A 144,179-nucleotide genomic window follows, 5' to 3' on the forward strand; every position below is an offset into this window, starting at 1 on the left:
GAGGACCTTTCTGCCTTTCCAGGTCGGAGGGCCGTTTCTCTAATGGGAAATAGCTGCTTCAGTGTGAGTGGGGTAGTTCCCATTAGCCGAGAGGACCTTTCTGCCTTTCCAGGTCGGAGGGTCCTTTCTCTAATGGGAAATAGCTGCTTCAGTGTGAGTGGGCTAGTTCCCATTAGCCGAGAGGACCTTTCTGCCTTTCCAGGTCGGAGGGCCGTTTCTCTAATGGGAAATAGCTGCTTCAGTGTGAGTGGGGTAGTTCCCATTAGCCGAGAGGACCTTTCTGCCTTTCCACGTCGGAGGGCCCTTTCTCTAATGGGAAATAGCTGCTTCAGTGTAAGTGGGCTCGTTCCCATTAGCCGAGAGGACCTTTCTGCCTTTCCAGGTGGGAGGGCCGTTTCTCTAATGAGAAATAGCTGCTTCAGTGTGAGTGGGCTAGTTCCCATTAGCCGAGAGGACCTTTCTGCCTTTCCAGGTCGGAGGGCCCTTTCTCTAATGGGAAATAGCTGCTTCAGTGTGAGTGGGCTAGTTCCCATTAGCCGAGAGGACGTTTCTGCCTTTCCAGGTCGGAGGGCCCTTTCTCTAATGGGAAATAGCTGCTTCAGTGTGAGTGGGCTAGTTCCCATTAGACGAGAGGACCTTTTTGCCTTTCCAGGTCGGAGGGCCCTTTCTCTAATGGGAAATAGCTGCTTCAGTGTGAGTGGGCTAGTTCCCATTAGACGAAAGGACCTTTCTGCCTTTCCAGGTCGGAGGGCCGTTTCTCTAATGGGAAATAGCTGCTTCAGTGTGAGTGGGGTAGTTCCCATTAGCCGAGAGGACCTTTCTGCCTTTCCAGGTCGGAGGGTCCTTTCTCTAATGGGAAATAGCTGCTTCAGTGTGAGTGGGCTAGTTCCCATTAGCCGAGAGGACCTTTCTGCCTTTCCAGGTCGGAGGGCCGTTTCTCTAATGGGAAATAGCTGCTTCAGTGTGAGTGGGGTAGTTCCCATTAGCCGAGAGGACCTTTCTGCCTTTCCAGGTCGGAGGGCCCTTTCTCTAATGGGAAATAGCTGCTTCAGTGTAAGTGGGCTAGTTCCCATTAGCCGAGAGGACCTTTCTGCCTTTCCAGGTGGGAGGGCCGTTTCTCTAATGAGAAATAGCTGCTTCAGCGTGAGTGGGCTAGTTCCCATTAGCCGAGAGGACCTTTCTGCCTTTCCAGGTCGGAGGGCCCTTTCTCTAATGGGAAATAGCTGCTTCAGCGTGAGTGGGCTAGTTCCCATTAGCCGAGAGGACCTTTCTGCCTTTCCAGGTCGGAGGGCCCTTTCTCTAATGGGAAATAGCTGCTTCAGCGTGAGTGGGCTAGTTCCCATTAGACGAGAGGACCTTTTTGCCTTTCCAGGTCGGAGGGCCCTTTCTCTAAAGGGAAATAGCTGCATCAGTGTGAGTGGGCTAGTTCCCATTAGCCGAGAGGACCTTTCTGCCTTTCCAGGTCGGAGGGTCCTTTCTCTAATGGGAAATAGCTGCTTCAGTGTGAGTGGGCTAGTTCCCATTAGCCGAGAGGACCTTTCTGCCTTTCCAGGTCGGAGGGCCGTTTCTCTAATGGGAAATAGCTGCTTCAGTGTGAGTGGGGTAGTTCCCATTAGCCGAGAGGACCTTTCTGCCTTTCCAGGTCGGAGGGTCCTTTCTCTAATGGGAAATAGCTGCTTCAGTGTGAGTGGGCTAGTTCCCATTAGCCGAGAGGACCTTTCTGCCTTTCCAGGTCGGAGGGCCGTTTCTCTAATGGGAAATAGCTGCTTCAGTGTGAGTGGGCTAGTTCCCATTAGCCGAGAGGACCTTTCTGCCTTTCCAGGTCGGAGGGCCCTTTCTCTAATGGGAAATAGCTGCTTCAGTGTAAGTGGGCTAGTTCCCATTAGCCGAGAGGACCTTTCTGCCTTTCCAGGTGGGAGGGCCGTTTCTCTAATGAAAAATAGCTGCTTCAGTGTGAGTGGGCTAGTTCCCATTAGCCGAGAGGACCTTTCTGCCTTTCCAGGTGGGAGGGCCGTTTCCCTAATGGGAAATAGCTGCTTCAGTGTGAGTGGGCTAGTTCCCATTAGCCGAGAGGACCTTTCTGCCTTTCCAGGTCGGAGGGCCGTTTCTCTAATGGGAAATAGCTGCTTCAGTGTGAGTGGGCTAGTTCCCATTAGACGAGAGGACCTTTCTGCCTTTCCAGGTCGGAGGGCCCTTTCTCTAATGGGAAATAGCTGCTTCAGTGTTAGTGGGCTAGTTCCCATTAGACGAGAGGGCCTTTCTGCCTTTCCAGGTCGGAGGGCCGTTTCTCTAATGGGAAATAGCTGCTTCAGTGTGAGTGGGCTAGTTCCCATTAGCCGAGAGGACCTTTCTGCCTTTCCAGGTAGGAGGGCCCTTTCTCTAATGGGAAATAGCTGCTTCAGTGTGAGTGGGCTAGTTCCCATTAGTCGAGAGGACCTTTCTGCTTTTCCTTTCTGCCTTTCCAGGTCGGAGGGCCCTTTCTCTAATGGGAAATAACTGCTTCAGTGTGAGTGGGCTAGTTCCCATTAGCCGAGAGGACCTTTCTGCCTTTCCAGGTCGGAGGGCCGTTTCTCTAAAGGGAAATAGCTGCTTCAGTGTGAGTGGGCTAGTTCCCATTAGCCGAGAGGACCTTTCTGCCTTTCCAGGTCGGAGGGCCGTTTCTCTAATGGGAAATAGCTGCTTCAGTGTGAGTGGGCTAGTTCCCATTAGCCGAGAGGACCTTTCTGCCTTTCCAGGTCGGAGGGCCCTTTCTCTAATGGGAAATAGCTGCTTCAGTGTGAGTGGGCTAGTTCCCATTAGCCGAGAGGACCTTTCTGCCTTTCCAGGTCGGAGGGCCGTTTCTCTAATGGGAAATAGCTGCTTCAGTGTGAGTGGGCTACTTCCCATTAGCCGAGAGGACCTTTCTGCCTCTCCAGGTCGGAGGGCCGTTTCTCTAATGGGAACTAGCCTTCTTTGTGTGAGTGGGCTAGTTCCCATTATTATGCAGGACTTGGCCACTAGGGCCAAAAAGGGCCACTTCTCTAATGGGAAATAGCAGGACTTGGCCACTAGGGGCAAAAAGGGCCATTTCTCTAATGGGAACTAGCCTTCTCTGTGTGAGTGGGCTAGTTCCCATTATTATGCAGGACTTGGCCACTAGGGCAAAAAGGGCCATTTCTCTAATGGGAACTAGCCTTCTCAGTGTGAGTAGGCTAGTTCGCATTATTATGCAGGACTTGGCCACTAAGGGGTCAAAAAGGGCCATTTCTCTAATGGGAACTAGCCTTCTCAGTTTGAGTAGGCTAGTTCCCATTATTATGCAGGACTTGGCCACTAGGGGCAAAAGGGCCATTTCTCTAATGGGAACTAGCCTTCTCTGTGTGAGTGGGCTAGTTCCCATTATTATGCAGGACTTGGCCACTAGGGGAGCAAAAAGGGCCATTTCTCTAATGGGAACTAGCCTTCTCTGTGTGAGTGGGCTAGTTCCCATTATTATGCAGGACTTAGCCACTAGGGGGCAAAAAAGGGCCATTTCTCTAATGGGAATAGCCCACTCACACTGAAGCAGCAATTTCCCATCTGAGAAATGGCCCTAACAACCAATGGTCTGTTTCTCGGATGGGAACTAATCAACCATAGGGTTAATGCTGCACTTCCCCGTACAGCACACCTAGCACACTTCAAAAAATGGTATCCGAGGAATTTTCTGACGGGTAGCAAAATCTGACGTTATATGTGCTGTCAGATTTTGCTAGAAATTGCATTTTCGGACGGAACGCATATTCTCACTTTACAATGCCCCTAAATATACCTACCCATGCATGGCATGGCGTTGTCCTTCCTCCATGATTCTCTTCCTAAGCACGTTGATGACGAAACGTTCATACGTCATATCGCTTTAAAGGCATTTTAGAAAGTGTCGGCAAACTTTCAAATAAACACAATGCTATCGGGTATCACAGGGACTTTAAATGTGTGTTTCAGTTGATAATGAAAGCAACATAAGGTCTCCGTGTGCCAAACACGTTCCTTTTCAAACGCTCATTTTCGGTTTTCAGCCAGCAGCAGGTGAGTGCATGAGATCCAAGTCTTGTAATGAATTGTGTATGCGCTTCTTTTTAGCATCTATTCAGTTCATTCTCATCCCTTTGCTGTTATATTGGTAAGAGGAGGTCTAACCTCTGGAAAGGCACTTTGAAATAAGAGGCTATTGTACTCGTCACATGTTGAAATAAAAAATTGTAAGTACGTGACTTTCTAAACATCAGGTTTTGAAATTACACAGGGCAGCCTGTTGCTGGTATTGTAGACACAGTAGCTGCTCCCAAGGTCATTTACGGTACAGTTCAGGCTCTGGAATGCTCGCAGATTCAGTAACTGCGGTGCAGCTACCACACAGACAATGATCTGGTGTAAGTGACTATACATTAGCCGGCGCAGGTATTATACAATAATACCTGCGCCGGCTAATGATTGCAGACGTTTACTGTCTCCAGTTCAAGAGCCTACTCTGAAAGTAATGATTCCCCATCGCCAGTGGCTGCAGATCCGGTACTTTCGCTGGATCTGTGACCCTTTTGTGGATAATGACTGCAGGCACGGTGTCTGTTCTAGGTCTAACGCTGCAGACACAGAAACAACACCCCGATGAATAACAGCAGAGCAAATGAGTGCAGACACAATACCTCCCCTGGGGCAAATAATTACAGACACAGTACCCGATCTGGGCTACCGATTCCAGACACAGTACCTGCCCTGGAACTAATGACGTTTGATACAGTAGCTGCTAATCCATTACATGTGACAGAATACCTGCCCTGGGGCTTATAACTACAGACACAATACCTGCTCTGCGACAATGATGGCATGCACAGTACTTACGTTTTCTGGGACTAACGATTCCAGTCACAGTATCTGCTCTGGAGCTAATGGTATTTAACACAATATCTGCTCATGAGCAAATCTGGGGTTAATGACTGCAGAAACAGTAAAAACTCCATGCACCCTTTCCTTCCCGTGTGTCATTGCCCATTCCTAATTCCCCTCTCGCACCTTGAACCACACTCGCTGAAACGATTTTGAAAACGTGTTTGGTGCAACTGATGGGATGCTCATTCACTTCACGTGCGCCAAAAAGGTGGTGCACTGTGCACAAAGGACATTTAAATGTGTATATCATAGTTGTGCACGTTGAGGGGCTCTTTTCCCACCAAATGCATAACTGCACAAGGCAGAGGATGGAAAGGGGGTTCTGAGCATTTTCAAGTAAATCCCGATTTTCAAACGAGGTGCACTTTTCAAAACATGTCCCTGTGCCTTTTTGGATATATATATATATATATATATATATATATTTTTTTTTTTTTTTTTTTTTTTTTATTTTTGATTTAGCTGATATCAATCAACTTTTCAAAAAGGATTAAAAAGAGGAAAATACAAAAATTCATAATGATGATAATACATTAAAATGATACATTAAAATTTGTAATGAACTTTGTCAGCATAACATAACATGAGGCAACATTAGGATAATACCAAGACAAAATGATAAAAGACGCAAGAGTTTCAGACTGGTGAACACACTATTTCAGATGGTAACATTTTTTCTAAATATTGTACTACAGCTTTGATGACGGCAAATCTGGGACTATTTATTAGAATACTCCAGATTTCTATTTCATTTTTTTCTGTGTACAAATTCAGTAGATTTGAAAAAAAGATATATCTAGCATCTTTCAAGTTAGGACATGCTACTACTACATGCTGCAAAGTTTCTCTGCACATAAAATTTTCACAATAACGACATTTATTTGTTTTACAAAAAGGGTTTTTTCGCCTATATAGTTGGTCTCTAGAGGGCCATAGGTTTAATCTTATACGTAAAAATTGTTGCCTAATTCTTGATGATGGACATTTTACTAGGTAATTTGCAGCTTGACCCAATTTCTTAAAACAGTGAATTCTAGTATCAAAATCATTATATTTTGTACATGCTTCATAATTTTGAATCCAGGCCCATTGATAAAATTTCCTTTTAGCGCTCATTGGGGTATCCAATAACATCTGTAGGGGAATACTAGCCTCTGCAAGAAGTATGTAAACAAAACTGCGCCAAGAGTTCGGGAAAGTCTGCTTAGCCATGATTAAATAGTGGGCTACTGTGTTCAAAATATTATTATTTGTAAGGCCTAAGATACATTTGCAGAAAAAGGCACACATTTTCCACTTCACTCTGCTTGCCAGAGAATTGAAGCCTAGCTCATAACGTAGTATTGGCATTGGTACACAGTTTGGTAAATGTAAAACTCCTTTCCAGAAAACAGCTTCTAACTTGTCCCATGCTAGATCATTCGAATAGAGCTTTGATTCAATACCATATGATAGACTCGGTATCACTTTCTGTTCATAGAACATAAAGATGTGTTTCAAAGTGAATTTACCATATCTATAGACTAAAATTTTTGCTTGTGATAAAAGAGACATTAGTTTAGTCTGTAATATTATCATATGTTTGGAGTCTCTGATGGTGTTCTGAATGAACACACCCAAGTACTTGTATTCCGAAACTATATTCAGCGATTCGTGATACAATTTCCAAGTAAGATTACGACTCGAAGCTTTTCCCTTCGGAGTACATATCATGATTTGTGATTTTTCTAAATTTATTGCTAAGATGTTTTTTGCGGCATAGTGTGCAAGGGCTGATAACATGTTTTGTAGGCCTATCGGAGATTGTGATATTAGAACTAGGTCATCAGCATACAACAACCATGGTACACGCTGATGGCCTAATTCCGGGGCATCAGATAATGTTTGAAGAAACACGCTACCCAAGTCAAAAATGAACAGATTAAACAAATAGGAGGCCAAAATGCAGCCCTGTTTCAAACCCAAGGTTGTAGCAAAAGAAGCAGACAAAGCACCTTCAATCGAAAGTCTGACTCGCATAGTGGTTCCGGAATGTAGGAGGATGATTAAAGAGAGTAAAGTTGAAGGACAACCAAGTGCATATAACTTGTTAAATAATAAGTTACGATTAATTGAGTCAAAAGCATGACGAAAATCAATAAATGCAAAATATAAACATTGGTTACGAGCTGCATATTGTGCTTTCAACATATTCAGCGAGATGATGTTTGGCAAAGTGCCCAAACCTGGAACAAAACCTGATTGCAGGGGGTCCATTTTAGCGCAGGTTGAAGACCAATTTTTTAAATCTCGTAATATTAAACGTGAGAAAATTTTTCCTGGAACATCCAAAAGTGAAATGGGCCGATAGCTAGAGGGATTTGCTCGATTTCCCTTTTTATAAATGGGAATGATGATTGCTTGCTTCCAAGAAGAGGGAATAGTCTGGGAGACATTGATATGCTCAAATAAGAGAAAAAGAATGTCTGTCCAGATTTCCGGATACTGTTTGAGATGCGTGTTTGCAAGACCATCCGGGCCGGGGGCTCTGGAATTACTTGCTTGTTTAATATAATATAATATATCTTCTCTGTCAAAGACCAGATGAAAATTAGGCAGAGATTTTAAATGATCTGATCTTAAGACAGAGGAGGTATCCGTAAAGAGCGTTGAAAAGTGTTTAATCCAGGTGGTTTCTGTTACATCATTTGCTTGCACAGCCACCTGTTGCCCCGCTGTCACATGATTAATGATGTTCCAGGATTGAGCTACATTTTTATCAGCTAGAGCTTTTAGCATTGAGTAGCCATCAAATTGATATAGTTTCGCCCTTGCACCCCTAATCCAATTTCTATACCTGGTTTTAATTTGTTTCAGGATAGTGGTGCGTTCAACCAATGGTAGTTTGTTAGCCGCTTTCCTTTCTGCTCGCATGGCGGCCTTTTTAGCTCTAATTTCAAGATTTGGTAAGTGGAGATGGGGTTTTTGTTTCTGAGTATGAGCAACTGAATTGTGTTGAAACACTTGCATTAAGTCATGGTAAGCTAATTTATCCAGCATTGGTCTTCCTTTTTGTTTTTCCAAATTTGCCTGCAAATGATCTTTAAAGGCTGAGAGGGTTTTTTGTGACCATATCATTCTGTTTCTGGCTGAATTTACATTTAGAACACCTATAGGATTTGCAGATTGTGGGTATTTCCTAAGAGTGTGTAAAATCCAAAACATGCTTAAAATGTTATGATCGCTGGCTTTAGTGTTAATTACTTCAAAAGCTGTTATCTTAGTTAGAAAGCATGCATTTACATAGATGAAATCAATTATTCCATTGCTTTGACCACGGTGCCAAGTTGCTTGAGGAGGTATATCTTGTGAAAAAGAACCATTTAGCATGAATAAATTACGAGACTGAATCAAGCTGTTCCATTTTTGCAAACGACAGCTTTCAGAGTTGCGTTGAGGTCCAAGCAATGCAAATTTAAGTCACCGGCCAATAGGACATGATTGGTCATACCTTCAAGCGAAACTATGTCTAAAGCCTTAGTAACAGAGCAGAGGAAATCATTTTCGGAGATTCCTAAGGGATTCCAATATACATTAATCAAGGCACAGGAGAAATTAGAGGTTGAAACTTTTGACATTTGTAAAAATGTGTTTGGTATAAACCATGGTTCTAGTTGCAGCGTTGAAGATTGCTTTACTGCGGTAAGAAGTCCAGATGTGGGGCGCCCTGAACAGTTCTTTTTTGCCGGATTTAATAGGACATCATAATTATTCCAGGAGGGGACTTTTATAAGCCACGTTTCCTGGAGCATTATGACATCACGGCCCAATAATTGAGCATTATTATTATTCAGCAGGTGTACATAACCTCTTGTATTCCAACTAATAAGAGATAGTGAGGCAGTTGTGACCTTACAAATCTAGCTTTGAGTTTTCTGACAAATACATGTGCATTTTTGAGAAATAGCAGGCTGGATTTTGTTTGCTAATTGCAGACCAGTGGATACTTCAGTCATGTTCGATGACTCAGGCAAAAAGTGTAATACAAAGCCCAAGTCTGACAATTGATGTTTAACAGCCATTATTAAGTTCACCACAATACGTGAATTTATCCATAGTTTTACAGATGAAACATTTTTCTGATCGATGAACTCAACAAGCTCAATATCTGTGGAGGCAATGTCATCTAATTCAGGGATTTCGCTAAAAATCGCCAAAATAGATGCTCGATTTAAAATGTACTGTTTGGCTGGAGAAGGCTTGCAGGTGAGCATTAGAGCATGTAACGCTGGACGTTTGACTCGATTTTGTGCTATCTTGGGTTCATCTTTGTGAATGTGTAAGCCAGGTTTATCGATTTGCGTTGTAGCACTAGCAGAGTTATTTCTTACAAAATCGCCATTTTGATACATTTTATTCAAGGAACTGTGAACTATTTCTTCAATATGCTTAGTAAGTTCACGCTTGTTCTCATCAATATTTACTACAAGCTGAGTGGATGATGAAGAGCTGTTTTGAATTTGTGAGGCAAGGTTATCTCTTTGGCAGGCCTCTTGTTGGGAGTGTATTGGGCCTATCTGAGGTATGATCTGCGAGACAGAGGACTTTTCAGTTGTTTGTGAGGCTAACTGGGGATATTGTAACAAAGGATTGGAAGATTCAGGATGAGAGAAAGGCTGCAAAGGAGGAAAGACTAGTTTTTTGGAAGACGATTTTGCTGACATATAATTATCAATAGCTTGTCTTAAATCCTTTAAGCGCGTGTCTTTCTCACATTGATGTTGTGAGCTGTCTATTTGAATAAGAGAGGCATCTGCCGTTTGAGATGTTGTGGGATTTTTAGATATACTTGTTGCCATATTGATTAGATTATTTAAAGGACTGTGTTCTATCGGCTCAGGCCGAGGTTTTTCTTTACGGTTTAAAGACTGCTTAGAATATTTTTTTGCAACTTGTTTCGCAGCTGCAATCGTGGTGGCAGCAGGAATAGATAGTCTTTTCACAAAAGCTTTGGCTTGATTGTCATGTTTGGTGACAGTTTTGATGTTTTTAGATTTTTTTGCCATTGGAGCTTTTTTTGGGGCTTTTTTACCTATGTCATTGGGATGTAATTTAGTATCAAATAAAGGATAAGTTGGTATAGATGTCTGTTTTGGTTGATCCATGAATGACACTTGTGCACCATTCATGGAATCTGTGATTGGATTTAAAAAGCATGGAAGCTGCTGATATTCTTTTGTGTTAATGGGCGCCAAGGTAGAAGTCTGCGAGCCCGTAGTTTTCTTATTGCTGATTGGATGACACAAAGAATCAAGCTTTTTTAAACTGGTTGTAAAGATGAGGTGTTCTGCCAAAACTTGATTTAATTGGGTAGAATGTAAGTCAGCTTTTTTACTTAGAACTTCAAACAGTTTGGCTAGGGCCAAAATGGCTGTATTCATGGATGTGAGAGTTATTCCCAATTGAGCTTCTTGAGATGTTCTTTGACCAAAGTCACCCGTGCCAAGAGCCTTTATTTTTCGCGGAGTTGGAGCACTAAAAGATGGATTTGCTACAGAATCAGCAAAGCTATTGTTGGTAAATAAAACGGGGGATTTGGACAGATTATCAGATAAAGTGTGCGGGGAAAAAGCTGTGTCATTTGGGTCCAAATCTATTATCGGTATGTCACTAGGGCCAGCAATGTTTGATTGTAAAAGGCTACTTGAAGTCGTATATTTAACTATAGGTTCTGAGTCAGAGATGGCAACACCAGTTAAAACATTGTTCAACAAAATGCTATCAGTTAGTGAGACCTGTTCTTCAGCAAAGAAGATAACATCTGAATCCACTGGTTTTGATTTTGGTAAGATGTTGCTTTTCCCATCTAACGCAGTGCTTCCATCAGATCGTCTATTTTGTATTACCTTACGCGAAGTGTCAACAATTATGTTAGGCTGGCTTGTTTGATGAGTTATATTTCCTGGTTCATTCCCTGTCGTTTGAGGCACACTTTGATTTTTGCAGAAAGAGCGAATATCCATTCCCAAAGGCAGATTAGACTTTTTCTTATTGTCCAAGTGTATGCTTGCACCACTTGCTCGAGGTGTCGAGCTCCGTCGAAGTTTTCCCTTTGCGGGGGCTTTTCCATTATTATCATAGACATCTAGAGCAGTTTCAGGCATTCCTGCTCTTAGGGATGAGAAGCCACGTTTCATATTCTGAGGCCTGCGTTCAATCACTATTAATAAAACTCAACTGTGATTAAATGACCAATAGTAAATGATTAGTAAAATTAAACAAATAAAGAAAGAATAAAAAAACAAACAAAACCGCCGCTTGCCGCGACAGTAGCGGCGAAGCGGCAAAGCGGGACTTCTACGGGGCTTTCACGGGTGCGCGCGCGCGGTGCGCGCGCGTGCTTGTTTTTATAGCCCGCCTCCAAATGAAGTAAGGTCTAAACAAATAAAACAGAAAATGATGAGTATACGAGGTATATAAAGTATATATATAAATGACAATTGTCTTAGGTTCGTCTTGTGTCTGGTTCAAATGGTTCTTCACCTGCTGGTTAATGCAGTCCACAGCCACAAATCCAAAGCAAAGTAGCGAAGAACGAAGAGTAGCGAAGAACGAAGAGCGTTTCCCGGCAAAGCAAAGCGGGACTTCTACGGGGCTTTCACGGGTGCGCGCGCGCGGTGCGCGCGCGTGCTTGTTTTTATAGCCCGCCTCCAAATGAAGTAAGGTCTGCTGGTTAATGCAGTCCACAGCCACAAATCCAAAGCAAAGTAGCGAAGAACGAAGAGTAGCGAAGAACGAAGAGCGTTTCCCGGCAAAGCAAAGCGGGACTTCTACGGGGCTTTCACCATATATATATTAGTATGGGAAGGTCATTTCTGATCTTCTCATGCAATAAGTGAGTGTTGAATCAAAGTGTGCCTGCGCGCTGGGCCAAGGCGCTGATTTTGGCTGGCGAGGGCAGCACAGTAACAATGCATTTCTTCTTTTTATTTATTTTTATCATTCATGTATTTTATTGCCATTTTCAACAGTAAAAACACATGTAAACACCCCCAGCCCTAAGTCAATGAGCTCTGTGGATGGCTCCCGGTCCCAGGTTTCTGTGAGTGGCCAGCTCTACTCACCAGCCGGTGTACAGGCCTTGCATCGTTTGAGAGACCCGCCCCCCCCCCCCATAGTCCTCGCCTCCCCTAGAAACTACCACCATATCTCATTCCAGCCATCATGTGAAGGCGTCCTCCCCAAGTGGAGCGAGTATTCACACCAGCCCCAGCAATCTCATTTTCCTCGGGCACCATGCGGCCCGTGAGTCCCGCTGCAGGTGATGGAGGACAATGTCCCATCCGGAGAGAAACCTTTTGGTGATCCCCTTGATTCGAATAGGTCACCCACTCCAATGCCACAAAGTTCCAGATTTTACTAACCCATTCGTGTTCTGTGGGGCTGCTTTTTGTTTCCATTTGCGTGCCACCACAATCGTTGCTGCCTCTATCAGGATGACGTATGTTTTGCTTTGGGCTTTCGAGGGTAGATTTTCCAGAACCATGCTCATTCCCAGGATAGCCATCCTTATGTTGTCCGGTATCTATTCTTTGCTGCATGGACCATGTCCCAATAAGGCTGTATGAATGGGCATTCCCACCAGATATGCTTCCACAATCCCAGTTTCCCGCATTACCTCCAGCAGAGAACGGAGTAGTTGGGTAGAATTTATGTAGTTTTTCCTGGGGTGAGATGCCATTGGACCATTATTTTAACCCACATCTCCTGAAACGGCATGGCCCGCGTCATCTTGGTGTTATCTGCCCATAGCTGAGTCCAAAGTTCCCCCTCCAGCGGCTGCCCTGCTGCAGTTTCCAATTTCCCACTGATCCATATAGCGCCATGCCTGGCTCCTTGCCCCTTCTCCTATAATCCCATATACTGCTACTACCAAATGCCTGTCCGTCATTACAGACCGTCAAAGGGAATGAGCTCCCTGGTGGCCGCTGACCTGACCATTGGGTTCGTAAGCCAGTGCCTCAGTTGGGAGTAGTGATACCTCTCCCCCCCTCATCTAGCCCAAAGTCCTGCTTGCACTGTGCAAAGAATTTAATGTCCTGACATGATAACATGTCACATTGATTTTAGCACCCTGACGCCTCTCACCCATTGAAGGCACCCCTTTCCATATCCAGCGTGAACTGGGTATTCCTGAACAGTAACGTCAGAGGGGAGGGGAAGGTGGTCAAGTTCACCTTCTGCTCCAGCTCATCCCATGAGTTCCCAACCAGGACGCCCTATCCTGCTACGGTACATGTTTGCAGGTCTATCCCCCTTGGGTCGCCACAACACCTCGTCCAGCAGCCAGACCACCACAGCTTTGTCCATTTGACACCAGACCTTGGCGCGATCGCCCCGAAACAATCCCGGATCACTCTGATTTGAGCTGCAAGGAAATGGAGGCGGAAGTTTGTTTGCTCCCAGCCCTCCCTTGCTTCTGGGAGACATTTGCATCTGCATAGCTACCCTGGGTCTCTTGCGGTTCCAAATAAATGACCCCACATGTTTTTAAAGGGCCCTGAAGAAACCTTGACTAACCCCCATTGACAGGGCCGTGAAATGGTGCAGGATTTTTGGCAAAATCACAATTTTAAGGGAATTTGTCCGCCCCAGCCAGGATATTGATAAGGGCACCCATTCTTTAAGCAGCCGGTGCAGCTTTTACGCTAAAAGCGGTTAGTTCGCACGGTAAAGAGCACCCAGAGAACCAGTATCTGGACCCTCAAATAGGTAATGCCGGTTTCCGCCCATCTATAGGGTACTATACCCTGCAATTCCTGAACCTTTTCGGAGGATACGGTCAAGTTTAGCTTGCAGGCATTTATTTTTAACCCCGCCACCTCCCAAAGAGAAGAAGTTCCAGCGAGCTCCTCGGGAATGAGTTTTCTGTTTCTGTGATCAAGAGGGGCATATCATCTATGCTCCTCACCCCCAAAGGGAATCCCTCTAATATCCGGGAATGTCCTAGTGCTTGCCAAGAGCGGCTCCAGGTGGATGGCGTATAAGAGCGTCGAGAGCGGGCAACCCTGCTTGGTGCCTTGTGAGACCTGTTGCCTTTTGATTGCCAGGAGCAAGGAGGGAGTTTGGTAGTTAGCTCTTACCATTGAAAGGAATTTAGAACCGAATCCCATAACCTCCATGGTATGGAAGAGGAATGGCCATTCAACCCGGTCGAATGTCTTCTCGGCATCCAATGCTAGAAGTGCAGGGGTTCTAGATTTATTTACTTTTTCAATCAGATGACAAACCTGCCGAATGTTATCAGAGGTCTGCCTATGCCTAATAAATCCCGACTGGTGGAGGAGCTTATCCAGGCGTGACTCCAGAACCTTGGTGTAGATGTTTGTGTCTAGATTAATAAGGGCAATCGGCCTGTACGAACTGCATAGAGTGACATTCTTACCCGGCTTTGGGAGCAGCACAACCTTGCAACCTTGGCTTCTTCCACTGTCGGGGTGATGCACACTGCCCCCCCCCCCAAAAAATTTGAAGAGCTGGACTAAGAGCAGTATCGGTGCCTCTGTATAGGTTTTGTAGAAACACAATGGGAAGCCGCCCGGCCTAGGGCCTTGATGGCAAGGCATCTATAGCTGCCCTTACTACTTCGGGGGTCATGTCGCCCTCAAGTTCTTCCCATTCTTGAGGACTGATCTTAGGGAGAGGGCACTGGGACAGCTATTCCGTTTGGGCTCCCTCCTCAGAGGAATCTGATGTGTACATGAAAAATATTCTGTGTACACCAGAATTGTTCCAGGTAGTGTGATGCTTTCTTTCATCCCTTCCCACCCCCCTGTCTTTATTTTAAGGATTATCCTCCATGCTTCTTTATTCCCTATTAACCTTGCGAACAGGTGATCCGCCTTATTAGCTTTGGCATAATACCTCTGTTGGAGATAAAGCAATGAACGCTCTGCAGCTCTAGTCTGCAAAACATCTAATTGCCCGCTAATCAGCTGACATTCCCTTCACAGCATACTACCCACGTTATTTGCCATTTGAGCCATTATTTGTTTGTTTAGCCTCCTTGTTTGTCCCTCTAGCACTTCATCGCAATGAGCTCCCCCCTCAATGTAGCCTTAAACGCGTCCCACACCGCCTGGTCGCGAACACCAGTGCAAAGTAATCCAAGAATGTATTCTTTATGTCCTCACATAGGACTCCATCTTTAAGGATGTGGCTAGGGAATTTCCACCACCATAGACCTTGTTCTTTCTGCCCCATATTCAAGGTAATCGTTATGGGCGCATGGTCTGACGGGGCGATCACTCCAGGCGTAATCTATCCTTGAGAAGGATCTATGAACGTGGGGATAAAATGTGTAGCTCCCTCCAGCCATCTACCAACGCCAATTAGGCCATCTGTTCCTTCAAGCAGGTATATGGCGCCCCCTGGTTGTGGAACACCCTTGCACTCCTGCCTTCTCTTGGGTCCCACGTCGGATCAAATTCGCCTACCCATATTATCTGCCCTATGGCAAAAGTCTCCAGTTTTGCATGCAAAAACCCATCTTGCCCTGTATTGGGGCGTAGATTGCTGCGACTGTATATGTCCCCCTCTCCCATTGGAAAGGGACCGCCAGATGCCTCCCCTCTGTAGCTATGGCCTTCGATGTCCCGAATAGCGATTAACACTCCCCTTTTCCCTGGGGCGTTGGCTTGGAACAGATGGCAGCACCCCTTGATTTTCAGCTTATGCCTGTCTCGCCTCTGAACATGTGTCTCTTGGAGGGCTACAATTTCTAGCTTCCCCCCCCTCCCCCCAAGAACGGTTCCACCTTCCTTCTCTTAACTGGGGATTTAAGCCCCCTGACGTATAGGGAGGTCACCCGAAGCGCTTCCCTCTTTCCCATGGTCGTCTTACCATGCAGCTCACACTAATGCTGTGTGGCTGCTGTTGGGATCTTCCACTCTCTTCCTTCACCCCCTCCCCACCCCATAGGTAGGCTCAACCAGCCTCAAGCTCCTCTGACCCTTTATCTCTGGAATTGAGCTCTTACAACAACCCAGGGTAAACCTGTGCGGATCCCCCTGCACCCATGTAGATAAACCAAGACATCCTGTACACACTCTTCCCCCCCCCCCCATTCCCTTCAGTACCTTTGCCCTAACAAACTCCCCAGGTGGGCTATAACATTCCTTCCTGTAACCCCCCCCTTTTCCCTCATAGTGGCGCTCCTGTGTCGCTGGCTGTGTAGGCCCCTTCCACTCCTGCCCCCTCGTCGGGGGGGTTTAACTGGGCCCCTTAGGCCCAGTTTCTTTTAGCCCCTTGTCAAAAACTTTGTCCACTGCCACATTTCCCTCTTGAGCGGGTTGGAACTCCCCTCTAACTGTGCACAGGTGAGCCACTGTTTGTCCTCCTCCTGTTTGTCCTCCTCCTCAGGTTTCAAATGACCCTCCTCCTGGCCCGGATGCCAGGATCCCTCTGTCCTGAGCCCGTCCAAATGGCCTCTCCCTTATTCTTCCTTGCCCACCACAGATGTAGATGGACACTCTAGCCCTCTATTTGGCCTTCACTTGCTCAGAATTGGCCCGGGGAGGCGAGAGCCCCAACGGTCACTGCCACCTATGCATGGTGTGACACTTGCTCCCTTGTCTCCCTTTCTGTGCTTCTGGATGGGGGTGTGCTGACTGAGGCACTATGTGCAGCTCGAAAATGTACCTCAAATGGGCCTCCAGCTGCCCCGGCTATAACACTGCAGGGCTTCCCCTGGTCTTCTCTGCAAGTGCTGGCTTCAAAGCTTGGGCAGGGGCCCTCCCGTTGTGCTCCCCCCTCTCACTTGGCTCACAGCTGGTGATCCCTGCCTGTTGATCACTGGCCAGCCTCTGCCTGCTAGCACCTTTTCCTTGGGGCACTGCTTGCACCCTTTCCTTGGGGCAGGGCGCACCCTTACATGTGATGGTTGTCCCCCAAGCGGGGAGGAGGGAGTGTAGCCCCTCAGAATCGCTGACTCTTGACTTTCTATGTGCGGCCCCTCCCGGGCCTCTTGGCCGCTCCGGCTGCACTTCTCTGCTGCGGAGCTTTCAACAGTGGGCTATGGGTATGGCCCCTTCGGATCCTCTTGATCTCTCCGTAGAGACGCTGCTTCTGGGGCACTGGGGTGGCCTGGTCCCGCCGGCACTCACCAGCAGGGGAGCCCCCGCTCCATGAATCCAGCCCTGATGGGCCTCCAATATCGCAGGCAGCTCCACCCGGCAGAGGTTGCTCTCCGCCACCCCGCCTCACAGCCGCACTGGGTCCTTGGCAGCCCCGGGTCTCCCTGAGTGGTTCTTGCGAGCGGGTCTCTCAGCTCGGTTGGCCGCAGGCGCAGTGCATCCGCACCTCGGACACCGCAGAGAAGGCCTCACACCTGCCTATCCCAAGTCACCCAGCGATCTGGGCTGTTGCACTCCTTGATCGATAAATCCCCGCCTGGGAAAGGCTTTTAATCTATCTTTATTGTCTTTGTCCCCGGGGGACGAGAGCTCCACAATCAAGCTACTCTCCCCTCGACGGCTGTCTTGGAATCACAATCACGATTCACTTTTTTAATGGGTATCCATCATAGATGTAGCACAAAATTCAGTTTTATTATTTATTTTATTTTTTTAGAAGGGATGCTATGTGCTTTTATGTGACTGCACTTGCATTTTGGGGCACCCAGTCTAGCCATTCTTTGATGTGGCGTGGCATGGCATTTGTTTACTGGGATTGTATGGCAAAGCAAGCTTGATAAGTGTTATGTGTCCATTTAGGGCAGGCACTCAAGTCATTTCCTACTATTGCGTGGCTTTTGTCACTGGTCATCGAAGGTAAAGCAAACCCGATGAGCGTTATTACGCTTCTAGACTCGCCTGCATTGTGCAGCCATTTTGGACATGTTTTCTTGTTGTGACAAGACATTTCTTAAGGCAAAGCCAACTGGAGTGTGGGCAGAGCCGTGGTGGGCATGTTTTCTTATAGTATCATTACTGGCATTATGCACAAAGGAAACCTGAATACTGTGTGAATGAATATATGTGAACACTGGCATATATTGGTGCAGTCGGCATGGAAATGTATAAATGTATCGATTGTGAGGGTGCTGGGTTCCTACTTTCTCACTCGGGGGGGGGGGGGGGGGGGGGTGCATGCTTTGTTTTTTAAATGTATTTGTTTTTAATTATTAAAACCTTTACAAAATATTGTAAAACTTTACAAAATGTCATACAATATCCAATAAACCCACACATTTCCATAATAGTATTCCATAATAAAACTTATACATTATTGCAATATTGACACAGTACACCATTCTCCTTTAAGACCTACAAATTACAGACACAAAATCCTAACGGGGGCGGGGGGGCAAGTTTAACTAAGCATAATACAATCTATAAATAGAGATCTACACCATCATGTTCGGAAACGTTTCCTGGAATAACTTGCACGCATATGCTTATTGAGCTCCAATAGACAGCAATATGTATTATCTATTGGCACAGAATTGCATTCCTAAAACAATTTATATACATCCGATAGGAATCTTATCTCTGGAGGGAAGCAGATGTGCCGTGCATTAAACTACACCATAAATGTTCCAGAAAAACTCCATAGGAATAAGGAACAAATCTCACGAAATGCTCAATGCGTTTCATAAGCATTGGACAATACAGCACAAAATGCAGGAGGGACTCTTTTACATCCCACAGACAAAAATGACAATTGGGAGAAACAACCCCCCCTCCCACCCCTTTATAGATCTTATTTCTCTAGTTAGCAAAACATTTAATCTGAAATGCATAAAATGAATGCATACTTTTTTATTTTTTGTTTTTTTTGGGGGGGGGAATTGCTTCAGGTACGGTTCAATCATGCCCAACCTTTTTTGTCCTGATACAATATGTGAGTATAACTGCGAACTCAGTGTTGCATAGTTTGTTTCCCAATCCAACTTCCGATTCCTCTTTTTAACATTGTCAGGATTGGACAGTAACGTTTCCAGACTTGTGCCCAACTTTTTCATCAGCATTTGGCAGTCTAAGTGATATTCGCCCATAAAATCTTCATACAATAACCCTTCCCTAGCTTCCTGACTCAGTATCGTATAAAGCGACCTCTCATTACTAACATATAATTTTCTGTACAGACTTAGTCGCCCTCCACTCCACTAAGATCTCCAAGGACTGGATTCCCAAATCATAATGCAAGGCTTCCAGCATCACCCCTTTAGGTAACCAGTACATAACTGAGCGCCAAAAGAGGGCTTCATAGCGCTTAAACTCCCTCTGAAACCACACAGGAAAGAATTCAGAACCATAGCTCAGGCGAGGAACCACCTTCTGGCGGTAGAATTTTAACACCGGCACGATAGAAAATGTGCCATATTTACCATCAAACCTTTTCGCCTGAGCTATAGATTTCAGGACCCTATCCTTAAAGTAGCTCTGTAGGAAATATTTCCATGGGTACGAGAATATTGGGAAGCCCAGATGGATCATGCTCTCTTTGACAAACAGTTTTGTGCCATTCAGGAGCAAACTATGAGCTCTGGATAATTTCCTCTTACTCAGCCCAAGAATTACCGACTTCTTAGGTTTTACCTTCAAATGGTTCAGTTCTATACTGGTTAAATGCAGTAACCAACTTCTGCAGACCAATTGGCATATGATCATCAGTATGAAATCCTCTCCATAGGCAGCCCAGGAGACACCAATCCCTCCTATATTCGGGGCTACAAAAGAGCCATTATTCAAGGTATTTTCTATGTCCAACACATAATGATTGAATAAACAAGGTGCAAGAATGCAACCTTGACGTAAACCATTGTTTATCATTTTCTTTGTAAATAGCCCATCGTTATTTAACCTGACCTGAGTACTCGATCCCTCATGCAGATATATCGATAACAGACAATACAGCATTCCCAGTTTGCTCTTCTTCACCCATAATGTATTCCTATCACCATGGCGACGGTCCATTGAAGCCACATAAATAGGCTACGCGTTAACCTTCCATGCCAGATGCTGTAACAAAGCCAACAATAGTACCCTGCCCCATCCTTACTCCTATTTCTCCTAAGCCCCATTTTCCATGGAGAGATAATGATGATCACTCATTTTATCAATATGCTTCAAAATTAATGAAGCAACATTCTTTTGAATCTGCCTCAATTGAAGCGATGGGAAGATAGTTAATCGATCTCCCTCCTTATAAATAGGGACTACATAAGGTAATTTCCAGGATGGGGGCGCTGTGCACAGGGTCTTATTTCCCTTCATGGTAAGATTTGTCAATTGATTTGGTCCCGCCACACAGGACTGGCAGGCTTTCATAATTACCCCCTCTATCTCCAATAAAGAAATAGAGTTCACAGGGATGCAACCTAACCTCCTCCTCCACCCCCCTTCTTGGAATATAGATCTTCTAAATGCACTTGCCAAGCTCCTTCGGGATGGGATTAATTTGCACTGATACCTGGTGCATCTCAAGACTGTTTACTTATACCCCAAAGTTCCTTGGGTTGCCACCTTTCAGAGAATTCAACATAACCTCCCCATCTCTTTGGTATATCATAGCTTTATGGTACTGGACACAGTTTTTCAATTTCTGTTTAATTATTTCACAATCCTTTGATTCACTTCCCAACTTAATTCCAGCTTTCCTACAAATGTTATTGCTGTGCAGGCAAATATATTCTTATCTCATACCCTAGGATCAAAGTTGTGGGTGCCAAGAGTGCCCCCACTAGTTATCCTGGGACCTCCTACCAGTTTCACCATGGCTGATTGCAAACATGGTTCGAAATTACTATGGGTATAAATCGTCATCTTAGACTCTAGAGATGTTCCCATGAAATCTTAAGAGAACCATATTCAGTTTGGCAATGTTTCCATCATGCCATATCTGCCGGGAATCCTTGGTATTGAGTCAGTGGCCCCCTCAATTGCTGTTTTACTGGTGGGATTACTTTTAACTCCAACACCATAGAGATCATTGCATGGTCACTCAGTCCAGAGGGTTCAATAACTAGCTCCATTAACATTTTGGTAACAAAAATATAGTCCATCGTCGACCTTGATTTGCCCCTGGATCAAGTCAGACGTGGTTACTAGATCGTCAAAAAGATTATTTACAAGACCCAAGCCCCAACTTGTCACCATATTTTGCCTTGGAGACTTTTCCCCCCTGAGTCTGTTAGTACAACAAAAGGTTCTATTTCCTTTGTCGCCCCCATGGAACCTATATGTTCCAAATCATGCATCTCTTCTGGAAAGCACTTGTCATTAAAGTCCCCTGCCACCAATACCTGACCTCTTGGGAGTAGAACCAATTTTCTATGAATAGATTTACCTCCTTTACAGGGGTGCACATATTCTCCTTGGGATTCTAATAAATGTTTATTAGCAGTATTCAAATGTAGGTCGATCCGCAGCGAAGTTCTATAGTTAACCCTAAGATACCCTTAGACACCTGAGTATGATCAAGAACCCACAACCACTGCCATTTAGTGTGGCTACCAATAGGCTGCACGTCCCCTGGGACCCTTTATGGCCTCCACCACCCGTTTATCATAGCCATCCAAAACTGGGGGAACTATTTCGTAGCCCCCCAGATGTTGACATAAATCCTCACTAGAACACCGATTAGAGGAGCCCCTTAAGTTCCATGAAACTACAGACAACAAAGTACTTTGTATTCAAGCCTTTTAGCTGTGAGATGCGTCCGTAAGTGACAACGCCAGCCGTCTCCAATTGACCTCACCCACATCTTGACCATTCTCTACTAGGACCCCCGAGGAGGAGAGCGTGTCTTTAGAGGCCCCGGACAGACCTGTACTCCCCACACCATGTCTGTTACTTTCCTGCTTAATTAGATCAAACGGAACAACCTCATACCCCAATTTATTAAAGCTATATATTTCTGTCACCAGTGCCTCGACCACCATGCATGACGGTATTACTAGCCTAACAGTCATATCTTACAGGGTGGATAAAGTTCACCAACTTAATATCTTTGGATGAAATAAGCCTTAATGCAGGTATTTCATTCAATAGGTCCAACACTCTACCCCTATTAAGTGAGACTGGACCTCCATGTTCAAACACAGTACAGGAGCAAACTGGAATACTCTGTATATCCAGGACCTCTCCATTGGATATCTCTAAATGTAGTATCCCAAATTGTACCTTCCCCTACTGTTTTGGGCTGGTCAGGACCAATATAGGCCGGCTGCATCGTCATTGATCTCCTCACGAGCACCACATCTCTTAAAGTCTCTGATGGAGCTATATAGGTCCCTTCTCGCAATACATTCCTAGCTTTCACAGTGGGCCCAGGCCCTTGAGACAGAGGGCTCTTCTGGGGCACACAGACAGAGCTCTGTTCTTCCGGGGCCCCTCTACCCCACCCCCCATTTGCATACGTTTTTCTTATTCCCTTATCAAGGGCCAATTCCCCACCTACCTCATTTGATGGTTAGCTGCTCTAACACATTTTTTACAGTCTCCATAATATGATCTCCCATAGAGGTAGTAATCGGAGACTCCCCTCGCGGTGGTACATTAGTTCTGCTTTTAGTGCCCCCTGCTCATCCATGCAAGGGCGCTGATCTCCACTCTCAGCTCAGCTACTTGCTTACATTTTTTTTTCCTAGTCCCTGTGGACGGTGGTTGTTTAAATCATTCAAACAGCTTGGCCTTATTCGCTGCCTTATAGGCAGAAAGCTCCTTGGTTAAGGCCTTTGTTTCATAGCATCGGTGAACCCCTCACTGATCTTACATTTCACCCCCTGTACAAATTGTTTTTCCAGGACTCACTCCCCCCCCCCCTTATCATATTCTCCAACACCGGTGGGGGGCTCTAAATTACCTCATCCGCTCTATGAGGTAATTCCTCTGCCAGCCAATCCTCCCTAACCCGACCCCCCCCACCCCCAAAGGCCTTTCCAGGAGGATTTGCTGGAAGCCATCCGAAAATCTGGTTTGAGGAGCCTTTTTAGATTTGTTTTTTTTTTTTTTTGTTGAAATTTCTTAGGCAGGGGATCTCCAGGGGCTAAACTGACAATTCCCTCCTCCCTGCCCAACACCTCCACCCCCCGTCCCTCGTCTAGCTGTGACGCAATGAGTGGAGCCTTTTCCTTTCCCTGCTCATCTAATAGGGAGATAACCTCATCAAAGACGCATGCAAAATCCCTCGCCCATGACCCAGTAATATTTAAGTCTTTTGTTTGCAAGATACACCCCCCCCCCCCATATACCAACCAAGCAACTCAGTTGCTTAGAAATTATGCTCAGTTGTTTGCTGTGTTCATTCAGCTCCTCACTCATCGCCTGTTGGGCCGCCAAGCTTCACATGGAAGGTGTCTGAGTCTGTTCTATTACCCCCCACCCCTCAATTGGGCAAAGGGAAGACTCAAATCCACCACGTCTTCCAACAAACAAGGATACTCTGAAAGGGCCAATAATGTAATTTCCCCAGTCATAAAAAGTGGGAGGTGTCTAGGAGAGTGGTATTACCTGACTCCATAGTCGCCAAAATCTGGTCTGGGATCGCTTGCCCCCTGTTTGGCTCCAGAATGTTAAATGGATGGTCGGTGAATGGATCCTCGGACTACAAAAGTAGGGGGAACCTACCAAACCCTGCTCCTCCACCTCTCCCATTTGACCTGGCTCCTTGACCTGGCTCCCCCTCACTCCCCTCTCTTCCTCTCCCCCTCAGCTCCAGATGCTTAAGTTGCTCTGCCGGAGACACTGGTGACAGCAGTGAGGCAGGTAGAGGCAAACCAAGGCACGAGACCTACTGGCCTGCCATCGCGTAAACATCAATGGGGCCTGTCCTTACTAGCGGCATTTGCTTTTTCTTTATTCCTCTTTCTGAGGTGAAAGTAATCCCCTGACTGCCTGTCCAGCCAAATAACCTTGCACAATCTGACAATTTCACTACGCCACCTCTTTTGAATAAGTGCAGCCGTGGCTCCCCCTCCCCTGCAACAGCACTTGTCTGGCACTCGGGAATGTGCGCGACCCGGGGCTTAAATCGTGTTTCTGGCTCCACGGGGGTATACCCTACCAAAGTTCTAAAAATGGTGAAAGAAGTACAATTTAACCGTTGTTCACCACAAGTATGCAGCAAGTATTCATAGACCAAACATGTTCTTATTTTGCAGCCCCACAGATGCCAGTGTGCATACCTCCAGGTGTGTATATATAGGAATTATATGAAAGTCCAAGCCATAGACCGCCAGAAAAGGGATGCCAACAGCACTCGTTGGTGCATGATATGTTTAGGCCTCTGGCTTCCGCTTTGGCCCAACATAGTCTCAAGCTTTACCCTTACTACATTGGAGATTGTGAGGTTGCTGGGTGCCTGCTTTTGACTGTGATGGCAAACAATTCTCACCCAGGGGGTGCGTGCCATGTTTAGGCCTTTGGCTTCCGCTTTGGACCAACAAAGTCTCAAGCTTTACCCTTGCCACATTGGGGGTAATTCAGCACATGTGCAACTAAGCAAAAGCTGAATGGCAATCGGTATGAGTCTGCAAATCATCCTACAAACTCTGTTCTGAAGTAATCACTAAGTCATCCCCAATCATCAAGAACAAACATGTTTCATGTCGATGCTCTTGAAGTAATCGGCAGGTCATCCCCAGATCATCGGGGACAAACATGCAATTTCTTGATGTGATCAGCAAGTCCTCCTAAAATCATTGGGAACAAAGTTTTCTAAAGTAGGGATGATGTTGGCATAATCATTAAGTCATCCTAAACTCATCCCCAAATCATCACCCACCATTCTGAGACATTTGCTGATGACTTTAACAGCGTGATGACGTCTGATGATGTGGGAATGACTCCTAGTGTAGTTTGCTGATCATCAGATGACTCCAGGATGGTCTCTAAAGTAATCTTTTTAAACCAGGGCTGTCTCAAACGAAATGCATTGTCATTTGCAACTGTGGGCCACTTTTCGATAGGTGCCAATTGAATGCCCCGGTCCGACCCTAAAAGGCACTCCATACATAAGCTTAAGAGGGCCACGAAAGAGTAAGAATAAGGGATCTTGGAAACCAGTCAATGGCGTGTGGGTAGAGGGTAGATGCGTGAGTGGGTGATTTCTGTGATTTAAGTAGGATTTGAAAGGGGGTGTGGCTACATTTTACTGCCCGTTGGCTAAAGGAGGCCATCTCTTAAGTGCTCAGTTAGTGTTTCAGCTCCTTCTGTCTGCCTGTCCATAATAATCTATAGGTATTCACCTCCTGCAAGGAAGGACTAATAATAGTACATACATATTCCGGAGAGAGACTCCAATCTTCTCAAACTAAAGGCTATGCCACATTAATGTGCTTTTTGTGGCCACGACAGAACACAAGGTGTTCATGTATCCTTGATGGGTTTCCGGCTTTCAGCTCTTTGTGGGGCAGGGAGTATGCCTAGGGAACAATGAAGTTTAAGGTGGGGCTCATGTTATGTGGCCTTCGCGATCGCCCATTGGAGTTTGCATTAGGCAACATTATAATCGATGCACCGCACAATTGCATTAGGGGAGGGGGGGATGGCCAGCAGGACCTCCCATGAATCCTCAGCAGGCCCTGAAATAACCCATGAGGAAGGGAAAAGGGACACATAGCACCAACGCAAGCTACTGGGTGCTTACATAAAATCAAAGAGCATTTTGGGAACATAAGAACGAACACAAATATTTATTACTTCTCTGTGACGGATGTTAAAGCCTGAAACCCTTCTGAGCACTTAATGCTCACTGGCCTTCCAGCTTATTTCATGTATGACAACAGACAACACCCTAACAGTAAAGTGATGGCAAACTAGGAGTCCTATGTACTTATTTGGGAAAAGTCTGTGAATCGGGTACTGGCTGTCCTGCAGCCGGACAACTTTCCTGCACATTGTTTTTCACAATGTGTTAATCTCTCAATCCCTACTGTTGCGCTCACCTGGCTCCCACAGAGGTGTCGATCGGAACTGGACAGCTGTGGTCTCCACCAATGTGACGCGTAGGGCCGAGATGACGGACTGGACTGGCCCACCTAGCTCCGTTTGCTTGGCCAGTAGGAATATTCTTCTGCAAATGGAGAAAGGGAATTAACCACCCGTGGAGTTGAGCGTAAATCCCCCCCACCCCCGCTGTTCTCCCCACAGATCACCTTTGATGTCCCCTCTTATAGTCTCACCTGATGGTTTGAAAAGATGAGCTCTCCATCCTGCATTGAGCACAGGGGCGCGTTGATAACCAGTTGCTTCACTGGCTCGAAGGAATTGGTGAGTTCCAGAACAATATTGACTCTGAGATGCCCGGCAAGACGCCGTAAGTATAAAGTTCGTAAGAGTTCAAATGCCTGACTTTCACTCTTGTCCGATTCCTTGCAGGTTGCAGCTTGACCCTAATGAAGAGTTCCTCGTGGCAACCAGTAGTATTCTGGTAAGGATTCGTATTTTCCAACACAGTTCGATTAAAATAATGTCAATATGTAACCTGTTGCTTTCTCCCTTCTTCAGGCGTTGAGAGAAAGTATGAAGTCTCGGGGAATCGGGTAAGTCTATTGTGGTGAGGAGGGTTCCCCTTGTTAGTCCCTTTGTTGCACCTTGCTGTCCTTTTGTTTCCCCTTGGGACCGGGGTTCGGCGAAGATGCAGTGGAAGCTGTGCTGACCCGTGAAGAGGAATAGTACTCCCGGTGGTAAAATCGGGTAAGTCTATGGGGGGGTAACTAATATTCCTCTGTGTATTCCCTTGGCTCACCTTGCTGTTCTTGTCTTCTCCTTAGGTGCCGGAGTGCGGCGGGAACATGCAGGAGGATGCGGTGGAATGTGAAGATGCTGCGAAGGCCGGTGAGTTCAGCGCGGCGCTGCAACAGGCGAGGCGACACTCATAAAATAACTTCTTTCTTCCAGCTCGAAGGCGCGATGGATCGGGAATTCAGGTAAGGATCAAAGGTATTGCTCTTGTTCTAACCTTTTCTCCTTCTTTCTCCCTTTTTCTAGGAGCTCTAAACTCGAGGCGGGTGTGGCAGAAGGCTGGATGCAGACTTGCAGGCACGGTGAGCGTTACGCTGCTGGATGCAGAATAACGCGAAGCGTGTGCTGCTCTTCGGGCGTGGTTTAAATAGCCTCCAAGTAGTCCCAGGTAAGTATTCCTTCCCAGCCCCGCCTGAGTAAAAAAATAGTCCCCAAGTAAAGTAGTACCTTCCAAGCCAAAAGAGGCTTGGAGCTCTTGCAGCATGGTCTGCATCAGCTAAGTTTTAATCTATGAGCCTGGTGCCATAGGCGCCAGGAACGGACCCAAATAGCCCCTAGCACGGGTTGTTGGGCTTGCTTAGGATAACTTGATGCCTGCTTCCGGGGTTGCTGGACTTGGTCTGGGTCCCCGGGGGTAGGCATCATGACACCTACTTGCAGTCGCCCATGTGCACTCACAAGTTCTTAGAGTTGAAATCCCTCTGGGTGCTTATTCATATGGGGGTGAAGGGGTTCTGGCAGTGCGCCGGGTCAGGGAAAGTTTTTGGAGCCCTGACCCATGTAAACCCCTGCATGTGTTTAATATGGGGAAGCATATCTACTGGGGTAATGTATACATTGTGTTGAGCAGTCTGTGCGCATGTCCTAAGGGAGGTGTCATTGCTCGTGAGGATAGATGCAAAGAGTGGAGGTGGTCAAAAAGGGGACGGAGCCAGGGACCATGGTTGGCAGTGTGTTAATGTTCTCAGTAAGATTAGAAGTATCCACACTTGCCTAACCTACCCCTGTGAAGGGATGAGCTAACTGAAAAGTGAGGAGCAGGACAGCTCTGAGCGAGTGAAGAATCTGTCTGGTGCTAGCGGATCTGTGATGGAGCAGGGTGAGCGTAGGAACTGTAGTAATAAAAAGTCTGTGGCTCATGAGGTACAAGTAGGTTCCTTTATTAAGTCTTGTTCACATAGGTAAACATAGGTATCATGCCATGTATTGTATTCATGTTCCATGTTGAGTATCCTAGGTCTCTACAGATGCATATGTAAGACTTGCTATGTTTATATTAAATACGAAATTGAATAGCATACATTCTGAATTTGTTTTTCAGTATTGAATGTATTTTTCAACTGGTCAGGCTCCCCACATGACCTTACTCAATTGTTTTCTATAAATGTTTACCTACCTGGGTAGAGCAAGGCATTAACCAGGCACCATTTGTTAAATACTTGGTCACATAGGTTACAAGTAAAGGGGAAGGAGAAGGCCCACTGGTCCCCACGACCCAGGTAGCTCTTCCAACTGTAACTCCTGGAGCCTCTTGCATTACAGCACTCACTCTGACATCACAGCTACAGGCTCACCAACACGAAGGGGAGGGAAGGGGAGGGAAGGGGAGGGAAGGGGAGGGAAGGGAAGGGGAGGGAAGGGGAGGGAAGGGGAGGGAAGGGGAGGGAAGGGGAGGGGAGGGAAGGGGAGGGGAGGGGAATACGAGACACTACACACCTCCCTTTTTCCCCACAACAAAAACCTAGAGGAATCAGGTATGGGGATGGAGCAGGATATCACACACCGCCCTCAACCAAACGCAGAACCATGAGTGATCATACCCACGTCCGAGAGAGATGGAGAACAAAAGTTCAGCAGACACACTACTATCTGGTAAGGAGTGAGGGACAGATGGGACTAAAAACAAATGTCCCAACCGAATGGGGACCACATAGACAGATGACCCACACTTATTCAACGACCGGGTGAGGAAACGCCCACACACACAGGACTACACATTTTCTGGAGACCAAAACAACACCACTCTCTATATTCACACAACCTGACTAGCCATTGAACGTGGAAGCCAAGTTAAATATATTAAACATATCAACACAGCATACACCATATCCATGCATGTATGCACAGACTCATGTCTAGAACAAAAAGGGGCACATTTACCCAAATGCATGACCTTAATGGCATTAAGGACTTTTCCTAATCAACATTTGGTAAACCCCCTTTTTATTATCACTAACTCCTGGAACCTCTTGAATATGATATTGTATTTATAACGTGCCTATAAACAAGTGTTTCAAGGCGCGACGAGGCAAGGGAGGGGAAACAAAGGGAGGACAAGACAACAATCTTACTAGGCCTAGTGACATTGAGATCATGCAAGTGCAGGGGATTGGGAAGGGGGAAAGGGCCAGGGGTAGGGGAGGAGGAGGAAGTGCAAGACACAGGATCAAAGAACAAGTAGTGCGGCTAGCAGGTGGCAGTGCAAGGTTAGGTGCAGACAACAAGTGTCTGATAAGTGCAGGTAGGAGGGACTGGTGGGATGCAGATACAGACCTAGTGCAGGGTTGGCAGGAGGCAGTGGGGGGAAGGGACATGAGCCAGTGGTTCAGAGGGTAGCCAGGTAACCAGTATCAGACAGGAGATAGGCAGGGAAGAGGAAGAGAGAAGGCTGAAGCAAAGGGGAAAGTCTTGAGATGCTTCTGCTCAAGTTTCAGAGAGGCAGGGAGGCTGTTCCAGAGGGAGGTGCCAGCCAAAGAGAAAGATCTGCCCCCAACTCGTTGTTTGGAAAACGACTGACGCTCAAGGAGTTCGAGGTGGAGGAGTGAAGAGCTTGTGTAAGAAGATACCTCTGAAGAGAAAGTTGGAGGTATTGTGGTCCCAGGCCCCAGAAGGCCTTGTGGACAATGCAGAGAGTCTTGAACTTGATCTTTTCTGGGCTGGAGAGATACGATCCTTGGTCTTGAGGCCAAGGACAAGACTCGCAGTCATGTTCTGGATGAATAGAGTTGCAGAGGACGGAGAGTAGAGGCAGGCAGATTTAAAAAAGAGGCTGTTGCGGTAGTCCAGTTTAGAGAGAACCAGAGCTCTGGGGAAAGGAAGAATACCTCTGAGGAGGTGCACTTGGTAGTTTGACTTCTTGGAGATGTGAGGAGAGAAGGAAAGTGCGGAGTCGAAGATGACCCAGAGGTTCTTGGCCTCACAGCTAGGAGCAGGAAGAAGGCCAAGTGAGGTCGGCCAGAGAATGGCAGAAAAGGAAGGTGCAAGTGTGCCGAGGAGGATCTAGGTCTTACTGGCATTCAGGCAGAGATTGTTGGCGGCACACCACTCCTAGATTGCGGACAGACAATCCGGGATGAGAGAGGGGGAAGAGGCAGCAGAGGGGAGCCTGAAAGCGAGCAGAGTGTCGTCCGCATAGCACTGGAAGTTGGAGCAGAGAGCAGCAATGCGGTGGGCAAGAGGTGCCAGGTATTGGTTGAACAACCAGGGAGAAAGGTTAGACCCCCCCCTGGGGAGAACCACAGGTGGAGAGAGATGGAAGAGAGGAAGGACCCAAGTTGGACCTCGGAGGGTCAGAGAGGCAAGAAGTCAGCCAGAAGTTTCCACTATGTTACCACTCACTCGTTCTAATAATAAAATAATCAATAGGCTTTTATTTTATCTGGTAAATCTAAAATAGCTGAAGAATCAGACGATCTAACCCTTAACGGTAGATTAATTCTGATCCCGCCAATTTCCTCAGACATTTCCCCTGGGGTACTCAAAGTTAACTTGGAGTTGACGTTGGCGGGGAACCCCAAATTTTGAATTGATTTAAATAGTAATCCATTGGAAAACCCCCAAAAACAATTTGAGCATTAAAATACCCACCCAAAACAATGCAATAATCGCATGGCATGCTCAATTTATTTCCTGTAGCTTTTTCATCTAACACCTCCAGGCACAGTGTCTGTACATCACCAGCACAACAGTTATAAATGTTAAAACAATGTCCCTGTCCCTTCTTGGAAGAGTGGAAACTAACAATTTGAATATTTCTATTTGAGCACTGCTCGAGACGAAAGACCACCTCCTAATTAAATTACACCATTTTCACTAATCTACCTTTTGCATGCCTCCTTTATGAAGGGGTTGTCTGTGTAAATAAAGTCAGATGACCTGATTGGCGTGGAAAGGTTTCCTGCTGTAAAATACCATTGAATTCTGACGCAGAGGATCAACAGTCGGGATCACCCAGCTTGGAGCTTAAACTTGCAGTATTCCACAAAAGAGTCGACCACTTTGATTTCCAGTTACAATTTAAATGTTACCCTTTATTATCCAAGTTGTAAACTAAGGTATGCCAAAGGACCGGGGTTCGTGCTACGCAATCACCGTTCAGCAGAGTACCCAGGGCCCAACAAACCCTCCCTGGCAAAGACGGAGGACTTCGACAAGGGCAAGTTAGAACTGTCCTTTATTATCCAAACAGAGGGGGATCATACAGGAAAACAATAATGCTCCAGCAATCACAGCTCCTGAGCCTGTTCAAGAGTTTTTGTTGGCACATGTCACAACTTGGGGCTCTTTTGCAAAAACCTAGGAGCTTACATTATTGGGCGGCTGGGGTGGTATTACCTATAGCGGGCACTTATAGAAGTCACCTAACTGGTCCTCTCATGTCAGATGGTTTCGCCTGAGCCTTCCCCCAAAAACGTTCCATTACATTGTTGCAGGGTCACCATTGGCCCTTGCCCCTCACCATCCACCCCTGTATTTGGCTTCCCTGATTGGCCTGAGTGGGTCCCGTCAGGCCTGGGACCCTGCTCTGTTCACAGCACTCTGTGTACCTTTCCAAGGTAGTGAGAAAGACTGTGTTCCCATTGTTGTAACAAGTATAACCATCTTGCCTTAGAGTGTCTGCAGGTTGCAACGTTTCAAAACCACACACATCACTTCTTTCCTGCTTCGCTGGGAACAGCTCCTCTTCCCACCACGGGTCAATGATCATTGTTCTGCTTGGCCGGACCACGTGGGTGACGACTGCAAAACTGGGCTTTTCGGCCTGCTTTTAGTTGGGATTTATTATGCTATTTTGCGGGTGGCTCCCTGTCCTTGGAGCTGAGAATGTTCTGCTTGGCTCTGACCTTGACTACAAGCCCTTGCCTGGTGCTTTGTGCAGCCTAATTCTGCGTCTCCTCACCTCTCATTCTGAGGCCCGTGGTTTCATGTAACTTGAATATACTTATTCCAAGGCTTTTCTTGCTTCTCTATATTTTCCTGTTACATTAGTGATACGTGGCTCTTCAGGTTCCTTACATGACCCTGTAGATCCATAAGTTAGTTGCAATAAGCGTCTGCAAGCTTGCTCTGCATCTCTTGCTTGCGTTTCTGTGTTGGCTAATGAAAAACATCTGACAGTATGTAAATGTATCTGGCCTCTATCTACAGAACTGTGTAAGCGTGTTCTTCGTGTGTGCATATGTATGTCCGTGTAACTTCATGCATCGAGTTTGCTTCATGGCTAACGTTTCTATGTTGTGGTGTCACTAATGACGTCAGTACAGTTGGATATTTATCAGCAGTCAACCAGGTCTAGTGTTGATGCACCTGTATCTGCAAAAACCTCCGCTGTAGAGGGTTTGAATGGTTGTCTAAGAGAATGTCTGCTCGCATATGTAGAATGTACTGGCCCGCCTGGGGGCTGGCCAAACAATGACTGACATCTCTGGTTTCTTGCTCTTCGGGTTGTCATGCATATGGGGGTCAAGAGGGGCATTCCAGGGACCCTCTCTTTCAAAGTTGCTTCTAATCCTTCGATGGTTGCTCCCACTAAAACCATTTTGATCCGTGTGGAGCATATTTGAGGGCAACACTTGTTTATGCTTAAATATTTGAAATTCATGTTGTAGGGCTAAAATAAGATTGCCCATCAACCTTTTTTTAACAGTTGGAGCAGAACCTTCAACCAAAGAGCAATATGACAGTCAGAAATCGAGGTGCCAAACCTTGATCACACCGGGGATCAGTAAGGGCAGCAACCTTCTCCATTTAAGGGGGATGTCCTAAATTCAATAACTGATCACTTGGAGAGAAGGTTTGAAGTTTAAGTTTAGTGGCCAACAGAGCCACCACTAAATCATTAGCCAGAGTCTGCTTAGTAAAATCACATCTTTCCTCAGTTTGATTGTGAAACGGGTCTGCCTTGATATGACTGTGTATAACTGAAAGGCACCCCTTAACATGTTGGAGGAGCCAGTGTATGCACTTGTTACATAGGCCGCCCCGCCCTTGCAAAAGTCCAGTGACTAGTCCTAGGAACACTGGTCTTATGTTATTTAGCATTTATATAGCGCTCTATATATCATTGGTATGACCTCAAAGCGGTGGTAGGTTGAACGCCCTTGGGGGCCGTAGTCCGGTCAGTGGAGAGAGTAAGGTGTTGTAGGGTGCTTGGGTGCACCAGTTATGTGTGCAGCTGATGTAATTGCCTTGTGGAAGCTGCATCCCAGCAGTAGGTGTGGTGTATTGATATTGGTTGAATGTGTGCAGTCAGGCAGGTGAACACCGAGGCTGGGTTCTGGCTGCGTTAGACCTGTCGGACGCTTATGTTTGCAGATAGGCCAGTTTGCCATGGGGTATAGCTATGTTTTATTAGAGTGATGAGGTGTTCATGGGGTAATGTTCGTATTTGAGCAGCTAGACCAAATTGATCGAGGGATATAGCTGCACTCTATGTGAGTGGTGGTGTAGAGAATAGAGTATGCATAGTGATATGGGAGGAGAGTATTTGCGTTGAGTTATGATCTAAGGAGATGGATATTCTGCATTTCAGGTATGTGGTCGCTTCTTAGTGAATTGATAAGTGTATTCAAGGATGACATTGTTCGGGGTCTCATTGAGCATTAGTTATTGGGTTGCTATGGTTGAATTGCTTTAGAAGGACGTGGTTAGTATTGCGGAAAGAGCCACGTTTTCTGTTTTAGCAGGGTTCAAAATGAGGTGGTTTATTGTCATCCATCGATCAATATCGCGGAGAAAGATTTCGAGGTCGGAGGAGGGGGTTCGTGCCTGACTTAGGAGTTCTTAGGATAATTTGGGTATCGTCAGTGTAGTTGTAACAGGAGATTTTGTGCATGCAGATGATTCCAGGTAGTGGACTATGGAGGTTGAACAGGCAAGCAGACAGGCAAGCACCTTGGGGTACTCCAGTGTTCACAGGTCGAACAGTTGGGAGATAATGGGCGAGGAGGGTTATTTGTTTCCTGTTGCTGAGGAAGGAGGAAATCCATTTGAGAGCAGTGCCATGGATTCCTAAGGAATGAAGGCGGTCAAGAGGATTGAGCGGTTAAACTTATCAAAGGCTGTGGAAAGATAGAGGAGAATCAATGCTGTGCAGCCTTCAGAGTCTGCAGTGACCTTGAGATAATCCCGGAACGATCGCATCAGACTGGTTTCAGTTCCATGTCGCGGTATGAAGCCTGATTGTGCGGGGTCGAGGAGGCAGTTGGATTCTACAAAGGAGTTGAGCTGGGGGAGTATGCAGTCCGGGCAACGAGTTTTGCAAGAAATCTGGTATTGGAGATCGGTCTGTTATTCTTGGGGTCAAGCGGGTCAATGGATGGTGTTTTTTTTAGAAGTGGCTTGACATGCGCAATTTTGAAGGCACCAGGGACGATGCCAGAGTTGAGGTATTCGTTTAGAATGGCTCTTGCATGTTCACCAGGGCAGGTAGACGAGAATATTTCTTTCAGGACAGAGGCTGGGCAGGGGTGAAAGGGTGACGCAGAGGGTTTACTGGCTGATAGTAGGTCAAGGAACTGGTCTCTGGAGATGGTTTGAAGGAGTCAAAGGTAGGGACGTAGGGGTAGTGGGTTCAGGAGGGGTTGGTGATTGGGGGTGGGCGGGAGCTGGGACAGTTTGGTGTTAAGGAATGTTGTGCTGTCACGAGCGGTGTTGTAGAAGTGTAGGGAGAGGGAGCCGCAGAGTGATTGTGTGGGAGTGGATTGTGTAGAGGAGCAAGTGAGTTTTGACAAATTCAGATATGATCATGTGGAGTTCTTTACTGCGGTTGCCACAGTTGAGAATTGGTTTATTGTTATAGGCTTTTTTTGGCTTTTCAGATTTTGGCTTTGTAGATATGGTGGTGCATGGCGAACATGGATCTCCCGATATCGGTTTTGGATGCTCGCATTTGCATTCAAGGGAGTTGTTTTGTTTTTTGGCACTCCTCAGGAGGGAAGTGAACCATTTTGGGGACGGCCCATTGTGTGAGAAAGCGGGGCATGAGGGGGTGAGAGGAATTGAGTCATTAAGTCGAAGCCGTCGATGGTTAATTTTCTGTCAGGGGGAGAGTTGCAGGGGGCAAAGAAGCAGGGTATCGGCTAGGTTGGGGAGGATCTTGACTTGTTCCAGCATTTGAGATCCCTGCGGGGTGCCGGGGGAGGAGCTGGAGGAGGGGTCGGGGAGTGGATAGAGGGATGGCATAGTGGTCGGCCCAGCCAGATGAGTGGTTTGGGACGGGATAAGTAAACCAGGTCATGGGAGGTGAAGATTGCATCGAGGGTATGCCCACTTGAGTGGGTTGGACCAGTCGTATGAAGGGAGAGGTTGAGCCTGTCGAGACTATCAACAAGCCTATGAGTCACTGGGTTAGTGGGGATATCGAACCAGATATTAAAGTGCCCTACGAGTGTAAGATGGGTTATTTACTTGAATGGTAGCTATCGAATCACAGAGGTTGTTGGCGAAATGTCTGTCGTACCCAGGGGGTCTATAGATGAGGACGACGCTGTGGGTGAAGGTCGGTGGGATAGTTTTAGTAGTAGGGATTCACAGGAGGCAGTGCATGTCTGGGATTCGACGATTGAGACGGGAAAATGACTATTGAAGAGGACTGCCACTCTGCACCCTCTGGAGGGTCTATTGTGGGCAATGAGCGAGTAGCCTGGGGTGGGGGGGCTTCATGTGCTACGGGGGTCGTTGGAGAACTAGGTTTCGGTGATAAAAATGAGGTCTGGCTAGTCAGAAGATAGGAAGTCATAAATGCTGTGTCTGTTTCTTGCTATCGAGCAGGCATTAAAGAGGATGGAAGAGACTTTGTGAGGGGATGAGGATTTTGTCGAGCTCGGCGGAGTGTGAGCTAGAGGGGCATGGCTGCCCGGTAGGGTGGAGAGTGTGGTAGAGGCATTCTGCGGTTGCGCAGAGGTACAGAGGGGGGGGGTGGTTGCCTGTGGTGCCAGAGTGTCTGCTGAAAGGGTTGCGTCGATGCAGGGGTGGGAAGAGCAGGTGGGCGGAGGTAGGAATGTGAAAGATGACGGGTGGGTCAAGGGTGGTTGGGAGGATGCTGAGGGGTTTTAGGTGGGGAGCATTGGAATGGGTCTGGGGGAAAAGTGGGTTTAGGTGTGTAGGGTGAGAACGTAAGGAAAGTGGGTGGAAATTGAGAGAGGGGAGAGCATAGGGGTAGGTGGGAGAGGCTGGGAGGATGGGTCCCCTTATTCCTGGAGTACTAGATGTGCTAATTTTGCTTGCTACAGCTTCACTAGGGCGAGTACCACCCCCAAACTGAGGAAAAAGGTGTAGTATGAAGCAGTGTTTATCACAATTGCAGATAAAAAGGCACTTTTTTTTTTTTTTTTTTGAGTGGTGTCTTTCAACTGAGAATGCAACCTACTACTTCTTACATTCAAATGTACTGGTTCAGCTGGAGAGGGGGTTAATTCTTTATCTGTTTGATTACAATTCTAGGTACACGTAGCTGCTTCGAAGACTATTCTCAACCTCCCGTAAGTCATTATACTGGCCCCTCGGGAGGTAAGCCTCTTCTTTTTGTCATGGAGTTGGCTAGGCCCTCTCTACCCCTCAGGCCAAGCCAACTCAAGCACTACCACCTACCTTGTCGGTTATCCGACCCCTGAAGCGTGTGTCAGCTGAGGCTTTCGCTGCCCCTTTTTCACTGCCCTCCCACCCCCCCTTGGCTGACTCACACCCAGGCACATCCTTTTCCATGTTCCACTCTGCTATATCTGATACTCTCGATGCTGATGCTCTTGCCCCTGTCATGAGGATCCACTTGAAGCCCAAAGCCAAATTGCAACTCTTGGTACGACCCGGCCCTCGTCACCCTTAAACGCAAGTGCATGGTGGCTGAGAGGAAATGGAAGGATTCGGGTACGTCCTCTGACAAACTGGCCTGCCGCCTACTCCAAAGACAATATCGGCTCTCTGTCCGCACCAAGAAGAGCCCACATCCAAGCCCGCATCTCTGCAGGTTCTAACAACTCGGCCGAACTCTTTAAAATCTGCAAGGAGCTGGCCAATCCTGCTGCAGCCTCTGCATCTCCTGTCCCCTTCCAGGTCCTCTGCACGGTTCTGGCTTCTTATTTCGTCTCTAAAACTCAGGACATCCTGTCCTCTCTCTTCTCCCCCCTGCACCTTCTCCCTCTACTCCCTGCTCTTCCCTTGGCCCTTCTTCGGCCACCTCTCCTCCCTCCTTTTAAGCCTTTCCCCTGTTCTCCCCATATGAGATTTCTAGACCAGTCCAATCTATGAAAGTCTCGTCAAAACAGGTTCACCCCTGTTCCTCCAAAACCAACAAAAACCACATTGACACCCTGGCTCCTGCTCTGGCTGACTTCTGCAACCACTCCTTCGGCACTGGAGTCTTCCCTTCCCCCCTGAAGCACTCCCTTGTGCACCCTCTTCTTAAACCCTCTGCCGACCCTTCCTGCCCGGCTAACTATTGCATAATCTCCATCACTCCTTTCATGGGCAGACTCCTGGAAAAGCTGGCCATCTCCCAGCTTAATCGTCACATTGAATCTATTGGCTGTCTCCACAACCATCAGTCTTGCTTCAGAAATGCCAGAAGCACGGAAACTGCTCTCCTGAACATCAGTCCAGACCTGCTCTCCAACTTGTTTCCAACACCCCTTGTGTCCTCATCTTACTTGATCTCTCTTCTGCCTTTGACACAGTCAACCATGCCATACTGCTCAACCGTCTCCGTGATAACCTGGGTATCGCCGATCAGGCACTGGCTTGGCTGACCTCTTTCCTCTCAGATTGACCCTCCCAGGTCCAACTTGGGTCCTTCCTCTCCTCTATCTCTCTTCCTGTGGTGTTCCCCAGGGGTCTAACCTCTCCCTGGTTGTTCAACCAATACCTGGCACTTCTTGCCCACCGCATTGGCGCTCTCTGCCCCAACTTTGAGTGCTATGCGGATGACACTCGACTCATTTTCAGGCTCCCTTCTGCCATCTCTTCTCCCTCATCTCTGACTGTCTGCTATACAGGATTGGTGTGCCGCCAATGATCTCTGCCTTAATGCCAGTAAAACCGAGATTCTCTTCATCGGCACACCTGCTCCCTCCTTCCCTGTCTGTCTGGCCGGCCTCTCTTGGCCCTCTTTCTGCTCCCACTTTCCTTCTCTCCTCACATCTCTGACGTCTCTAAGAAGTCACACTACCAGCTGCACCTCCTCAGAGGTATTCGTTTCCTCGCCTTTCCCCCAGAAGCTCAGGGTCTCCAGAGCACTGGTTCCCTCTAGGCTGGACTACTGCAACAGCCTCTTTCTAAATGTGTCTGCCTCTACTCTCCGCCCTCTGCGATCCTCCAAAACAGGACTACGAGACTTGTCCTTGGCCACAAGCCCAGGGATCGTATCTCTCCAGGACTGAAATCTATGCTCTGGCTCCCAGTGGCGGCGAGGATTAAGTTCAAAACCCTCTGCATTGTCCACAAGGCCTTCTGGGGCCTCCATACCTTCAACTCCCTCTTCCTAAATATCTTCCCTCTTGAGCACTTTGCTCATTCGCCTCCAACTCCCTCAGGGTCAGTCGCTTCTCCGACCAACAAGTTGGTGGTAGAATTCTTTCTTCTGCTGGGGCCTCCCTCTGGCACAGCCTCCCTGCCTCTCCGAAACTTAAGAAGAACCATCTCCGGTTCCGAAAGCACCTCAAGACCTTCCTCTTTGCTTCTGCTTTCTCTCTTCCTCTCCCCTGCTGATCTCCTGACTGAAACTGCACTGGTTACCTGGCTACCCTCTGAGCTCTGGCCCGGGTCCCCTCCCCACCAGTTGCACACCTGAACTGCCCCCCTTTGCACTCTGGGACTGTTTCTGTATCCCTACAGCATTTGACACCTGATGTCTGCACTTACCCTTGCTACCAGCTGGCTGCACTTTTCTTTATTGTCTTTATTTATTTTACTGTCCTATGTATTGCACTGCCCCACCCCATTCCCCTCCGCACTTTTCCCTTCCCGCCCTCCCCTGCACTTGCACAATCTCAATGTCACCTGGCCTAGTAAGATCGTTGTCTCTATCTTCCCTCTGTTCCCCCCTCCCGTGCCTCATCGCGCCTTGAAACACTTGTGTATAGTTGCGTTATAAATGCCATATCATATCATGATCTCCACCTTTTATATAACTCCGGACAGACTTGGCATCAGCATGAAGAGGGCCCACTATTCGGCCCTTTTAATTCATCTGTGTCTTCAGTGTTTTCTAGGGCTCATTAGACTCCCGTTCATGGGGGGAAAATCCTTTCATAGCGTCACCACACAATAACATCTGTAAAGGTAAAGTTGCTTTTTGAGAACTTATACAAAACTCAGGTGGAATTACACCCATGAAAGTGTAAGCCACGGTTGTTATCAGCTAGTGTCCTCAAAGGGGAGAACCTGCTTTAAGAAACACCTCACACCACAACAAACCTATCCTCGTCATTCAATTCAGGGGACTCATCAACTGCTATTAGGGTGGATGACTCTCGGGTTAATGGGTGGTGTACCTCAGCTGGTATCGCAAGACAACCACCTCCTGCTCAGGAGTCCTTGGTGCCTCAAAATGGACTAGGGGGTCTTGCATTACTTCATGATATAATACATACAGTTTGCCTAGTGCTTTTAACAGATTTTTAAAGTTGTTGGAGCCAGCACAGGTGTCTACTTATTAATAAATGGTTTCGGCTTGAAATCTACCAGTTTGACATTTACGTTTACCTAAATTCATTAAGAGATTATGTTCCACTGATGAGAAAATCTGCCTCAGTAATAAGCATGGTTAACATAGAAATATTTTTATGCTTTTGGGCTGGTAACTGATGTTCGTCTTCCGTGTCACTATTATACACTCGCAGCAATAAATAGAAGTATAAATATAATAAAAAAACCCATTGATGAATCAAGTATAAATCAGAAAATGTTTCCAAGAGATTTTCTTAGCAAAAAAGATTGCTATACCCGCTGCTCTCCCCAATTAAAGAACCTCAAAATCACAGGGCCCTAAATTCCACATTCATTTCTTTGTTCAGTCGAATGGTATTGGAAACCACTGCAAGCTGTATATCTTAATAGGCGCTGTATATTCAGTATATACAATCCTGGTGCCTGGGCTCGTTAACCAAATTTTACTCACTAGGGTTCCGCCTGAAACACGATGTAACGGCTACCAGAACTTCACGTTGCTATGCAGCATCTTTCCAAACATGTAGAAATCCTTCAAAGCAATAAAGGAGGTTGGCAGCCTAGTTCTTGCTGCAAACCTTTCACTTCTTGCTAGGTTGCAGAAGCCTCATCTTTTCCTAAGCAGTAAACCTGGTACACGTCTGGGTTCAAAATTAAGATTCAATGAGCAGGAGCTGTAGCTAGCATCACTCAGTAGGCAGGAGCTACCGCTGGGGAACCAGGAGCGAGAACACCGAGCACTGCAAATCTTACTTCCACGTGAGATGCACACTGTGTGATCCGTTATGTTTAGATGTGCACTAGATATGTCCTAATACTTCTTTATCACATTTTCAAGTACTTAAAGTTAACATCACGTGTGGAGTTTTATAAGACACTAGTTGGCCTGGCGTGCCAAAAGTAACTCCTGGTAGCTGTTGGTTTCCATGTGCAACCAAACAAGCATCTACAAGTTGGCAGATGAGGGAGAAGGGCCAGTCTGTAAAGTCCAGTCTATTGGTGAAGGTGGTTTGGATGAGGGGCTCCGGGGCTGCTATGAGATGGATGTGTTCTGAGAATCGTCAGCCTGCCTGTGCTCCAGTATGCTAGAGCAGTCACTGAGACCTGTTAGTAGTTAGCACAAAAAGTATCCATGTTGCCTAGAACTGGTGTACTGCAATAAAGATCTTGCTTTACACTGGTCAGTATGTCAAAAACACTCCACATTAGGCCCCACAGTATCCACACTGCAACCTCTGTGGTGAGCTTTTTGGCTTGCACAGATTAATACAAGTTTGTTTATTATCGATTTTATATGTACATTTTGAGTTAATGAGCTAACACAAGAGTTTATGTTAATGAAAATAACTTCTAAATAAGTAAACCACTATTAGGCACTCAAGTATTTTGTGAACCCACAAGCTCTAGTTTTGAGGAAGAGAAGCAATGCAAGGTGGCCTTGATGGCCTACTGAAGATGGGGCATGGATCTAGGATAGGCCACAGGGTGGGGTCTGGGAGATGAGGCCAGTTGTGTACATGGAGAGCAAAGGATTGCTAGACACAGCTGCCAGCAGTAGTTTAGGTGGCACCCGCTAGACCCCGAATGAGGGAGTGAACATCTCAGCTCCAGTGCAACTGCTTCAGCAGCGTGCACTGAAATAACGCTATAGTTTCATTGTGACGAGCGAGGACCTGGGTTGGAGGCTTGATGCTCTTCCATTGGCAGTACTGCGCTATGGAGAGAATAAAGGAAATTTGAGGAAGGTGTAAGGACATTAGAACGTCAATACAGACTTAGGACGTATGGTTTTTATGCATTCCTGAAAGGACAGCTCTTAAGCAAAGAGCTGGAGAGGAAGGGCAGCTGCATTGGAGCCTGATGCCTCTGGTATCTCTGGCTGTTGCAGCCACAACTCACCCAGCCCTTCCCTGGGCAGGGGGCAGAGGAGTTACCCAATACTGAACCTCATAACAGATCTGTAAATTGTTGCCCTTTTAAGTATGGTTAGAATGGAGACCGTCGACTCCCAGGATCATTTAAATGTATTAATGGTCCTGCTCATCCATTTTCATGAGTGTATATTGTACCAACAGTAGGAAGTGGTCTGTAGCACCTTCTGCATGCCTCTGCCTCTGCCACTGCTGTTGTGCAAGAAGACAGAACATTCATGAGTGACTGCATTGTGGAGTACAAAAGATTGACACTCTAAATAAATACATGGTATGTTAAATTTAATATAATTCTGCATCAGTCAGTTGGCACCCAAACATCTACTTTCTGGTTACACCCTGCACCATTTAGTCCTCTTTTTGCCTAAACCCAAATATATTCTCTAACCCTATCCTAGGCCTCGGCTGAGGATCCATTGTGCATGGGATCATATATCCTAACCCGAACACAAATCCTAACTTTTAGATTTACTCGAACCCTAACTCAAATCAACAAGCTATTTCAAACATAATATTACCAACATCATATTACCGTTGCCTAATAGTACTTCACGTGTAGGTGATCTTGTATTCCCTGCGGTCTGTAGCAATTGTGTTCCAATTTGTGTCCAGGAGGAGGAGAATATTGCAAAGGAACATTAAGATTGCTGGTAATGTTTCTTTGTGTCACCATGGTTTTTCAATACAAAACAATATTATGCCATCAAGTTCATGGGTCGAGTACATTTCTCTTAGTTCAATGTGATAAAATAAGTTGCTCAACCTGCAGGTCTATCTGGATTTTAATGATGTTACGAGGCCTAGGTCTTTTTATAGGAGCTAGGAAAAGCAACAGGTATTGGGTTTAAATTGTGCAGTGGAGGGGCAGAGTCCAACTTGTTGACATTGGTATGCCAAGAGAGATTTGATTCATTGTAAGGCCGTTTGTTAACATCCACCCACTATTACAGTCGGTCCAGTAGAATTTCATGATCTTACTTTTGTAAGCCGCTAATTGATAAATCGACAAGTACATGGGCAGAGGGTGTCCCGCGTCAAGTGGCCATGGTAGGTTCAGCCTGATGTTAATTAGAATGGATTCAGTGCTTCTGAAACTCAACTGTCATTTGTGAAAGATGTTTCTCCCAGTGTATTCCTGCAGTTGGCTATTGAAACAACCCTCTGTGAACTTGCTTCGGTAGGGAACGTTGACTATGCATCACGACTTTTGCTGCTTATGGTTAAGGTGTTCCTACAGCTTTGAGCTAAGGTGTCCATATTGTCCTTGAGATTTTCCTCCAAGCATGGCTTGTTTGGCAGGGTGATTGCTTTGACCTTATCCGCCGCTCTGAGAACTTGAAGTAGATACATTAAAGTGAAACGGCTCATGGATGCAGTGTGGGTTGTGGAATGGGAGCCTTGGTTGTGTTTCAGATTTTCTTGATTTTTGTTGCAGAAATGGAGCAAGGCAGGTGAGGTGCATTCTTAGTTGTATCTGCTTCCACAGGGTCTTTCAAAAGTTTGAACAGTTCCCTGGTTTTATTCGCTCTATGGTCACTGCACTAGGCATTGTGTGAATTGTTTGTCCTGCTTTGTTATAACCCTTTCTGGAATTTGGTATGTTTTTATTTAATCGCTTATAGAGATTTTTCCTGCTCCTGCAGCATTCCAAATTGTCCCTCATTATTTTCATCACATTTAGGGGTGGACTAAATAATTTGTTGGTTGCCCTATTAGCTGGTTTGTGCATTTTGGAGCTATCACTGCTGACATGTGAAGGGTCCATGGTATTTTGGAGTGCTGCGTGCCTATTTCCAATTTGCAATATGCGGCAGAGCTGCTTGGGTGAGCGGTGGTCTCTCAACTGCAGACCTTTTGTCATCCTGCGGACAAAGGTATATCCTGCAGACAAAGATTATTGTGTCTATTCTGCTGACAGTACAAGACAATATACAGATCCAGTTTGTAACAAATACTACTTGTCCTGGGCCTTTCAGTGGATTTGTGGATCATGCCATCCATCTCCAGCAATTAGAGGACCCTAGGAGTGGTATACGCAGCATCCACTGGCTTTGTGCCTTTTCTCTGTCTGCACCTCTTCAATTTCCAGTCCCAACCTTTTTCATCCACTTGAGGTGTCTCCCATGGTTCAACTGTACCCCATGTGACGAAACCTTAGTTGTCGCCAGTTCTCCCAGATGGGGAGCCCGTTCACATGAGGCCTGGGAGGTGAGGGCACTACCTAATAGTCCCCCTGGAGATGGTACTCAGCGGGAGGATCTCCTGGGGAGAGAATCCCCCTCTAACGATAAGGCGACCATCTAAGGGAAACGCAATGTGACATCCTCCTATATCCCTATCCCTAAACTCCGTTCCACACCCCTCCCCTTCATACCATAGACATCCATGTGTCTCTGCAAAACCCAGTATCTTAACGTCCACCGGGACGGGGAAGAGTTGTGACTACCCAAGAGAAACATCTTTGGCTCATACTGGGATGAAGAGCGAAGACTACCCAGAATGAATACAATGGAAAGTATTGTAATGAGGAGGCACTGCAGAGCCCTACCGACTATTCCTAGGACCTCCAATGAGCCTTCTAGTGGTTCTCTAACTCTCATTGGAGAAGAACACATAGAAATGGAGGACGCACTACGGAAGAGGGAGAGAATTTTCTTCCTGGAGGAGCCGTGAGATTCAAAGCCAGCAAGCGGGCTTGACACGTCAGCCATGGACGGACCGATGAAACTGGAGAAATAACAGGCTTCCAGCAAATTGAGGGAGCTGGAATGCACAGTCAGTTGGAGAAGTGCAATCTGAGAATGAGAGAACGCTGCAGAGCTGCTGGAGAAGAAGCTGAGGGGAGATGCAGGGAACCCTCAACCAAGCAGAAAGCATCGGTAAGTGCCCTGTAGGTATCTAGGTTGCCGGGATGGTTGGTGGGACACCAGAAAGGCTGAAGAGTGAAAAAAGACCAGTCTGGGACCCGCACCCAATAAGGAATGGCCTCCTGTGTCGACTTTGTGGCAGTAACTGACAGGATAGTGAATCCGGTCTGCCAAAGCGAGGAGAAGAGGCAAGCCAGGTTTGTGATCTGCACAGAAGAATGAAGAACACTTTAAATCATCTTCTTCATGGCAGTACCTGGCAGGGTAGTGAACCAGGTCGGATCTGCGTGATTTTACCGAACCCAAAGGTTCGACTCCCAAATGTTAGAATTTTCTTTATTTTTTTTTAACATTTTTTTAATTTTATTTTCTGCAAATCTATATGTGGGGGGACCCTCCGCTCCCCCCCCCCCCACCTTACCCCTATACATTCTTTATACAATATATATAGAAAAATTAGGGGTCGAACTTTTGGTATTCGGTCCTTTTGTACAATACCAACCAGGTCTGCCAAAGCAGGAAAGGGATGAAAGGCCAGGAGAGCGGAAATCGTTCCCCCTGGTGTTGTGAACTGTGATAAAGAGCTTGAGACAGGCCAGGGGAAGGGAGACCTTTCCCCCTAGCTGTGGGTTTAGAAACTCACTGAGAGCCAGACAAACTGAGTCCTTCTCCTGGAACCTAATAATGAAGAAGCAACTATGGGCAATAAGGAATGTTGATGTTTGAACTGGAACTTTATTTTTTGTGTTGAATTGAGAACTTTACTGTTTTTTGGCAGTACAAACCTGGAACTTTTTGTGCCTTGGAAAGGGAGTCATTCCCTTGGGTAAAGATCCCATCTAACAACTGGAACTGTTGTCCAGAAGAAGGGATAAAAGTGTGAGGGATATAAATAGGCTTCTTGACACAGGATGGTGGACTAATGATTTAGACAGACATCCGACCGAAACCTTAGTATTTTAGTTGAGGCAGGGAAACCTCTCCTAGATATAGGGAAAGATGGGTGTTGTCTTTATTTTGATCTTAAATAAAAGTCTTTAGCATTCGTGCCATTTGTGTCGGTCTCCTCCTGCACCCTTACATCTCCTTACTGTTATAAATGTATATTCCGACATGACTGGAGCTTCTTAGAAGTCTCAGAGTAATGCAAATGATATGCAGCTCATCAGTGTTGCACCCCTCATTTTACTTGATCTGTTTTAAAAGCGGTTTTGTACACATTCAATCCTGGATGGAGTGAACCTATTAAAACTGAACTCGAATAAGATAGAGATTCTAGGGTAGTTGGCCATCAACCTCACCTATTGCAAACTTTATTTTGGCCAGAGCAACTTTTCATCTGCCGTCAACCGGTAAATTGCTGTGTCATTTTCCGTTGTCCTTCATCTACGCACTCCCAGATCACAGCAGTTGTTCAAACAGGTGTCATGAGCCTTCAAATTCCCTTCATTAGAATATAAACAATCTTTGCCATTTATAAATCTGGTGCTCTCAAGGATTAACTGTACTATTGCCTCATATTTGGACCCCTGCGCCTTTTTCCAATCCCGCCTGTAGCTCCTTCAGAATTTGAAAGCCTGGGTTGTTACTGCCTGCTTGGCAGAGATCACACCACCCCACGCTCCATGCAATGCACTGACAGCCAGTCACTGATATAATCTGCTTCAAGATTCTTTGCATTATTCCCCAAGTCTTCTACGGTACGGTTGCAGTTTTATTCTGGCTAGGATTCAAGGATATTAGCCATTGAGAGCACTTGGATAATACAATTCCTCTCGGCTTCTAGTTCACACAGTTAACTTAAGACACACAATCGAAAGTCTTCTCTGTCGTGGCATTCCACCTGTGGAACTCTTTTCCACTTCCCCTCCCGCAGAAAATCTCAGTATTCCGCTCTTCAAAAGGAAACTAAAGGCATTCTGCTTCTCGTCACACTTTGGATACTTAACCTTACATAACCATTAATCCTTTCATCCCCAGCCCACCCACATCCGCGCCAGGAGGCCGACGATGATGATATGCTTTACAGGTTAATATACACAACTGCTTAAACAAATCATTCGCATCATCCTTTAGTGGGAGTCTTGTTCAAGTCTTCAACCCAGGAACCTTTTGGAGGAATTGTCATCGGGTATCTGCAACCACTAGGATTATTTAAGGCAGGTCCATTGTTGTTTTTGTTGGTCCTGCCTGCCCTTCATGCTAACGTGCTGATCGAGTTATGACCCATCCAAGGTTTATGTTGGGCTCCTGATTTTACTTTGTCAACACTGCAGGCAAAGATTAGATCTACAGTGTTTCCGGCTTAATATGTTGCACTATAGATTTGGTGAGAGAAACCTAAGGATCCCAGGTTTTTTGATATTTGGCAGGGTTGTGATGCTGTTTGTCTGAACGCAGAACTGAAACCACCTTTCAGAAGGACCTTGGCTGATATGGATGGTACTGTGAAAAACGGGATCCTTTTTCTTTTCAGGTGGAAGAAAGGGTCGGTACCTTGGTCTTCATTAGATTGCCACCATGATAAATGGTGAGTTTTGCCTAATGGTGCATTACATCAGCAGAGGTAATGGCATCTGAGAAGATCGGACACTGTGCCGCAGTCTGATTCTGTGTACAATTGTATTGCTCAGTTGGTAAATTTCATCAATGCTGGTTGGGGCATTTTTGGCAAAACGTGTCTCTAGTCGCTCCTAGGATGTAATTCCTCTTCTTTGAGAATTTCAGAGAAATGGTTGGTTGCTAGCTGTCCATTGATGGAACCAATATTGAGGTCACAATAGCTATAAATCGCATGTGAAGTCAGTAAAGGCAGACGCAATTGATATGAGAATGAAAAGGGGTTGAATGCCATGAAGTTGCTGAGGAGACATGGATGACTGGTGGTTAAATATGCAGCAATTTTAGTCTGAGCTAGACGTCAAGTGTTTGGTTAAAAACATTTGTGGTATGTACATTGCAGTGATGCTGTTGAGCTGGAAGAAGGATTGTATAGCTACTAATATTGGTTAACATGAGATTGAAAAGAATATTATGATTCCTGCCACAGGTGGACAAGTATTGTGTGACTGGATCGGAGACTGGGCAGTGTTGGGATTTTCCGAGACCCTATCTGTGTTTGTTGTTCAGGAATATAAGTCCACACCACGGTTGCAGAGCTGCTCTGGTATAAGTACATTGCCTGACTCAACGATGGGTGGAGGGTGGCTCAAGGTGACAAAAACGACATGCTGTAAACAGACGCGCAGTGCAAGGGATTTAATCCAGGGACTTTATTCCACCATCTGGATGCCCATCCAGGACACAGACTTAGCGATCAGACCCAACAGGGTTGCCTAATGATTTCCATTATATTTATGCATTTTGGGTTCTAAAATACGGAATTAGCCTTGTCGACGACATTGGCGTCGAACACGTGTCGGCTATCAACAAGATTAAAAGAACCAGCAAAACCTTCAATGGACTTTTATTTATTTTATTTTTTCAGGACCAATAGTAGTAAACAGAACCTGACCACTATTGGATTATTTGGCTGAGCGTGAATAGCATCACACCAACTTCTAAGAATCTGCAATTTAGGGTGGGTGGGGTTTTACCACACTGACAGCTATGCAGCCAGCGTACAACAACAGACTCCAGGGCCTGAGTGCACCAACCCTACGGTCCCGACCCCTTTCTTTTTTTTGTATGAATAATATCACTTTGTACTTTGCAATCAATTTTCAAAAATAGTAAATATATACTCTATGCGGTACCACGCTAGACTTGGATTCAGTGATAAATGCCCCAACTGCAGTTTTAAATAGACCTGTGAATCCTTCAGTAAGGTGTAACTGCATTGATTAGGGAAAGAAAGGCATGTTATTTGTGAACAGTGGCAGGATGCTTAAACAATTCTGTGCGAGGGTCCCCCACCTGCCCAACCTGCAAGGGAAAAGTTAGGGAGTAACTTATTCTGTCTTTTACAGCCCAGTCCAAAAATGTTCACTAATGTTCTGTTTCTTTCCACAGGTCGCACCACCCCACAGTACCTGACATGCCACAGGAAAGCAGGATCCAAGACGAATCTGGGACCTCTGGAAGACTCCTGAGGCTGGAAGGTGCTCTTGCTTGTCACCGTCCCTGTGGTGACTTGGCAGGCGAAGTGGCAGGGATTCTCAGTTTCACTTAATGGTTCACCTGAAGGATGGAACCCCCCTTTGGAGGAAGGCGTCGCTGGAATGTCGAGGACCTAAAAAGAAATGGAACCAAAGTCTTCCTGAAGTGCAGCAGTTTCGGTCTTAGCGGTGCTCTCCAACTGTCAACAATTTCTCTGACTGTAGAAGTTCCAGGAAGATTAAACTTGCTGTGGAAAGGCATGGCAAATGAGAGTAAGACCCCTGGGGGCCTTCAACGACACCTGGCAGCAAAAGGGGCAGAGGTCACTTTCAGTTTTCGGGATTGTGCAGTTTTCCGACATTGGGTTCTTCGGTGCTGCTGCATGGACCTCTGGTGACCTGGACTGGAATGGACCTTGGACCCTCGCTAAGTCTGGACCCTGGGGACGTGGTCTTCGGATTTTGGTGGTGGGAAACCCACCAGTGGGCCTTCATCTGCAGCCTGCGACCTAGGACCATCTCCGGTGAAAAACAGTGGTCGGCTGAGGTGGCAAGGATGTCCCTTGAAGTATTCTTCACCAGTTTGGAACTTTTGCAGCTCCGGGTGTCGAGCAGCACAATGCCAGGGTATTCCCTCTTCTGGGCGATAGGATGCAATCTGGCTTCCAGCGGTCACAAACGCTCCTCCGGACCCTGGGTGACACCACTGGACCTCTTCGGCACAAGATGTCCAGGCACTCCTCCTCAGGAGAAGACCCCTTCTCTGGATGGCAGGCACACAGGACTGGCTTCTGGTGAAGAGCAGCAGCTGCACGATGATCCCTCGTAGTTCGGGGAGAGGTCTCCAAGCCAGGTTCTCTCTAGCATCTGTCCTTGGAGCAGCACAGCAGCCTTTAGATTGCGATGAAGAGTAGCAGCCACAACCACCTTCCTCCAGCTTGTCTCCAGGGATCTGCGTCGTCTGGCTTCAGCTTCGACTTCTAAAAAGTTCAGGCACCCTGGATATACACACTTGTTCCCCCACCCACTCAGGATGACTCGACTTCAGCCAGATAATCGTACACAAAGGCATTCTTGCAGGCATTCAACCAGGATTCAGGCCATTCACCCAAAACCAGACACCCATAACGCACAATGTGGATTGGAGTAAGCACCCAGCCTTTCAGTGCACTGCACTTCATTCGGTTCCATGTGTTAAAATTGCAGCAAAAAGGGCTCTTCATACAAAGTATTGTGGCAAAAAGGCTGTGGTTTTGCTGCTGCAATCCATGTAAAGGATGCGGGGAACACCCCTGCAGCCCCTGGACCCATTATACCATTTAAAGGGAGCGGGGAACACCCCAGCAACCTCCGCTCCCCTTAAATGGGGTACACCTTTAACGCGGCAAACAACAGCATTTTTGCCGCAATTCTTTTGTAAAGGCGACATTTTTGCCGGGATTGTATCACTGCATACCCTACATTCATACCAATTTCAGTCAGGGCAGGCTCAGGCTTTGTCTCAGTCAACCAAAACTAGACATCCACAACACAAAATGTAAGTTGGCTCCCAACTCCATTCCCATAGGTCGCTCCCACCACAAGTGTGTACCCACAACAGTCACTGGGAAGGCTCCAGCCAGTCTGGAATGGACTTCCCCCACAAGACCATATATGGTTATTCCACCCAACAGTCACTCGGGAAGGGACAGAGTCGGGCTCCTTGGGACCTTGGGGAAAACAAGGTGCAAAGACAATGGAAACCAAGAGGCTACAGTGGCCATCCTGCCTTTGTTCAGGAATCCATCAATTCCTATGGTAGGGCCTGGGTATCTCAAAATGGAGGATACTCTGAGCCACTGCCAGTCGGCATACTGCTGCCACCAGCCCATACCCTGCTCTGTGGGCAGCACAAGGTGCCCAAAAACACACACTAGCTGTACAAAGTTGTACCCCCACCCATGGGTGCCATATGGGTATCCCATGGGTGTAGCTCACCAAAAAGGAGGAAAATGAAGAGCTGCACTGCCTAGGCCCAGGCTGGACCTCGGTGGCAGAAAACAAACAGAAAATGCACAAAAACAGATCGGAGAAGTGGTAGGACAGGACTGGAGGCCCTGTCCCTCCAAAAAGGCACTTCCAGCATCACATTCACCTCCCTCTCCACCAGACTGAGGTTAGGGTGACTGATCTCCCACAAGATGGTCACTATCATCCAGACAGTCAACCTACCTTCTGGAAAGGCCATCTGGATTGTCCTGTCTCTTACCTGGCCTATGCTAAATTGTAAAGTCTAGTCCTTGCAGACCAATGGACTACCTGAACAGTTTGTGGTTTTTACCCTTCATCTGCGTAAGCCACTTTAAGGGCTTATGGTCCGTTTGGACCTTGAAGGCAGACCCAGTAAGGTAACGTCTAAAGCACCTAAGTGCCCAAATGATGCTAAAGCACTCCTTCCTTTTCAACAGTGGCCCACCTAAGTTCTCTACCCTTCAGTTGCCTACTGCTGAAGATTATAGTGTGTTCCCTCCCTTTGTCATCCATCTGGGATAGGGCAGCTCAAATTCCTGTCACTGGCATCAGTCTGTACAATAAAGGGTTTGATGTAGTCTGGAGCACACAACACAGGTGCCCTACACAGACTTTCCTTCAAGCCATCATAGGCTCTTTGACAGTCTTCACTCCAATGAACCTTCTTAGGCGGCTTAGGGGATGTTAGAGGGGCAGCTTTGGTGCCATGAAGTTTCTATAGTACCCAGGGAGGCCCAAAAAAAGCTCTCACCTGGGTTTGAGTAGTGGGAGCCTCCCAGTCTAATACAGCTTGTATCTTGCTGGGCAGAGGTTGGATTTGAGCCTCTCTTACTTCATGACCAAGGTAAGTAACCTTCCACTGGGCTATCTGGCACTTGGTTGCCTTGATAGTGAGGTTGGCCCTTGTCAAGGCCTGCAACACCTTATCCAAGTGTGTCAAATGCTCTTCCCAGGTGGAACTGTAGACCGCATTGTCGTGCAGATAGGCCACACAAAAGGCCTCCAGTCCACTGAGGGCATGATTGACCAACCTTTGGAAGGTGCTAGGAGCATTCCCCCACCTAAAGAGCATACATCTAAACTGGTAGAGCCCCATCAGGTGTAGAGGAAGCTGTTTTCTTCTTGGCCTGGCCAGTCAGGGCTATTTGCCAATAGCATGATGTCAGGTCAAAGGTGCTGACAAACCATCTTGTCCACAAACTCACCAGCTCGGGGCAATGGGTGTGCATCAGTCTTGGTGACTGCATCGAGTCCGCTGTAGTCCACACAGAACTGCCAATCCTTGATACCTGCCTGGGAACCTGCCTTGGGGGACAAGGACCACTGGGCTGGACCATGGACTAGTTGAGGGCTCAAGAACACCCTGATCCAACGTCTTCGTGACTGCCAACTGGATGTGGTTCTTAACAGTGTCTGACCTCCTACAGCATCTGCTTTTGACAGGTACGCTGTTAACAGTGTCCATATCATGCCTACACCGTGGAGTGAGGCCTTGTGTCAGTGTAAACAGATGGGCATACTGCTGGAGCAAAGCCCTGCAGGCCCTCTGTTGCTCTGGAGTCTGATCTGGAGAGAGATTCACTCCCTCCACTGAGACATCCTGATGGTTGACATTCAGCAAATAAGGAAGGGGCTCACTCTCGTCCTCTTCTTGCTGAGGCTAATAGGAGACATAAGACTGCCTCTCTTACGAGGAAGGGTTTGAGCCTGTTAACATGGAAAGGGGGTGGGCGGGAAGCTACCTCGGAAGTACCCATGTCAACCAGATAGTTGACGTCGTCCGTTTTGGTGATTATCCTGAAGGGTCAAGTCCACTTATCTGCCTAAGCTCTAGGCTTGGTGGGCTCATCACAAGGACTCTTTGACCAGGAGTCCAGTCCACTTGTGATGCCTTAAGGTCATGCCACTGCTTTTCCTGGCTGGCCCTAAGATTAGCTGATGCCTGTCCCATCATCTGTGCCATCCTCCTTCTGAGACCTAACACATAGTCCCCCACTTGCTTGTCAGGACCTGGAGGTGTGGCTTCAAGCCTTCTCGAATCGAGACAAGGGAACCCCTCGCTGGATGTCCAAAGAGGAGCACAAAGGGGCTCAAACCAACACTCTATTGAGGCACCTCCCTGTAGACAAACAGCAAGCATGGTAACAGAAGGTCCCATTTCCTTCTTAGGGGCTCTTCCAAAGCACCCAACATGCCTTTGAGAGTTTTATTAAATCTCTCAACCAGACTATTGTTTGAGGGTGGTAGGAGGTGGAGACTTTAGTCACACCACACTCCTTCCACCTTGTCTACATATAGCTAGACCGTTGGTTCCTCTGTCAGAGACCACCTCTTTAGGTAAACCAACTCTGGTGAAAATGCCCAGGAGAGCCCTGGCAACTACCTTGGCTGTTATGGTCCGAAAGGGTATAGCCTCGGGCTACCTGGTGGCATGACCAACCAGCACCAGGATGAGCCTGTGTCCACCTGTTGTTGGAGGGTCTAGGGGACCAACAATGTTGATGCCCACCCTCTCAAATGGTGTGCCAGCCACTGGCAAAGGTTGCAATGGGGCAATGACACTGCCTCCAGTCTTGCCAGACAACTGACAAGTTGGGCAGGTCTTAGTGTGCTTCCACTTCTGCTCCCATCCTGGGCCAATAAAAGTCGGCTGAGAACCCTTGCTTGGTCTTCTTCGCGCCAAGATGACCAGCTAAGGGCACCTCAGGCCCTTCCTGATGCAGTTGGCTCATGTAGACCTGACTGCACCAGGTCCATTAAAGGAGCTCGCCCTCACAATAAATAATAAAGGACCTAGGCACCTCACCTTGTGCCTGGGCTGCTTTCTTCTCCTTTCCCCCAGCATGACATGCGTCTGGCCCCAGCTTGTCTGACCTTCTTGCTATGGATGGTAGCACACCGGTCAGCACTCTGCTGCCTCTTGCTTCTGCTGCTCTATGAAGTCAGTTTATGTCTCCCTTTTGAAACTCGCAGGCTCTGTTTATTTCCTAAAGGCTCCTCCCCTTGCTGGGTTGACATAGCTGTGGGGCTTCCCCTGCCCAAATAGCTGTTCCTTCTTCTCTTTCTATTGTGAACTCTTATCCTCCAGATGCCCTCTTCCTCGTCTCAGTATGATTGGAACTTGTAAGCAAGTTTTCAATTTCATGCTGGCAATAACACATATTGACCTTCTCTTCATATAAATTATCAGGAGGGTTAAAAGATGGTGCTCTTGCTGGACCTCTAGGGAGTTCCTTTTGAGAATGGGAGTCCTTGTCCCCAAATTAGGAAGTCTCTCCCAGGGAGGTCCCACTTGCCTCTGCCCCTAGAGGGGGCATTGCGGATCGAGCTTGCCTTCCTAGACTCGCAGGGGGTGATTTTCTGTGATGCATCACAGTAGTGAACAAAAAACTATTTAAAAAACAGAGTTCCGCTCTATTTATAACAGCTTGTCTAGTCAACAGAGTCCCTGCTCCTGCTTTTTAGCTCCAGGACACCATGTGTGGTGAAGTGTCACATCTACGCCTCCTCCCCAAGCCCCCTGAGGTTCAGTTTGCCTGAACAACTCATAATGTCTGTTTCCCACACTTGCAGACAACATTGAGAGATAACTTGTCATCACTTTATCGAATGTTCTTCTTTTTGGTGGTCCCACTAGGTTTAAGTGTTTGCCTTAGTGATCACAGCAAATCATAGATTATCGATGCCTTTTTAAGACACCTAAGAACATGAGTCATGGATTGACCAATTTATAATTATCTTTGTATAAGGCGACAAATGATACAGTTTCCAGTATGCATTTAAGGTAAGAAACAATAGGCTGAACCCATTAATTTTCAGAAGAACATAAATGGATCCGCAAGAGGATTATGCACTTTCTGTACCATGTAAATTCCCATGCCTGCAAAAAAGCCTTGAGGAAATACAAGCCTGCCAATGTCACAGTTCTTCCCAGATCCTCTGGCAAAAGTCATAAAAGAGCTCCAGGGAAAAGTACCCTACACAAGAAAAGCATTGGTATTGTGTGTTCTTCTAATGTCTGACTGGCTTTTTCATTTATGGTTCACAGAGATTGGAGTGCTGTAAAACTCCAAAACAAACATGAAGGGTCTTGAGCTCTGGGAACAATGATACTACAATCTTGTAGTGAAAAATGAACTCTAGCTAACTGTATACTGAAAATAAATACGAGAGGGCCGAAGAGAAGAAAATGGAAGAAGAGCTGTTAAAGCTAAACTCTTCACTCTTAGTGTGCTGGCAGCGGAATAGTGGAGCATGATGTTCCCTTCTATTCAACAACTAAAGAATAGACTGTTATCTTGCTCGCCAGGTCGTCTCCCTTCATCACTTCTCAATACCTTCTTTTTCCTTCTCTCCCGTTTTTGAGATTAAAGTCCTAAACTGTGACTCCTAGTGAGTCACCTGACATTTTTGCTACCCCAACCCCTCCTTGCCCACCAACCCCTTCCTCTCATGTCTCCACACAGAAACTCACTGGTGATGCAACTTGGTGAATGTATCCCGAGAGTCCCCTGACTCCCAGGTCAGGGTTGCTCAAATGTCCCCGATAGCCTGTTTTCCTCAGCAAGTGCTCCCACTCGCTTCTGGTGGTAACTCATTGTCTAGTAGCAGCTCCTTTGTGTTTTCAAAGGGAAGCACACTGTTGAAGCCATTTTGTGATCCGGGAACCAAGGCTTGTTCCTTGCAGATCCCCTTTAAAATGGCGACCTGGCATTAGAAGTGCAGTAAGACTACACAATGAGGCTGTTTTACCTGTGAAGCATAGACAAAGATATGTGTCTTATATGGATGGGAAAGGCCTTCCTGAGACTCCATGTTTGGAGCTCAGGGTAGCTATGACCAGATCAGGCCGGATGCATGAATGGATGTGGATTCTGAAAGTGAATCCCTGACAACCCGTTTGTTTGCCCAGGAGGGTTTGAATGCTGCAGCCACTCTCGATTGGATGGCTGGCAAATGTCTGAATGGTGCAGTGTGCTTGATTCGGCACCCAGCGCACAAGATAACAGTAGGGGCAAAAACTACAAACCATCTCCTTTGTCTTTCACTCTTGCTCACCACAAACTTAACACACACAACCCAGATGGCTAGAGAATCTCGCAGCTAAAAACCACCAAACCGCACATCGCTTCTCAAACCAACTCTTACCTTGAAGAGCCACTAAAGCGCCTGAAGACCTTGAAAATGGCAGCCATGCATGGTATAAATCAACATATCATAACTTTTGCATTCTACTTTTGTCAAATGCTGGAACTCCCCTTGAAGTAGCTGGAAGATGTTTTTGTTCAAGGTAGCCGAAGGCTCGTCTCCTGCTCACTACAGTCAGACAGTGAAGTACTGATGGGACCTGCACATTCCAATCCTTAGTCTAGGACCAGAGCAAACTGGTTACATGTCTTTATACCGAGGTATTATATACCGAATCACTTGTATATCGAAACATATACCTTGAAAACCTGAATATTGTTTTTTTTGGGGGTGGGGGGGGTAGAGGTGGGGACCCCCTAAACCCATTTCCGACCCCCTAAAAACCCATCCCGACAGTTTCCCAAAGAAAGTAACCCTTTCCCCCCCCCACCATAAATATATTAGATATAAGGGCTTTCACTGTATATGTTTAGATATATAAGTGATTCGGTATATCATTTTCAATATAAAGACTGTATACCGAGCGAACCACACCATGCTCTATTCCCTTGACTAAATAGGCACAGTAGAGACACTCACCTCATGACTCTAGGTTACATCGAAAACGCACTTGTCAGCCACTTAACGTGTTTAACTAGAGTCTGGGGCCCAAGACACTCCTGCAACAGACTGCCAACAGTAAGTGTCTAAAACCAATGAGTGCTACAGCATCTTTTTTAATTTACCAACACTGGACCTTCTAAGCCAGCTGGTAACAATACTATTGGAGCAGGAGAGACCTTTTTCTTTTTTTTTTTTTTTTGTTGATGCAGGTGTGGGGGGGGTGCCTGTGTATGAGGACAGGAATTTAAGAAAACAAACAGATTTCACAGGAAGCTACCCCGCTTTTACACACTATGGATGAGGGCACTGAGAGTCAGTACAATATAGGACTACTTGGCATTGCTAAGCAGAACCACAAGGTCAGAGGAAATTTTGACACATTTTATTTCAAAACAAAAAGTGAAAGTATACACAGATTCAATATGGTGTCCAAAATGCAACGATACAAACCACTTTGTAAACAAATTATGTCGCCTGTCTTATACTACTCAAAACAATTTTGTTTAATGTGGTGTTAATAGCACACGTGAGAGGACTATTAATAATAATAATTATGAAATTGCTCACTCGGTTGAGTGTCAACTGAGTTTTGTGTTTCTGGATCAAAGGAAGGCACATCTCTGGACTGTGCTCCTTTGAGTCCGTCTTCAGGACACAACATACTACGAAGATCTGGGGATGCTTCTGGCTTCTTCCAACGCATGTTGTCATGCACCCCAGACACTAAGTGGAAAATCAACATAAAACAATATTTAAAAACTGACCCTTGTTATAAATGTTATTCTAACCTGAACTCTGCCCTGTCTTACCGACCTTCAATTTCTTTGCTGTGTGTTAAGCTGAATTTATGTAAGCATCGTTTAATCAAGCCATCAGGTTTTCTGTGTTATTTTAGATCTACGACATAACGAAAGGCTGATGTTACTGTTTCTTCTTAGCATACGGTGCTAGTTATTAGCCAAAGCTACAAGACCTCAATTACCTTTGGTTACATATGGCTTCTTGTTTCGCCTCCATCGCAGGTGTGCGGTATTTTTACCCAAAAACGCTGCTGCCTCTCATTTATCAAATGGCGAATGCTGTGAGTTGGATGTTTGTCCGGCTGTAAAGGACGAAAGTGCATTGAGTTTTTTTTTTTTTTTTTTTTTTTTCTCTTAATACAAGCAACTATATCTTAGCCATGCAGAGAGATGGGTGTTTACCTTTCTGTACCGGCTACTATGAACTGTTGTATCCAGGTATTCTGTGTTCTAGCCACACTATTGAAAGCCGGCGGGTGTGCGAAATGCCGCATGATAACGTTTTCCACGTAGCTTGCAGCCAGAAAGTGCTTGAATGAGAGTGCATGGTGGCTATAAATATACTCCCATTTTGTATATTTGGAGCATTAAGTGAACCGTGTGTGTAATACACCGGCAATCACGCCGATAATCATAATTTGACACACGAAAGACGGAAAACCGCAAAATCCGACACCAAGCGTGACCCCTGCACCCGTCGCCGCCAGATATCATTGAAGGTCCCCAGGGGGTCATACTCTCGGGTGCCAAGCCTTTCAGATTCCCACACAGTTTCATCTTCCCAGGACTTCTACAGTCAGAGAAATTGTTGACAGTTGGAGAGCACTGCGAAGACTGAAACTGCAGTACTTCAGAAAAACTTTGATTGAATTTCTTTTTCTTTTCGGATCCTCAACATTCCAGTGACTCCTTCTTCCAAGTGGGGGGGAGGGGATCTATCCTTCAGGTGAATCGTCGAGGGAAACCGAGAATTCCTGTGATTTTTGCCTGCCAAGGCACCACAGCTACTGTGACGAGGAAGAGTATCTTTCAGACTCGGAAGTCAACCAGGGGGTCCCAGATTCGTTTTGGATCCTGTTCTGTGGCCTCTCAGGTACTGAGGGGTTGTTTGGACCCGTGGAAAGAAACAGAACATTGTTGAACAAATTTGGACTGGGCTGTAAAAGACCGAAGAGTTACTCCCTAACTTTTCTCTTTCAGGTTGCCCAGGTGGTGGGATCCTCAAACAGAATTGTTTACCTGGTCTTAATAAAGCGTTACTTAAGGATTCACATGTCTATTTAAAACTGTCTGCAGTTGGGGCATTTATCACTGACTCTGAGTCTAGTGTGGTACCACAGAGTGTATATATTTACTTTGATTGAATATTGATTTCAAAGTACAAAGTGATATTATTTATATGTATATATTTATTGAAGTTTCAAGGGGTTGGAGTTTTGTGTCGGGACAGCGGGTCCCCTGCGCACCGGTTCAGTCTATGGTCTTGCCTGCTGCCTGGCACATGGTTTATCTGGGAACCAAAACTCCAGGGTTCCCGAGAGGTTTGGTACTGGGGTGGGGTGACAAACTACCATGTACAATAACTGAGGTGTCAATAATTTTTAACAAGTATCAAGAGCCTCACAGAAATTGGATTACCAACAACTGCCAGCGCCTACACCAAACAAGGGTTTGTCACCCCATCCAGTACCAAATATATTTATTGAAACCTGAGTTATTGAAACACCAAGGATAGCACTTAACAATGTGTGGACATTCCTTTGTGGGTGCTTGGGGAAACACTGTACTTAAGAACCTGCCAGCATCACCTCCTGAGAGTCTGAGCCTTGAACTGCTCATCCATTGCTACTAATGAGAGCCTTGAATGGGGTGTTCTCTGACTTTACCCTACCATATAGGGGGCAGAAGTACAGAACCCCCACTCCAGTCTTTACACTGGTGGCTGAGCACTGGGGATCAATGGTTTTAAGAATGTGTTTAACCTAGCTACTACAAAATATCCTCACTTTTAGTAATGTACGGTCTTGGTGGTGTATACTGGTGTAACATCACTAAAAACAATGGAATCTATTGCTAATAGTAAATTGACGGTGTCCAGTCAAAGTATCGAAATAAAAGGATCGAAAGACCTTTTTTTCTAATCCAAAAGGATCAGGGAAAAAAAAGGGTCGAATGCTTATTTATTTATATATTATTTTTTTGTTTTGTATGTAAAAAGAGAAAACAGGAGGTTGGGGGGAACCCCCCATAAAAAATAAAAAAAATTCAACCCTTTTTTTTCGATCTTTTTGGCGTCGGCGGGGAAAAAAGGCATTCGATCCTTTTTGTTTTTGAATATTTGACCTAGAACCTAAATTGACAAGAATGAGCTTGGAAGCTCTACAGAGTGCTTGTTAGGAGAGGTAGATTTTGAGAATAAGTATAGGGCAGAGTTTATAGCTGCCTTTGTGGATTACCAAGCAGGTTGTGATACTCCTGATGAGAATGGGGTAGGCTCTGATGGGGACCCTGCCCCTGGTGAAGTCACGGATTTCATCAATGGGATTGCCACTTCCAACCCAAAACCCAGCAGGGTTTCTCAGGGGAAAGCCCTGGAGCTTGAATTATTGAGGATTAAGTTCGCCTTCGAATATAAAAAGTTGTAAACTGAAGCAGAGTTAAAGAAAGAGGAGTTGGCACAACAAGTGAGACTCCAAAAAGGAGACCTTGAGCTCAAGAACAAAGACACTAATGTCAAAGACTCCAGATGGAGTGGTTGGATGCATTTGAGTTGGCTTACCAGAATCAATGTTGACCAACCGGATTGGGCTATGTGTTTGTTAGGCAGAGTACCTCAGTCTGGTTATGACTGCATTCTGAAGTTGAGTGTGGGTGAGAGGGGGCAGTATGAGTGTATGAAAGCTGCCTTGATTGCCAAGACAACTACCCAGTACCTGAAGAGGTTCAGGGAATATAAGGAGGAGAATATGTCATGGGTTGACCTGGTGAATGCTGCACATATGAATATGATGGGGTGGACTGATGGATACACTAAGTCCTTTGTTGAAATGTCTAATCGCACTTTTCTGAGGCTTGTTTACCAGAGCTGCATCAGTACATTGCTGACCAGAATACCTTGAACCCCTTGAAGTTGGCCAAGCTGGCTGACAAGTGGGTCTCCCATACAGTGTCCCCTAAGGAACCTAGGAGGAAGGACAAGGGAAAGGGGACCTCTCAGAAAACCTGAGGATTCCAAGAAACAGCCTCATTTGAATAAGCCTAAACACTCTCCCTCTAAGATCCAAAGACCTAGGGGGGATAAGTCCCATGGGGGTGGGAGTAAAAGTAGTGGTTCTCCTGCTGCAAAGCAGGTGCCCAGTGGATCCAATACAGTTGCTTGCATTCCTGGCACTTGTTGGGACTGTGGGGCTCAGGACCACAGGAAGGTTGACCTAAAGTGTAAAGGTAAGGCACTTGGTGTCCAGGCTGTCAGCCTGGCCTACCCTTGCTCTATGCCTGAGGTGGCGGCCACTGTCTCTGCTCCTCTACAGGGAATCACCTTTGGTGGCCTGCAGAAGTTTCTTTAGTTTCTCTTGGGGTCTGGGACCAGTACTCAAAAGTGCTGGCAACCACCCCACAGAACACTGGAAGATTTTTTAGAATTGTCCTTATAAATGGCTAGCCTTCTACTGGTTTGAGAGACACTGGGGCAAGCATGACTGTGGTGGAGAGGACCCTGCTCAAGCCACAAGACTATGCAGGTGCTCCTCTGAAAACCACCAGGTTAACTAGTGCCCCGCCCCAAATATTCCCCTGTGGCCCTAGTTCCCATTCAAATTGATGACAAGACAGCAAATATTCCTGCCCTGGTACAGGACAATGTGCCTGCCAACATGTTGTTGGGGAATGACTTAGTAGAGTTGGGGATAATCTCTGATGGCTTTCCCCTAACTGCTGCTGCAGTCACTAGGTCACAGTCCAAACAGGGTCTGACTGATAGTCACCTACCCAAACCAAAGGGGGAAACCCAAGGCAAAGAGGAAGAAGACCACGTCTGTGAAGGGAGCTCCTTCTCGTGCTGTTTCAGCAACACCCACTGTGGCCCAAGCTCCTGAGGGACTAGTCCCAGTGGTGAACCTTGACCCTTCCCCTGAGGGAGAAGAGCCAGAGGACCCTCCTCAGGGAAGAGGTACTCGACCCAGAGGATCACCCTGACCTTCAATGCCTGCTGGCTGAAAGTGGGCCCTCTATGGCAGATTTGTATAAGGGTCAGAGGGTAATGGGCAAAATGTCGGCCTCACAATTATGACGGCCGACAATGCTGACCTTTTATTTTTTTTTACTTTATTTTTAGTCCCGCCCCCCCTACACCATATATATGTGGGGCGGGGTATATGATCCCCCGCATATATATGTTGTGTAAAGGGGTTTAAAAAAAAAATGCAAAATAGTCTTCATTTTCGCCCGTCGTAATTATGGCGGTCGCAGTGATCACAAATATCCGGTCAGAGAGAGTGCCACTCTCTTGAGGGTCTGAGAAAAGAGGCAAAATTGGTGGTGCGACCGCAGAGAGTCCGTGATTGACCAAAGATCTTCATAACGACGCCGAAACCATTCTGCTAGGGCCGACTGAAGCTAAGCCAATACCGGGGATACCGGAACACCATGCACGACTAACAAAGAGAGAAGTGGGCAAGAAGATCTGAGACACAAGACCACAAGGAAAGGAAGACTATCTTCGCCAAACAGTCCTTTTAACGTTCACCCCAAGCACTAAAGGTAACTGGGTTAACGGAAGACCCAAGGAAGGATATGAGAATGATCGAGAATGCTCATGTTTGTCACAGTCAAAAGGGAAAACATAACGTGTGAATGAGAATCATTACTGGAATGCTCATACTCGTCACAGTCGAGAGAGAAAACATAAAAGGGAATTAGAGTTATTGTTGGAACACTTGTACTCATCTCAGTTTAGAAGGAAGCATTGTACATCCAGTTCTGAGAAGAGGAGAAAATATATTTTGGAAGGGATCCAATGAATGATGATGTATACCAAAAAGGCAGAAGTAAAATAACAAAGCAAGACCTAAAGGAGAAACCTGAGAATAAGTTGGACTTTGTGAAAAAGATATTCAGACGAAGAAAAAAAGGAAATGAAAATTGATGAACTATTTGGGAAACTAAAAAGTAGCCCAGAAGGAGACAATTGTTGGATAAAATCCTATGGTTCGAGAGAGAAGGATCCCCTGTACTAAAAGAAAACCAGATAAGAAACAAAACTCTAAAACAGTAACATGTGAACTGTACAAACTTATAAGTGATCACGAGAGATTACCTGAAGATTATCTATTGAAAAGTGGCTGAACCATAAGCTAACAAATCTCAGGAGAAGGGAGACCTTTCCGGTGTTTTGAATTGTTAAACAGTGGTAGGGTTAGATATGTGGGAGTCAGACGGTGGATGGTTATTATTTATGGACACTTCACTGACGATTGATGGGCCCCTTGGCTAGTTTTGTTAGGTAGGGACACCCTGTAGAATAGGGAAGGACCGGCCTTATTCATTTTCTTTAGTAAATACCCAGTGAAATGTCTAACAAGAGTTAGACCTACCACATTAGGCAAAGCGCATGTGCATGAAATGAGCACGTTCAATTATGTCTTCTCTTTGCTGAACGACATCCAATCACAGATGGGAATCGGGGTCATTTTCCACAGCATTCTTTTCATGGTTGATCTCTCTCTGCCTGCTCCCTACCCCCTTTGGGCCTGCACCTCTGGCTCTGTTTTTGGTATTGGTCTCTCTCTCCAACCCGGCACTACAAACTGACAAGTGACTTTAGAGCCTGGCTCGTTGTGCCTGATGTACACTCTTATTCTTTGTTCTCTCTTATGTCACTGCTTTGGGTCTTGGGTTTCTTTACTTCCTTTAACCCTCTTGGATGGTGATTCTTCAACAGAAATACAATTTCTTTCAGGGGTTTTCCCTCCACCTAGACAATATGATATATGAAAAAGTAATAAAAACCTCTGTTCTTTTACATCTCACATCCGTATCTTCTTCTCAAACCCGGCCCATTTGTTTGCCTCAGTTTATTGTGAAAGGTAACGTTTTCCCGTGATGCCCCTAATCTTTTTCTCTTTAACGTTTCTAGAGTATAGACACTCTGGCTGATGCTCCAATTCCTCTGCCCGCTTGCCTCCACAGAAGATTGCCCTTGGCAGTATTCTTCATCATTAGGTTTCTGCTCAGGATCTCTTGTATTCTGGTTGCTTGTGAGGCTTGTTTTGATGTGGTGCATCCTGTCGTATATATTTCCTGCTGACGTCATGCTCTTGAAGATCCAGGGTATGCCCAGTACATATTTTTTCCGGATTGCCCTCCCATTGTGCTTGAGGGTCTGTGGTTAGGTTGCATTTGAGTGCCATATGTGCATTTCCTGTTAAATTACTGGCAGCTATTCAGCACCTACTTGTAGTCTAGAGGAGCTGGGTTAGCTTGACCCCAACATTTGTCATTCGCTACTTTTGATTCACCTAGATAACTGCTGCCTACCAAACATTCCTTTGTGACACCAAGTCTGCTTTGTAATTTGTATTATAAAGCACTTGGGGCACATTTAGAACGACGTTTAAAACCGAATGGATCATGTATGTAATTTAAAACTTGAATCTCATCTGCAAGTAAGATTTGCAACACATTATTTACTAGCTGCTGCTTACTGTGGGATGCCTGCTACCCACAAGCTGCTTTTAGCTCCATCCTTGTATAAATAGACATAAGGTCAGGCAAAGAGAGTGGCAAGGGTTCAGAAATCAGGATATTCAGTCGTCAATAAATCTACCAGTTCAACATAAGATAAAAAGTGCATTTTTGTAAAGGTTGAAGGGGTACCGAGTCTGCAATTTCGTAGTCTGCTTTTTGATCCAGTTACATTAGCTAGAGGTAAGAACTAGGAAAACCTTGTGTTAAGTTAAGATAACACAGGTAACCACATGTATTTAAGTATAGCATTATTTGGAAGTGTGCTTTGTTCTGTTCTCTGCTTTATTACTCTGACCTCCTTATCCCCAGACAGGTTGGGGGGGAGGGGGGGGGTGTGTGTGTGTGTGGCGGCATTTTGTTCTTGTGTATGGCTTACATAGGACGCCATTAATGCAAAACAGTTCTTTATAAATGCTGTATCCTCCTGCTATGACCCTCATGCCAATAGAATATAGCTTACATATTCTACTCACCCGACCTCGCATCAGGGGAGTGGGTCATTTGCTCTGCCTCTCCGGGGGAAAAGGGGGAAGAGAGTAGAGTGACAGTAGGAGGTGGACAAACAAGGGGGTTCTCTCAGCTCAGTTGTCTGTCCCTTGCCGAAGGGAGAAGAAAATGGATGCTGTGGGGCCATACACATCATAACACTTTCGATAGGCACCTATTAAAAACAGGGATAATTTCACTTTGACGCTCCAAGTGGCATCACAGATCACACAAGCTTCGCTCTTATGGTCTGCCAGATGCACTTGGAACCCTGGCTGAATACGCACCTGTTGTCAGTTACCCATCTACAATTCCTTATAGCCCCACTTTATGGAGTGCATTTTTTGGTATAAGTATAATGCAGTTAAGACTTTCAGTAAAATAATTTAAGAATGATTTGGTGGGAGACAAGGCATAAGTTCTGCAAAGATTCTTGACCAATTTAACAATGTATATCGCACATATAGGCATTCCAAAATATTCAATGTTCTATATCCAATATTTCAAACATATGCTGGCATTTGTTCATTAAGACCTTTTGTTCGGGGTCTGAAGCTTGTAAATCCACCAACCTTCTTTGTACCGTGATGCATTGGTGGCATTTATACTCATGTTCACCACGTCAGCCATCCACCACAGACTATAGATTTGCCTGCCGGAGCCACTGTGCCAGACAGGGCAGACCCTGCCGGACACAGTGGCCACGGTAAGCAAGCCGTAACGGAAGCACCGGCACCGTTATTGACGAAGCCGGTTCTTCCGTGTTCCAAAATTTACCAGCGCCTGACTTTCCAGAATGCCGGGGTTGTAATCCCCCGGTGTTACCAGCAAGCCAGGTGCCGGTAAATCTCAAAAGTCCGGCGGCAACCTGCCGGTTTTACTGGCACGGTTACTGCTGGACTTGTAATGAGGCACATTGAGTGTATGTTATTCAGGCACAGGCAATTCAGGACAGCACTGATTGAGTACATGTTTATATATGTCTTTGAATTGTTTGCTAGCCCTGAATAAGAGAGGCTTATAAGCAAAACTTGTAAGAAAATGAGACCAAAACTAGAAAAATAATGTATGTCATGGTCAATTCAGAATGAACAAAACCATTTTTTTTAATATTTTTTTTTTACAATTTCTATACAAAAAAAAATAATAAAACAGAATGTGTGGGTGATATATAGGCCCTCCAGTCTGCAAAGAACTTCATACGTTGTCTTTTTGGTTGCTGAGACTACTAGGAGCAGTTGGACATTAATTGCCACGTATGGATAAAAAAAGCAATGCACACAATGCTAAATATGCATTCGTTTTTTTAGGATATTCCATGTTATGTGTGGATGATTATTCTGCCTTGCCTGACCACAATTAAAGGGGCATGCCTGTCCTTCACTGCTCTTAGCAGACATCTTCCTCATATCAGTACTAGAGTGGTAAAAGAGGATAGTCTTCATTGCTGCCGTCAAGTGTCAATAGTGGAGAAATGAAGGGAGCCGACTTAAAATAGCCCATAAAGGTTGGGGAAGGTTTGGGTTGGTTGTCGCTAGGAAAAGGGGAATACCATGTCTCGCCCAAGGGCACCCCACTTCCAGACCCCAAGGACTCTTCACCCAGGTGATCCTCCATCGCTTCTCCGCCCCCTGGGTCAGGATCCAATAGCGATGGCCTTTCCCAGGGCACCTGCGCAAATGATTCAAGGGAAGTAGATGTGTGGACGCCCTCGGGTTTCTCACAGTACCCATCACAGTCTTCAAGAGACAGCCTTTCCCTCAATTTAGGTTGTGTAGTGCTTCCGAAATGGAAAATTAATTAGTGACACATGCACTATCAACATTAATAGGATTGTTTCTCTCTAAGCAGGATGTTGACCATCAGGGTAAGCCCAGTGTTTCATTTTCCTCCACCTAGCCATCACCCCTTCCCTGTGATATACAAGTAATTGCTGTAGGGGTGGAAAATGACAAATATATGATGCAACTTAAAGTTGTGTCTTAAGTGTCACCAGAATCCGAAACTGAGCACAGGAAACATTGGGGCCATTGGGGCATGAAATCGACCACCCCCTCCCAGCCCCATCTTTGCATACCACTGGGGCACTAATCCAGAGACCTGAGACAAACAAGTGTGCACCCACATCCATCCTTGGGGACATCCAGGTTGAGCCAGAGTGTTATCAGTGTGCCTAACTTTCCGATATTTTACGGCCCTGACATCCAAACACTTAGCAAGCCACACACACACACACACTCAGCAAAGCAGGCCATAAGGTTAAGACCAGCATTACATTTGCCACACCTACCTTTGCATACAACTTGCACAGACAAATGTGGAGTGGGGGTTATCGCGGGGAGGAACAGTATGCCATCCCCTCTACCTAGCTCTTCTTGCGAGTGCCCGTGGACTGCCGGAGTAGAGTTTGATGCCACAGATGAATATCACCAAGCCTGTGCCCCTGTCTTCCTCCCTCTGCAAATGTTGCAGAATCCAGCATGTCTGCGTGTCCCACTTCACTTATGTTTGCCCAATTCCAGTCTGTCTTCCTTTCTCAGCACAGCTCCTGTTTTATCACAGCTTCCTGTAGTGATGGAGAGGGAGAAGAAAAATAATCTGGAATGCATGTGGTCAGGGAGAATGTTGGAGGTTTAGTGTAGATGTATGAGTGAGAGAATACTAGTGCTCTGGTGTACCAACCCCAGGCTGTTGGAAGATGTCGCCTGGGTGGTGGGAGCCAATGGGGTCCCCCTATGTAACTCAAGAACTTGAGAGTAACCGCATTAAAGGACCCATCATGTAACAAGGCCCACAATTAAAGCCTTCACACCTAGTTTGGCCTATCTGGCTGTGGCTGGTGTGCTGGCCTCCCCTTAACGATCTGATCTCCTCTTTCCTCCACCACCGCTGATCATGCAATGCACCACACACACCAACGAGCGAAAACTATGCAGGTAAGCGTGGCTGCTGGCTATTGCATATTATCTGCTCACCTCGCTTATCGCTGTTCATTGTAATATCCGATCTGTCGCCAGGCTTCACTTCTCAGCATCCTTTAATATCCACTACGTTCTAAGCAGGCCTGTTGCAGATGTAGTACCATCGATTAAGGCGCTATATAAATAACACATCATCATCATTATCTCGTCCACCCACCATTGTATTACCATCTGCTCATACAGATCATAAACTTGCACTCCTCCCTCCACTTGATCTATCCTGCCTGCATTTTACCGACCTAGAGGATAGCTCCAATTCACCTTACCCCTTTTAATGACTTGACATCCATAAGCATATTTCGAACTTCAAGCGCAAAATGGTTTCACCAATTATTCATTTGCACATTTGAAGTAGTGTATTTACACCGTGACCCACCTACTTTGACAGCATGTTGCTGCATATGGATGTTACCTTCAACCTACCTATTTTGGCAAATGCACTTGGTCACTAATGTCATGCTCAATCCCACACTGTAGTCTGTTCTAATGCACTTGTACTGTAACTAGCGCCTAGAAGCCTCTGGGTTTTGTGCACTGATATAAATGCAAAATTGAATTAATAACTTGCCTCTAATTGTCCGTGGATTGTCAATGTTACACTGACGACGAGTTGGTCTACAAGAAGGGCTGTGGTGTACTGGAATTGGAACTGGCAAGAAATGAGGTCAAGTAAGCTGCTGCGGGAGGGTGCAGAAGGCGAGGCCCAACTGCCCCTAAGTATAAAGTATGCAAATAACAAGGGGGGTCCTGGGAGTCCCTCTGCCAGACATTAGTCCTGGTTACGAGAGCCTTATCCAGAGTCTTTAGCTCACTATCTTTCACAATGGAGAAATTTCCAGGGCAGGACAAAGACTGATGTTTTGGATATTTCTTCTCTGTGAAAGATAGTGAGCTAAAGACTCTGGGTAAGGCTCTCGTAACCAAGACTAATGTCTGGCAGAGAGACTCCCAGGACCTCCCTTGTTTGCATATTTTAAGTAACTTTAGGTCTCACTCTGAGTTACTAGGGGAATCCAGACGTGGACCCCTTGCTCACTATTCTTAGAGAGGCACAGATCCACCCTACTGATGAGGTCCAACGAGACCGAAACACGTGTCTGGGGTTTCTGTTGGTACTCTTGTTCAGAGGAGAATTGCCTCGCATTTCGGTGCTGGACTACCCCAGGGCAGGACAAAGACTGATATGTTTTGGATATTTCTTCTTTGTGAAAGATAGTGAGCTACAGACTCTGGGAAAGTCTCCCTAACCAGGATTAATGTCTGGCAGAGTCTCCCTGGACCTCCCTTGTTATTTATCTAAATATAAAGTCCCACCACTGGGGGTGAAGTAAAAGGGTGCTGGGTGTTTGGATTGCACCCAGGGAGTTTGTGAAATGAGGCCAGTAACCCATCACAACCTGCATGAGGAGGCTATGCTGCAGGAATAGGGAATTATGGACCCAGGGTCGCCTACAGGAGAGCGACTGGTTGTGTGGGGGGGAATTGGAAGTACCCAAGGGTTTGAGGACAGATACCATTAACAAAAGTCAGTCTACACCGGTATGGTGGGTTGCACTAGCAAATATGAATCGGGATCGGCCTTCAGGAGCGTGGCAGGTTGTATTTGCATGGATAATGCTGGAAGCAGGCCTGAATCGAACATTTTCTTTCGGCAGAAGAGCGGCTGGTTCATGCTGGGGTACCGACTACATTTGGGAGCGGCAGCTCTTGGCCAGTACAGGTACCTTGAGGAGTGCAAGGAGGAGGAGTGCCAAGCTCCGCACAGAAATTCTCCAAAGTCAGAATGTTGTGTCGATGTTCGAAGGCCAACTTTGACCATATTGCCCTGCTCATTAACTGCGCTCTCAAGATGGCCATCTGATTTTGGTTCCTCTGTTTCGTTTAGCTATAGGTTCGGTGGCTGTTTCTTTTCTGTATCAGCAGCAAGGTTGTGGCTACCATTCACTCTTGGTACCACTGAGAATCACCTGCAGTTCAGACATCTCTTAAATGTATTTGTTTTAGTTGTTTTGTTTCAGTTCGTTGTTCTGTTGGTATCCTTAGCACCGAGTTGCCTCTGGTGAACGCGTGCTTTACAAGTATACTTCGCTTTGGAAGACGGAACCCATCGGCCCCTTCACATTGACGTGTGTGACATGGCCGACAGAGGAAATGGACTCCCAAGAGAGGGAATATTTGCGCCAGTTCCCTAGTGCTGGAGCGAAAAGGAATACGGAGAGGATTGAAGAGTGCAGTTCTCAGCAAAGTGTTTGAACACTAAGTAAGATGCTGTAAATGAGACTGGATCTTCAATGAATCCCCTTATCGGAATATTGCCAAACATTCAGAGGGAAGTTTTGGGTGATGCACGGTTTGTAGGAATACTATTGTGTCGCAGCAATGGACTTTTAGGTATCTGCTAAATAGTGTTGTGGGGGATTTGCAGATTAGACTGCCGAAGGAGCAAATGGAGTGTTTGCTAATGGGTCTGAAATCAAAAATGTTGTTTTAGCGTTTGGCATTTTGCGATATGTACTAAGTAAATTTGGGTGAGTTCACTGCATTTTAATTTTTACTGAGTTTAATATTAGAAAATAACTTGCAGGATTTATAGAATTGGCTTTGCAAATGCAGCGACTGGACTTTTAGCAAATGCATGTCCTTTTTTTTAAATAACATTTAATGTGTGTCATTGCTAGGATGTTTGCTATTGCAGAGTGTTGGTGAGATGGAGAAAGCTGTGGCACATGGTGCGCCACAGGGTTTTAATGTCAGTGGTTGGATTGATCAAAAGTTGTAGTCTGTCTAGTGTCGGAGGTGTAATACATTTGGGCGAGGTTTGTGCTACGTGAGTAGTACCGGATTTATTTGTGCTACGTGAGTGGTACCGTTTCAGTGGGTGCTCTGTGAGCAGTACTGGGTGTATTTGTACTACATAAGTGGTAGCAATAGTTTATGTGCCATGTGAGTGTTTCCGGAAGTTTAGGTGGATTGGAGTGTGTGTTATTTACTAGTACGAGGATAGGCAGCGTTGGCGCTGTTGGAAGTCTGGAGGCATGTGTGCATGCCAAATATCTACAGAGCACCATTGCTCTTCAAAAGTATGAATGTAAAGTGGTGAGTGTGTGGGTTTTGAATATGAGGCGTTTCACTTGATGTATATGTGGGACGAGTGGTTAATTGTTTGGGAGGTGCTTTCTATCCACTGCATGTGGTTTAGAACATATGGCCTCCACTTATTCTCGGTTGCTGCAGTGGTCTTAGTGCTGCCTCATCTGGTCGCTGCAGTGGTCTTAGTGCTGCCTCATCCCTGTATCACAGATTTCGTAATTCTGTCATTGTGTGACTTGGAGTTGGTTGGTTGTTTGCAAATGATGCATGAGGTGTCTGTTAAGGAAGGGAGGTGTGTAATGGGATGGATGGATGGATGGATGGATGGATGGATGGATGGATGGATGGCAGGAAGGAAGCTAGTCTGGAATGCATGAGGTCAGAGAGAATGTTGGAAGTTGAGAGTGTTGATGTATACATGACAGAATGCTGGTTTTCCAGCCCAGACATTTGGAAGAGGTAGCCTGGGTGCTAGGAGCCAGTGGGTTCCTCCTCTGTAACTCAAGGATTTATGAGTAAGAAGAATAAAGGACTTACAATGTAACTTACCTCGAACTGTCCCTGGATCGTCATTATTACACTAACATCTTGAAATTCATGTAGCAGTTACTGCAACATACTCCCATTACATGGCACGCATTGCAATGATATTGTGTTGCAAATTGCAATGCTACACCACTTATTTTATGCCTTGGGCAAGGAAGAGCCAAAAGACCATGGAGCCACAGAAGGGCCTTTATTTTATATTACGTTGGTTCAGGGTGGAGTCTCTTAAATTGAAGCTTTATGCAGGGGTACATCTTTAAATGTGGATTCTATTAGCCAGACATAGTCACTCTCCCAGTTTTCCAAATGACACCACACAACATTTATTTCTCACCAAGAGTCAATAATCACTCTCCAATGGTTAGTTCAGAGTGTGCGGTTTGTGGCCTGGCCTTACAGATGTTTCTCCCAACCCTTTCACTATTTGTTTATATATAATTGCCCAGTATGGGTGTCTGTTAATGAGTCCAACAGGTGAATGTGTATTTAGTTGCATTTGTGCCAGGTGCTGATTTGGGATGGTGGTGCAATTGAAAGCATTCTTACTGTGGCGTGGTATTTCTTTTCTGTGCATCAATGATAAAACAAGCATGAGAAGTGTTATTACGTGGCTGCACTAGCCTACCTTGGTACCTTGGTGCAGCCAGTCTAGCTATATTTTCTTATTTTGTCATGGCATTTGTTTACTGCCCAAGCCAAAAGAAGTATGTTCTTACCTGGGGATACTCGCATATATTGGCAGAACCAGCATGTACATGTTTTCTTGAAGCAGTATTAAAAGCAACCACGAGTATGTACTTATATGGGAATACTGGCATATATTGGTGCAAACAGCGTCGACATGTAGGGCCACAGCCAGTGAGAACATTTTTTACTCTGGCATATATTGTGGAAAAAGGCATCATAATGATTTAGATCTATTGCCTTTTTTTCTTGAGTTATCCTACATAACTGGTTGCAAACTGTATGGCATGTTACTCAATTTTTCACAGAAAATGTACTGTAAAATGCACAATTTTAATCCCATTCTTTTATAAATGTTCTCAGCGGAGATATCTCTCGAACCCCTCTTGGTTAGTTTGGAGTTGCTTACTACGCTGGGTCGCTCACATATTTGTGGGACTACTTTACTCCCCAACAATTATTTACTTGTATTATCCCCTCATATTGAAGGCCGTCATTGATGCCTCTTTGTTTACTGATTCAAGGGAAAATGGTGAAACGCAGTTTTCTAAACCTATTGCATGAGGATCAAGATGATGAAGTGGTGTAAAAATAATGGAAATGTGAATGCAAGGAAGGGGGTCACATGGAAAGGATGCAATAGGGGAGATTGGTAAATGCCATATTCTACCCTTTTCCTAGACCCACATTTTGAACAGCATTTCAACTCTTGTGCTTACTGTGATAATAAATGCAGACCTTTGTCTGGAATTAGTGGTTTCCAGCGCTTTATATGTAAACTGCTGACCTCAAGTTCTATTTCATATTGTACATTTACTTTTTCCAGATTTACTGCATAGAGAGTTATATGATGTCTTCTCTTTCGAACTATGCCATCCGAATGGCCCGTCTGAGCTCGAGGATATTTGGCGAAGTGGCCCGACCGACAGATACCCGATCCATGAAAGTGGTGAAACTCTTCAGCGAACAGCCACTGGCTAAGAGGAAGGAGGTTTATGACTGGTACCCAAACCACAATGTGTACTATACTCTTATGCAAAGGCTGCGCTTTTTTGGTCTCTACAGGTAATTTAAACATTAAGAACAATTAAAGTGTGGAGCAGAGAGATGCAAAATCTGAGCCTTTTCAACAAGTTAGCTTTTCCTCTTTCATTCCTTTTTAAAGAGTTTGTGAACAAGGCTTTTCTGTAAAAGTTGCTTCATAAAAAAAAGGCCTATTCTGGCCAGTTAGAGTGATTGTGGAATCTGTCGCAGTTAAGACAGAACGGGGGAAGCCAGTGCAAGAAGCATACTTTTTATTTTTTTATTTTAAACTGTTACCTGTTGTCTGGGCTATATTGTGACACTCACTGTAGAAATATATGATAATGATTAGTAACCGAAAGTGTGGAGTCACAAATAAAGTACTTGTGCGCTATTTATCACTACTCAATCCGTGAAGGAAAATATCAATCTAAAGGGTGTTGGCAGCAGTCCAATACCCACCAACCAATCCACATAGGCTGGCGTTAGATTAACAGTAGTATATTGAGAGGGGTAGGATTGCGCTTCACACCATTAAACTACAAAAAATCAACAATCTGGGTACAGTATTTTAATGAAGATATTTTGAAGAACAGCCGACATCGAGTATACCAAATCCTTGTCCTGGTATATATGATTCTCACTCGATTTGTCGAGCTATATAATTTTGCCGGCCAATGTGGCATCCTGTATTTTGTTTTCTTTTACTTGTAATATGTCCTGATTGACGGGAACCACTCAGCATATACAATCGGATATCGTCATTGAACTGATGATTTGTAGTTTTGTGTGCCTTGAAGACGACCCAAGTGTCGAAACACGTGTCGGCTGTTCTTCAAAATATCTTCATTAAAATACTGTACCCAGATTGTTGATTTTTTGTAGTTTAATGGTGTGAAGCGCAATCCTACCCCTCTCAATATACTATGATAATGATTAATTGTTCTCTGATCATTCTGAAGTGAAAGGAAATGGGTCTCCAAGTTAATCATGCTTCACAATTTTTAGCGAACAAATGTTTCCAAAAAATAACGGTTTGGTTCGTTTCCTTCTGAATGAGTTGGATTGTTCTATAATGGCAGTGCAAACATGTGAATTCTGAAATGGTTGCTCCTTATCCCAGAGAAGGGGATCCTTGAATACTGTGTTTCAATGCTCCTGGACAAAGCAAGGTTTGCCAGCATTTTTCTTGGTTGAGAGATCTAAGTTCCTGAGATTTGCTGAGGGGTCAGTAGGAAGTAAAAACGAGGCCATTCAACAGGGTTTATAATTCATCCAATAATGTTTCCAGTTAACTTTCATAATTTTGTGATTTGTTATATGTTGGCTTTTCTCTTTGTGATTTAGGGATGAGCACGAAGATTTTAAAGCGGAGATGAAACGGCTTCGAAAACTGCGAGGGAAAGGTCCTCCTAAGAAAGGCGAAGGGAAGAGAGCTACCAAGAAAAAGTAGCACTTGGTCAGTAGACCAGGGAAAACTTGCAGCCCATGTTAGTGCTCCTTTTGTGCATCCAGTCTGATGGGAGATTCGAACTCAAAGAAGATTCCAACCTTGGAAGGATTAGTGCTGCCTTTTTACCTTCTTTGGTACACCAAGGGCAGCATAGCCTGGGAGCCACTTTAACCGTTTGGATATGTACACACATTTGCAGAAACATTTTTAATTTCTTTTGTGGACAGTTGATTATCATTTAAACACAGATTCTGCATCTTTCTGCCCACAATAAAAGGACACATTGCTTTCTATTGATCTAAGTTGCTTTTGTATCATTGAACATACTTACTGCAAGAAATGCATGCATTTTAGGTGGAATTCCTAACATTACGTTTATATGTAAATGAAACTCACCACCTTAAGACCAGGTAAGAAAAAAGCCTAGAAAGGCAACAAGGATGGAAAGAGAAAAAAGAAGGGGTTAGAGTAAGACAAACTTTACAAAATCATTTTAAGAAATGTCTAAAAATAGCCGATGTTAACAATAGATCTGTTCCTAACTATATTCCTTTAAAAGCACCTCTTAGTTAAATTCTCAGCTGAGCAATCTGTACGCAAACAAGTAATTTTTTTCCCTTTTCTTTTTTAAAACCTGTGTACTTTGTGTGGTCACTGTTGCACTTAATCCAAAGGTTTCCAATCTCCATGATAAATTCCCCAATTTACTCATGTCTCTACAAATTGATCTTATGAACATGGTACACCATCCTGAAAACAAGTTCTTTCCAAAAGCTTCCCAACTTAACACCTTTCCAGAGCAAACTCTTTTAATCTCCTTTTGCAGAAAACCTTTCCGCAGATATCCTCTGAAAGGAGCGCTTTGCTGTTAAATAATCCAGTATCTGTATCATTGATGCACATATAATAGATACAGATGTGTGATCTGAGAATCAGTTAGTTTCTTACATATTGCATCTGAAATTGATATTGAAGACTCATTGCCTAAATTTGGACTAATTGAATTTGAGTTCACAGAACCAACCAGACATGTCCTCCTTGCTCTCTGTGCCCAGAGGCAGCTGCACCTCACTGGTAATGCCCAAAGAGGCAGAAACACGTGTACGAGACTGCTGTGGGTTCTCCTGCTCAGATATTTGCATGTCATTTTGGCCTGAAATGAATGGGCTAATGGATGGGATCAGCCTTGTACATTCAAATGGATATTCTTTTCTAGTATGGTACAGAAAACTCCTATGTGGTTGAGGTCCTCTTGGGTTGGTTTCAGTCGTTCAACAAGCTATTGTAGCTTTTAGTATTTCTCAGAGCTTTTTTAATGTTGGCTACAAGTGTATAGCAGTCTCCAAATCACTGACCCCAAGACAATAAGCTTTTAGGGAGGTCAGCATGTGCTTTAATGTGAGATTAGGTTTTCCAAACCAGGAAGCAAATGCACTTGCCTTCAAAGAATCAAATCCTATCATTGTGTTTGCCCCCAGTTCTTCTATTTTCAAGATGGCCCAATTTGTCCAATCCCTTCTAACAAGGTTTTTCATATTGACGCTGAACACCATATTATCTCACACGCATGATACTTAGTAAAGCTGGCTAGGACCCTGAACTTGGTCACTTAAACAAAAACATCTCCTGCTGCTTTAAATGATGTAGCGATCTAAAGCTGTTTCCTAGTATATTTTTCAGCAAAGTTAAAGCGATATGCTTAAAAAAAACTGTTTAAAATCTTTACTTTCAACCTCCCAGTCCTTGCCTACTGATTACTCCTAAAATATCTATTGGTCTGACACCAAATGATCCACATCCAAACCTAGAAACTGTTCGCTCATTCCATGGCCACAATACATTATTTATTGATTCATGGATTTTTCATTCTGAAATCGAAAAACAGCGAGTGATATACTGTCTTTTCCTTTCAATACACATGGTGGTGATTGGAGTCTTTGGGCCTAATTCACAGAAGCATTTTAGAATTGCAAAACCCCATTGGAAAACGTTCTGTGAATAAGGGCCTTTGTTTCCTATTTTTTAACCTCCACATGCACACAGGAATATCCATAACTTGCCTCCTCGCTCAGAAGCAACACCCAATTTCATGTGACGAAATAAATAAATAAAACTTTTCACGTGGACCAGAGGCTGTCGCATCATGCCATTCCTGTCTAATTTTCTATTACTGGAATAAGTCTTAAAGGGGACCTACACCTTCTGCAATTTATTATTATTTTTTTTTTTTACATGTGTTTCAGTTCCTTCATGTAAACTGCTTAACCATGTTTTCACCTTGAAAGGATGTTGGGATGGCTGGTGTTTTGCATTATTCTAGTGTTTCCATGTCATTGTTACCTAAATGCAGTTATGGGGATTTCATTTTTGAATATATACATATATGTATTTCTGAGGGACATGTAGTGGTTGGTGCAGAGTATTACATTATTTGTTTTCAAAGTCTGTTGTGTACATAACGCACGTCTGTGACCTCAGATTGTTCTTTTGTCACCAATGGGTGGTTCGCTATTTGGAGTCCTGATAGTTATTAACTTAGCGCCCAATGTAGAGCAATATTATTACTACTTAATTTTGACTGATTGCCGCTCAATGAGGACCTGAATTTGGAAAATAGACTGTTGACGATGACTCTTGGCCTTTAAGGTGTTAGAAAGGATGGTGGAGAAAGACATTACATATTAAACAACACTATTGCAGAATACTTTTTCATTTTCCCCTTAAGTCTACTAGTTTTCCAACTTCGACGATGCAGAATACTCTTTTTACATTTTGCCCCTCCTCTAATAAGTCTCCTGGAGGGACAGGCATGGTGTGTAATTACTTCATTCCACATGATCATCAGAGGGAGAGTTGTCGAGCGTCTTAGCTCTTTAAGACAAAGACACTTAAAGGATAGTTCCGGGACTTTTTTTTTATTGTTCCTATGGTTCGGCCATGTGTTTTTAAGCATAAATCGGTAGATCGTAGAAAACTTTCCTATGGACCTTACCCGACTTTTCGTCCATTAACGCACTCGAAAATAATCCGCCATTTTATGATAATCCTCTCACTTGCCGCATCGCCCTGGCTCACCTGCTTTTGCGGCACTAAATCAAATCCCCCGCCCCTGAAACAGACTTGATCAAAACATTCATATTCCCCGCCTCTATCCGTGACGTGACTGAGCTGCGTAGGCAAACGCGCCCAGGCGTCTTCTATGCGACTCCACACAGAACCAGGAAATCAACACAGATGAGCTCAAACAACACAGCGCGCCACAATTGGGAATATGAAACTGTACTTTTAAATTAAACCGCAAGATTGTAAATTTGGTAAAGTACATTTATTTGACATCAAATGTTTTGAGAATATTCAGCGATTAGCATTTTTATTTGCTCACGTTCCAAAAAGTTTGTTTCGAGGCACACAATGTTCCTTTGCTGTACACAGGGTCTTAGATCATCTCACAATACAGCGCCACAATTCGGAATATGAAACAGTGGTTTAAAAGCAAACGGCAAGATTGTACATTTGGCAAAGTACATTTATTTGACATCAAATGTTTTGAGAATATTCAGCGATTTGCATTTTTATTTGTTCACGTTCCGAAAAGTTCGTTTCGAGGCACACGATGTTCCTCTGCTGTACACAGGGTCTTAGATAAATGAATTTTTATTTGCTCTCGATCCAAAATATTTCGTCTTGAGGCAAGCGATGTTCGTGTGCAGTAGACAGGGTGTTGGTTTACGATAAAATAAGCTCTTCGGTCGCACTGATAATCGCATGGCTATTCCAACAACGAGGCACTAGGGCACCACAACGGTCTGTATGTTGCATCTAGCCGTTAGTACCGCGTAAGGGCATACTTGTACTTGGCGATCGTCCCACAAAATGGTCAGGATGCTAACGTTGTTCACGTGGAGAAGCAACTGGCGATTATAGAAGCCATCCGCCGGTGTCTGGTACTCGTGACACAGACAATAATGGACGATGTATCTATTTGAAAAACATAAAAAAAGGAAATTAGTCTCACCATCAGATCTTTATTAAAATTGTTCATTTTATATATTAGGTCTGGAAATTATTTCATAGCTAGGACAGTGCAACTGGGTTTTATACGTCAAGGGGGGCTGTAGGATACTGAGACAGTCCCCCAGTGCAGGGGTTGACAGGGAGTGCAGGTGGAGAGTGGAAGGGCCCAGGACCGAGGTCGCAGACAGTGGACAAGTTGTAGCAGGGGAGAGGGAGAGAGAAAGCAGAAGCAAAGAGGAAGGTTTGGAGGTGCTTCCGTAAAAGGAGACGGTTCTCCCCAAGATAGTGCGCGGTACAAAACAATATGCCACATAGAATGAACAAGTACAACTTAACCCGTCTTTAAAGCTACTGTATAGTAATTAAATTGCGGTATAAACTCATCTAAAGAGTTACTTACATTATATTTGCATTTTCCATTGTGTCTGTGCGTAGGGCAGCCCCGAAATACCACTCCTTCTATGCCGACGTTTTATTTCTTCTAATGAACGAACATGAAATGGCTTTCGTTTCTGAAATTATATTCATTATCGTTTCTTACGTGGTCCCGGCCTGTCAAGGTCAAATAACAATAGAACCTTATACTGAGTCGTGGGCCATTCTGGCACCCGAGAAAAAATCAAAGCAGCTGACCTTCACTTTGAACGAACACACATTCCTAGTTAGCTACATTCAGTGTAAGGCCGTTTTACAGGACTTGAAATTTACACTCCATCTTTGCATTTTGTCTGCGTGCTTTGCTGCCCCACAGAACCATAAATACGGAGACATTCTATATTTTTGGAAAAATCATTTATATTACTGTTTGGTTTAATTTAATGCGCAAATGAACAAGGTTGGATATATAAACATATTCAATGGGCCTGCGACATGAGGAGACTCGAGAGAACAGACAATCAAATTACAATCATTTAAACCGTGATGTGTATTTCTCAATGAGCTCTTCTTTAGGTGGACATGGAACAGAGGCAATGTTGGGTGGCAATGCAGTTGTCACCTGGACAGGTTCGTTCACAACTCCATTTATGTGCCTATCTAGGACGTCAACAATAAGTCTCTCAATAAACTCATATTGCATATCCTCAAACACTGGTTTGATCACCCATTGTTTACTTCTTTTAGTGAAGGCCTTATTGTAGCGAAGCGTCCCTAAAGTTCCGGTCGTCCTACTTTGTTGACGGCCGACATTATGGTTATGTGCCAAGACCGCTAAAAGAGTCCGATTTATCATGCCCTCCATGCCAAAATGCAATCGTTTTGGCCTGTACTTTAGGCACATATTGTGGAACACCTCCGAATCTCCTGTGTGGCAGAATTCCGTGAGTCCCCTCAAAGCTTTTGTTATAGTTTTATCAAATACAATCTTTTCAATGGCTTTGTGAGTGGGTGATGAAGGAATCAACCACTTCTTCTTCCGTGCCTCCTCTGTGGACAAATGGCCATGTTCACAATTGTGGAAATGTTGGTTCGTGTTCCAGCTGTGCACGTTTGTACAGTGTAGCATTACTGACCGCCATTTTTCCAGTAGAATTTCCAACGACCCTCCACATGTTTTTGAGCTCCACCAAAGATGGTTGCTGATTGACTTGGACCACTGTGAAATACCTTGCATATCTTTTTTTTTTACCTGCAGCCGACAATTTTTTATTGATTGTTTTTGCAAGATGCCAAACGTCAAATTGGTGATTTATATTTTTGTACTCTTCTCTCATCGTCTTGGCAATTGAAACGTGTCTGTCCGTGGCTATCAGGTCGATCACCATTCCCTGCGATTGTAGTTCTTGCAATGATGCTACAAAGCCAACTTTCTCCATGGCCACTGAGGATGTACTTTGTGACACCTGCACAACCACCGAACTCACAATTTTCTTACTTTCCATGTCCTGAAAGTGGTAGGTGCAGTACTTGGCTGAAAATCCTGGGCTGTCGCACTGTCCATCACCGGCTAGCCTGAACCGTTTGCCCGCGAATGTACTATCAATAGACATTTTTTCCATTCTCCAAGCTTCGCTAATGGCTGGAAATAGATAATCGGTTTGGTATTTGTAGAACTGAGTTTTCGCAATGAAACGGATTCCCACAAACTGAAAGAAAGACTCTAATTTTTTAAAACTTGAACCACTAAAAAGTGCAGCCGCTGCACAAAGTAGATTGCCTGCTGGCAGTTGTCCCAGCGTGGGTTGTGCAGACCATGAGAAAGGATGATATTTTGTACAGGTGGCATGTATTTTAAGGTTAGTGCCTCGAATTGCACGAGTCACATTAATCAATGGCTCCCCACATACTTCCCCACCTACCGAATGCCCACATTTCAACCGAATAATAATATCAATCAAACAACTATCGAATACAATGAATTTGGCCTCTTTCCTTATACTGTCACTCTGCATCCCAGCTGGTTCGGCCTGTAACGTTGAGGACATGTCACTCACATGAAAGGTAGAATCTCTGATATCGTCTTCCGCTATGTTCAGTGATATTGAAGGTGTTTCATTGTAGTTCACTTCATTCTCTTCCATTGCAACATCTGTTCCTTCTCCGGCAATGGGTGAATAGGACAATTTCTTCAACTTTCTCGCGGTCTTAGTTTTTGCGGGTGTGGATTCTGTGAATTTATCTCCAACTGCATCCGAACTACCAGGAGGACATTCACTATCAATGGCTGGTGGTGGTATAGCTCCGTTGTCAATCACTTCATATTCTTCCCATTGGCACGATGCATCTCCAGTCTCAAGTCCCTGCCAAAAGGTTTGACAAGCAACATCTCTCGTTCGCTTCACTGTCTGTGTAGATCTAGTTCGTACACCCACTCGCAACTAGAGGACAGATTGGAAAAGGGATGTTCAGTTTAAACACAACTTACAGTATTGAACTATTAACAGTGAAAAACAACATAATATAGTGACCAGGACACTAACCTTCTTTTGCTTTCTTTTCTTTGAAACTTTCTTGCCTCGAACTTCAACATCAGGACGCTGTTTCTCCGACTCGTGTGTGCATGTCTCCACTTCCTCTTGCGCTGCAACGACTACATTTTCATGATAAGCACATCCATCACGCACTAACGCTCCATCGACTCCCTGAAACATAGAACTTTCATTAGTATGTATAATAATATCGAAAACACAAAATGTACTTGGGGACCAATACCCACGTACACCTCAATAGCAAAACACGAATGAACGCTTTGTGTAGAACATTCAAACGACAATTATTCACGCATAGTTGATCTAGTTGGATGGAACTGTCAAGATCCATACCTCGGGCTCCTCATAGACTTCCATTGATGATATTATTGAAGATGATGCTTCAGTGACTCCCTGAAACACAGTAATTGCATTAGTATGGTTTTCTATTTTGATAAAAAGAACAGAAACTTTGTGCAGGCGTCAACGGCTCATCTAAATAGACCTGCACAAATGATCAGTTGTCTAAAATAAATAATGGATATGTAAATATGATTCGATTTGCTTGATCGTTGGAAGTGTCACCACCCAGAGATCTGCATCAACTACTAGGGGTGATGTTCTTGTAGAAGAAGCTCCGTCATCTCCCTGAAACATAGTACTTGCGTTAATAAAGAAGGAAGTATAGCGGATGTAATCACGTCATATGATTTCGCTTGATCGAACTGTCAGTATCCATACCTTGAAATGCATAAGAACATCAAGGGACGATGTAACTGCGGTGCACACTTCTGCAAGCTGTTGCGCCGACCCGTAACTGCATGCTCCCCCTTCTTCTTGGACTAATGCTCCATCGACTCCCTGAAACATAGGACTTTCATTAGTAATGAACACAATATTGAAAAAAGAAGCACATAGGAGGGCGACGACAGACGGACATATCAATGGCTAAAAACGAAAGAAACATTGTGTGTAACAATCACGCTACAAGAATGCAAGATCTGGTGATCTCCATCGATGGAACTGTCCGGAAACATACCTCGAGCATCTGAGTGACATCAACGGTAGTCGTCAATACGTTGGACTCCTCAGCATCTCCCTAAAAGACAGTACTTGCATTATTTTGGATAACAATAATTTTAACTGAAAACAAAGACTAGAGGACGAGTACAAGGGTATACCATTAGGTAAAATAATCACACGATAAATTAAAACTATTGATTTACATGCCTAAAACAAGTCAGTGGCAGAATAGCTAAGTAAGATTACCCGATAGGCGCTTGAAGTGGCTGATGACTGCAATAACGACACGGATGGAGAATCTTCCGCCTTCATATTGAGTGGATACATAAATGGGAAATTATTGTTAGCTAATGCTACACACTACCGCAAGGCCGAGAGATAAATACGTAAACTTGACTCACCAGTGGAGGGATGTGGACGAATAGAGTGGGAATAGCGGTCGAGAGCAATTTTCGCCTTGCTCGCGGTGTGTTCTTCTTTATTAGCAATGATGTGGAGTACATGTCAGAGGTAAAGTGCCTGCTGCAGATGCGGTATCGATCACCCCTCTTGTCCGCAAAGACCTCTAGGACTCTACTTTCAAGCTCAGACGGTGGATATCCGCAATATCGGACCCATTCTCTTATCTGATCTATTGTCTTAGGGAAAACATGCATTATAGTACCTTCAGATTTATTATGGGTCTTCGAAGGGCAACCGCCAATGGAACAGGCAAACATTGTGGAAAGTTCTGAAAAGTAAAGATCAACAATTCTCTATGAATACCAATGTAAACTCAGAACATGTGACTAGTTCCTTGCATGTACTGTCTTGAACGAAAAGAAATTGGACGCAAAATGATTATGGTACATGGCCTTACCTTGACGAACAAACAGTTAGATGCAGGGATCAGAGTAGTTTCTTGTCGTAGAACAGGGAGCAGTTCACAGGTTGCAAACTGACGAGTTTCCTCGAAGTGGTCACGGAAGTTCACAGAGACGAAGAGCAGATAACCAGCACCTTCACGGGTTGACTAGCAAAGCGCAAAGAAGTGCTCATTAGAAATATGAAGTGGGTTATAAAGAATTCGAAACAGGGGTGTGTTTGTGAATGAATGACGTGTATATGTCGTGGCATTATGTGGATTGCAGGGGGCCGTCCAGCGTGAGGGGGGATGCTTGGCAGGAGACACGGGGTCTGGAGGTAGACATGGGAACAACAACCCATGCTCTATAGACCACTTTGAAGTGTACATGGTCTTTGGCACCTCTTGGCCTTTATCGCTCCCTGACTGCTCCAGTTGCCAGCACAAGTACCCCCGTGCGAACTGCCTTTGATAGGGCGGGGGGTGGATTGGGGCGGTGGTCGTGCAGACCTATAACCATGTTTTGTATCAATAAAATACAACGGCCTTCCTTTTATTGCCAACGCTTGAACAAATCAAAACAATCATTGTTAAAATATATATTGGGTTTTATTTTGGATCTTAATTTCAATTGAACATAAATAATAAACATTACACATTGTAAATTTGCGGTTGCAGCACATCCAGGGAAAATCCGCGGTATTGTCCACTGTCGCTGGGGAAATGTTGTCTAATGGCAAGTACCGCACAGGCAGGTATTACTCTCCGAACGCGGTGTCCGAGCCTCCCGTGAAGCCACCAAGTGAAGCAACGATAGGCCACCAGCCTGTACCACCTGTGAAAATGAAAGATGCAAACTGTATTAAAATGACAAAACTTTCTTATCACTGTCGATTCAGGTAAAAAATGTCATTCTGCTTTGAAAAAAATTCTATCTAGAAAATGCACAATATGGAACCAATTTACATGCATTCGAATGATATGTAGATGTAATTTTATATGTGGGAGACGACCATGACATAGTAGTGGCATCACTGACATCACAACCAGAGTATACTTACTCGTTACTCGGATTACGCGGACGAACAGTGCCGCGAAGTTCGTGCATAAGCACCATCATCATCCTCAACACGGTCCGTGAGAGGCAGGCTTCCCTGAACTCTGGCAGCTCAGTGATGCATTGCTGACTTGGCTCGCCTTCCGAAATGTAGGCCAGGCATCCCGAGTTTTCTCGGCAGCAGCAGTTCTCCTCCTCAGTTGGCATTAGCTCGCACCGATTGCACGTGCACCAGGTGGAGACGCCGTCCATGCGACATGGTCCAGGCTCTTCATCCGTTGACTGGTCCTCCCAACTGCCGTCCGAATCCCCATCGTTTTCGCGTGCTTGCCTTTCCAGTAGTTCTTCCTCGGTGTACTCGGGCTCGTACATATACGGCATTATTGTAGCCATTGTGTGGTAAAGAAAGTAAAATAATTTATAGCGGTGGTACTGGTATCTGTTCACACGGGCTACAATCAACGAAGGTAGCTGACCAGAGCACAGAAACGAGTCCCAGAATACTCAAAGTAACACAGAGAGAGGAATGGATTCGAAAATCTGCTGCTGTGTGTTGTGAAACGGTCTGTTTATACTTATTGAGGAAAGAGGCGTCCTGCCATTTCCATGGCGACACTTCATTAGCTGAGGCGCAGCGATTGTTGACACGAAACGGGAAATGGGCGGTACGCGTCTGCTGATGTCAGGCTCAGGGGCGGGGGATTTGATTTAGTGCCGCAAAAGCAGGTGAGCCAGGGCGATGGGGGGAAATGATAGGATTATCATAAAATGGTGGATGTTTTCGGGTGCGTTAATGGGCGAAAAGTCGGGTAAGGTCCATAGGAAGGTTTTCTACGATCTACCGATTTATGCTTAAAAACACATGGCCGAACCATAGGAACAATAAAAAAAAAAGTCCCGGAACTATCCTTTAAAGATCATTGTTCTTTTGGTGGGAGCCTATCGATGCAGGCTGAGCCATCATCAAACCTACTGCAGTCGCAAAAGACATTGAAGCCAAGCAGGATTGCACCTGCTCTAAAAGCAAAATCGAGGAGACCAATGTTGGGGGACCTTCAGATTGCCTTAAGACAGTGCCCAGCTGCAGAAGGCAGGCGTAAGGCCTAGCTATGGCGACTACCCCAACTAAGGCTATACATATAAAACACACATCACAAAGGCTGTATTAAACAAGTGGTCAAGGTATTGACGCCAAGCCAGTCTAAACACGACGACGCACACACTCAAACGTTCAACGCCTGTTCCGGCGTTTGTGCTGAAACAAAAGGCTGTACATAAGCACTCGGCATCGAGTTATTATTACTTGTCCCAGGCTCTGAAAGTATCCTAGGCACTGAAACAAGCTTCTTCCGACAGTGGAAAAAACACATAAATCTAGTCTTACTGAGATGAATGAGCCCCTTATCAGATGCCCGAAAGAAGAAAAGAGCCCCTCAGCACTCTGTTTCTAAAGATGAGGACATTTGTTTTCCCAATCATCTCCAACGCTCTCTCCCTAGGTACCTTCCTTCCAGAGCCTTCTGCCCGTCTACTTCCAATTCTCTGCGGTTTAGGCGCTTCTCCAAGCAGAGACTGGGCAGTAGATCTTTCCTCTGCAGGCGCCTCCCTCTGGAACAACCTCCCTGCTTCTCTCCACCTTGAGCTGGACCTGCTTAGGTTCCGGAAGCTCCTCAATACTTTCCTCTTCCTTCTCGCTTCCTCTCCTCCTCTCCTCTGCACTTGCACGTTCTGAACACTTGCAAGGCATAGTAGGTTTGTCTCCCCTTCCCTTATTCTTATGACTTGTTTGTACTATTAATGCAATTAATCACCATTGCTGTAATTCATTGTCTACCACCCCCTTTCCCCACCCTGTCTTTCGTGTGGGCGCTTTGAAACAGTTTTGCTAATTCTAAAAGCACCTAATAAGTGACCAATAAATAAAGAACTCTCCCTTCCTCCTGCACCGTCATATTGACTGGCTGCTTGGTGTTCCTATGAGCCATAAAGTGCACCAGGCACCCCTGTCCAGTCCCGCTGCACTTGCAGCCTGGCCTACCTTGCACTTTCAGGGCTTGCTCCCCTGTGAGGCCCAGCCCTCCTTGCACTTGATTCAGGCCTTGCTGCTCTGGATGCACTTCCTCTGTTCCCCTTCCCTCGCACTTCTTGTCGGTGCACTTGAATGATCTGAATGCACTAGGCCTAGTAAGATCGTTTGTCTTGTTCCCTGTCCCGCCCCCGCCCCTTTGCCTGGTTGCGCCTTGAAAAACTTGTATAGACACATTGTAAGTAATTTATCAATCAATTCAGTCCCCAGCAAGCACATGGATTAAGGAGAGGTTCCAGAAAACAATGGACACAATGTCCTCCTTTATGGAGTTTCTTGATGAACCCCCTCCATTAAAAGGAACCACCTTATTTCTGAAAACACTGTGTCAGCCAAAAAAGCTGAACAGCCTACATTACCGATAGAGGAGGAACTCCTCATTTTAGAGGAGTACTCGGGTAAGGAGGAGGGTACTTTGGAGGAGGATCAGGATCTTGAACCCGAAGATTACCTAATGCTTTCCACATACCTAATCAAGCCCCCCACCACAAATTTCGTCACCTCCAACAGACCAAATCCTAGATAATGACCTTTTTTAAAAAGACCTGCAAAGCATTTTAGTATACAAACCCATGATTCTGAGGAGGACACCGATTTTATAGAATAATTCCTAAAAGAGAAGATACAAATTGGCCAGTATATCCCTATGTTGCAATCTGTAAAGGGGAGGGTAGCTTCACCACTGGTTACCCTGCTCTAACAAAAGTGGTTAACCCCTGTATTGAAAAAAAGATGTAAGCCTGCGCTGGTTGATCCACTTCATATAAGAGAACACCTTACGTTACACTCAGTTGTGGTAACCACTACTCGTAAAAGAATGGAAACTACTCTGGCGTCTTTAGAGTCCCCACCTGATAAGTATCTATGCTCTGGGAAAGAAGGTATCCACACCTCTGCCGCATATGAGACGTGCTGGCCTGCGAAGGTATGGGTCCAGACCTGAAACAAAGGCCACTCTCCTAGGAATGACGGCGTAGAATGTTCTTCTTGGGAGAGCTGTTGATGAGGCTTTGGAGAAAGCCAAAAAAGCGCATGAAATGGTGAAACCGTTGGACCAGATCGCAGGTAAACCCTATAAACAAAGGTGGTTCCTGCAGGACAGCATCTCAGTCCACCCATGCCTCCAGCCCTACAGATAAGGGGTGTAGCGGCCACTTTTACTCCCTACAAATAGGCAAAAACTCCACCAAAAAAATGGGTAGTAAAAGAACTCCCATTAAAATAGGAAACGCACATAGGAGCTTGTGCCCCTGCCTTTGCCCTCACAGCTGCATGGATAGGTTTGGACCAGTAAGCACTTCGTACCACAGAAAGAAACTGCTATTATTACTGCCTGATGTAAAAATGTATCTCTTAATGCGAATGAATAAACTAGGTGCAAAGAGGTATTTATTACAAAAACATTTGTTTTACAGTTGCAACCTATTTTTACTTACTTATAAAATACTGCCATTGGGAATGGGATGTCCAACTTTACAAAATGGGGAGTAAAATACTCCTACTTCAAAAGCTTATCTGGCGCACAGTATGCATCAGGCAATTGGTTTTCAAACCAAAGCTACCAGAATCCAGCACTGTAGAATTCCAGAGACAGGTTAGATAGGGAAGAAGCCGTGAAAGAGGTCAAACTCCTAGGGGAGCAGCCTTTGCCGCAAAGCAATGAAGCTCTGGATTATGTGCCCTCCCAGGCTACCTCTGTAAGGGATCGAATAACAACATACACCGACGCATGGCTGGAGATAATGTCCGACAAGTGCGTCTTGTACACTGTAGCAGGGCCTCTACAACCAGAGTTCCAGGTGCTGCTCAAACAGAGCAAGCCCCTCAAGGTAAACCGGTATTTATTCTCTGTACTTCCTTGTTCTAAAGAAAGACCAAACAAAAAGACCTGCATTTTGGTCCGAGACCATTAAAGAAATATGTAAAGGCACAGAAATTCAGAAGCACAACCTTAAAGGAGGTCATGTCCCTACTGAAGAAGGGCGATTATCCTGATTGTCGATATGAAAGATACATACTTTCATATTTCACTGGTCCCAGGTCATCGCAAATACCGAAGATTCAGACTGGGTCAGATTCATTACCAATTCAAGGTAGTCCGTTTTGAAATTGCCCCAGCACCTCAAGTGTTCACAAAAGCTTTAGCAGTGGTCGCAGCACACCTCCACAGGGAACATAGCCTAGTAAACACTTATCTGGATGACTGGTTAATAACGGGAAAACCCTGAAGATATGTCACAAGAATGCTCTGGTCACAATCAAATCTTTTGCAGAAACCAGGATTCTCAATCGGCGAGACTATTTCTGGGGCCAATTATGAACACAAAGATTGCATTAGTCTTCCCCTCCAATGAGAGGATTCAAAACCTACTAAATCAGATATCCTGTTAAATAGCCGGTCGGCAGACAAGAGTCAGAAAAGTCTTGCATCTGCGCAACATGATGGCGTCCTGCATCTTAATCGTGCCACGTTCCAGACTAAATATGCGTCCAGTACAACAATGGTTAGCAAACCAGTGTTCTCAAGCGGAGGGGGATTGCAACGATCCAGTGGCAGTTTTACACACTGGTATTGGCTCTAAGATGGTGAATAAAAGAGAATGTTAAAATGTTTTTAAAAGAGAATTTTAAAAGGGAAACCTTTTTTTCAACCTGCCAACAATTTACAGCACAAGGGTCGTGGTCACTTCCTCCAAACAATAAGCACATAAATGTGCTAGAGCTTATAGCTGAGCTTGAGCACTGCTCTCATTCCAGAGACATCTAAAGGGGAGAAATGATCTAATCGCAACAGACACTACAACAGCCATGTTTTACATCAACAAGCAAGGCGGAACACACTCCCTACCGTTGTCCAAATCTGCACAAATAATCTAGAGGTGGTGTCTTCAAAGATCAATACACTTCAAAGCTCAACATGTTCCAGGGGAACACAGCTGTCTGGCACACCACCTAAGCAGAACACTCACTGGAGCATGAGTGGGAGTTGAACACCAAAGTACTGGAGCACATTTTCTCTCAGCAGTGGGGTCAACCAGAAATAGACCTTTTTTCAAAAGCAGCACACGCAAAATGCCTTGGGAAATGCACTGTGGATCAATAGGTCAGGGATATTTGCTTAAGCCAACTCCCTCCCTCGCCCCTCCACCCTCTCCCCCCCCACACCTCTCTTAAACAAAGTGATTCACAAACTGTTTAATTTGCCAAAGAAAGCAAGACCAGATTGAATCCTTTTTAGTAGAGAAGCTGTCCTGGTAATTGAAAGGAGATCATGTATAATGTATATAAAGTGGCAGATCCAATCATTTTAATCAGGTTTAGACAAGCACTCCAAGATAAACATGACCATTTATTTAGCAGAATGTCAACAATCCATTTATTTTTAAATGTTTGTACTCCCATGGCAAACGGAATACCCAAATACTTAATGGAATTCTAACATCATTTCACCCTGAAACAAACCAAATCAGATTGTAGGCTATGAGCATTTAGGGGCATAATTAATTTGGAATCCTGAAACCGCACTATAATTGTTAAAACAAGCAAGCACTGCTTTGATGGATGACCTTTTATTAAAGATGTATACAATAATGTCAAGCTGAAAGTTTTTAAACACCATTAATTTTAAAGCAAGTAATGAGCTTTTGGTTTTTTCAATATGTCAACAAAGGCTCTAAAGATGAAATGAACAAGAATGAGGATATGGAGCAGTCCAGATGTATACCTTGTAATAACTGAAAAAAATCAGAAAGACTGCTATTAAACCCTTAAGCGTCAAGGACGAGTATGCTCGTCCTCTTTGCATAGACTTGCGTAATAGCCTGGTACTTATGCAGCATAGCCAAAGGGGGCGAATAACTCACTTTGATAGAACGAAAAGGAGGACCTATGTAATGCCAAATAAGAACTTCCTAAGGAAATACCCTGAAACACGATTAAATCATTTTTCAGTAGCAAACTTTATTAGTGCTTTGGAGCTATAGAAGCATAATTAAAAATATTTCTTAATAGTCTGGTATTATAAGAAACCAATTGAACTGCAACAAAGCCTGTTTTATCTCTTCCAAACATATAAAGAGTACATTAATCTAATAGGAAGACTTTTAGTGTAAATCTTGCATTGCAAATTAATTAAACACAAATTGGTCTATGTTATACAAATGTATATCTTTTTGGAATAACAATATTTTCATGTTAAGACAACAATTGGTGGTTTAGACTTGGCGAAACTACTGAAGAGTCCAAATAAATTTGGCAAGGGGAATTAATTAAATGCAGATAAATTCAGCAGTAAAAACATTAGGTCCAGGCGTTTTAGCGCTTTTTAAGATCAAATGGTGCCATTTAAGCCCCCCTACATAATTTCTTTTTCGAGAGAACGGATAGATTAGGTACATTAGTGATTGGGTAAACAATAGTGCTTCCAAAAATTCGAAGGTAGTGATACACTCTTGGGAATACTGGGCGTCATAGTAATCTTTAAAAACAGCAGCATTCTGGTATCTCCACCTCTCTCTACATCATACTTGGCCTTAATGAGTTTCATAAGGCTTTTCTTATTACATTGTTTCAAATAAATTGCAAGGATTTTGTCAACATGATTTGCCCCCCTCATCCTCCGTGTAATAGCTTTTACACAATGTAATGTGCCACAAACTTGCTCAGTTAAAAATGTTTATATTCAGGCCTTTTTTCACCTAGCGAGATACCTGAGGGAGACAAATTATGATCGAATTTAGGCTCAAATCCGAGAGACTTAAAACAAAATCATCAGCCACAAAATATATGCTGTTCAAGGCATCCCATTTATTTTTAATATTAGAATCTGCCTCAAAATTGAGCTTAAAGTTCTGAAGAGAAGTTGTGTACACAGCTTAAAATAATGATATCCATGATAGTTATTAAATCTACAAGAACCTTTTCTAGGTACAATATATTCTGAATTAGTTGGTGTAATGACCACAGCATGATCGGAAATCAAAAGGGGACAATATTGGATTGTGTAATGCCACTGGGCTAGATAATTCAATGTAAAATATGATCCATACATGAACACAAATTATGAACAGTAGAAAAGAGAGAATACCCCCATAATGTTGGGCTAAATATTCTAAAACATCAGTTAAACCACATCCTGTATGAAGTTAAGAAATGGTTTTCTGGAATTATAATTAACAAAATGGCCTGTTGATTTCCAATCAAGTGCAATAGCAGCAATTTGATTAAAGTCCCAACAAATCATTCCATTTTGTAAATTTCATCCTAGAAATGTAGCTTTATAATCTTTACAAAATTTAGGGTTTGGTAAAGTGGGACCATACATATTAATATCATTCAGAACCTCCAATAATGTTAGCACAAACCCATCTACCATTGAGTCAGATTATTTTTCAACAAAAAATAATTTAAGCTTCCTACTAAAAAGAATAACGGAACCATTTTTTTATCTTGAGAATTAGATGAGACAAGTTCACCATGCCAGCCCTGCTTCAATGTATTCCCTCTGTTCCACTGAATGAAGGCAAGCTTCCTGTAAACAAACAATATTAGGATTAGTTTTTGCAAGATGAGTAATCATTTATTGATGTTTCACTGGACCCCAAACACCTTTCACATTACAGGAGATAACTATAATGGACAAAGGTTCATAACAAGTGAGATAAATAACTGCTGCAAAAAACTAGATAGAAAAAAACGAGCAAAAACAAAACCTTCAAATAACTTGGGCCTCATTGCAAGTATGACATGCAGGAAAAACAGTGGTAATGCAGTGGTATCTGTTACCACTGCATTACCACTGCATTAGCTCACCACTGTACTATAACTTTGGAAGTGAGGTGCAGGATTTTCCTCAGTTAAAAGCTGGGGCGGAATTCACCACCATAAAACCAGCATAATTGCTACCAGCGGTAAGTCTACTGAAATTGACATGGAGTCCTATGGACTCCAAAAATTGGGGACTAACACCACCTACCACCACTTGTAATCTGACGATAATTCTGCCTGACAAGGTGGCACTAATGGTAAATCTGTTTGGTGCTATTTCGGCGGATTTACTGCCAGAATACCACCAAACTTGTAATGAGGCCCCAAATAAATGTTCCCTAACATAACAAAAATGTTAAATAGGTCAGTGAGACAAAATAAGTTGCTAAAAAGTGACAAAATCTTAATGTATGAGGACACCCTCACGAACAGGCCAACCACAGATGATAATAAAAAGAGAGAGGCGAGAGTGCACAGCTACTTTCACAATATTTTTCTTTGTTGCATTAGTTGCTAATTGTATAGATTATATATTTATTAGTAGGGTGCAGCCCACTATCTTGTGCCACTGTGTAAGGCACAGAAAGTAAACATGGAGAAAAAGGACCTAGGCTTGTATGCCTTCGGTGTGGGCCGCACACCCAAAATCCCACTCGGGGTTTGTCAATTTCTTCCTGTTGCTTGATAAGTTACAAGACAATCTTTGATAATTATTCCCAAAAAAAAAATTGCCGAATGTTCAAAAGTTAGGATTTATTAAGTTCAAATAATATTGCATTTTATTGGTTCATTTTCACCAATAAAACGGTTGCTGAATGTTGAGGCAAAATAAGAAACTCATATGGCTAATGCATTTTGGAATCTATCCTTCTTCAGAGCCAGGGTCACAATAACAACGTTGAATTAGACACATGAACATATTCAGAATTTCAGATCAAAGTTCGACAGTATATAATGCATAAAGGAAAGATGTATAAAAATCAAAATTCAAATTAAAACAGGGCGCCCACAAGGACAGACAAATGTTCAACAACGGTTGCACATTCAAGAGAGGGAGAGAAGGAGAGAAAAAGTATTCATCAGTCTGCCTGTTAATGAAAATGGCTTAATTGTGTTCAAGACAAAGCATTGGTGGTCATGTTTTTCTTTTAACAGACTTCATTCGTATGATCTAATTTAAATGTTTGCCCTCATGCCATCCTCGTGTTCAATCAAATACCATGTTAACTACCTTCCAATATAGCCCTTAGTGTGTTAAAGTTCACTTTCATACATCTCATGTCACTAACCTGATTGCCGGGTTAAACATCATACGCGATCAGAACGCGTGTTGTTTTTCTTTCATTAAACGCTGCGTGACAATGGACATTAAACGCTGCGTAACAATGGAGAGAAACGTACGTTGTCTCCTATTTACATTTTTCTGTTAAATCAGTAGTGCATCAAGCACTGGATCCATTTGTTCTTTTCTGAATTACATTGAATGCGCGGATCAATACTGTTAATGTACTTCATAAAATCATCAAGTGCCTCTCGTTCCTTGCCAGATGCCGAAAATATTGTCTATGTAACGAGAGAGACACTTGATGATTTCATGAAGTACATTAACAGTATTGATCCGTGCATTCAATTTACTTCAGAAATTGGCAACCCTGGTATACATTATTTGGATATCAAGGTCAATGTACATAACCTACAGATTACTACTTCATTGTTCACCAAACCTACCGACAGAAATAACTTATTACATTGTATGAGTTTTCATCCTCAGAATACCTTGAAGAATTTACCCTATGGACAAATGCTGCGCTTGAAAAGAATTGTCAGTGACGAAAGAGAATGTGAACAAGAATTAGAGAAACTAAGTAAAAAACTAAAAGAAAGAGGATATCCAAAGGATGATTTACAGGTAGCAAAAGCAAAGGTACAAGCAAAAACAAGAGCTAGCACCCTTGTCCCAAAGGAGACTAAACTATCTCCATCACTAGTATACGTTTTGAAATGTTCATCCCAAAGCATGCAGATCAAGAGATGCATAAACAAGCATTGGACAATACTCAAAAGTGATGAAAGAACTAGAAATCTCTTTTTAGAAACTCCAACATTTGCGTACCAAAGATCAAGCAATCTGAGGGACCTACTTGTAAACACCAGAGATACCAGAACGGAAAGGAGTAAACCAAAGAGAGTAGGAACATTCCCATGCTTGAATTGCAGCAATTGCAACAACATCATCAAAGGGGGCCTAGTCCCACATACATATACAGGAGAGAAGATCGGAATAAAATGTTATGGAACTTGCAACACTGAGAATTGTATCTACTGCATATGTTGTCCTTGTGGACTATATTACGTCGGAGAAACGGGATGTAAATTGAGAATCTGGATTAACGAGCACAAGTCATGCATACGAAATAGAAATACAAACTCAGCAGTGGCAAGACATTTTAACGAGAAGCAACACAATATCTCTCAGGTCAAGTTCCAAGTTCTGGAAACTCTCAAAGCACCAAATACACATATAGACTTAAAAAAGAGAAGACAACAGAGAGAAGCCTATTGCATAGACCGCCTAGAAGCCCTGTCACCACGAGGACTCAATGAAGAGTTTGATCTTAATTGCTTTCTGTAATAACAATTCAGCTTCATTGCACAGTTATTATGACATGAATAATTTTACTCTTTCTCTTTCCAAATCTATTGTCTTGAGAAGACTGTTATTGATACTGTTAATTGGGAGGTATTGTCTACTATCCGGTTCCCTTAAATATTGCCACAGCTAGGCTCAACGTGATGAATCATAGAATTCACTCGAGATGATTACAAATTACACTGCAGACCTCATAACTAACCATGCTAGTACATCAGGTCCCTATTGAGATACTGAAAGTATTCTCGTGCTTTATTTGAATATTAAGACCTAGGAGTCATCTAATTTATACCTTAAACTTACAGCTACCGGTCAAATATCATACAAGGACCATCCTTGTGTGTAGTAAACCAATTCATACGCACCCACTATTAGACCCTGTACCTTTGGGGTAATACAATAGCACGCATACACAGAAACACTTGCATTCTGCAGAATCGCAGCTGGTTTCAACAATATGGGAACACCATACGTGTATATGCACGGCTCATGTATATATTAATATATATAGACGTTGACATACCATCACTAGATGACATATTCATCAGTAACTCACAGAAGTTAACTACACTCAATCACAGTTTGTAGCGCACGCACATATAGTTAACAATCTCAAAGTGACCACATTTACTACGGTTTGCCACTACCAAAATGGCCGACACGTAAGTATACGTGCGGCCATATTGTTTATGTATACGTTGCCAAGGGCAATGTCTCGAACTGCGAGCACCAGACGCTGTTGGAGGGGGAGAAAGCAAGACGTGTCTCACTGCACTCCCGGTAAGAGGAAAAGAAAAGAACAAATACATACAGTGATTGATGCACTACTGATTTAACAGAAAAATGTAAATCGGAGATAACGTACGTTTCTCTCCATTGTCATGCAGCGTTTAATGAAAGAAAAACAACACGCGTTCTGATCGCGTACAATGTTTAACCTGGCAATCAGGTTAGTAACACGAGATGCATGACTCTATGCACAGTCACTTGCACATTGTGAAAGTGCACTTTAGCACACTAAGGGCTATATTGGAAGGTAGGTAACATGGTATTTGATTGAACACAAGGATGGCATGAGGGCAAACATTTAAATGAGATTCATATGAAAGAAGTCAGTTAAAAGAAAAACATCACCACCAATTCTTTGTCTTGAACACAATTAAGCCATTTTCATTAATAGGCAGACTGATGAATACTTTTTCGCTCCTTGTCTCTCGCTCTCTTGAATGTGCAACCGTTGTTGAACATTTGTCTGTCCTTGTGGGCGCCATGTTTTAATTTGAATTATGCATTATATACTGTCGAACTTTGATCTGAAATTCTGAATATGTTCATGTGTCTAATTCAACGTTGTTATTGTGACTCATAAAAACGATAATGTGTGCAGTATAGTAATACCCTGGCTCTGAAGAAGGATAGATTCCGAAATGCATTAGCCATATGGGTTTCTTATTTTGCCTCAACATTCAGCAACCGTTTTATTGGTGAAAATGAACCAATAAAACACACAATTCTTTGAACTTAATAAATCCTAACTTTTGAACATTAGGAAAGACTTCATTTTTTGGAATAATTATCAAAGATTGTCTTGTAACTTATCAAGCAACAGGAAGAAATTGACAAACCCGAGTGGGATTTTTGGGTGTGCGGCCCACACCGAAGGCATACAAGCCTAGGTCCTTTTTCTCCAACCACAGGTAATACCCACCACTGATTAACACTCTTAAAGTGGGGCTATTGAACAAGCATATCTGAAGATTGTTACAATAAATAGTAACACATCAGAAGTTCTGATGTATTATTCTTTTTCCTTATTCTGCGCCAGTTCACCGTATTGGTCTCAACATGTGTAAACCTTGTTAGGACCATTAAGTCCCTCCCAGGGGAAGCAGGTCCTAGTCTGCTAGGCAATGGCCAGAAAATAGTGGGATAGGAGAGAGTAGAGTGTCTTATTGCTGGAATGGTGTGTAAACAAGAGCTCAAAGTGTGGAGTTGAGGTATTGAGTAAATATCAGAATAAGATTTGAATGACAATATGTATTTAGTAGAATTAAACCGTGTTCCATGCTGTCTTCAGTCCTAAAACTTAAATGTTCATCAGAAGATTTAGTAGGGGATGTCGATTTGTCCCTAATTTTGTCCTTGTGCTGGGGTCTTTTTCCATAACAGGATGGTCTTCATTGCAAAGAGCAAGATGATTTAGATGTTGCCCACTGGACCATGGGCTGTCAGAGGAGCTGCAGAAGAGGTAGATTCAGTGCAGGAAACTGAAGGGGAGTATGATGTGCAACATCCAGAGGTGTCCATATGCTCAGGTCCATAATTGTAAATAAATTAAGCACGGTCCTATGCATTCAGATACTCCTTTGTGGAACCCCCTGATAGAGTGACTAACATTTTAGCAGGACCTATTAGATTATTTATTTATATATATATATTTCTTTTTTTTCAACGTTTTAAGAAGCGGTCTCGGATCCAGAATTATTTTTCCACTTGGTGACAGTTTTTTGGGAAAAATCAGCAGAGATGTACATTCTTTCCCCTAATATTGAAGAGAACTTTCCTGTGCCTAAGACTGTGTACCATTAAAGGACGAGGGGAATTATATGAAGAAAGAATTCTAGTATGAATATGGTTAACCCTTTCTATTTACATGGGTGCATCAAAGGACATACCTAACGCCCTAATTATCCAGTTCTCCATGAAAATAATTGGATATTGTACTTCAAGCTTCTCAGGAATAATGGAAAACCTCATATGGTCTCTTCTAATGGGGTCTGCCAGATCAACACACACTATTTCCAGCCTAACCTGTGTGTGCTCTAAATTTTCAATATTGTCCTCCACAGTTCAAATGCGAAACTCACTCTGCATCGTTCAATCTTCCAAAAAATAACGCATTGCCTAGAAAGTGAACATCTTCCTTTAAACATGGTATCCATGGTAGAAATGGAGAATTGTTTTGTAGAGGTGCAGAATCTTCTTGTTTTTTTATTTGCCATGAAAACTGAAATCCCTAAGACTGTTGATAGATGGGCGAGTAAACAAGTACACCTGAGTGTTGTGTAACTATTAATATCCAGAAAAAGCAGCTGGAAAGAGGAAATAGTTGTAATAATCACATGAGAATGCCAGAATATTGTGTAAAGCAACACTAAAGGAGGAGCATAAGGAGGGTATCCAGGAAACGTTTATTATGCCTGTGATAGAAACCATTGATCCGCTACTTAGGGAGAGGTGATCCAATTACCAATGTTGTCTTATCCAAGCAAACCGTTCACTCCACATTCTGAAGCACGGCGACGGATTTAGTTAGCAGTGTTGGTCAAATAACAGTGTGTACTAACTGTGTCTGACAAAAGAACGGAACAAACTGCAGAGAGAAAAGACTTATGTTCGTTTTCCAGAGCCTCCCGTCAGCAGGGATGATCTTGCTCCATCAGTGCCATTATGAACACCTCACCAGCACGGAAGCACACCGCACTACCAACTTGTGGCATGAATTTAAGGGCTGTGCACAAGCTACCTGAACCAGCACGATCTTCACCACTACTGGCATCCACTCCCTAATCCTTCTGAAGTGTTAAACAGTGAAGCCTCACATGAAAATATAGTTGATCGTAACCTGGTGTAAAGGAACAGGCTTATGTGGTCATCTTGTGGGGTGCCACACCCCCTGCCCATGTTCTGATATCAAATAAATGTTTTACTTATGTTGTTAATGGAGACATCAGAGTATATTTTATTTTTAGCATTTGCACACTAGATTTCACCAGGACGTGTTTTTCATCAGAAATGTTCTTTTGGCCTTTTTGTTTTTAGTAACAGTTGTGTTAAGTTAGACAAGAGGTCATATTCCACTGGAATGTTATTAAACCAAAGAGAATAAGGTGTGTTCTGTCCCTACTTCTAGGGTGTTCTTTGCCATATCTAAAAAATATAAAAGTGTGCTCATCAGGATGTCGCACACAAAATATAGTCCTCTGTCCAAAACCTAATCTAACCTAGGTTCTGTCCCTACCACTAACGCAAAAGATTAACAAAAACTCAACCAGAGAAAGGTCTGCCAAGGGATTCACTTCCAACCCTGGCAATGGTGGCTGGTTTGTGACTCCCACCGAATATTGCTCTGATTTCTCCCAGGCCAAGTGCCTGTTTGTGCAGTTCAAAGAACTGCTGTGTTTGTCCTTGTTGCCTGAGGGTGGCTGGTTCCTGGCCTACTCCAAATGTCTGTCTCTCTACCAGGAACTGCCTTTACCTACAAAAAAGATACCCAATGGCTCTTGCTGTCGAGCTAGGGCTACTACGCCCTGGAATATGGTCACTCTCAGCCCAAACTGGGTTTATGGGCTGCTCTCCTTGTCTTGGATTATTGATCCTCTCACCCCTGCCTTGTGGTGTTTTTTTCCCTTCTCCTCTTGGGGAATGTAAGGAACTCATGGCGGCAGCAGTAAAGACAGAGAGAAGTGATCACTGTTGAGGGTGTTTAATAAACTGCATAATGAGTGAGAAAAACACCTAATCTAAACCTAAATCTAAAATGGGAGCAAGCTACGACCATCAAATAATAATGCAGTCAAATGAAAAGGGCCTATACAAAAAAAACTATTGCCAATTATTACAGCTAAATTACAAAGTAGTTCCCCAAATGATAAGTCAGGATGGTAGGGCTGGGGTCTCCCTTGCCCACGTTTTTAGCATGGGACAACGCAAGAACTTTGAGCACAGCACACTCCTGGGCCTCGCCAGCACAAGGTTGGAGTTCCTTTGAACAATGCCATGACCTTCTGTGGCCAAGTCTCTTTCTGACAAAGTGTCTTGCTGTGGATGGCCTGCTGAACAATAAACAAAACAAAGGTTCCTTTGGTAATCCTTCAGGTTGGGCGATTGCTCTTCACCTCTTGGATCCCCCTCAGCCGGGCTCTGATCCTTCTTTCAATGTTAGCTGCCCTCAATCACTTCGGCCTTTCACTCAAAATGCATCATTCACCAATCTCAATGTCCTTTTGAACAACTATCCATTGTGGACACCCCTCAACCGGGTTCACACTTGTTGTCACAATGTTCAGGGGTATATCCCTGTTTACCCTCAGTTCACAGGCATCCCTCTGTCTGGTTCACATTTGCCAGATTCACAGTTCAATGGGTTTAATCCAATGTGTCAAAGACTTTCAAGTGTACGAGGGATTTTGCTCGACCCTCGTAGGACCACTTTGAAACTCCACACTGGCCTCTCCTAAGGCCTCTTGGTTCTTGTAGTTTCAACAAACTGCAAACCCCACAAAGCCTTCACTCAGAGTCTTTCGAATGAGCGCCCCGCGATGCCTGACCACTCTTCTTCTGAACTTTGTACTAGGGGTTCTTTATAGTTAAATTATACATGTTCTTTGTTCAACAAGGTTGCCGCCTGCAACCTGGGGCCCAGCACAGTTCAGTTTTACTATCTGTCTTCTCTAAGTCACTGGCTGTCCTGAACTGTTGGAGTTTCTTGTCTCAGGAGTCGAGGACGGCACCACGGCGCCAAGCGCTTCCTCCCGCCTTGGCTGTCAGCGCAGGCAAACCCCGTGTGCTGTTGACGCCTGTCAAACTACATGCCAGCTGGACTTCCCAGTCTTATGATTTCCCTTTCGGAGGCTTTGCGGGTCTGAGTTGAAAAGGGCAAAGGCAGTTCCCCTTTTGTCGTCGCTTCAGGTCTCGCCGCCTTTCTCCTCCGTTTGAACTGCCATTCCGATGAAGCCATTTCCTCATGCGTTCTGCCTTGCTCAAAGTGTGCCCTCATGCTCTGCCTTTTATCCCTGTGGGGAAGGGAAAGGGCTGTCAGGTGTGCCTAGTGATGGTCAATTGCCTGACTCTGTCTGACCCCTGTGTTGGGACATGTCAGGTAAACGGGTCTGGTATTAGTCCGTTGTCTTTCATGGTGTATGAAAGTGTTTGTGTCAGAAAAAGGGAAGGTGAGCTTCTAAGTATCCTATGAGGTAGGATGGGGAAAATGGGTTAGAAGGAAGGGGGTACCACGTCTTGCCTGTCAGTGTCCCACTTCCACCTCCGAAAGACCCGCCCCATCCAGGTGGTCCTCCCCCACTGGTCCACCCCAAGGAACGGAATCCAATAGCGATGGCCATGTCCTGGCCACCTGGATGACAGATCCCCAGGGACTAGCTAGGACGACACCTTCCGGTTTCTCACACGTTCCACACTGCAACATCCTAACGCATCTCTAAACAATTTTGGATGGGGTTCTGAGCAATCTCCTCCCATCAAGCAGGTACCCCCCCTCCAGGTCTGTGACCCAACTGACCTCTAAAGCTCTGCCTCCCCACCTCTCTGCACCCTCCCCATTCTTGCCTCCCACACTGCTCAATCTGTACTACCCATGGAAGTCAATGGGCCATTGATTCCTATGGGTGTATTCCATTTTGCCCCCTTGATGAGGCCAGGCAGGGTCAGGCCTCCCTTAGCAATTACACACACCTGAAACCCATTTCCCTCACCACCTGGGATAAAAGGCATGGCACCAGAGCCCACTTTGAGCGAGACTGGAGGCAGGAAGGAGCGGTATTCCAGAGGCTGATGCGAATGCATAAGTGGCACAAAGAAGGGCAGAGGGCTTTTCCTAATGTTGGTGGATTTTGAGAAAGCCAGGGCCGAGAAACACTTTTTCAAAAAGCAGCTGATAAGCCAGAGAACAAGCCGTCCTTCCGGGGCTCCTTATTGAGAGCCTGCTCCCTCCGAATGAATGATGGAATTTGGGAGGGTCGCTAAAGTAAAGATGTGAAGCCTTGAACCAATAAAGACAAACGCGGCTCGACCGGTGAGTGATCGCTTGAAAGAAGAAAGCCCGGTTGAAAGTAAGGTTCCACGTAAACCGGAAACCGCGTCTACAAAATTCAAGGACTTTTAAAAGTATGCGACATTACATTTTAACCGTGGTATTGAAATGTCGAATGATACAAAGTGAACTGTTCTGTGAAACCTAGAACATTGAGAGAGAGAAAGCTCGCGTCCGAATGAGGGAGCTGAATATTGACGTTAAATGTAAACTCGTACCCGGCTGAGGAAAGTTTATAAAGAGACATTATTGTGGCACGCAAAACTGAAAGTAAAAAGGTGAAACTTAATACCAGAAGGCACTACAAAGAGTACCTGTCGAAATGGTCAGGCATAAGGGAAAGACGAATCCATGCCGTCTCGAAAGTCTTCGACATAATTAAAACTACATGTACCAAGAAGCATTGCAAGAAAGTACACGTCGAAGTGGTCAGGCATAAAAAAGGTCATATACAGCCTGTATGGGAAGTCTTCGACACCAAGAAAACTTGGTGAAGGGAAAAGCCACAAGTAAGTCACAACAAACTGTGATTATTGTTTTAGTTGTTTTCACAGCCAAGAAATTTCTACTTGGGAAAAGAGAAGCCGAGTGAAATGAGAAATACTGAACTTTCGTATATTAATTTGATCTGTTCCAAGAAGCCTGATTTTGAAAATTGAGAGCAGCATATTTCTGACACGGCCAGAAACTGGAAAATCCGTTGAGCTGTCCCAGTAAGTCAAAGTGTGCCTCACTGGGAAAACTTGTACTTCCTAATCTGTGCCCTGAAACCCCATTATCCCAAGGTGAAATCGTGGGGAAGGGAGTTGACAATGGTACAAACACCTTGCCAACCTGAAACTTTTTCTTATTAACACTATATATCCCTTTTATTTTGAATACATTTCCCTTGCACCGTTTTGTATTAGAGCTAGGGCAGGCATTAGGTGTATTACTTTAAGTTGTCTTTACTAAGACTGCTTTACTTTTATGGGTAGGGAGGGGGAGGACTGTAATGTTTGGTCTATGACTATATTGTAACAGACTTTAATGTAAATGTCCTCTAAGTTGTAATGTTTGGTGTTTTGGTTATAAAAAATAAAACATATTAAAAAAAAAAGACTGCTTTACTTTTATTTAAGGTTGAGATTACTCCCAGTCTAGATTTAGAGCCAGTTAGGAAGTCTCCAACCCTTTGCAAATCTGTTGATAAAATAACTAAAATTGCATCTTTTGTTTCAGGCTCTCCTTAATGATACCATGACTTCCTCGCATAGATCAGACTTTCTTACTATCTTGGGTAATAGGCAACTATGGAAAGTGGAGCGTATCTATGAATGCTTTTTAGACTTGAATCAAGCTTTGGATTCTGTGAAAAGAAGGTGCCTGTGGATTATGTTCAGGACACTGGGGGACCCCAACATCTCACTAAAATAATGTAAATGTTGTATGGGGAAACAGTTGGGAAAGTGAGGTCCAGTCCGCGAGGTGTATTCTCCGAAGCTTTCGCGGCAAAGAGAGGGGCATGGTAAGGTTGAATCCTTGCACCCTTGCTATTCCTGCTCATTCTAGCTACACAGATAAGATAATTCCAGTTGGGAACACCTTCCAACTGGTGGCAGCAGATCCTGCTCCTTGCTCACAATACAGATATATTAGCCCTGACAAGAATATGTTCAATCGGAAGCCTGCAAATTCCCAAAGAGTACCTGCTGAAACTTTTAAACTCAATCATGTTAAAAGTAATGTCGTGATTTTCGGGGGAACAGCAAGAAACAAAGGCCTGACTGAAAGGGATGTGTATGGACTCAAAAGGAGTTATAAATATCTTGGCATCAACTTCAGAAAAAATGGGGTGTCGGGAGACAAAAAAGATACTGGGCCTTATTACACGGTAGGAGGTAAACATGCCGCTATTAGCGGCATGGCTACTCCCTTACCGCATACCGGGTCCGGGTAGGCGGTATGGGGGCTTACCGGGTCATTCCGACCCTGGATGACCCGGTAAGTCCCCATTCCAAATACCATTCCCATTGAGCCCCCATAGGGCTCAATGGGAATGGGGAAGGAGCTAATAACGGTACCGCAATTTGCTGTACCGTTATTAGCTCTGAAGTCCCTCAGCGGGTCCCGTCCTTAACGCCTGGTCAGACCAGGCGTTAAGGACGGGACCCGCTGAGGGACCTCGTAGTAGGGCGCTAAGGGATTACCGGCACTGGTGCCCTTACCGGTGCCGGTAATCCCTTAGCGCCTACCGTGTAATGAGGCCCACTGTGTGTAAAATAAAGAAAGTTAGAGAGAGCATAGAGAGGGTGCAAGATGCAAAATCAGTAACACAGTCCTCTATGGAGCAGCCATATGTAGCATTAACCCATTCGATGAAGCAGATAGAGGAGATAGGTTATGTTACATCTGCGACCCGCTTACCATCATCATGACCTAGCGTGGTGATATCCCAAATCAGCTCTACTGTGTTAAGAAATTGGATGATCCATTGAACTAATTTCTGGGCCAAGTGCTTATGGAAATGCTGTTGGCAGGAACAGGGAAGGGATTGTTATGGGTAAAACACGTCACTGAACTACTCAAGAAATTTGAATGTTACACTTAATCACTGCTCTGCTAAGAATTAAGCTCATTTGCAAAAGGAGGTGAAGATCTGCTCATTAAGAGTTACCCGTCTCTGGATGGTGGCTGGGGGTTGGAGTCTAACTATCTGACTGGCTTAGCCTGGCAGACGAAGAGCAATGGTCTGGGGGGTTCCCCAGAGCAATGCCAGAGGTTCAAATTAATTCAACACCTTCCAGCCATAACCTCTTTTTGTTTTTGCTTTATCTAACTGATATGCATAACCCTAAATTGAGAAAGTTGTTTTTGAAATGCCAGCTAAACCAGTTAAGAACAGGAATAAATGCTGCAAGTGGAGAATACAAAATACAATTAGTGCGTAAAGGTGGCCTCTAGCAAAAGGGCAGTAGAGCCATGTTTCCCTTGCTTTGCATAGATCATTGCGGGAAGAGCGAGCGATGGTTGAAGCCTCTGCTAAGATACCGTGTGGTTCGGACAACAGCCGAGGCTATGCTTTTCATTCTTCCAGGAGAAGCAGTGGAAGTGAATTATGCTGTGGTGTATTTTATCAATGAATCTCTGCTGGTAGAACAACAGTCAACAAATGAATGTGAAGTAAACCAAAGGTTTATGATTGATCAAGACCGGGTCTCATCCGGGCTGGAAAACATGGATTTATTTCTTTTTGTTTGTATGCAATTTCAGGTGTTTTATCGGGATTAAGGTGAGGCAGAAATCCCAAATAAAGCTTGTTTATATTCATAAAGAATGTAGACTTGATCATCTGATGATGCTATCTGTGTGGCAGAGGCTAGATAATGTGTTCATAGGGTAGGATTAGAAGCGCCTAAGGGCCCTCAAATTAGCTGATGATATGATTGGTTATTTATAACGCGCTTAATACCCAGAGGTTTCTATGCGCGGACCCGGAGATCGAACCTGTGTTGCTCCGTGTCGTCTTGCTTCCAAAGCGAGCACGTTGCCCCTGAGCTATCCCCCCCGAGCTTAGTGGGGTGGTTCATGATCATGAATGCTTCGCATCATAGTATTGTACAGCGGCTTGCCTCGGAACTCATCAGAAAATTACAAAAGTAATCCAAAAATGAGCGTATGCCAGGCAAGAAGTAACACTATTTATTCTTGGCCCAGACGCAGCTTGGAAAGAAAGATTCAACCCGAATGGCGGAACAGAACTGCATAAAAAGTGCTCTCAAAGCACGCCCAAAAAAACAAATGTTTTATAATAATGCAAACTAATTGGCATTTCAGCACATTGTAACGTTAGGTAAAAACTCCTAGCTAAGCGGATTGGTGGGGCTTCGTCATTCCCCTATGGAGGCACATACATAGCATAGCAATAATTGGGTCCCGCATAATTCACACTGCCACCCTTCAGTTCAGCCACTTCCATGACGTCACAGACCAACCCACAATTCCCACCTCGCCAGTGCCAAAACATTGCATCAGTGAGCTGACCAGTGAAACTTTATTCATCATTCTCCGGTCAGCTCCATTGGTTTCTCATGGGAATAGCTTCCATCGTGACACCAGAAGTGCCTTGAATCTTTGAGAACGTACCATTGTAAAGTTGCATTTTAAGAACTCTATGGACCTCTTCCCAGGCATGAGCGGGCCAAGGGGCAATTTGAAACTGTTATAGGGGACTTTGAAATTGCCATTAGACCAGTTTCACAAAATGATTTACCGAATTATTGAATGATTGTGCATTCACTGCCCTTACCCGGCACCCATGAGTTTCACTTTGTGACCCTGAATGTATCAAAGGCTGTTCATTTCTTACCATATGATCCTGGGAACATTTTATTGGCAATGTGCTGTCAGCCTCTGCAGTTACTTAGCACGTTAGTAAAATGTGAACGCTGCCTACTCAAAAAGGCATGCTCTGAGCACTGGCTGCAGTGCCTAGATTTCACATTACACCACACATACTCACTGGTTACCTGCATTAATCACCTATATATTAATTAATACCTTTTGATCTGCTTATATGTATTATTAATGGATGTTTGTTTTGGGCCTCCTCCATCCTAGTGCATAGAATGAAACTGCACAACCATTAATGAAATCGTTTTTATGTCCGTCGGCTATTCCCGCAGCTGACAGGTTTGTGCCTTTTTACCACGATGAACTTGAATCTTCATTACATTATTCCCCCCCCTTTGATTGATTTATGACTCACTACTCTGTGTTCCTCTCCAATTCCCAACTATGCTGTTTCCTTTTCAGGGAGCCACACCCTTGTTACCCTGCTTAGGTCACCCCTGTCTTGCTCAAAGTCTTCCAATGACCCTTCTATAAGCACACACCCCTTCCACCCTTAAGGTGTGCTATCCAAAAAGCACCATAATTATCTGTATCCTCTGGTGGTATTGTAAGCCAGTCATCATCAATACCCTTGGTTAGTTGGTTAGGAGAATTCTTTTCACTGTTTGCCCCATCAACATTCAGGGGCATCATAAACCATTGATTCTTTTGTTTAGTATACAGTCTCAAAATAGCGTTCACAATGCAGAAGGTGAATAGCATGAAGCCCAGAGCAGGGCTAGTCACTTTAAAAAATCCCGTAAGCCAAGCAGGTACCCAGGCCAAGACCTTGTCAATCCAGCTGGCTGATTGCACTCCATTAGCTTCATTTGTCATCTTCTCATGGAGTGTCTGTATTTCATTGATTGCTTCACTCAGTGTCTCATTTGAAGCTTCTCCATCAGGCACTAGGGTGACACAGCTGCTCCCTATTGCAGCACAAACACTGCCCTCCATGGCAGTGAGGAGGTCCAGGATGTAACAATTCTTAAGTGCTTCTAAACACAATGCCCTCCGGTCTTATCTCACAGCGTTCAGTTCCTTCGCAGTTGAATTGGCCAGACTCAGTACGCCATATCGCATCAGCTGCAGCCACTTTGCATTTGCAGCAGTTTGCACACCCGGAAACAATAGTGACACGAAGAAGGTGGATAATTTATATTCAGCTGGGATTGCTGCCAAACTTTCAGTGCTCTTCTCTGACCAGTAGTTGTTAGACCTCTTTTTTCTATTCTATGCTCCTTGCTTTGTTTGCTCTTTGTATTGCTCTACCACTTTTCCCTCCATCAAGGTGGCTTGTTCCTTCAGCGAAGATCCCATAATGCTTTGAGGCACCACCATAGCCAGGGCTGTGCAGTATAACGATTGCACACACCCATTCCAGAAGCTCCAAGAAGAAAGCGCCTGTGTCAGCACCGCACTGCTCATCACCTTGGCACAGCCAGAGTTAGTACCCAAACAGGTAAACCCATTGGACCTGCAACACAGAAGAAATCGTGTAAGACTCTTTATGTATACTGGTTGATGAGATTCACTTATCCCTGTCAATGCATGCACATATTTTCCCCAAATTGCCTTACAACTATCATTCACTTTGGACACTAAATTTTGTTCAAATCCTACCAAACCTTCAGCTCAACACTGCATTATTTCCACCTCCGATTGGCCACCAGACCACACTACCCCTTTTATTAATGGTCTTGTGTAGCACCATGGAATGCTGTGCCCTTTATCGTCCATACAACTCAGCCTTCTGTGTTCAGTAATTATTTGCTCCCCCCTCTTAGGAATTTCAGTTATATATTCTACAATCATTTTTTGTCTCCCTGTTTTTTGCCATTTTATCCAGTTCTACATAATTATCTGTGTACACCTCTTCCCCTTCGTGCATGAGGCATCTTGCCTCCTCATATGATACAGCCTGCAGTAGGAAAAACGTGGGTGCCCCTATTACATGTGGGATGAGTGAACAGATGTAACAGGTGCCGTTTGCTCTCTCTCTCTCTGTCCACACGTAACATTTCATCGTACCAGACGTTTCTGAATGTTATGGCTTGCCCATGTGTAGCGTCACGATAGAACACTCCCTCATTTAACACATTTCTTTTTGTTCTCTCCACATTAATGTTAGAACGTAACAGAAAGAACCACAACAACATTAATACCCCTACACTAATGCATCTTAATAGCACTACACCCTGTAGGGTGGAAATTCTTTGTCATCTATTAATGATAACATTGTCCTGCACCATATCCTGTCCCTCTTTGCTCATTGGCCTCCTGTATAATCTTATTGCTGAAAAGAGTCAAGAACAATTGGTTCATACTTCCCATTTGGTTGCGCTCTGCCCCTCTTCTCCGGAGGAGCTGGTGCACTTGTCTCTATGCACGTCGGTGAGATGGACCCATCCACGCCGACCCTCTACTTTTATTGCCGTTTGAGTCATCCATGTCAGCACGTAGGGACCAGTGAAGCGTTCTTCTTTCCACTTTCCAACGTAGTTTCATATAAGGATCTTGTCCCCGGATAGAGGAGCGCTGCCTGTGGAAATTGCCTCTTTCTCACCACCTGCTTCTTCCCCTGCTTGCTCTGTTCGAGTGCTTTGTTTTATCTGTCTGGATATATAGGCAAGCGATTGTGTATGTTCTGTGAGGTACATGTGGAATTCCTCTGCCAAGATGTGAGAAGAAGAGTTTGCATCAGAGATAGTATGTGCAGGAGATATAGACGCATACATTCTCCTGCCAGTAACTATTTCATGAGTCAAATGGTGATCTCCTCCAGGCATGTTCTGCAAAGCAAAGAGAGCAAGAGGCAAGCAGTTAAGCCTTGGCTTACTAAGCAACTGTGTTAGCTTCACGAAGCGCTCTTTTACTTGCCCATTCATTCTCTCAGCCACACCATTGGCGGTAAACGGTACACAGCTTGTGCTACCAGCAACGGCATTTATTTCCCTTATCAAATAATTTGCAAAGTCCTGACCATTCTCAGAGCGAATTTCATCTGGGATCCCCCACCTCAGGAACACCTCCCTCACCAAGAATTTTGCAGCTGAACGGGTGTCATGGGCACAGGGACCAGCCTCAAGCCAACGTGAAAAAGGACACACCACCACAAGCATGTGTTTATAAGAAGTACATCTCTCTTGAATGTCAACATTGTCAAAGTGTAAGTGCGGGAAGGGCCCTTCCAGTTGCGGTACACATGCTCACACTACTTTTAATGTGTGGCCAGGCAGGAATCTTTGACATGTCATGCAATTGCTTACAAATTCAGACACATATTCATGTAGATTTTGGCACAAACCAATCTTCTACATTCAACAGCTTTCTTGGCATCACTACTTTGCCAGTGCTGTCTTGCTGCCAAATCAAATAGGTTGGTGACAGAGAGCACCCCCTTTTCTTCCATAGTTCCTTTTCCGTATTTGGTGCTTATCCTTGTAATTGAATTACCTGTACTCTAGGGGTTGCATTGAACCGATCCGGCAGTCTCTCTTTTTACATTGGTGCTCCAGTTGGAGCCATGAGAGGTATTTTCTCCTGTCTACCATGGAACAGTACATGTGTCCCTTCTAGCAGATATGCTGCTCAATCTGCTGTCATCATTATTTTATTGTCTGCTGTCATTATTTTATTATTTCATTCTTATTTACCTATTTCTTACGTGCTGTAGCCCATAGGTATCAGGGCGCGGGGAGGCAGATTGAAGAAAGAAAAAAAAAGAAAAGAAGGGGGTAAACAATCTTGAGATGGACGCAGTGGCTTAAGAAAATGGAATGCTCTTTAGTGCTTTTTGGATGTACCCAAGTTTCCTTCCTGACGTAGCTTTATAGGTAATTTGTTCCATGCCATGGCGGCCTTCACAGGATATGACTGTTCCTTTCTCCTAGTTCTTTTGGATCTAGGGAAAGCTAGTCAGATAGTCTTTCGATCTAGTATTCTTAGAAGTGTTCTGAATGGCATTGTGTTCCTTTAAATATTTGGGCGCATTTCCAACAGATATTTGTGGGTCATGGTATTCCTTTTAAATTCTATTCTTGCTTCTACAGGGAGCCAATGTAGATTCCTTCTGTGCAATGATGTGTTCATGTTTCTTGATATTTTTCATGACTCTAACTGCGTCATTCTGCAAGATATGCAGTTTTATGACACATGCTTTGCTGGCTCCTCTCAGCAAGGCATTGCACTAATCCAGCCTTGGCATGATTAAAGCTCTGACCAAGGTGATGCAATTAGTGTCTGAAATGAAGGGTTTCACCAGGCGCAGAAGCTTAAATAGTAATGAACATTTTTAATAACATTTGCAACTTTGGCATCGGCATTGAGAGATGCCTCAATAATGACACCAAGTGTTTTTACTTTTCTCATTGTTTTTATAAAGTGTTGGTGTATTAAAAAATTAGCGTAGGCCGTTCCAAGCTTTTCTCTAGCTTGGGCCGATCCAAAGACAAGGAGTTCAGTCTTCTCACTATTGAGACACAGCTGTTTTCTGCCATCCATATTTGTATTTTTTCAAATACGGACATAACCAAGCTGGCATCTTTTTCATAATCTCCAATATGCCTAAAAATAAACTGAGTGTCGTCAGCATAATTAGTAAAATAGAGCCCAATGGAATCTAAGAGATCGCACAACGGATGACAAAAACATTGAAGAGGGCGGGGACAAGCATGCCCCAAGAGGGACTACACATGTTATGGTCTCCAGGTTTAAGGAAGCATTTCCCCAGACAATCTTAGACATCCTATTACTGAGAGTTGCTCGAACCATTCCACTGTGTTGACGGGTGAGATACAATCTTGTCCCCCTGTATGGGCTTTACATTTTATTATTGCTACCTCCACTGGGAGCAGTAACATTTCCAGTCATTTGCTCAAAAGTGCTGCGTGTTGGATGAGCCATCACTTCTCCTATATATGTATATAGGAGCTCCTACCCTCGGCAGACAATCCTCTCCAGCATCTTATTTATTTATTTAAATTAAATCTGAGGCCATCCATCGCCCCCTGCAGCACCTTGCCTGCCCACAAAATGGCGGACGCAACGTGGCACTACAGCAAGGCTGGGCCCTGCTGCTAAGCAACCGAGACGCTCACTATTGCCCTACCTCCACCGGTGGCACAGAGCGCAAAGGAGCAAATCCGGATGTTGCCATCCTACAGGTACGCTCCATGAGGTACATGAACACTGTGACCAATGTAACTGCACTATTTATAGGCCTACTCAGATTTTAGACACTTACTCATTGGTGCTACTTTGACTTAGATACCTGTGCATCTATGCCTATTTTGAATTTAGACAGCTATGCATATCTGAACCTAGCTCCTGTGTTTATGCCTATGCAACTACTGTAACTGCTCTGCACCCAGGCCCTGACGCACATCTTGAAATAAGATATCTATGCATTGGTGCTTATTCTGAATTCAGGTATTCCTGCATCTGTGCCTATTTCGAATCTAGACATTTGTGTACCGGTGCCCTTTTCAAATCTTGACTGCTGCGCATACCTTGAATCTAGCTCATATGCCTATGTTAACCCTGGTCTCCGTGGCCACTGCATCAGTCTTGCATCTGGGTATCTATGCCCATCTTGAATCTAGATATTTATGCATCTGCGCCCACCCTGATTTTGATATTTGCGCATACCTGAACCTACCTTAATGCCACACCTATGACTAGCTAGCCACGTCACGCTCAAACTATGTATTTGCCTCTGATCTACACTGTCCTACTGAGGACTATCCTATATCTTTTAAGGATACTAGACTATACCATGCCTTCACCAACGCATGCATATGCAACGCTCCACTACAAACCCCTTTGTCTAAATGGCCTGACTACAAGACCTTGCTGTCTCCTCCAAAGAAACCTCAAACTTTGCACCAGACTTCGCAAAATGTATGAACCTCTAGCCAAAATTTCATATACTCTCCCTAATAACACTACTAGAAACCCAAGAGGCCAGCAGCCTCACTCCAAAGCCTCCGCTCACAAAGTTACCAATACGCAACACCCACTCCAACTTAATGGTCGCATTAATCAAGACCACAACACCCACCCTAGGCGCTACTCCAACACCCAGGCACTACCCTTGGAGCCCACACAGACCAACATAAAAGGAGCTCTAATCAATGCCTCCTCTATGATGGCCCATGCAACCGAAATAGCTGACCTTCTCCTTACGGAAAAAATGGATTTCCTTGCTTCACTGAATCCTGGCAGCCAGCCCAGCGATCATACTAGCCATCCCCAAGGATCACATCCTTCTAAGAATAGATCGCACCACCTCTCGAGGTGGAGGCCTGGACATAATTGCAAAAACTAGCTTAGCACTGAGACTCTCACCCCCACTAAATGTAGACTCCTGTGAATCCCTCACCGCCAAGCTAACCATCTCTGACACCCGGACTCTATCCATTCACCTCATATACAGACCTCCAGGCCCACTAGGCTCCTTTGAAGAAGATCTTACTAATATCCTCTCTGACAACCTTAAAAACTCCTCACGTTGCCTTCTCTTAGAACCTTGGCTTCAAAGACCCATCGGATCATAACGCTATGCAGATCAACGAGTCCCTTGAGGAACTAGGGTTCACCCAAAAGGTATCGGGTGCCACCCATACTAAAGGTAGACCTCTTCACTGGATAGCAGAGTACAACTGCCAGACTTCCATCACCTCCAACACTGTTGGCCTAGACCGATCACCACCTGATTTCCTTTTTCCTAGAGGTGACAGCCCCCACACAACAGCATAGTTCTTGCCATCACCACTAGAAATAAAAAAATATTACCACTGACAAACTCATCCCCCTGATTATACCCACCATGAACTCCCTTCCTGCCTTCACAGACCCATTCATCTTAGTAGAAGAGTACAACAAAGCAATGCGATCTGCCCTAGACACCATAGCGCCTTTGAAAGTCAGAAAGAGTAAACAAATAAAACATGTGAATACTTGGTTCTCTCCCCACCTGAAAGCAATCAGACTGGAGAAACGTAAATGTGAACAAATCTGGAGACTAGAGCCTTCTGACACCAACAAAAATAACCTTAGCAAACTAGCCTCCCTCTAAAAAAAAGAGATTATCCTTGCCAAACAAGAATCATACAACCAGCGCACCGCCCAAGCAAACTCCAATACTAAGGAAGCGTTCACTATCCTCAAAGAGATAGAAATGCCTATCCAAGTACCTGATACCTGCCTTAAAGACAAAAGGTGGTGCACTAGTATTCAGAACGCCCTACCTAGTAAAATATCGACTCTCCAAGCCAAGATCAATAATAAAAAAGAAACCCTCCTTCTCGCACCCAATCCAAATAAAATCTCCACACCCGTGCTCTTGACTACCCTGCCTACCATCCCTCATACTACATCCACACCCTATTTCCACTTCAAGAAAGTATCCATCCTTGCCGATGAAAAAGTCATCCTTATCCTCAAACCTTCCAACTGCCACAGCGACCCGTGCCCAGCACAAATCATAAAAGATGCTGCACGTGACCTCTCCCCATTTATCACCAAACTTTTATAAATGCCTCATTCTCCACTAGCACAATTCCCCAGAACCTGAAACAGTCATCGGTCCTCCCTCTCCTCAAAAAACAAACACTCGACCCCTCCATACCTACAAATTATCGCCCCATCACCACAGTTCCATTCCTGCTTAAAATCCTAGACAAGGTGGCATATCTCCAGATCCAACAATATCTGGAATGCAACCATCTCCTTGGAGTGTGTCAGTCAGGTTTTAAACCACAACATGGAATGGAAACTGCGCTCATTGCTCTCAAAGCACAAATAGACGCCTTGAGAGATAATGGTAAGACAGCACTATTACTGCAACTTGATCTCTCGGTGGCTTTCGACCTGGTCGACCATAAGATTCTCTGTAACCATCTGGACTCTGCCGTTCACTTCTCACAAGAAGCCATAGGATGGATTCAATCCTTCCTTGACCATAGAACAATGCGGGTGTCATGATGGCTACCCCCGGGCATCCGGATCAAGCCCATCAGCCCCAGGAGCAGGCATCCAGGTATTTAATAAAACCCCAGCAGCCCCGGCTGGGGGCTGTCTGGGTTCAGTCCTGGCGCCATAGGCGCCAGGCTCATAGACTTTACTTACCTCATGCACACCATGCTGCAAATGAATCCAAGCCAACGTGAGGCCTGGATGGGACTATTTTACTACAGGGACTATTTTTTACTCTGGTGTAGTTCTAGGGACTTCTTACCTGGAACTACTTTGGAGGCTATTTAAACCACGCCCGAACAGCAGCACATGCTTCGTGTTATTCTGCATCCAGCAGCGTAACGCTCACCGTGCCTGCAGTCAGCATCCAGTCTTCAGCCACGCCCGTCTCGAACCCAGAGCTCCTAGCAATAGAAGAAAGAAGAAGGAAAGGTTAGAAAACAGATATTATTTCAATCCTTACCTGAATTCCGGATCCATCATGTCTTCGAACTTGAAAAGGACATTATTCTGCATGCATCGCATTGCCAGCTGCTGCGCCACGCTATACTCCCCAGTCCTCACAGCATTTTTCGATCCGGCGCAGCCTCCATCATTTTCTCCGCCAAATTCCACCATCTAGGGGACAAAAGAAACATAAGGTGAGCCGAGAGAGCCAACAAATACAACCTCTCCACCATAGATTTACCTGATTAACAACCAGAGGCATTATTCTGTAACAAACCGCAACTTCTTACGCCGCACCTGTAAGGAGAGAGAAACCAGCAATTTAAACACACGCATCTTTTGCCGGACAGTGTTGGGTAATACATACTCTTACCTGAACACCATCAGCTGCCACAAGACAATCTTCACTTGGACCCAGCTGCAACACAAAAAAGGAATGTACAAGAGTGAACATCGGACATATTGAACTCTTTGAACTTTATACTTACGGGTTCTCGCCTGGAACCTCACAGTCAATACTCATCCGGAACTCTTCCAACGCCCTCAAACCAGTGAAGTAACTGGTATCTACGCACCCCTGCATTCCACGCAGGATGGAGAGCTCATCATTTACAAACATAAGGTGAGCTTACTGAAAGTGAATATCGGTGGTGATTAGTGGGGAGAACAGTGGGGTGCCATTACTAAAATCCACGGGTGGCTAAATCCCTTTCTCCACTTGCAGGAGAATATTTCTACGGGTCAAGCAGACGAGATTAGGCCGTCCAGTCCAGTCTGTCATCTCTGCACTACGCTTAACGTTGGAGGAGGTCGCAGCTGTCCGGGTCCGATCGACACCCCTGCGGGAGCCAGGTGAGCGTAACAGCGGGTCTTCTCACCCTTAGCAGCCGCTGACCCCATACCCATCACTTGCGGTGTGCCCCAGGGATCCTGCGTTTCTCCTAGTCTGTACAACATCTTCACAAAGCCCCTTTTTGATGATCTAGATTGCCTGGGTATCACCTACACTAACTATGCGGATGATACACAGATCCTCATCCCATTGACGGGAGACTACAAGGATTTGGCCTTCGTGAATAGAGTGTACCTCATCATCCAGGCATGGATGGCCTCCCATGGTCTATGCCTGAATGATGACAAAACGGAACTCCTCATTCTCAGCACCCCTGGAAACCTCCACAAATTAGGCCAACTCTACTCGAACTTCAAAATAGACAATAATGTCATCACAGTAGCCAAGGAAGTCAAAACCCTTGGATTCTACCTAGACTCTACTTTAAACTTCAAAAAACGAGTTAACTCCATGGCCTCAGCTACAGCTTACACCTGTAAGCTAATCAGAGCAGCTAATCCCTTCCTTTCACCTATACACTGTACATATTTGTTTTCTTGATGAAATCTGCCTTAACTATGTATTTAATGCATGCCTCCTTACAGCAATGTAACCGAAGCTGAACAACTCTTATTGCTTTACTATGTATATACTGTATATTACTTGACAGCAATGTAACCAAAGCTGAACAACCCTCTTTTGCCTTCACCGCCCTGAAACCTTCAGGTCTGGCACGCATTATAAATATTAAAACAAACAAACAAACAAACATATGTCCTTCTGAAATGTTTAGAGCCTCAATTAGGGCTACTAATTATGCTGCCTGTGCAGAGTAATGTGCTGGCAGTCCTGTCTGGGGAAAAACTGTCAATTCACCTTCCTTGTCCACCCCAGCTTTGTGTAACACCACTGCTGCTACTGTATGCCTCTGCCCTGAATTCTGATCAATATTCGAAGAACCATCAATGGAGATTGTGCCCCCCCTCAATTATTTCTTCTTTCACCCAGGGGTTCCCTTCGTTTCTGTCCATGCATGCCACACAATCATGTGTGTACGCTCCTTTCTCTGCAGGTTCTGCTAAAACCTCTGCTGGATTTACTATTCTGCATTTTACCATTTCTATTGCAGGAAATGTCAATATTATTTTGTACCCTGATGCCCTCTGAGTAGTCAATGGGCCGCATTACAAAGTAAGGTCACCCGTACCCTTGTTTCTGGACCGGCAAACTCTGTGTTTGCCTGCCGTGGCCGCTCTGCTCAACAGGTCTGACCCTGCCGGGCGCAACGGCCATGGTAGTCAAACACTTCACGGAAGTGCTGGCACCGTTGGCAATGGTGCTGGAGCTTTCATGTCCCCACTCCCAGATTCCTATGAGAATGGGGACTTACACTTTGCCAGTGCTTGACTTCCCGGGCCACCGGAATTGTAATCTCCTGGTGGCACCGGGAAGTCAGGCGCCAGTAAAATTTACAAGTCTGGTGGCAACCCGCCGGTAGCATCGGCAGGGTCACCACCGGATTTGTAAACTGGCCCAATGTTGATTTAGATCTTTCTAAAATTGCAAACAATGAATTTTCCTATTGAACACACCATTGTTATTGTCGATGCTTTTTCAATAGCAAATGTAGCAGCAGCTAGTGCTTGTTCACAAGGAAAATGTCCTTGCATCACTGGGTCTAGTGACCCACTGTAATATGCCAGCAGCTTGTGTCCTCCTCCCTTCTTCTGTGTCAAAACTGCTGTCATTACTTTACCATCTGAGTGGGAGAACAAGTGGACCATCTCCTTGTAATTGGGTGTAGCCAATACTGGAGCATGTGCCAACTCATTTTTGAGTTTGTCAACATTTTAATTCATCTCAACTGTCCATTGCTCTCGCTTTATGGAGCTTCCTTAAGTGCCTGGAGGAGTGGCTTGGTGTAGGTGGAGTAGTCAAAGACCCATGCTCTGCAATAATTGCATAAACCCAAAAACTGCTGCATTTCTTTCACTGTCTTAGGTCTGGGTGTTTTATGTATTGCTTCAACCCCTTCTGGTGTTATTCACCTCACCCCTGCTGATACAATTTGTCCAAAATACACTACTTCGGTTTGAAACACTGCAGTTTCTCCTTGTCCACTTTGTACCCTTTGTTAGCCAATAGCATTAGTAATGTCACTGAGTCCCCCCTACACTCACCCTTGGTCATGCTGCACACTAAGAGGTCATCCGTGTATTGTATCACAGTACTTGATACTTGCAAATTGCTTACATCCTTGTGTATTACTCTGATAAATATGCTGGGTCCTTCACAGAACGCTTGGGGCATTCTTGCATGTTCGAACCTGTTCCCGAGATATGTAAATGCAGTGAGGTACCTGGAGTCTGGATGCAGGGCAATGGAGAAGAAAGCATTCTTGTCATGAACTTCAGATCATGCCCCCTTTGGACCTCCTGGTCCTTGTCTCAACGGGACTAACATTCCGTACTACTTCCAACATGGCCGTCCAGAGCTGAAGCCCTTGCTCGCTCCATGCGCTGAACGCGGCGTGATCTATTTATAGACCACGCCTTCCGCGGCTCTGCGTGTCTCACTGCTATTGCAGAGTAGCCTCAGACGTGTGTTCGTAGCTTGCGGTATTGTTTCCTTTGTCCCAGTGCTATTACCCGCTCCTGACCCTTTCCCCCTTCCTGATTCCGAGCATTACTAGCTTTTCCCAGACTCCCGGATTCCTGGACTCCGTGCTCCCGGAACTAAACGCAACCTGGAACCAGATGAGACTCCAGCAGCACTGTTCAAGACCAGGAGTGTTCGCAAGAAGGCAGCGATCAAAGACACCGGAAAACACCGGACCCAGGTGAGAAGGGGGGGAACTCCTTGACAATTCTTCAAATCCACTACTTTAAAATATCGTGCCTCTGCTGGGATACTGCAAAGAATTGTGGCTGGATTTTGAACCATTGGAAATTCTGCTTTGATGATGTCATTCGGGGCAGAGATCCTGGATTGAATCTCCAACCCCCGCTCTTTGCTTTTTGGATTTGGCATATTGCTCTGTTTCATGGTGATGTTCATTCTTGTACGATACCTTGCTGCCATAAAGTATGCAGTGTCTAATATGTCCTTATCTGCTTCCTTTGAAAGGGGGTATTGCTTTACCAGTGGCAGCAGTGACCCATCCTTAATCTTAATGCTCACTGCTCCCGCCCCTTTTAACAACCCTACATCATGAGACCCTTTTGTCCATACATTTTATGGTACTTTTTCTATGTCTTCCTGCATGTACGTTGTCTATTTTTGTCATCTGGGGTACTGTTCTTTCCTTAATCTGTATTGGAGAAGGTATGCTCAACTGAAGCACTACCTCTCGCTCTTCCTTTTTTGCAGCAAACAGCTCTGTATCTGTTTCTTCTGTCAATCTTAATGTGGGATCAATGAACAATATTGTTCGCCACTCCATGTCGTCCTCATCTGTGGCACTCAAAATAATCATGTCTTTTCTTACTATTGCCTCCTCTAGGTACAGCGATGTGTGTGTGCCAAGTGTTATTGCTTAGGGGCATTATGGTCTGTATATGAATTCATTAGAGTGTTGGAAAACCCTTCCTTCTATTTCAAGTGTTTCAAGCTGTGTGCATAGTAAACTTGTATCAATGCTGACACCCTAGCTGGGTACATCCCAGGTGTGGTGCACAGCCTTCCTTTCTCTAAAAATGAAATTGTGGCATTCTGTTTACTCAACAAATCTCTTCCTAATATGTTAACAGGCATGACTTTTGAGTACAGTAGTTCAACAAGTTGTTGCATCCCTTTTGCTAGTGGTAAATCTTTGGTCAGAGGAACCATTTGAATGGTCCCCGAAAAAGCCTTGTTGGATGATGGGAACACCCCCTTCTTGTATACAAGATCTGTTCACTCCAACATCTATTAGAAAGTAAAGGTCCCTCTGTCCTATTTGAGCTGCTACCTCGTGCTCCTTTACGGGGTCTTCAGTTACTGCTTGGACAGGACACACTCGCACTTCCCGTTGGCACCCCTATTGGGAAAACATATTGGGTGAAGTTGTGAATTGGTTTCCACCCACTACTGCTACCCCGGTGTAATGGGGCACCTCATTTTGCCCCCCATATTGTCACCTTATCTTGTGTGTGTGTGTGTGTGTGTGTGTATCTGCACTGGTGCTTGCAATATGCCCGCTGGACCCTGTGTCCCTGTTGACATTGTCCCTTGGGATTGGACCTGTCCCTGTATCTGTCCTGCTTGTGTCTGCTGTGGATGCACCTGCATCTGTTGCTGTGGCATTATTTGCATCTGCTGGGGCTGTGAATATACCTGTTGTTGCTGCACTCCTCCTTCCTGCCCTGCTTGCTGATTGAATGGGCACATTCATGCAGAATGCCCTATGTTACCACATACAAAACATTGTCCTCCGACAAATCGGGGCCCCATACCCCTAGCGCCACATCCCCTTCCCCTAGAATAATATCCTCTCCCCGATGGATACTGCCCCATGTATGTACATACCATCCCAGGGTGTTCTTGCATTTGTTGCGTTCCCCATTGAGGGTTACCTGACATCTGTGTAGATCCCCCTAGCTGTTGTATTTCTCCTACTGGAAGCCCACCCTGTTGGGTGGGTGGAACACTCATTGTTCCCGTAAGCACTGCTCCTTCCATGCTTATTCTGCCCAATTCTTTCTGTACCATTTTATTTTCTGCTTTTGTCGCATTGTCTGCTGCCTCCTTTTCTTTTTCCTGTTTTCACTTACAATAATGTACAATCGTTGCCTGTATTTCAGGCCACCGTTTTGCCTCTATTCCCACTATTTCTTTCTAGGAAAGCCTGCACATCCGCTAGGGGTGCTCTTACTAAAATGTCATAGAATAGAGGTATTTTTTAATCCCATGACTGTTTATTCTTTTGTGTCCACATCTCCTGTATGCTTTGTATATATTCTGCTGGGTCCTCATCTGGCTTCATTTTATGAGTCAATATCCCATGCCAGACGTGGCCGGGTATAGCTCTCTCAGAGCCTTCCACATGCGTGCTCGATAATTGTTAAATGGTGCCCCGTCATGTATATTCATGCTCAATTTTACTCTGGCATAGCCTGCCTGTTGCCAGACCTTGTCACTTTGCTCCACCACCAATACGGTCAATAAACCCTTAACATCCCCTATGGCCAATGGTATCCAAGCTGTCTCCTTCTCAAATGCATATATCCATTTGCTAGCACCCCTCCATTAGTGAAGGTAAACTGTAGACCAAATTATCCCTATCCATTTTCTGCTAGGGAACATCATTTACTTCCCCCTTTGCTTTCTGTAGAAGGAGCAGTTGTGTCCTCACCCTCTTCTTGTGTCCCCACCATGGTTTTTTCGCTACTGCCATTCTTGTCTTTCTGCTATGAAGCCTATTTCCCCATTCCCTTACCTGGTCCTCACCCTCTTCTTCATCTGCCTCTTTCTTCCTTCTCCCCCTACCCATAATTGTTGGATCGCAAGAATCATCTTCACCACCCTACTGTCGCTGTCACTACTGTCTTCCCAATCTGGTGCAGTATTTTCTCCTTCTGTGGCGTCTTACTCATCCTTTCCCCAGCGGTCAATTTTAATCTTTATACGTCCTGTTGTCCATCACTCCTTGCCCTCTCCCTTTCCTTGTTCCTTCCCTTTTTTCTAGATCTCCTTCTCCACCACCTTCTCTGCTTCTCTAAACATAGAGTCCAATTGCCATTGTGTGCTTTCCCTAATGTCCGCTAAATATTTATTTTTCCCATTTGTCGTTCAGTCTTCTCCCTGTCTGGGGATGTCCGCCTAGGATTCGTATATCCTGCGGCTGGCTTTAATAATGGAAATGGTCCATAGAGAGGGGACGGTGCACTAGCCTCCCCCCTCCTCTTCTTTGTCCTTCTTTAACTCCTCCTTTTGTTTCTTCGTAAAGCTTCCAGAGACCCAAAATATCTAGTCTCTTTTTGAGCTTTTAACCTTTGTATGTAGCTGATAAATATGAATACACCTCTTTTATATACTGTTGGAAGGTTTCTTCACCGGATCATTCCTTATAACATTTTCCCACTGTCTTGTTAGCCCACTGAAAACTATATTTTAATATTTTATTGTGCTACTGGGGCAATTTTGTACACATTTGATCCAGTGGTGAGTGAATCCAATGGGATGATATCTCCACGCCCTTTCTTTTGGGGATTCTTGTGTTAAACTCTCTAGAGCACTCTACCTCCCTTTATACTTTTGGCCCTCCTTACGAATACCCTAAAACACCCTTACTTGCCCCTTTACATCCCCCTTATACACCCTCAGTCATGCACTCACTTTTATACTTACCATCTTTTACTCGTTCACCTTATTTCATTCACACTAGCCTTCTCCTCAGGCCCGCCCTTTCACACAGCACACACGCAAACATTTCTACTACTGCTACACCACGCACACAAATGCACGTGTCCTTTTTCTCTTACTACGCATATTCAATAATGTGTCACTACTTCACAACCCTGTAAAAGAATTGGGCAACTATGCCAATTGCCTGCACTGCGTACAACTCTCGTCTAAAGTGGTCCGCCACTTAATATGCAACCCTCTGCTCTAATGCAGATGTGCCACCTGCCACTCACACCCTATCGGGTAAGCGGGTCCCAATATCTACGACTACTACAGCCAATCATCCTCCACCTCTTGAAGGTGTATCCTATACACCAGAATAAAAGACCCTCCCCCCGTTGTGTTCATGCACGGGTACACTCCTGTCTGCGCACTTACTTTACCTAGAATGCACCAGGCCTAGTTCGCCAGTCCTAGTACAGTAGTTTTTTGTTTCTGTATGTTTGTCTCCTTCTCCTCCCTCCTTATCACCTCACTCTCTGTCACGCACTTGCACTATCTGAAGCATCGTTGACCTAGTACAGTAGTTTAAGGATTGTATGTTCTTCTCCCTTTTCTTCCTCCTTTCCTGCCTCCCTTCGTGTCATGCACTTGCATTAGTAGTAATGCCATCAGGCCTAGTTTGCTAGTCATTTTTGCTAGATCATTCGGAAACTTCAAGGCCTAAGAATGACTCTGTATTCCCTTGTTACCTTCCCGCCTTGAAACTCTTTGAAGCAATTCACTTGTGTATAAGTGCTTTACAAATAAACTATTACATTTACACTCACGTATCCTCTTGGAGATTCACGAGTCCTCTCGGCCCCAGAGTCTTCCTTTAAAGGCCTGTAGTCCCTTCTGAGAGCAGGGAGCATTCCGACCAGGTAGACTGTTGAGAACTCAGCGTCTGCTCCGCCTCCTCATTGTAGCGCTACACCAATGGTCTGTGAAGTAATCCAAAATGGGCGTACACCATGCAACAAGTAACGCTATTTATTCTAGGCCCAGAGGCAGCTGGGAAAGCAAGATTCATACAGAATGGTGGAATGGAACTGCATGAAAAGCGCTCTCAAAGCAGGCCCTAAAAAAACAAATCTTTTTATAATAATGCAAACTAATTAGCATTTCATCACACTGTAACATTAGGTCAAACCTCCTTGCTAAGCGGATTGGTGAGGCTGCGTCATTCCCCTATGGAGGCACATAAATTGCATAGCAATAATTGAGTCCCGCATAATTCACACCACCACACTCAAACACTTCTGTGATGTCACAGACCAACCCACAATTCCCACCTCGCCAGTGCCAAAACATTGCATCAGTGAGCTGAGCACTGAAACTTTATTCATCATTCTCCGGTCAGCTCCATCCGTTTCTCATGGGAATAGCTTCCATCGTGACGCCAGAAGAGCCTTGAACCATTTGACCACTTACTATTCTAAAGTTGTATTTTAAGAACTCTCCTGATCTCTTTCCAGGCATGAGCGGGCCAATGGGCAATTTGAAACTGTTATGGGGGACTTTGAAACTGCCAGTAGACCTGTTTCACAAAATGATTTGGCGATTCATTAAATGATTGTGCATTCACTGCCCTTCCCCGGCACCCATGAGCTATGCTTCCTGACTCTGAATGTATCAGAGGCTCTTAATTTCTTACTGTATGATCCTGGGAACATTTTATTGGCAATGTGCTGTCAGTCGCTGCAGTTACTGAGCACGCTAGTAAACTCAAAAAGGCATGCTATCAGGTCTGGCTGCAGTGCCTATATTTCATGTTAAACCACACATACTCACCTGTTACATATATTAATCACCTATACACTAATCAATATCTTTTTTTCTACTTATATAGATTATTAATGGGTGATTGTTTTGGGCCTCCTCCAGTATAGTGCATAGAATGAAACTGCACAACTATGAAACCCTTTTTACTTCAGTCGGCTATTCCCGCAGCTGATATTTTTGCTCCTTTTTACTGCTTTGAACTTGGATATTCATTACATTATCATGAAGTTTTAGATGTGTTTCAGAAGCCTGCTGATCAGGCTCTACATCCTCTGTGGATTAGAAATGGAGCTGGGCTCTGTACACCTAACGTGATAAAGAACACTAAAGAAGTATTTCCTAGAGAATAAGCATTTAGGACGTATTATGGATTTCACCCTCAGGCTGGGGCTGACATGGCCGGTAATGGCCCGCCAGCGCAAGCTATGGGAAGCCCGAGCAAAGGGAGGGCCTCAGTGAGGGGTGTGGGGCATTAACAGCCATGTCTGCACCCCCCTGTGGGTGTGAAAGCCATTTGCACCCTAGGGTTCATCCGTTTTTTTTTCCCCCCAACCCTCGGGAGATTCGCTACTGCTGCAGCCAATCTCCAAAGGGTAGAAAAAAAATGAAAAAAGATGGCTGGCGCCATAGGGAAAACCATTTCTATAGCGGCGGCCGGGATCGGAGAGAGAGCAGCACCAGAGCTCAAAGCTCCAGTCCACCAGGTAAGTTGGGAGGGGGAAGGGGTAGCGAAGGGAGTTTGCTGGTTTTGGGGAATGAGGGTGGAGGAGGCGAGGCAACTGGGAGAGGTTTCCTGTTGACTACTCACATAAAAAAAATGTTTATATAACGCCACCTGAGGAAGGGTCTTGGGTGAATGGAACGGCGGGCGGAGAATTTATATTCCTGCCCGCTGTTTCAGCCATTGATTGGCCAATGGCTCTTCCCAGAATGGGAATGATCCTTTGACCAGTTGTTCGTTATTTTACAGGCCCTAAAGGACATTCGAATTCAGCCCAGCTGTGGATTTAAGAAGTTTTAATAGTATCAAAATATTGGGTTTTATTTCCTTGGAATTCTGTCTGTTCATGTTATGACGGGACTTATAAACGTTACAGAGTGAGGTCTTTCACAAAATGCCACCAATTAGTGTCACAAATGCAAATGAAAAGCGACTTATCAGTTGCATGACAACTCTGTTAGAAGTGGGAACACAGCCAGAATCGCTGGGGAAAGGAGATCGCCGACCAACCATCACCAGAATGAATTGGTAATGGAGTCTAAACTAGGGGCTTGAGCTCTTGTGATCTCCACGCCCTGGGCCATGTGACTAAAGACCAAAACACATAAGACTGGGGAATGAGGAGGGGTCAATACAGCAGTAAATCAGAGACCAGTGAGAACAGTTCACGGGACTGCCTGCCCGTGAGATGAAGACATGAGAGGTAGGAGAAGGGGGAGTAACACAGCAAAGATGGAAAACGCGTGGAGACCTCAATGTCACCGTACAGAGATGCTATCTGCAGATGCCAGCAACAAGTAGGACCCAGACAGTGATGTGTACAGGTGACACAGTGACTTTGGTTGGGCTGGACTCTGATAGCAGACTGTTCCAGAGAACCCCGGTTGCTGGAGGATTTTGGAGACCTAGTACCCGCAGGGAGATATGCACAGAATCCAAAGGAGAGGATTGCCTGAGGAGGACTGGACACTGGAGGGGCCACCACGAGATCTGTGAAAGGTCCTGCGGGAGATGTGGCTGATACCTAGCGAGCAGAGCAGTAGGCCGTGAGAAGCCACAGTGCCAAGATGTAGAGCGCTGGCCTCTTTCCAGGAAGAGCAAGCACTCCGTCTCCCCTCACAGAGTTGTGGTGTCGGCATTTAGTGGAAACACTGGGGGGAGATGGTTAGAGTACTTGTAATGGTTGGACTCGGGGAAGAGGTAAACCAAAAAGAGAAGTAAGGTATTTTTTCTATTATTGGTTTGGGTGGGGTAAACATGCACCTCGACTCTCAGTAGTACGCCGGGAAGTTGCTCCACTTCCGTGGTTAGTAATCTTATATCTAAACAGGAAAGCACAGTGACTTACATCATGTACACACTCTGGGGTTCTGTCTAACATAATCGTGCTTCCCTTTTCCGTGAACATACTCTGGCTCCACTACCCGTGGCATTTATGCTCTTTTCTAGTTTGATTGAGGCTCATTCTCACACCTGGACCCAGGCTAATTCTCTTGGTTGCAATCCATTGTGAGCTCATAACCTAAGCAAGCCTAGTCGTGCCTTCTCACGGCATCGATAACTGCTGTGCTCACTGATTCCCTGCTTACAGATGTGTGTAGTTTCCCTCTCTGTGCACTCTTACACACACACACTACATTAACCTTCAACAGCATAAAATGAGCCTTTGCAGTGCATTCATTGTGTTGGTGTATTAGTCTTTATTTACACCGTTTTGCACTAGCATTATCAACACTGTTAAACAACAAATATTTGACAAAGAAAGGCAATAGTACTTAGTTGAGTGCTGCAGGGACGTCATTTAGGGGTCGCAACTGAGAGCCCTGAAGTCTCCCTTGCTACTCCTGTGGTCTCCCTTGCTACCTCTAAACATTTTTTATAAACACCTTTTTTTGTATTGAGGCTCCTGGGCTGTGGCCAGCAGCATGTGGGTCTTTGGTTTTGGTGTGGCTGGCTTTCTAGTAGCTATAGCCAGTAAGATAGCTCAATTGGTAGTGTGCTCGCTGCTGCAATGTGTGTGTGATCTGCATGCAGGTTGCAGGTTCAACTCCCGGCAAAGTCAGCTCAGCCTTTCTTCCTGTAATTAAGCGCTTAAGCATAAGTGCGATATAATAACACATCATTATCGTTTGGCTTGGACGTCTGCTTGCATTCACAGTAATTTGGTAATATGGGCCTATACGCACTGAAATTAATGATACATATGGTGATCCATTCTTGTATACAATGCATATCACTTTACAGTCATACCGTAAACATATTTTTCATAGTGTACTTGGAAACAATGCTATGTGATGTCACTTCCTGTTGTGTAAAGGGGTGAAAGGTCGTGTTCCATCACATCCCGCAATGTCACTTCGGGGTGGGGTCAGATGACATCACTTTCTGTGATGTCATCAGAGGTCAAGGGTTGTCTGATGTCACTTCTGCTACCCGAGGCATTTTGGTGAAATGATGTCCCTGGAGTGCTGGCAAGGCCTGTGCTACTTGCTGCCTTGGGTACTCTGTGCTGTGCTGAATCCCATGCAATGTGAGAAGTGTAAGTCTCCGGAAGAAAGCTCAGGGGAACCGCGCTTGCACGATGCAGAGCAACACAACGGTTCGATTCCGGGGTCTGCACGCGTTATAAATAACCAATTATAATGTGAATGCCATGGCTGATCTCTGAATTACTATGGGCGTTTTGCTCTGGTTCCTAGCTGCCTGCAGGTGCTTCTGTGCTAGAGCGGGTGCCAGCCCGATACAACAGAGCTATTCTGTCCAAGATGGCCACCAGAAATGCAACCAAACTGGTTCCTTTGGGCCAGTAAGATCTACCAGGGCCTGATGAGTCCAATCAGTGTGATGGATCCAAGAGGCAGGCTGGGCTGAGAAAATGTCAACCCCTGCCAAGGTGTTCCAGACTGATGGGGTGATATCACTGTTGCGCCAACTGAGTGAGTCCTGTCACATCAAAGATAGAAGTCCACTGGAAAAGCTGAGACAGAACAAGGAGAAGGACAGGTAGTAGAGAGATGAGTGTGCAAGTTGGGCTTCACCCTGCGTGTTGGGAAATGTATTCAAAGTACCCAAGCGTCCAATTAAGAATGTGTGAGAAAGAGAGCTTGGACATATACTGGAAACCTTTCTTCAAGTATCAAAGTCCCTAACAAGGAAATAGAGAGGGAAAGCTCAGACACTGAATTCTCAAAATTGTAGTCAAAGTACCAAAGTGTCCTATAAAGAATGTGAGAGAAAGAAGCAAAGACAATGGGCCTCATTACGGGTCCAGCGGTAGCCCTGCCGGTGCTACCGGCGGTTTGATGCCAGATCTGTGATTATGTACCGGCTCTGACTTCCCGGTACCACTGGGCTATTACAAGTCCGGCAGCCGTGAAGTCAGGCGCTGGTAAATTTGTTAATTGCCATTCCCATACTCTATGGGAGTGGGGACACGGGAGCACTGGCATCGTTAGCAAAGTTGTCGGTGCTCCTGTGACAAGTCTGCCTACTGTGGCAGGGTCAGACCTGTCGGGCACAGCGGCTCCGGCAGGCAAACTTGTAGTTTGCCGGCCCGAAAACAAGGGTGCCAGTGAGTTTACCGGCACCCTTGTTTCTGGAGTAGCAACATTGTATTGAGGCCCAAAGAATTCTGCAAAAGTTGGTTCAAGTACCAAAGGGTCCAATATAGATTGTGAGAGAATGAAAGATCAAACACCTAAAATAGAAGTTGAGATCTTTTATGTGAACATTTCCAGCTCACCACAGTCTGAAGATAAATGAAACACCACTTTTATTACCCAATTTGGCCATTACAAGGGGAGAAGAAGGAGCAGTTGGCCCAGCAACACGGCTTACAGTGGTACTCAATAGGAGCTTGGAGAACTTTCCAGATTGGCTATAAAAAGCCAGGAGAGCCCATTTGTAGTGAGAGGTGTTTGGGTGACTTTGAAGGAGGTGAAGAAGGGACAAGCAGCGAGGAATGTGCAATAGGTGGAAGAGGACTTGCAGGAGAGTGTTGGTGTGTTTGGTGACAATGAAGGTAAGGTGTTGAGATTGAGAAAGGGGTACCAATTCTATTGTATGCTTGGATATGAGTGAGTGAATGAGTGAGTGGGAGAATGAAGGAGAGAGACAGAATGAGTGCGTGAGTAAGCAGTACAATCAGGGGAGTTAGGAGATAGTGCAGACAGAAGGGAGGCAGAGAATGGGGACAGGAGAAGTGAGAAGCTTAATAAGACTAGTAGCAGTAAGGTGGCTAGAGAGGCGGAGTGAAAGGTGGAGTAAGATCGGGAAGGAAGTAGAGAGTGAAGGCAATCTTCCTGACAACCAAATTAGAAGCCTTTTACTGCTTCAAACACAGATTGAGGTCATTTTTCTGAGGGTTTTCTCCCTCTGAAGCAAATTTTCCTACTTCCCGCACACCACACTCCTTGTGGCCGTTCTCTGTTCCCATTCCCAACGATGTCCCGCTCCACTTGGGGTCCCCTCTGGCCACATTTTCTGGGGGCCCTCTTTCATTTCCATGGTCCCAGGCCCTACCACTCTCCCCATCCATACACCATGCTCTGCTCCTGTATGGCATTGTGTCATGGAAGCAAACCCCAGGACTTCTGTAAATTCTTTCCATCACCGTTAATTTCTTTATCGCTGTCCTTCCCCAGAACTACCTGACTGCCTGATAAGGAACCCACCCCTGTTCCCACCCACAGCCCTTGATTCTGGGGTAAACTGTTCAGCGGAATTCAGCGTCTCTGAAAAGATGGCCCGGCCGTCAAAACACAGCAGGCCGCCTCGTCCCCTACATTTGAACACATGTACCAATCGCCCTGTTTTTGAGAGAACCCAACCATTTCTCTGTTGAACATTGCATCTCATTCAAAGTATTATGCTTTTCTTTTAAATGTTTCAGCACCCACATACCTTGAAATCCAAGACTAAATCGCCACACTACCAAAGACTTCACTCTGTGGAACACTTGTGACTAAAGGTTCCCCTATCCAGACTCCATGGCAAAGGTGACACCTTGGTGGACTGCCCTGCCTTTCCAAACTCTTTCACTCCTGTCATTAATCTTCCTCTTCTTCACAGCCTGGCAATCTTATTTTTTGGTGTGCGCTTTATGAGCTCATAAATAAATAGCTGATATGTACCATCAAGAGTGTCCTTAGAAAAAGAAGACACAATTGTTGTGTGCAAGGGACCTTCCAACTGCAAGCCAACCTCGTCTATGAGCAATTTAGCTTGCGGAAAGCAAGGCAGCAGACGAGCGTCTCCATGGATGCAGTCCTTTAGAATTTGAAGTTTGTTTGAACTGGGTGATGCCGATGATGAAATCAGGGAGCAAGTGATGCAGGCCCGTGGATGAACAAGGCTGCATATATCCTCGGAAAACAAAGGCGCATCCTGGTAAATGTTCTGGAGATGGCGTGGAAACATGAGCTGGCACAGACGCTCACGTCTGCCATGGAACAAGCTATGGACAGAGAAACCTTCAAAAGAGAACACATCACAAGCACCGAAGTCACCAATCAGCCCAGAGCATTGCCATTGCGACATAGGGAAATACAACCAGACAAAAGGCAAGCCAAGAACATACTCCTCGTCAATAATATAACCAATGACAACAAACCCTGTTTTCTCTCTGGCGGAGGCACACACAGACCCTGTGCCTGCCATGGATACATGTGTAGGAACTGTAGTAAGCTGAACCACTTTGCTGAACCGTTTGATTTGGTGGACAATGCAGTCTTATGCAACCACCTCGAATCTGCCGCCAACTTCACCAGAGATGCCATAGCCTGGGTCCAATCATTCTTAGCAAATCGCACCATGCGAGTCTTCTCCACATCCGACTCCGCTGACCCTATCAAAATAACCTGTGGTGTCCCACAAGGATCATGTGTCTTCCCCCACCATGTACAACATCTTCACCAAGCCTTTGTTTGACAAGTTGGACAGACTGGGTGTCATCTACACTAACTACGCAGATAACACCCAGATCCTCAGGCCCCTTTCGGGTGACTACGAGACCGACTCAGCCTTGGTGAACAAGATATACACCCTCATTCAGGCATGGATGGCCTCACATGGCCTCTGCCTGAACGACGATAAAACGGAGTTACTAATCCTAGGCTCTGAAGCCAACATCAAAAACCTATGCCCAAACTACACATCCTTCAGCATTGATAATAACCCTATCAAAGTGATGTCTGTGGTTAAAACCCTTGGATTCTATCTGGACTCCTCCCTTACTCTCAAGAAGCAGGTCAACTCCCTCGCCTCTTCTACTACCTACACCTGCAAACTCATCCGCGCATCCAGACCTTACCTCTCCAGTGCCAGCTGCATCACCTTAGCTAACGCCCTTATCATGTCTAGGTTAGACTACTGGAACGCCCTGTACTGTGGAACCAATAAATCATTACAGACAAACTCCAAAGACTACAGAATAATGCCCTGAGAGCAGCACTAAATATCCCCTACAGAGAACACATCACTAATTGCAGGAAAGAGGTCAACTGGCTAAAAATAACGGATAGAATCCTACTTAAAACAGCATCCCTCACATCTAAATGTCTAAACAACCTAGCCCCCCCTTATCTAATGGAAAAAATCAACAGGAAAATTTCCATGCGACCCACAAGATCCGCCAACACCTTCAAATTAGAGATTCCAAGGTTTAAACGATCCACCGCAGGAGGAACTAGCTTTCCTGTCAAAGCTGCTCACTGCTGGAACAAATTACCACTGGACCTCAGAATTGAACAACCATACCCGAAATTCAGGCACAAGATAATCAATTGGCTGCGCACCAACAACACATAATTTGACTAACACCCAGCTTACTCCCCCTCCCAGCCACTACCTACCCTTTGCCTGGTCACCCCAAGACATGCCCAGTTCCTGGGCACATGTTTGCATATACTATTGTATTTATTTGCTTTGCCGCTTGTGTTTTATAGGTATATGCTTGTATATATTTTTACATATATCTTTGCTCTTATTGCCATTGTTTTGTATATACTCATGCCAAATACTGTAATAAGCTTAAGTCTTCATGTAATCTGTTGCGCCCAGCTACCCATGGGTTTGGCGCGCATTACCAAATAAATAAATAAACAAACAAACAAAACAAAAAAAAGGTAGATTAGATTGGGGATGACCACAAGAACGGTCTGATTAAGCTGTAGCTGGTGCAAAGGGTAGACCAAAGGGAGGGCAACCAAGAGTCAGAGGCTAAGTTTATGTTCATAGCATGTTCATAGCATTTATTTAAAAAAAAAATACTACACTGCATGCTTAATTACACCTAGACCTGAATTGTTCAGAAAGAGACAACAACATATTGATAAAGGTAGCAAGAGAATTAAGAGAAAACAGTCTTTAGTGCTTTAAAAAAGCTCAAACATGTATTCAATTCTCAAAAGTCAAAGAATTCCCGAGAGACATGTGTGCGGAGAATATGTTGTTCCCTTGCGACTTGCATTTAGACTGTAGAATTGTCATCAGATTCTGATGAGATGACCCACTGCGGTGTAATTCATCTATGCTGAAGAGCAAGCTGCCACCCCGATAGACTCAAATCACCAAGATGCAAGATCAACGACCTCAGAGTATCTGGGATGACATAAACGGGGACATCAAGAAGCATGTTACTGGAGGTCAAATTAGCACAAATAAAACCAAGTCCTGAACTAAAACCTACAAAAGTCAAGCTATGTACTTTTGAAACTTAAAATATCATGCCACTGAAAGGGGCATTCACACCCAGCATCATACATGGAGAATGCTACACCATTTACAGGCATGCCTCTCCCCAATCAAGCCATACAGCAGGACTGCCACACCATGCCAATTCTCAATGACGTAGACATTGGCCTGACTGGATCCAGATTCTTCTTGAAGCACAACTGTCACAATCTTGGCTTTGCGCGGAGGTAGCACGTACACCTACTTCCCCGTTGGGTCTTGGGGCCTGGAGTGTTAACAACACAGGCTTCCGTGACCCTCCGGGGAAAGAGGGTTAGGGTCCGCTGGTTGGTTAGGTTGGGGTGGTTAGGAAAACCGGGTAACAAGGTAGGAAAGGGAAAATGGAGGGATAAGGGAAGGTTGAGAGGTTTAGATGAGATGCCCCTCCTGGGGTTTCATTAAGCAGTTGAAACTTGGCCCAGCCCTCCTTCACTTGAGCACATATTCTTGGTTAGAAACCTAGATGCTGCTTTCTCTAGATTTCACAAGTAAACAGCATTGCCTTTTTTGCTATTTTAGCAATATGAGTATTACAAGCATACCCACTGATCAGCAAGAACATAAGATCACAAACACATTTGAATTACATTGGTTGCAACAAGGTAACAAAAAGAAAGCACTTAGCTTCGGTTGTCAGCAGGAGACTTGGGGTTAATTCTATCATGCTGTGCGAACAACGGAACTCCGCTACAAGAACCAAAAAACAGGAGTGAGCGTACATACACTTGAGAATCAGATCATACATAGATATGCCGCCGGAACCCGGCTTTAACGTTAGCAACATTAGAGTTTTAGACGAAGCATGAGTAACTTGTGCCTGAGCTCCGGCTCGCAAAGTAGCGAGTTAACAGTGCCGGTGCTCCGATCGTAGGAGTAACTGTGCCAGAGTTCAGTCCGTAGGATTAGCAAGGGTTAAAGTGTCGAAAAAACCCAACTCCGCTTCACTACTTGGCGCGGAGCTGCGCGGCTTCAAATATACACAATGCCGGGCTCCGAAGCGCCACTGTCTGTGAAGCGTAGTTCTAAAGAACGCCCGACACACTCCACGAGTGCTCGGACTGTTAACCAACAAACAATTGAAAAGTGCACTAATCTGTAGAAATCAGCGGGGCCTGCAGAGATCGCAGGCGGGGTGTGGCCCCGCTGATAGCTGCCTGCAGGAGCCCGCTGGAAACACGTCTTGCCTCTTCAAGATCCTGTAGCGCAAGCGGCGTCCCACGTGTTCCTGGCGCGCATGCGCGTTTTGCAGGGCGGTGTCCAGAAGCTTCCTGGTGGCTCTCATGCACGCGAGGCTGCTGGGAGTTGTAGTCCGGTTCCTTCTTTCCTTGTTTTTAAGGGCTAGGGGGCTGGTTTGCCCACACCTAGCTTTTTGCCTGCAAATGACACAAAGCAAGGTCCTAAAATAAAGAGGTTTTAACCTCTGTGTTACCCTTTTCCTGTGATTCCCACCACTTACAATGTTTTGGTGCTGCATGCTCCCTCCAACCACCTGTGGAATCCTGACAGTACTCCCCCTCCCAACAGGTCCTGGTTTAGAGGGATTGTTCAGGTGAAATGTACGGATCAAACGAGAAGCATGGACATTAGTAGCTGGTTCCCATGAGCGCTCCTCGGGACCATATCCCAACCAATCCACTAGGTAATGTAAAACCCCTTGCACAACACGGGAATCAAGTATGCTTTTCACTTCAAACTCTGGAACACCATTTACCATGATGGGTGGAGGTTTTCTAAGGTGCGTTATGGCTCAGGCAGGTTTTAACAAGGATACATGGAAAACTGGATGTAGATGCATTCTAGCTGGTAAGGTCAGGCGAACAGCCACTGGATTTACAATCTTTTTGATGGGAAAAGGGCCCACAAATCGGGGTTGCAACTTCCTAGGGCCTTGCAAGTGTAAGTTTCGTGTGGCTAACCAGACCCAATCCCCAACCTTGTATGGTGGACTAGTCTGTCTTTTCCGATCTGCATAAGTCTTATATGCTTGTTTAGCTTTCTCCAGATTTGTTTGGATGACATGCCATACTTCTACTAAGTGTTGTCTGTGGTTCTGGACTGCTGGTACAGAGTCTATAACATGGGGTACTGGCTGGAACCGTGGATGGTGCCCATATGTGACATAAAACGGTGTCACTTTAGTGGAGGAATGCATAGCATTATTATATGCTAACTCAGCTAACCAAAGGGTTTCTGCCCAAGAAGAATCATTGTCGTAGGTCCTACATCGCAGGTATTGTTCTAAAGTCTGGTTTACTTGCTCGGTCTGCCCATCGGTTTCAGGGTGGTAACTGGTGGACAACCGCAAGGTAATTCCCATTGATTCACAGAATGCCCTCCAAAAGCGAGAGGTAAACTGTGAACTTCGATCAGAAACGATGTGCTGTGGAATGCCATGTAGGCGTACTATATTTTGGAGGAAAAGGTCTGCAAGCTCTTTTGCCATGGGAACGCCCTTGCAAGGTATGAAATGTGCTAATTTGGTCAAACAATCTACTATCACCACTATGGTGGTGAAATGATGACTTGCTGGTAGGTCCACGATTAGGTCCAAGGAAACAGTATGCCAGGGTACTGGAGGAGTGGGTAGGGGTCGTAACATGGCAGCCGGTTTTTGGTGGTCTGACTTGTTTCTTAAACGGCACTCGCAAGTATGTACATACTCTCGGATGTCTTTTCTCATTTGAGGCCACCAAAAATGACGCATTACCAATTCTTGGGTTTTGACCACTCCAGGGTGCCCTATGACGGGCGAGTTATGACACCACTTAATGGCCTGTTTACGCGTTGCAGGGGTTGGTAAATACAAGGATGATCCAAAGAAGGGTAGACCATTTTTAATTGTTTGTTTTTTCCCTGGACTATTCCATTGCACTAGTTCTTGAGCTGACATGGCTTTTCGTATGTTATTGAACATATCATCTACTACAATACTACCCACGATACGCGCGGGTGGTACCATCGGCTTCGGCTCTTCTTTCTTATCCTGACTGGGGTCGGGTTCTGGGTAACGAGACAGAGTATCAGCTTTTCTGTTCTCCGTACCCGGACGATATGTTACCACGAAATCATACTCGGCAAAGTGCATTGCCCATCGAAGCTGTCAGGGACTCAAAGCCTTGGCTGATTTTAGGAACTGTAGATTCCTGTGGTCCGTCAATATTGTAATCGTATGCCGGGCTCCCATCAAGTAATGACGCCACTCGTCAAATGCTACCTTGATGGCCAGGAGTTCTCTATCGGCAATCACATAATTTCGTTCAGCTGGTAACAGGGAACGCGAGTAGAAGGCCACCGGGTGCAATTGTCCGGAATCGTCTCTCTGAGACAAAATTGCACCAAGGGCATAGCTGGAAGCATCCGTTTCTATGATATAAGGACGCGTAGGATCGGGATGGAGTGGTACGGGAGCGGTTGTGAATGCAGATTTTAAAGCTACAAAGCTTGCCTCTGCAGCCGCATCCCACCAGAAGGCTACGCCTTTCTTGAGTAAACGGATAATGGGCTGTACTTTGGCTGCGAATCCTTCAAAGAACCGACGATAGAAATTCGCAAACCCCAACACCGTTTGTACTTCTTTTACCGATGTGGGAGATGGCCACTCTGTGATGGCTTGGACTTTCTTCGGATCCAATGTAATGCCTTCAGGCGATAAAATGAACCCTAGGAATTCAATTGTGGTTTAGTAGAATGCAAATTTTTCTAGTTTTGCTTAGAGCTCGTGCTCACGCAAGCGCTGTAGCACTGCTTTTACGTGAGCCTGATGTTCCTCGATGTTACGTGAGTAAATTAGGATGTCGTCAATATTGTCATGATCTCTGCTTCCAAAAGGTCAGGGTTTTCCCAACTCCCTTGGAAGCAGATCCATAACCCAGGTTCCGAGTGCCAACCAGTCCCAATTGGGACCTTTTGGACCCAGTCCTGGCGCCAGTGGCACCAGGCTCATAAATATGCCCAGTCCCAGCGCTGGAAGCGCCGGGCTCATAATGCTTGAGTGGACTTACCTCCAGCAGACCATGCTGCTTACTTGCCTGCCAGTTGAGCCTCTGATCCTCTTCTGTTTGGAACTACTTTTCCTGTTGGGTGGGGCTGGAGCCACTCCCTAGATTTAGAACACTGGAACTCTTCTGGAAGGCAGGAACTCTTTTCTTACCAGGAACTCTTTTCTTACTTAGGCGTGGCTGTGGAAGGAGATACCTAAGCACTACAGGAGGCTATTTAAACCACACCCGGTGGATGAATCTTGCTTTGCGTTATTCTGCACCCTCTGCAGCAGGACGCTCATCGTGTCTTCTGCATCCAGTCCTGGGCCTAAGGAAAAAAGGCTTACCATCCTGAATCCAGTCTTCAGAAACACCTATAAAGACAAGAAAGAACAGGTTAGCATTCCGGCATCTGAAAGGCAAAGGCTTACCTACTCTTCGTGCGCTCCGGAGGTCTTCACACTGCATTCCGGCATCTGAAAGGCAAAGGCTTACCTACTCTTCGTGCGCTCCGGAGGTCTTCATACTGCATTCCGGCATCTGAAAGACAAAAGCTTACCAAATCTTCGCACGCTCCGGAGGCCTTCGGCGCTGCATCCGCATCTGAAAGACAAAACAAGGTGCGTTTAAAGACATTGGGGAACTTTAATACTCACGTGCCATTACTCCTTTCCACATCTAATCCAGTGGGTATTCCAGCACCCTGCAGCCGCTCCGAACTCGTACCTGCAAATTAAAAAGACAGTTAGAGCGCATCGTGAAGCAGGCAACAAGCGCTTACTCACGTGCTTCCAGGCGCTTCTATTCATCACACGGGCTCCATCTTCAACTCACTTCAGCCCGTCATCCGCCATCGCCGGAACCCTGCAAAACAAGAGACATCATTACTAAAGACTTTAAAAAGACATTTGAATGACTCGAAACTTACTGTTCGTGCAGTAAACGACGGACAGCAGTCCTCTGAAGTCAAGAGGCCTGCGCTACCTATCCAGTGAAGAAACTGGCTACAGCACCCTGCCCGAGGCAGATGGAGAGCTCGGCATTCACTTACCTAAGGTGAGAGCGTTAACCTTTGGGGGTCTACAGGAGAGGAGAAGAGGAAAGAGATAGGGACACCCCAATAACCCCAGTTCATTAACCCCATATTTTCTATCTGCAGACATCTTACTCTACACGTCAGGCATACAGTGCACAGAGGTCCAGCCCAAAGAGCCAACCGGGTGCTACACATCACCTTTGAAGATACGGTAGTCGCCCAGTCAAGACCGGCGCCTCTGCGAGAATCAGGTGAGCGTTACAAATATAGACCATAGTGAACACGTCCAAATACCCACGCAGGACCTCGTCCAGAAAATGCTGAAAGGCGGCACGCACGTTGCAGAGGCCGAATGGCATGACTTGATATTCATATAGACCAAACTTGGTTCGAAAGGCAGTCTTCCATTCGTCCCCCTCACGCACCCGCACCAGATAGTACGCTCCTCTCAGGTCCAGCTTGGTGTATATCTGAGCGTCCCTCACTTGATCTAATAAAGTTGGCATCAGTGGTAAGGGGTAGCGGTTCTTTATGGTTATCCGGTTAATAGCCCTATCGTCTATACACGTTCTTAGGTCCCCGGTCTTTTTAGGAACGAAGAACAAAGGTGATGACACAGGTGACTTAGAGTGACGTATGAAGCCAATGGCCAGATTCGTCTCAATATAGTTTTTGAGGTGCTCGTTTTCAGATTCTGTCAGTGCATCAATCGTACTACAGGGCAAGGCCGTTCCTGGTTCCAAATCTATTCTCCAATCGAATTTTCGATGAGGTGGCAAGGTTTCTGCAGCGGCTTTACTAAAGACATCCCTAAATTCCTGATAGACAGATGGTAGGTTAATTTCAACACTCCCAATAACATGTTCTTCGTGGGACACTGAACCTTCAATCTTATCAAGGTGGCAGAATTCTTTACAATGGTTTGACAAGAAACGTACCGATCCTTGGGTCCAATCGACTTCGGGGTTATGGGTTCTCAACCATGGCAGACCCAGGATCATGCCAAACTGGGGCGCCGCTATTACGTCAAAGCTGATGTTCTCAAAGTGTTGTGGACTACATTCTAAACGTACCCACTGAGTTTGCTTGGTAATAAGGCCTGAAACCAAGGGTGACCCATCCACGGATTTTACCTCTTCACTTCGTTCCTTGGATATTAACGGGATTCCCAATTGAGTTACTAAGGTTTCATCAACAAAATTTCCAGTAGCACCTGAGTCCAGCATCAGTGACACCGGTATCCGATGGTCCTGCCAAGTGATATGACCTGAAATGGTCACATGTGCTACTTTGCTTTGCAGGGTATTAGCTAAGGAACTAGGACATGTTTTCAGATTGGCTCGCTGGAGCCACCCTCACTGACAAGCTTTCACATTTCCCGACTGCTCACCTTTGGGTTTTGCCAAACATTCCCGAACAAAATGTCCGGCCTTCCCACAGTAAAGACAGAGCTTCTCTCGACGTTGTTTGTCTTTCTCTTCCTTGGTTAAGGGGCCACGAACCATCCCTATTTGCATTGGTTCATCTAAGGGTTTTTCGGTCCTACCAGGTTTTGGTTGGTGATCCAGTCGGACCATGGGCTTGGGGTCCCACTGACACTTATCTTGCCTCCTTTCATACTGTCTTTGATCCAACCGTAAGGCAAGATCGATCATAGCGGAGCATGTTTCGGGTTGTGGATCTACCTGAGCTATCAAGTCTTTTACCTCGTCCCTTAGTCCTTGGTAGAACAGAGCTAGGCGCTACTCCTGGGGCCAGTCTGTCTCCACTGCCAACCGATTAAAGGTGGTTACATAGGAAACCAAATCCTTACCCCCTTGACGTAAAGTGAGCAATTCCCTATCCTTAATTAGAGTAGCAGCCCTTTGATTGAATATTTTCCCAAATTCTTCCAAAAACATGTCCCACTGATAGAGAAGTGCGTCATCTTTAGTAACTAGCGGAGTGGCCCATGATGCAGCATCACCCCCAAGATACGAAATCATAAAGGCCGTGCGGGACTGAGCAGTGCGAAACACATTTGGTTTTGTAATGAAGTGCAATTGGCACTGCATTACAAACTGGTTGAATTTTTGAGGATCCCCATGATAACGTTCCGGAGCTGACAAGGGGAGTGGGGGCTCGGTAGATACCTGTACCTGGACTGGGGTGGGTGGTGCATGGTCCGCGGGCAATGGGGTGGCCTGGGCATTTGCCTGTACAGTTAACGTATGGACTTGGCCAGCCAGATTAACATAGTCCTGCCTTGTGGCAAGCAAACCAGTTTTTAAGTCTCTTGGGGCATTTAACACCTCCTCCATGGTGACGTGCTACCTGGGCGCTTAACGATATGTGGGCTTGCGCTCCTGTCACGATCTTGGCCTTGCGCGGAGGTAGCACGTACACCTACCTCCCAGTTGGGTCTTGGGGCCTGGAGTGTTAACAACACAGGCTTCCGTGACCCTCTGGGGAAAGAGGGTTAGGGTCCGCTGGTTGGTTAGGTTGGGGTGGTTAGGAAAACCAGGTAACAAGGTAGGAAAGGGAAATGGAGGGATAAGGGAAGGTTGAGAGGTTTAGATGAGATGCCCCTCCTGGGGTTTCATTAAGCAGTTGAAACTTCACCCAGCACTCCTTCAATTGAGCACATATTCTTGGTTAGAAACCTAGATGCTGCTTTCTCTAGATTTCACAAGTAAACAGCATTGCCTTTTCTGCTATTTTAGCAATATGAGTATTACAAGCATACCCACTGATCAGCAAGAACATAAGATCACAAACACATTTGAATTACATTGGTTGCAACAAGGCAACAAAAAGAAAGCACTTAGCTTTGGTTGTCAGCAGGAGACTCAGGGTTAATTCACCTATGTTCTATCGTGCTGTGCGAACAACGGAACTCCGCTACAAGAACCGAAAAACAGGAGTGAGCGTACATACACTTGAGAATCAGATCATACATAGATATGCCGCCGGAACCCGGCTTTAACGTTAGCAACATTAGAGTTTTAGATAAAGCATGAGTAACTTGTGCCTGAGCTCCGGCTCGCAAAGTAGCGAGTTAACAGTGCCGGTGCTCCGATCGTAGGAGTAACTGTGCCGGAGTTCCGGCCGTAGGATTAGCAAGGGTTAAAGTGTCGAAAAAACCCGACTCCGCTTCACTACTTGGTGCGGAGCTGCGCAGCTTCAAATATACACAATGCCGGGCTCCGAAGCGCCACTGTCAGTGAAGCGTAGTTCTAAAGAACGCCCGACACACTCCACGAGTGCTTGGACTGTTAACCAACAAACAATTGAAAAGTGCACTTATCTGTAGAAATCAGCGGGGCCTGCAGAGATCGCAGGCGGGGTGTGGCCCTGCTGATAGCTGCCTGCAGGAGCCCGCTGGAAACACGCCTTGCCTCTTCAAGATCCCGTAGCGCAAGCGGCGTCCCACGTGTTCCTGGCACGCATGCGTGTTTTGCAGGGCGGTGTCCAGAAGCTTCCCGGTGGCTCTCATGCACGCGAGGCTGCTGGGAGTTGTAGTCTGGTTCCTTCTTTCCTTGTTTGTAAGGGCTAGGGGGCTGGTTTGCCCACACCTAGCTCTTTGCCTGCAAAGGACACAAAGCAAGGTCCTAAAATGAAGAGGTTTTAACCTCTGTGTTACCCTTTTCCTGTGATTCCCACCACTTACAATGTTTTGGTGCTGCATGCTCCCTCCAACCACCTGTGGAATCCTGACATCAACCTCGTAGTGGGCTACCACCAACTTAAAATGGACAAAGAGTTTAAAGCGATCCTAACGTTAAACATCCATGTTGGTCTCTGGAAGATGTACACAAGGCTGAGATTCAGCATTTCATCTCCTCCAGATACAGTTCAGAGCATCATCAGGGGGGTTCTGACTGGGCTAAAGGGTGCCCTGAATGTCAACAATGACATTGTGTGTGCGCACATGCGGATGTGCCACACACTCACACACACTAAAGTTGATCAACTTGTGAGATTACTCTGGGGGAGTTTGCTGTACTATGTTCTCTGCTTGAGCTCTGTAAGGCTGCACCATGTTTCAAAGATGACAAACCAGACTATCATAAAAATATGTTGCCTAAAGAAATATATCTATACTAATATTTTTTACCTCTGTCTTCCAAAGTGCACCCTCCTTATTAAACCTGGACGCTTATTAAACCTGATCTCGAATACAAAATTTTAAGCATTGTATCCGGTACAAAGTATGGCAGTTTATTTTTCCACATTTTTTTCTATCTCATTGCTGATCGAGAATGCTTGGGTTAAAATCATTTGTTAAGGCCAGAGCAATCTGTAATGTAACATATACCGTTTTACATCAAACATTTTGAAACACGGCGCCCTCCTTACGTTGACACAGAGGCACCTTTTCACTTGAAATAACCCCGTGCGCATGCACAACAGTTTCCTTGGCAACTGAGACAACACTCTGTAATATGCGATAGGCAGCATATAAGGAAGTTGCTTTATTAAATTATAATGATTACATTAACATAAACATGGATTAAACTAAGTAGATGAGATAACAGGAGAGAGCCCCACTGAACCTGACTCTCATACGCCACTCCTGTAACCAACTGCCCGACACGCGTTGTTTACATTCTAATGAAGCTATGTAAGCAACGTGTGTCGGATGCTGTCAGCGCATGCCAGCCTCCTGCTGACAGTGTGTGTTGACTTCTCATGGACAGTACGAGAAGCCAACACTACACATCTCCCATTCTTCACAGTGAGTGTCCAAGAAGTCCAAAATTCAGGTGTCTCTTCTTCAATCACATGAGTACTCCGCCAACCGTTGAGATCTGCGATATGATCTTCCCATCTTGACTGACGAACACTGTCTGAGTTTCCACAGGGCAAGAAAGAAACAAGACTACCTCTTTCTACATTGCGTCCATTCTTGTCACTCACACTCCATCAGACTCGCTAATCAAAACAGTCGCTTTACCACGCACTGCACACACTCATATTCCCATATTCCATACATGTCCATCCTCAACCTTCACAGCATGTTTAAACACTTTCACCACACATATTGGCTTTGACCACCTTCAGGGACCATCACTAAGACCAGGATGTAGTTTTATCCTCACCAAATCTCCTACAACAGATGCACCATTCCTGAAACTCATCCCACTTCTACCATCATGTACTTTTTTCTTCTTAACCTGGATATTCCTAATCCGTTCCCTGACCTGATGAGGTCTCACCTCAACCGTAGTACCCCTTTCTAACAAAGGTGGGACTAACTTGGTGTTGGCCTTATGCCCTCAACTAAGTTCAAAAGGGGAAATGCCCGTTGTGCAATGAGGGGAAAACCGATGGGCAACAACAGCATCCCTCACTGCCTTTTTCCAATCTAATTCCCATCGATTGGCTTCCTTGAGAATGTGATTAGACCTCTCCACAACACCATTCGTTTGGGGAGGGTAAATACCGCTAAACTTGTGATCAATAGAATGTGCTCTACAATATTCTTCCATTTCCTTAGCCCGAAATTGTGAGCCATTGTTAGTGACTATACACTTTGGAAGACCCTCACGTTCACTGATTTCATCAAGAAATTAAATAACTGACTTGGCAGTGATCTGGGATCTAATCAAAACCTCCGCCTACCGAGTGTATAAATCAATCACCACCAGACAAAAAAAGTTCACACTCACTCCATACAGGTCCTAAAACATCTAAACCCAGCTTATCCCATGGTCTAACAGGGATGTCAGTCAACACCATAGGATGCCTTGAACTCATACACAGTTTGTCACTTTTGGAACAAAGGATACAAATGCGAACTTCTCTCTCTATCTGGATGTCACATCCTGGCCATCAGTATTCACTTCTTATCCTCTGTTTGGTTTTTATTATGCCTTGATGCCCTTCATGCCCAAGGTCTATGAGTCTGGATCGTACATTGAACAGTGGAATGATTTTGTCCCCACGCATAACCAGACCAGTATGGAGACTTAATTCATCAATGACATTGCCATAAGGTTCTAATCTTGCATTAGTGAGGTAACTTCTTCTCATCATACTTTCTCCACCCTTTTGTATTATCTTTTGAAGAGACTGATCCTCATTCATGGCTCTTTCCCATTCCTCACCTGGAATAGGAGTTGTGTCAATACTGGAAACCACTTCATCATCAGGATCTTCTTTGTCAGACGCTGTCACATTGGTAAGCCTGGATAGGCAGTCAGCCGATCTGTTCATAATGCCCGGTACATATCTGATCATAGCTGATCACATAATCAAACTCCTGCATCTGCGTGACCACTCTCCTGATTCGTCCAGAAACCTTTTCAAGGCCTTTTGTTGTGAAAATTTCAACCAACAGTTTGTGATCTGTACGAAACTCCAAATTTGTGCCCCAAATGAAATTTCTAAATTTATCAGCAGACCATCAGATGGCTAACGTCTCCTTCTATGCAAATGCTATAAAAATCGTCTCCATCCTATTCCTGGGTGAGGACAGCACCTAAACCAACGTTGATCCCTAGTAACTCCAACTTCCTCAATTCAGTCTTCACTTCATCCCTCATGGACAGAGGGATACTTTGTAGTTTCTGTACTACAGGCCGGTGCCCTTCTTTAATCTGAATCTTATGGACAAATCCACGTAAACACCCAATTTCGTTTTGAAATATTCCTTCACCCTCAGTCTGTATCTCATCATTCGAGACTCTGTAAATACTGCTTCTCTGAACAGCGATCACTGAATCTTCTGCGTTGGGATCTAATCTGACCGTGAGTTTCTGTTGGTGTGTCCAACTTAATAAAGGGGTGTTTCCCTTCCTTGTGATATAGATCTTTCCTCTGGCAGTTCTCCCTTTGAATTTCAAATCGCCCCAAAACTAACCAATTATGTCGATCGCTACACCACCGTACGCTTTGGGGTTGATGTTAGGTTCATGAAGATACTCATGTTTGCAGCGATCCCAACGACTTATGGGCCGAAGCGTGTATTTAGGACCAGAGTCTATCATCATGTCCATGATGACACCCTCAACACATACTGTGGATCTGGGGCTTTCAATTTCTTGCTCGTCTTCAACTTTGCCTGAAAGCATGCAGACACATTCTTCTGCCTCTCCTTTGCTGTGCTCATCACCAATATAATTTGTCGTAAATTTCTTCACCTTGCAGCATTTAGATAAGTGTCCTCTTCCTTTGCACAACTTGCAGATTATCTTTAAAGCAGGGCATTCAGGGTCATCCGCCCAATGACCCACATTATCGCATCTGTAGCATCTGCTGGGACTATTCTTGCGTCCCCGAAAGGATGCTCTACCTCTCCTATCATTTCTGCGACCTGCTCGATGCCACTTCTTCTGATACTTTCTCACTCCAAAAGGTTCATCAACTGGCATAATGTTATCTTTGTTTTCAGTAGGTTGTGCATGTGACATCCTTTGTTTGCTTCCTTCATTGGATAAGCTTGCATCTTTTACTCTGGCTTCCAACATTTTGACGCAGTTATCGGTGTGCTCCACTTCTTTTGCCACTCGTATAACTACATCCAACGACGGGTTATCTTCTGCCCAGAGCTTTTCTCTGACTTTTGGGTTTTTGCATTCCAGCATAAACTGGTCCCTAAGACGCTTGTCAGCTAGTCATTAAAATTGCAGGACCTGGCTAACTTCCTCAGACTAGTGATATATTGCTCTATGCTCTCACTTTCTTCCTGGATTCTCTTGCCAAATTTATAGCGTTCTAGGATGGTGCTGAGCTTCTT

General features: G+C 45.0%; 1 protein-coding gene across 2 annotated transcripts; it reads left to right on the forward strand.

The window, feature by feature from the left end:
• The first annotated feature begins 3,943 nt into the window (after positions 1 to 3,943).
• MRPS33 (mitochondrial ribosomal protein S33) lies at positions 3,944 to 74,343 on the forward strand. Of its 2 annotated transcripts, none has more exons than XM_069628800.1 (3): positions 3,944 to 4,047; positions 72,392 to 72,630; positions 73,936 to 74,343. In XM_069628800.1, exons 2-3 carry the CDS (start codon positions 72,413 to 72,415, stop codon positions 74,039 to 74,041), a joined length of 324 nt encoding a protein of 107 aa, XP_069484901.1. In that variant the 5' UTR covers positions 3,944 to 4,047; positions 72,392 to 72,412; the 3' UTR covers positions 74,042 to 74,343. The 2 variants fall into 2 exon arrangements, with proteins under 2 accessions (XP_069484901.1, XP_069484902.1); XM_069628801.1 differs by lacking the exon at positions 3,944 to 4,047 and adding an exon at positions 36,360 to 36,425.
• Positions 74,344 to 144,179: the final 69,836 nt, after the last annotated feature.

The sequence above is a fragment of the Ambystoma mexicanum genome, chromosome 12 (assembly GCF_040938575.1).
Source record: "Ambystoma mexicanum isolate Mex_15411 chromosome 12, UKY_AmexF1_1, whole genome shotgun sequence".
In the NCBI taxonomy this organism is placed as follows: domain Eukaryota; kingdom Metazoa; phylum Chordata; class Amphibia; order Caudata; family Ambystomatidae; genus Ambystoma; species Ambystoma mexicanum.

Bases quoted from the DNA above. Each gene is read 5' to 3' on its own strand.
- MRPS33 (XM_069628800.1), top strand. From the start codon at position 72,413: ATGATGTCTTCTCTTTCGAACTATGCCATCCGAATGGCCCGTCTGAGC. The intron at 72,631-73,935 runs GTAATTTAAACA...TTTGTGATTTAG, and splicing joins CGCTTTTTTGGTCTCTACAG to GGATGAGCACGAAGATTTTA.